The sequence below is a fragment of the Paramacrobiotus metropolitanus genome, unplaced genomic scaffold, assembly GCF_019649055.1.
Source record: "Paramacrobiotus metropolitanus isolate TYO unplaced genomic scaffold, Prichtersi_v1.0 Parri_scaffold0000074, whole genome shotgun sequence".
NCBI lineage: Eukaryota > Metazoa > Tardigrada > Eutardigrada > Parachela > Macrobiotidae > Paramacrobiotus > Paramacrobiotus metropolitanus.
In genome coordinates, this window is record NW_026570294.1 from 150000 (window position 1) to 261566 (window position 111567).

The window sequence follows — 111567 nt, forward strand, 5'->3', positions numbered from 1 at the left end:
CTCGGGTTGCCACATATGCCGTTGCACTCGTATGACTGGGAGACAGGCCATCGTTTCCTGTCTGTGGATCGTTTTTGTGCGCTGAAACCGCAGACCGCGGGTACGCTGGCTGATGGTTGGTGCACATGATTCGATCAATAATTTTCTGCTGTTCGTAGTCACCGCTAGACGTTTAGTATGCAGTCGAACCGTCGTTTATGGTAGTTTTCCATCTCTCGATGTACCGCTTCAGTTCGGAGGTATTTATGGTGCACGCTGTACCGAGTCTACAAACACTGCTCCCTTATGCGTACTTGTAAATGCATGAAGGCTTCATTTCAGAACTGAATGCTATATTCTAGAAAGTTGCTCCAAAGGCTAATCCCCCTTCGTTGTTGCTAATCCCCCTTTGCAGGTTTTATTAAAACCTGCAAAAGGGGATAGTTTCCTTTGGAGCAACTTCGCTAATCTTGGGATTTCGAAAAAATGATCGTGAAATTTGCCGAAATGTTTATAAACACTGTTTATTTCACTGGAAATGTCTGGAATAATCCCTGGAATAATGGAACGAAAACGACAAAATGAGCACCAAAAACACCCAGGAACACTTCCAGGCGCCCATAATTGGCTTATACCATGCATTGCTGGTTTGTTGCATTTTGTCTGTTGATTGTTGAGTATACTCACCTATCAAAAGACCCAGTCCAACAAATCCGGCTGCTAACCGCTTTACGTAAAGCGTCATTTGTGTGTATTTGGTGGTCGCGCTTTTACGGCAGAATAACAACATGAATTGGAAATGTCACGGTCGGCAACCAATTATTCTGTACACCGGGAGTGATTTTTTCACGGCGTCCTGATCGCCGCTGACCATACTGAATAATTAACTGATAAGTATACAGAATGATAATAATTTTGCGCAAAACTGTCCTTTTGTTTTCGGGATATGGAACACTTCTTCGGAAGCCAGCGACGATGCCAGCGATGTCGTCCGCTTGTCGAAGTTTTGCTGGTAGCGTCGCCCGACGCCAGCAAACCTATCAGCAAAACTTGGACAAGCGGACGACGGTGAAGTATTTCCAAGTCGCCGATTATATTATAACGGTCGGCGATTTATGTAATACCGGCCAACCGAATAGTCGACTGGAAAAGGGGACAACTGGTTAAGCACGAAGGTTCACGCGTTTGGGTGATATCACTTAACGACGCCACGCGACGGAGCCACGAACATCCGGTGCGACCGCGACATTAGCTGCATCTGAATGAGCGCGCAATATCGGAGGCAATACCTAACGCGGTGCGTTAGGTGCCTACGATATAGTACGCTCATCCGGAAAAGCGAGCGACGGCATTGACTAAATCGACTGTACCTTATGCACCGAGCGCAGCGCACCGCTTGCCACTACAGCTCATGCGCCTAATAATTTCGGACGACGGCACTGAACAGCAGAAACAAGAGCCGATAAAGTAGCCTGACTGGAGGCAGTGCCGGAAACTGCTGCCGCAAAATCTGAAAAGCCACAGACGTCTGTGGCTTTTCATATTTTGCGGCAGCAGTTTCCAGATTTTGCGGCACAGACGTCTGTCGCTTTTCCGATTTTGCGGCAGTAGTGCTGAACTCTTTGACGAATTCAGCACTGCTACAACCGGAGCAAAAAAGCGGACGAGAAATTAAGAACCCGGATCGACCACTCATATGAGTCTCATATGAGTAGTCGATCCGGGTTCTTAATTTCTCGTCCATGCATGGATCCGAAATTCGGGGAGTAGTTTTCGTCACTTATTTCTGGTTGTTCCAGTGGAATGGATTTCCCAACGAGAGGAGGTGTCAGTTGTGGATGTGACCTTTCACACAGCCACCGTCTTGAGCCGTTTATTTTAGTTCGCTTCGTAGATTAGTCAGCAACCAAGGAGCTACAGATATAGTAAGTTCCAATTTACTATTCACGTCGTGACAAAAGTTATTTTTATTGTACGAATTTTTCCAGAGAAATCGAATTGTGAGAAAAAAACGGAGCTGGTAACAGCTGGGTTCGCAAGAACCACGAAACTGGCCGGACAAATGCATTCGGCGATGGAGTCGACCAGTTCGGTTCCAAAGAAACCGGTAGAAGGGGCGACACAGACACCCAGGAATACTCATTAAGACGCTGATAATTATCCAAGAACTCCAAGGATGCCTAACCCAGTTATAACTGGGTTATGCATCTTTCGGTTTTTGGGTTGCGTCTTCTGATCGGTGAGTAAATTATATAAAGCAGTCCTTTGTATTTATTCTGCAGTCACGCTTTTAGAATAACAGTATGTTTTTGAAATTTCACGGACGGCAACCAGTTATTTCTGTACGTTTTAGCGGAAGTCGTTCCGGCAATAATGTTCCCCATGCCGGACACGACAAATTTTATTGCCGCAATCAGTCCCTACATTATACAACTTTCGCAGTTTTTTTTTTACTGGTAACGCTGTGGAAACGCTGGTGGCAGTTTTTCAAAGGTCACCGGTTGACCTGAAAATCAGCTTTCCGTTCTAGGTCCCCCGTGTCACCATTCTGGCCAAATGTTTACCGTTTTGATGGTGGCAGGGGGACACGGCAAAAATGTCCGGGGGGACATTTTTGCCGTGTCCTTTTTTTTTACTGGTAACGCTGTGGAAACGCTGGTGGCAGTTTTTCAAAGGTCACCGGTTGACCTGAAAATCAGCTTTCCGTTCTAGGTCCCCCGTGTCACCATTCTGGCCAAAGGGTTACCGTTTTGATGGTGGCAGGGGGGACACGGCAAAAATGTCCGGGGGGACATTTTTGCCGGTCACACCCGTACGCTGAAAGTTTGGAGCCACTGCAGAAAGCCGGCGAAAACCGAAGCCTCTCCCTTAGTTTTACGGCTGAAAGTCCGATTTGTGCCCTAAAGTCTGACTCTGATTCGCACTGATATCATGGTTTTTTAATGGTTTTCATTACCTTACCGGAGACGTTTGCTAACATGATACTTCATGCACCACATAAAAATTTAAGATACCGTATGGTTCCCATATGTCACGTGAATGTACGGTTAATTAAACTCATCGAATGGTTTGAGATTTTAACGTTAGTGGTGGGTCTTGTTGTGAGGATACCTGTAATAACAACGATGCCCGTGCCCATTGTACGAGGAATGATAACTTGGGGTCATACTTTTGTAGTGGAAACACAAAGCCGAGGACATGAAAGATTTTCTAACCTTGACTCTTCGGTTTACTATAGTTACATACGTAAGTTACTTAGACCGGTCGTTTCCCGCCCTTTTTACTGTTATCGCTCAAATGGTAACTAGCGCCGCAATCTGTTTAAAATTTCACAACTTTACATCGCTTTACAAGCGAGACACAATAAACAGTATCGCATAATTAGCAAACAACAATGCAAAACATTGCAACTGCCATAATTAACGTCATAATTATTGCTAAACAATCAGATACATGCATCCTGTACATAAAACTTATTATATTTTTATTTCAACTTGTACAAGCCAGTGCCATTTACATTCAAACTTTAAATACCCAATAATCTGTACATAAAACACTATGGTTGCAGTTTTTATTTAATTGCATGCTATGCAAAGTAACTCCCTGAGGCGCCACAATTCTGGCTGACCTCGAAGAAGGAGTATGAGGAGGGCTCCAGTAATGCTTATCCCAGAGGGCATCGGACAAGATTTTTCGGTGATATATAGCAAATGGTTTCAACAAAATAGTCAATACGTAATATGTAATATGACATAACAAAATCTGCCTAAGTATGACATAACAATATCTGTCTAGAAAGTATGAACATATAACATATGCATTTATGCCATTACGATACAACAGATGTATCGCCAAACGAGAGCGTATTTTCGGTTTATTCACATGGTCCGTGATGGTCAGGCTTAAACCAAGGCTGGTGGCAGATCTGCGCCGGATTTACTGGGAGACGAATGTGTAGGAGGAACATTAAAACAGTATCATGAGCGAACGCTTCGATCCCGGCGGAGGGCCAATACGACAAGGTACAAGCACAAGCACAGTTACGGAACATGATATATGTCCAAAGCCCACTACTATGCACCATTACAAAAACAGCACCACGGTCAATCTGCATGTGGTGGTCAAAGTACTGCGGAAATTCCGGCGCCATTGCAGAAATCTCGCGTGTTACAGCTGCACATGGTCGTTCTGATGCCTTGGATATCTGAGAACCAGGCAGCAGTGTTAAGCATGACCTGTGTCAAGAACTTACTAGAGGTAGAGGACTGGGAAGCGACTCTGCAACGGTCGACTACGTCATCACTGTCGCATACATAATGCACTGGTGTGCTATTGCTTACCATAGACCCACAGATTTTATTGTCCCTTTTTAAAGATATTCTCAGTTCCTTTCTCCTCTGAAGCTTTCTGATATTTTTAACAGATCATATTGAATTTAGAAACCCAAACATGAGGGTTTAGAAATAGAAGAGAAAAGAAATATGCTGAGAAAACTGACAAAAACCGTAAAAAACGCGCATCTGTCACCATGGCAGCCGCCCTCCCGTGTATGCGAGAGTGATGACGTCAAACGGTAGGTTACCAGTCCTCCTCAGTCCTCACACTATAGTAAGTACTTGCCTGTGTATATGCACGAGTAGTTCACAAAATTATATTTTACATTGAAATGAAAATTCGCGAACGTCGAATGCGGCTGTACCATCGCCGTGTAAGATGTCTATTTACTCAGTAGATTAAAACGAATACAGTTTGAAGGCACCAACTTCAAACAAACGAAGAAAAAAATTCAATTGCACATAAATTTATCTGAACTGAATTAACAGCCGTCCATGGATGGCGATGACTGCAAATATTTGAGCGTAGTGCAGTGGCACTCGTGGCGTGGCTAACAATGTAAAGCGCTTTCGTCACTGATTCCTTTACGTCTCATTTGCAAGAAAACGGTTCAAGCTTTTTTAAAAATGTCAAGTACTCTGTAAAGGGTACATCCTGTTTAATCGAAAGAGGAAAAAATCTGAAAGAAAACCGGTTTGTGGAAAATGTGATTTCGGGTGTTTCACTTAAACGACCATCGCCCATTCACTTACCATAGTGTTTCACCTAAGGGGACCACTATGAGATGACTTTTCGTTTAATATGTTTCAAATTTTAACATCAGCTTGTAGGGAATTTTTCGGGCTTTCAGAGAGTGTGTTCCAATACGATATAGTAAACTATGATCATAAGTTATTAGTAAAAAAACAAGACCGGGTCAACAGCGGCATAGTAAGTAAATGCAGTGATGTTATCGGCTAGCCATGGCCAGCCACATGGCAGATATGCCGCAGAAGATCTCAGACAGAACACCTGATGTTGTCCTGTGGCCGGAGCAAACACATTCTTCCCTCTCCAGCTATGTCCTGTCTGGTGATCTCTTTCTGCAAGCGCGGTCATGGGTATCCGGCTCTGGCACACATTGCTGCCGGTCAGTCAACAAGCACACCATTCAGCTGACGTTTTCCAAAAACTAGTTAAAGGGCTTTAAAAATCGATAACTTCATTGTAAAACTTGCTACACTTTCCAAATGGGCATCAGATAATGTGTTATTTTCTAGAAAGCTTATATACCGACACTCCGCTGTAGTCCAACAAAGCATGTTTGAATAAACTCCAAAAAACACTTTTCAAAGAGTGTTTGTCTCAGTTTTTTTTGGATACTAACAACATTTTTTATTAACATGTTGGAGAATATAAGCTTTCCAGGGTAAAACACATCCAATGATGTGTATTGCATTTCATTCGAAAAAACTTTCTCATTCAACATTTGGTTCCAAAGTTTTTTCTTTGTTTCTTGAATAGCTCTGTCTAGAGAGAGCGCAGACAAGATCGCAGCACACCATTGTGTAGCCAAACCTTTTGCGCATGCAGTCAGAACAATGGCAACAGTGTTCTTTCAGTTGTTTCAAACTTATTCGTGTTTTCCCAGACCCACTTTCATCTCATAGCCCTCCCCTTAAACGACCATACGGGTAGTACTTTTACAGTTTTTTACGATCGATAAAGTGCGCACTTTCACGATTCCGCCGGAGTGTGCACTTTGACGATCGATACAATTGCACCACAGATGGTACGTATAATTAATTATTCGATGAATCGAGTAATTTAAATTACAGATACAGTTTATTACGTACATACGACCGCACACGTGGTCTTGGGGAAACGGCCAGTAATTGGCCCAGGTTAAACCTTAATTTTAGAGAAGAGCAAAGCAAAAAAAATAAGCATCGACTATCGAGTACCGGATATACTAACAACTGAGAATTAATGGAAACGAAAGTAACTTGCCTAAAGACTAGCTGAATACTGTATGAAAATTAATTATAACCGTAAATATCAACCACCAGACGTGTCTGAGGGGCGCTGTCCATTTTGATGAACCGATTACTACTGGATTGATTGGTAGTTTAATTAGGATCCACCGACTAGCCGAACATCGTTTCAAACCGTCGGTCGAACTGGCCCGCAACCGTTTCCACAACAAGTCCAGTGCGGTAGGCAAGGATAAATGCTACTACTTTTTCAAAACTTCTATCTAATTTTTTTACGAATAAAATTAATTTAAACCCATCCAACTTGCGCACGCGGCGCAGAACAAAACTGACGGATGTCGATGATCGCCTGCCGTGGTCAATGAAGTTCAAAGAGATTGTCATGTACTAGAGTAATTGTCAACGGCACAAGAATGCGCGACTGTGGACCACCCAAACTGGATGCCGAGCCGAGGCATGCCGATGAGTGGAGGCCTGGAGGGTACAAACGCGTGTGGAATGTTGCGCATATGGACGGACCTTTACAGCGGCTTTTTGGGAGTAATCTATGGGTGAAACCTAGTAAAGTCGGATTTGAAAATGTTGGGAAAAAAGTTTTGAAGCGGTAGCAGCAACGGATTGGTTGAGCAACGCCAAAAACACCGCGAATACCGAGTATAAGTTGGCTCCGTAGAGATTTCGAAGAAAACATTCTGAGGATAGGCACTGACGAAACATTACAAATGTACGCACCTTCGTACAGAACACTTGCCATTAAACTAGTGGCAGGGAATGATCGCCCCAACGGTGGCTATCTTGTTCGCGATGGTCGGCAGACCTACCGCCTCTATCGGGGCTCAAACTTCGAGAAGTAAAATCCAAAAACTCTCGTGCGAAGTCCTAATCGGACTACTTAAAAACAAAGAAATGGTAACCCAAGAGATTAATAAGGCCCAGTAATCTGATTGTGGCTTGAACCACATACCAGGCTCAGAGCTTTGAGTGGTTTGGGGACGCCAATTGTCTGCTTCTGTGTCGCAATTACGCATTTTGCGGATAATCCATCGTAAAGCGACAATGCCGCATCACGCTACGGTTCTTGTAATTCTTCGATAATACTCGTACTAATACTGGTCTAGAGTTGTTCACCGCTCCTGAGACGGGCTTGTAGGTCGCTCTTACAGCCGTTTTTTGTGCGCAATCCATGGGCGAGAGTTTTTTGTAAGAAAAAAAAGGCGAAGCTAAACATGACATCTACGAGCAGTGACGACGGCTAATAGCGGCTCAGCTAACAGTTTAATTACTGACAGACGACAGTTAACATTTAACAAAATTTAACAAACTTCACAAGTCAGTCCGCATACAGTGCGATCGAGATGTGAAAGTGTGCATACTTGTAAAATTTCATCAGTTCGGTGAGATGTGACGGTCTTGCAGTTAAGTACTCGTACAAATTTACACAAAATTTACAACCCTTGCCTTAACATACTGTAGCGATAGTATTTGTACGAACTACGAACGATAAGATCGCCCCGTTATGATTCATCTTCCATCGCGTTATGAATTTGTCCACTTTACCGGCTAGTTTCCCTTCTCATGAATTTCTAGAATTCAGTCTTGACACTCGCTTGCTACAGCTTGCATCTACTTGATTGTTCCTCTTGCTGAAACTCTTGCCGTAAACCTTGCTCCGTTTCTTGAACGCATTGTCATTAAACATGCCTTGAGTTACGTTGTTGTGTTTGACCGCTTGGGATGAACCTGTGTCATCCCAATCGGAGCCACCTGTGTAATTGAGTTACATCAGTAAGAGCGTCCTCGGCCAGCATCGTTGCCGGTCGTACCACCTTTCATCCTAACAGCCGACAGATCGTGGTACGGTGGATTAACCAACCCACTAGAACAGCAGCCAGATAGGCTGTTGTTACAATACAGTCGAAAATCGGCTGCACTGGTTTGAAAAGTCAAGGTAAACTAATTACAATACGAACAGACATGCAAGTTTAGTTTGAACCATAACACTCACAGATTCCTCACTCCACAATATTTATTAATGCTTCAGTTTAATACATTTGGCTCTTTGGTTACTTGATCAGACAAATCATGTACCGTGACGGAGTACAAGATCGGTACCGACGTTACCAGCCCACTATCACATTTCCAACAAGAAAAAACTAGTAATCCTAGACTCCTAGTACCTAACAATTACGTTCAAGTACGTACCTAAGTTAAATGCAATTCGCTTTTGTCATTAAAGTTCAACAAGGTAAGGGCCAACCACCTCGCGCCTGAACTAGCGGGAAACCAAAATGTCGTTGGAGAGACACAACAAGTTAGTCGAGGTAGTAATGGGCAAGAATGGCCAACTGGAGATTTCCAAACGGAATGTTGTCAAAGTTGCGCAAGTCTAGAATGACTGAATGATCATTCCATCCTTGCATCTCGTCGGCATCTCCACATTCCATGGTTCCATAGCTGCAACATGCAAATTTAGACAACATGGCAACTTTAGAAAATTTTTACAAGAGGGCAATAGGAATTTATGCTCCTGCATTATTCAGCAGAACATTGAATTTAAAATTTACCGTTAGAATATTCGTCGTAAACCTGTCCACTTGTTTCCAGGATACGGGACACCCCGTAACCAGACAGTGTACACCTTTTTTAAGCGCTTCTTGAGCCTAATGCTTACAGGTGGACAGCGTGTCTCCAGTGCTTGCTTAAACACTTTATGCTTTCGTTCTCGTTGTCCTCGATAAGGTCCATAACGGGAATTGCGATGATCAGGTTGCAACCTTCGTCGCCTTTGGCACCGCGCATAGAATATGGGTACGGCGGGAAACTCCCCATGGAAAAATCAACCACCAACATCTGAACGCGTAGATGCCGGCACAACTTCTTCAGCTCCAGTAGCTGGAAGTTCACTTTGCCGTGAATGGGGTCATCCGGATCGAACTGCTCGGCGGATAAGCTTCCATCGGCATCCGGCAGTGTCTGATGGCGATTAAAAAGAGCTTGCACTGTTTGAGACTGATTAATTGGGTGATGCACGAAACCAGCGTCATACAGTCGGTGCGGTGATCCATGTGCAGCAGCGCCAAGGCTTGGGTTCCTTGGCTGACTGCGTGGTGCAACAGCAGCGCAATGCGGTAGCCTTCTGCTTCGGGCAGCCCGGGTAAGCTGCCACTGATATGGGTGAAATCAATCGTGACAGACGCAGTGGATGCTGGATAAGATATTAAGTTATTCCACAGAGCACATATTCTGCAACAGTTACCGTGAGAACAGTCGATATTCGACTGCGCGCGGTGTTGTAACATACATTGTAATTATTACGGTATATTGTGGTTACGATTTATGCCCAAGCAGTCATTACCTACCGCTTTGCTGACGGCCGTGAATGCATGAATACTGCAAAATGAAGGGTAGCACTTCAAAATGAAGGGATATTGCCAAGCGGATTTAACGTTATCTGCAACATTGCGTACTTTATTACGCTTTACTGGTAAATTTAATACTGGTTCGCGCAAGGAGCCATGGTATGGTCATGGCTTACCTGCAGTGGTGCCGTGTAAAGACTGACTGCCAACTTCCGGTCCGTGAAAGTACCGTTGCAAATAGCTCTTCGTCGCCAACGAGATCTTTGCAGCTGTTGTCGTTTTCCAGCATCTACCACTGCATCTGGTCTTCTTTACCAGCATGTGAACCTGCTTGCCTTCCACCAGGGTGGATGATAACACCCTGCGTGCATCATTACGAATGTTAACATCCCTTCGGTAATCCGAACAAAAAGCTTTGCGCTTTCTTAGTTGGCCATGCCCTGTACGTAATAGAGTGATTCGTACCGCGCTTGTTACCGACAGCAAAAAAATTCGTCAAACCAGAAACACGTATCCTATAAACGGTCAAAATCCGATACTGGATGATGCACTGTAACTTGTCTATAATAGCAAGTAAAATAGATCTAATTTAATTAACATACTCGCCACCATACGGGCGGTGCCCTTCACGGAATGCCGCTTCCAGGAAACGCGCAACTTGGTATTCATCAACTTTTCAAAATGAGACGCGCAACCACTTTTTGTAAGGTTTCGATACATTCAGATTCAGCTAATCAACAATTCAGCCAATGCCAAAAAGAAAAGTTTTAATCAGCAGTACATGAGTGAAATTAATACCCCATAAGCGTAGCTACGCAAAGCATAATGCGGCCTATGCGCAGCGGCAGCGCTGGCGTGGCTTATTTGGGGGGATCGTTGCGGGTGTCTGGTGGCGGAAGGTAGGAAGCCGGAGCATGCTGTCTTCCGGCTTCGCCGGGACGAATACCGTAACCAACTTGAGGCTGCGGTGCGCCGGGAGGAGCCGGAGTTCCCAGATCCGGATCAAAACGATGTCCAGGGGGCAACACATCAGCCTGGCCGGGAACGATAGCAGCAGCCAAGCAGATAACTAACAGAGCTCCTAGAGACGACAAGACGTTCAATCGTCAAAAAAGTTGAGGAAAACAGTTGCTGTCGCATGTATGATGGTAAAACAACAGGGAAATTTTACTGCACTATAACGCGGGGCCGTATGGGCGCCACGGGTATCCTCGACAGCGAAACAGCGGTGAACCCGGATGAGGCTTTATTGCCGAATCTAATGCGCACCGTGGCGCAGCAAACACCAGACTAACAAGGAAGGATTCTGCAGCCAGTGCAACTGTGCTGCAGATCCGTCAAAACAGCGCAGCAATGTGCGGGGTGGAAATCCCCAGAAACAGCGAATAGCTACTCAGGAGGGCGGAGCGTCCCTCCGTTACAGCACATTTCATAGTTTGATCATTTACGATAGGATATTTTTCTTAGCGCCCAGACATTGTATAACACTGTTCAAATGTAAGCTTAGAGATTCAAATCCTACGAGTAGGGTATGCGACGATTGCTAGTTCTTTGCAGTTTATATCTGACTTAACTTCCTCACATTCTGTAGCTAAATGATAGAGTATTTACACTGTACCTGTACACGTACATATTTTTGAAGACAGCTGGTAAAGTCGACTATTAATATAATTAATTTAATTACATATTAATATAATTAATATAATTAATATAATTTATTTAATTAATTACTATTGATATAATTAAGGTCACTTCTATGCGCCCCAAAATTTTAGGGCGCATAGTTAATTTGCTATGCGCCCAAAAAATTTAAGGCGCCTAGTTAATTTGCTATGCGCCCCAAAATTTCCGGTCAAAATAGGAAAGCCAGTAATCTAAAACGTAATAGAACGTTAAAACATGGTATCAGCGAATCCGTAATGTTGCTGTAAAGTGGTACAGACCAGGCAAAAATTGCAGAAAAACAAAGGTCTTGCTTGTACTCGTACAATGCATTACGGCACTATGATACAAAACATTATAATACAAATAATTATGATGGCTCACTAACCAGGCATAATCAGGTTTTAATTCAAAAGAATTTGCTGCAGTATTTCCTATTTAACCTGTCATAAACTAAGAAAACTGTAATTATTGATTGAATTTACGAATGTTTTTACTGGGGTACTTAAGTGTACTCCTTAATTTTGGTGAACATAACCGACAAATAGCTTTCTTTTTTCAATCAGGCAATCTCTACGTACTCATTTCTTTATTGGGCAAAAGGCCATCAACATAACAAAATATGCATACGCGTAATACTACATAAAATGATTCGAATTTACGTTAAAATCTCTACGTTAAAATTTTGAAACATGCATTCGCAATGCCTATAGAAGCCAAAATGCATTGCTAACTAAATAACAAGTGGTGAAGAAAACCTAAATAAGCAAACAAATTTTGTTTTTAACAACTTGCCAGATGCAGAGTACGTTTGATCAAAAAGTCAGATGATAACTATGCCGAAATGCAGATATACAGAGTACAGCGAAGTTAGATTTGCCTTTCTATGTCACTATGTACCTGTAATTGTTATTTTGATAATCATTTATCTTTATAAAATCAGATTCTCCAATTTGCTATTCTCATATCTCACAATAAATTTCCGAAAAACTATACACACGGCTGAAACACCGGTGTCTGTAATCGAGATAGTGCCATGGAATTACGGAAGCCGTCTTGGAAGCGCGGCCCCGATAACCGCAGAAAAACTGTTTGCTTTAAGCTATTAATATCGATAATCGCAAAAGAAAGAAGTTGACGAAGTTCGCGGAAAACGAAACTTACCGGTTAAATAGATAAGGTCAACAGTGTGCCATTTATACTTTTATAGCTGGAATACGAAATGTAACAATTCAAGTTTGGTAAATCTAACTGGTAAGTCAGCGGGGTACTTATGCACTGGACACATCTAAGTACGAAAAAATGCATCAGATTTCGCGGATAAGTCAAAAGCAGTGAACAAACTTCTAAAAGAAGACAGCGAACGTAAAATTAATTTTCCCGTTAATAGAGAGTAATAAGAACGGTAAAAATTGAAATACAAAATTTTTAACTGCAATTTTTTGGGCGCATAGCAAATTAACTATGCGCCCTAAAATTTTGGGGCGCATAGCACTTTCGTATAATTAATTGTATGTACTTGCTCATATTACTTACCAGTTAGATACATCTTCGTAACCTTTACGGTTGCAGTTCTGAAATACAAATACTTGTTTGAAATAAAACTTTACGGCTGTGACTGTAATACTGTAGTTTAAAAGAAAAGCAATGATACAGCTTATAGCCTTATACCTAGGCACAGACACGGACAATTAAAGTTAGGATCCAAACTAATTTCAGCGAGTGCACCATAATACCGGGCCGGTAGTATAGTGCACTCGAATTACCGGCTGACTTTGAAAAAGAAGTAGAATGACTTTGCACCAGTAACGGTAATCGCAAAAGCCATCGAACACGATTTCTTGGCGATAAAGCCGATGTTTTCAACAATCCAGCCAAAATATTATATGTTAAGCAAATGTTTCTCAGTACTCGTAGTGGTCAGTGCAAGTTCCAACATATGTATCGCCAAAGGAGAGTGTATTTACTGTTATTCACGCTGACGAAGTTAAGCGCAGATCCAAAGCAGATCAAAAGGATTAAATTGGAGACTGATATGGAGGAAGATCGATCGAAAGCAGTATTAGCAGCGAACGCTTTGATCCTGGCAAAAGGTCAAGGGGACAATAGACAGAATCGCACTCATGCAAGACGATAAATATGAAATCACGCTACCAGTTTACCATGCAACATTACAAAAGCAGCATCAAGGAAAATCGTCATGTAATGGTCAAAGTACAGATAGCAGAGAGAATAGCAGCTGAAATCAACAAACATTTCGATCGTCGTCATCAAACCTCTTTGAACAACGGCAAAACCTCACCGTCCAACCTATGGCTCCGCATGCTCGCAGCTTAAGAAAAATGACCCGATACATGGCTCCAAAATCATATTTTTTTACGAAAATGTTGCTTTTGCGCACTCTCACACTCTTTTTTACATTGTTTTATGATATTCTGTAGGCAAAGGAATTGTATACGGAGAACAGAGGCGCGAAAATTGTTTGTTTGCGCAACACCTGGTTTAGTACTTATTTACGGGTGCAAGAGAATTCCAAAAAGCATGAAGAAATTCAGGAGTACTCATTATGAGCCGAAGTTGAGATCTGTACTGGTATCTGTTAAAAACTTCAATCTTTACCAGTACTTGTATACGTTTTAATGTTAATATCGCTCATACACTTAAGCAGCTGCTTGTCGGCCAGCCTGGCAGTTGGAAATTTTGAAACTTACCAGAGATTTTTGTACACTGTGCAACACATAATATTCGTTGTACGCCTACAAGTTGCACGTACTCGTAACAGGTAACAACTACGGGTAGGAATCCAGTACGTGAGAAAAAATAATGCAACACTACTCCAGCACACGAATCGAAGAATGCGAAAAAAACAACTATACGCACACCACCTAAGAGAATCTACGCTTAACGTTTTTTTCGAAGCCCATCATATACAACACCGGATACTTCATAGCCCGCTACCGCTCCGCCGCAACCTCCTGCTGCTCCACCCACGATCGTCCCGAGACCGGGGCAAATGCAGTGACCAACCACTCCTCCCGCTGCTACTCCGGTAACCGCGCCCACGGTTCCGCCCACCAACTGGCCAAACTCCCGGTCGTTCGTCGCCAGGCCCACACCGCCCCCGATCGCTCCGCCCACTGCGCCGCCGGCAAAAGTTCCCACTGCGGCTGCACCGGCGATCAGCTCCACAGCCATTCTTGCTCCAAGGCAAATTTCGGGCTTAACTTTTAAACAAAATACAGGGAGCTTTAATCCAAGTGGTCCTGTAAATTGCAATAGGCATACATTACGGTGCATCACTAACGGTAAATTTGTTAACGCGTGTTGAGTTATAAAATTAATAGAATTACGTAATGCGTGTATCGAATGATGGGAAAATTAAGTCCTATTTGACCCGTGTATCAAATTATAATTCCCACAATTTTAATTACAGTATTTACGCAGTTACCTATAGCAGATCGTACGTATGACAACACGTTATAAATTGTACGTTGTAAGTACAAATTTTGAAATGGGTGCACACAATAGAAGTTGAAAAAAATTTGTATACAGTAGTTTCTCAAGTAAATAAAAAGTTCGGAACAACAACAGACCGACTTGTACCTTGACTTCTGTAGGCGTATCAAGTGGGTAATATATATTATCGTGACAACGATTAAAGACTGCGGTATAACACAGGGGGATCGGATACGAAAGGTCACTCTTGAACTTCTTACAACTAATTGCTGAGCACAAAACAGAAACGCTCTTCGTAACAGACAGCTTTTCCGCGAAACCAAGTTTCGCAGTTTTTATAACAACAAAAGTAGAACTGCACACACGCTTTCCGGTCTGATGCATAGGGAAAAGGGAGCGAATGCTTGCGCGAATGATTGCTGCATGACTGATCTGCGGACCAGTTATAATCATCGTGCCAAAACGCCTTCCCATTTGTCTCGAATCTTCTTAGTCGCTGAATAATTGTTACACATATGGCATATGCACGCTTATTGCACGTGCGGCCAGTGTTGCTAAAAATGATACCGTTATGATGTCAGAAGTCGAGCACACGTTTTTCCGGCTTATATCGGTTCATTCACGCATTACTCAACACACACTCACCATAAGACAGCTTCTCTGCCGGCACACGGTACTTGTAACTTGTAAGTAGCACGTAGACGATAACATGTGCTGTAGCTCTCTACGTTGCCGGTAAAAAGTTAGTGTAGGCAACCAGATTCTGCCTTTTTGTTTTAAAGACGTTTTACAGATTTTTCATTTATTAATCTCTGTACTATCAAAATCTCCAATACACGTCCGACGTTGTTCATCGTATTTCCCTTTAACGCCGCTAGTAAGCGAAGCATTTAATATTCAACCTAATGTCGTTATTGTCGCTTAATAAACTTAGAAGTACTGTAGCCGCTCGATGCACCACAGAGTTGTTGTACGGGGAACCAGCAACTGCAAAGTGTGCACTGCTCGTGCATGCGAGCGCATGAACATGCACCCGCTGCATGTGTGCTATTTTCCCGTACACCAACTCTGTGGTGTCATACTGCCATTTGATCAAGCCGCTACAGTAATTAAAACTACAAAATTAAAACTATTATTCTGTATTGCTTGCAGTCTTTTCATGATGAGCATTACCCACGTGCTGGGCTGCGGAGGCCTAGTCGGAGCCGCTGTGGGCGGAGTTATCGGCGGTATTGCTGGAGGCGTCTTAGGCGTACATCGCCAGGATAAGGAGTATGGCCAGTTCATTGGAATGACGGTTGGTGGTGTGGCTGGAACGGTGTCCGGCGCCGTTACCGGGAACATGGTGCGCAGTGGATCTTCCGCCACGGTCTTTGGTGGAAGTGCGGCGGGCGTGACAGGATCAACAGCCGGGTATACTACGGCCGGCATTTTATACGATACATTGATCGGATTCGGGATCGGAGAACCGACGAAGTAGACACAGGTCGTTTGGCTTTCTGCTTAAAATATTCAGTTGTTGGGTTAATGACCTTAGGGGATCGCTTTTGTGTATGTCACCTATTTTGCGGTGAAAAACGCTGTAATAAATATGCGTTTATAGCCAGTGGATGCGCTAATGGTCTTGATGCACGTAAGTAAATGATGTTGTCTTCTAATCGTATAAATACGTGAAGGTGCGTCCCGTCAGAAGCTGCTAACGAGTCCAATGCAAAAGGTATAACATGTGCACGCTATGTGCACGCTATAAATTCTCACAGATAACCTGCAACATACCGCGTTTGATATCGATACAAATGCTACTCTTAAGTAATAAAAATTGACCAGGTTTATCCAGTTTTCTTTGCAATGAAAAAACGGTTCTATAGACAAGTAAAACGGTGCACTTACAAAGTACGAAATACGTGTAACACATAAGCATATTTATTATGCTTTCAAATTCTTTACGGAGCATATCATATCAACTTTGACATCTGTACGGAAAATCAAACAAATCAAATTGCTAAGTGTGCTTGATCATAAAATTAATGCAGTTTTCTCGGTTAAATCCCATACGAAAACGGATTTTATGTTTTGTAAACCAGTATGTTTTGTGCCTTGGATTAAATTACGGTATACGGAGGTGCTTTCGTTCCTGTGCTAGAATTCGTCCCCTGCAGTTAACGGCTGGGCACAAACACAAGAGCTTGTGACCTTTAGGAAATTAAACTCAGCAGACTTTATAACAGCAATGTGCGAATGCGGCTGCTCGGATGCCCTTCTCGCATCCTTGCCCCACCGTCATCGTGATGCCAATGTTGTTGAAAATGATATCGTTAGGTTGAAGCATTTCGCTAAGCAAGAACTTGGTGTACAATCAGCGGACTAACCCGGATGCGTTTCGACCAGAGCCAGCGTGATAAAGAAACGGTACTGCGCATCCGCATAAGTACCTGTGAGCCATGGCTGTACTCACGTCCACCCTCACGCCTGTGGCGTTAAGCGGATGACGTGTCAGTGTTGTGTCTCCTCTGATTGGTTGTATGTGCCTTGTGTGGGCGCGCCTATGTGCGCTGCGAAGAGCGTTGATTTAGCTCTTCGCTTGGCAGATTTGCCAGTGTTCAGTCAGTGTTGATGTGAGTTGATTTGCACACTCAATAAAGTGTACCTATGCTAGTGGATGCCGTGCGTTGGGCATTTATCCAGATTTCATAGCATATTACGCTACGCAGGATCCTGTCAGTGGGGATCTCTGTCCTGGACTCATTCTGAGTTCCACGTTATATGGTAGCAGAGCCCGTGAAATCCGCGGTGCTCGATTGATCTGTTTGGCGAACGGCCATATTAATCTGTTTGGCGAACGGCCACAATTATCTGTTTGGCGAACGGCCACGTGGAATCTGGATCGATCCACTTTTGATCGACCGCACCAGTAAGGCACTGGTTTTTCCTCATCCGTCAGCAAGGCGCATTCAACCGGATTGCCAGCAGGAGCGGCAGCACTGAGTCAAGTATCTCCTGTGGAGAACTTGTCTCGTGTTTCTCAAGTCAGACGGCAGCTGGCCGCGGTGCAGGTATCTCCTGTGGAGAACTTGTGCTGTTTCCACTGCTAAGCAGCGAGATCCTCTGTAGAGGACGAGGCTGCTGGGCACAGGCGCCGAGAAGCCACGAAAGTTGGCAGCACCGAAGGAGGTGCCAAAGAGATCAGTTTACGCGCTCCACCAAATTGGCTGTAGAGCGACCTGCTGGTAGGCCTGACAAGCCCAGCAGAAGGCAGACGAGGTCGGACTAGGAAGGCGCCAAAACCGTGCGGAATACGGCTGCGCGGGATCGGATTGTGGAGAAGAAACGCAATCATCTGGATCATTTTTGGCGGAAATCGGAACGGTAAACAGGTAAAAACCGTTGTTAATTATCGGATTGGTTAGCGCGTAAAAAGCGCAAATTTCATTGGTCTGTACTGAGCTGAGCTAGACGGAGGCGGAATTTTTGCACTCGGCGCGCAAGTCTGGTCGTCGATCTGTGACGTCACGTAGGTCAGAAAATTTAGCGGGCTCAGGCGATTGGTCAATTATATGAGCTGTGATTGGTTGAAATTTTTACCGGTAAAATAGAAATAAACGATCTCATAAGGAGCTCCCAAGTATCTAAAACGAACTTTTATCGACATAATTGATCTAATATGAGCTGGTATGAGCTGTTTCTAACCGAAATAAGTTGAGTGAAAAGTTGACCAGCTGGACCTGAGATCGATCTCTGACCTAGAGCTGAGCTGATAATGACCTACTCAGATGAGCTGAGATGATCTAATTTGATCTGATATATGAACTTTTTCATCGAAATCGATCTTTTCTCAACTAAAACGAGCTGATTTTAATTGAAACGAGCTGAGTAAAAGGTGATCTGAGTTGAGCTGAGATCGATCGGCTGATATAAAACGAACTTGAAACGAACTTTTAGCAACTCAGTTGATATCGGTAGCTGCTCATCAGCATCTCCGAAGTGAACTTATCGAACTCCCAATTGAAAAGTGATCTTTTTAAATGAACCTGAGCTCATCTCCCGAGCTGATAAGTGATCTATAGGGATCATAACGATCGTATTATAACGTGTGTGTGAGCATAACCGACAGGTGCGTCCAGTTATCCGATCATCACAATGGACAAAGAGATCATCGAACCAACATCTAATAGCAGTCAGGGGAGTCGAGGCTCCCGCGGATCTCAGCAAGGCGCACCTAATCCGTACAAGAAGGACCTGAACTCATACACACGTCCCGTCGCACATGATCGGAGCACCCGGGCACCTAAAGCCTTTGAGAGGAAGGACTCTCGAGGCTCGGATGCGACCTACCAAAAGGCACTCGAAGCAGTGTCAGGTCAGGAGAGCTCCAGCGACGACCGGAAACGATCCCCCACGTCGGCGCCGGGAAACAGCGAGGTGAACCAGCAGGTCACCAAAGAAGGAACGAGCTCACAACGAGCTAAGGAGGTGGATGTGACATCACAAAATGATGTCAAGATCAGCCCTGCCACATCGGAGCAGGTCAAAGATGCTGATCTGACTAAACCGGACCTCACTGAACAGTCAAATGACGAAAAACTTGATGAGCTGAAGTTGGGCGATGTCTCACTTGACGATGACGTCACAGTGGAAGATCTGTTTGAGAGCCCAATACAGTTCGACGAGATGATGCGAAATCAGAAGCTCAACGATGAAGAGTCGTACCTCACCGAAGACGATGTGACGATGAACATGTCGTTCAGGACGGCAATGAAGGATGCCGACCGAGCTGAGGGGATGATATCGTTCAAAGACATACCCGAGCATCTAATCGAACGAACTCAAACTGGGAAGATCATCAGTGTCCGATCTCCATCTCCGAACAGTCCCACCTCGAATCTGAAGAAGCAAATCAGAGAGCTCCAAACGTCACTGGAAGATAAAGAATGCCAGATGCTCCAGAAGAAACAAGAATACCAGAACAGGATAAACTCATTGGAATCTCATGTTTATGAGATGGAGCAACAACAGGGTGTACTGGAAAATATGGTAGCTGAATGGAAGATCAGATACGAACGTCAAAAGGAGCTCGCTGAAGAAGCCCAGAAGGTGGCTGACGACAAGGAAGTCGAAAAATTCATCGCGGTTGACGAGCTCAACGAGAGCATGTCAGAAGAATCGGCTGAGAGATCACGTCACTTAGCGGAATTGAAAGATCAGTGTGACGAGCTTCGCAAAAAGGCGAACGAAGCTGAACTGAAACGAAACGAATATGCATCCAAGCTCGCCGAAGCGACACAGAAGCTGGCCACAATGTCAACAGATATGCTGAAGCTCAGAAACGATCTGAAGCTGCGGGACGAGAACATCGCCACCCTCCAAAGGGAGTCGCAAGCTCATCAGAAACGAGCTGATGAGGCACTCCAGGTGGCAAAGGAGCTCACGGAGCTCGGAGCAACTGAGGGAGAGCGACTCAAAGCGGGAATTAAAGAGGTTAACGAGGAAAATGAGAAACTCATGAACGAAAGTCAAAAGTGGCAGGCTCAAGCATACCGGCTGGACACAATGGTCACAGCTCTCGAGATAGCTGACAAGGAGAATCAACGAAAGGTCCACGAGCAGCTCGAAGAGAACATCAGGCTCAACACGGAGCTGACCGAAATGGCGACAACGGCAATGCTCAGAGAAGATGAAGCTACAGAAATGAGAAACCAGCTGAGATCAGCAGCTGAGGAGTACACCCGGTTAGAAGGTGAGGTGACCCAGCTAGTCGAACAGATCAAGAAGATGGAAAATGAGACCGAGAAGATTGTACAGGAAAAGACATTCCAACTTCATAATCATATGCAAAAAGTGAAACAGGAGAATTCTAACCTGAAAATACAACAGGAAGAATTCCAGCTGAAAATCAAACGACTGGAAGATGAGAACAAAGCTCTCCAGGTGACAAATAAGCACAAGGATGAACAACTATGTCAGTTCGGTGTGAAGAAAGCAACCGACGAATCACCCCCGCCCAGTTACAGTAAGGCACAAGGGACTGGCGGGAGTGCTCACTTTGAAATGCCGCTACGAACGGGTGGCGGCAGAGGTGATCCGAAAATGGAAAAAGACGATGAAGCCTCTGATAAACGGAACCCGTCGAGTAGTCACCAGCCATTTATGAGCTCCGGTGACCCATCGCAGTCTCAACAACCCATTGAAACGGCAGTTAAAGACGATGCAAATCGAGATGCACGGTCCCCTCGACATGAACACGACGGGAGATATTTCAGAGAAATCCCAAATGAACGAAACCAGCGGAATGAGCGAAACGACCGAAACGAAGATCGTGCCCAAAGGGAATTCAATAGGTCCATCAAAAACATGGGCCGAAAAACCGACCTAGCAACCTTTGACGGTAACCGAGATGCTGTGAATGGATGGATTCGCATTATAAAAGAGACACAGCGCACATATGATCTGACTGATGAGCAGATCATGATCGACATAGCCAGTGCTGTAAGGGGACCAGCAAAGATCTGGTTCGACAGCGAAAGAGACATCGAAGAAGCGGAAGAAGAAGTCTATACGGTTACGGAATGGCTCAATAAATTCAGAGATGAGTATGGTGATCGAAACGAGGAAGTTCTCGGCCTACGCGAAGCTATGGCCAGAAAGTTCAAACCCGGTAAAGAAACACTTGAACAGTTTTACCAGGCGATTATGAAGTTTAAGGCGAAGAAGGCAATCACCGAACTACAAGCGGTGGCATTCCTCATAGATGGATGCAGAGTTGATAATAACCTATACAATGCCTTGAAAACGAAGGGGTTCAAGACGCCAACAGAAATAAAGGACTTCTTCAGATCGTGGGCAGCTGGTGAAGATAAATATAAGGTGGTGGAAGGTCAACGCAATCAACCGGAGATCGTGACCATCCGATCGGGCCAAGTTGAGATGGCACCGAGACAGTACGCAGCTGCACCAGCTCAACAAGCGGAATATCGGCCGAGATCACCAGCTCCGGTCCAGAATCAAGTGACTTTCATCGATAGTCAGACGGGACAACCGATCACATATGCCATGGTCGCTGCGATACAAGCGCAGGCACAGGCCAGACCAGTGGCACCGGCAAATGTAATGCCGAAACCCCTGAACGTAGGGGTGCCACCTCAACAAGGAAGGCCCAATAATCAATACGGAAATGGTAACAATAACTGGAATAATGGACAAGGTAACGGAAATGCCAACTGGAATAACGGCCAGGGAAACGGCAACTTTAACCAAAACCGGAACCAAGGGAACCAGCAGAACCGTGGCAACTATCAGCCCCAGCAGGGTTCCCGAACGGAATGGAAATTTGGCCAAATCGACGATTGGGTCACCCAGGGCGTGCAGCTGTGCCAGAACTGTGGATTTGGCAACCACGACGCACAGAACTGCATGTTCGCCAACATGCCACTAAACCGGAACCCGAACTTGTTCGCCACCCAAGAGTGGGAACGTCTCCGCACCCAGGGCGGCTGGCGACAGGCGGTAGCGAACGGCTACGACCTGGTCGCAGCTTGGCGCCAGTTCAAGCAACAGAACGGCGGCAACCAAGGAGGTGGCCAGGGTGGCGGATATAACGGTGGAGGCAGAGGTGGCTTCCGCGGACGAGGTCGCGGCAATGGACGCGGTAACGGACGCGGCGGATACGGAAACCGGAATGGAGGTGGCTGGCGCGCCAACAATAATGGTGGTGGCGGCGACCAGAATAACGGTGGCGGCGCGAACGGCGCTAACCAGGGGCGGCAAAACGAGCAAGCCCCGCAGCAGCAAATGAACCAGGGAAACGACCAAGATCAGTAGGCGCCGGTGAACCTACTGATCCTCCCGAACCGAAACCACCGGATAAAGGAGGAACGCAGAATCGGACTGCGAACGAGATGGCTCAAAAGATGCCATCACAAGTGGGCAAAGTACCACAGCCGCAGAATTGGACTGCAGGCGAAACGGCTTATAAGATGCCGTCACATCAGCTGAATGAGATGGCTAAAAAGATGCCATCACCCGTGGGCAAAGTACCACAGCCGCAGAATCGGACTGCAGGCGAAACGGCTTATAAGATGCCGTCACAGCAACTGAAGGAGATGGCTCAAAGGATGCCATCACAGGTGGGCAAAGGACCACCACTGCAGAATCAGACTGCAGATGACATGGCTTATAAGATGCCATCGCAAGTGGGCAAAGGACCACTGCCGCAGAATAGCACTGCGAAGTCACCGCAGGACCGGACTGCAGGTGAGATGGCTCAAAAGATGCCATCGCAAGTGGGCAAAGGACCACTGCCGCAGAATGATACTGCGAGCAACGAGGTGAACAATAAGGCAAGATCACCTTACTGCAGCGAAGAGAAGCTGAAAGAACGACGTGCTCAGCGTAATGAGATCATCCGAAAAGCGAACTTGAAGAAGAAGATGGAAGAAGAGAAGGAAACCGATGAGCAGCATGCCAGATTCCGGGAGTTCCTCCGTAACCGGGAAAAAGACATCCCACCACCTGCCGCACCAGAGCGAGATAAAGGAGCAAGTGCAGTCGCTGAAAAAGACGACAAAAAGGTCGTCCAAACAGGTCAGGCAAAGGAACTGCCGCTGCGAAATGTGCAGCTAAACGAGAGCGAACGAGCACAACAGGTCTCCGATGACTCGCTGGATGATGCGAACACGTTGAATCAAAAGCAGACGTGGCAAAAAGTGGCATATCGACCCAATGGGAATCATGGGATGTGGATACCGGTTACGCCAAAAGCGAAACTGAAAGGACAAATGTCGCAAGAAGACTTCTGGGACATGAAACAGCTTCAAACGGATGCTGCGAGAAAACGTCTCGAGGAGTTGGTTACCGGGAAACCAGATAAAGGGTTAAAAAACCCAGTCCCAATCCGGAAGTGTTCATCGTGTTCAACGCAGAACCCAGATGTGCCCAATACAGCCCCAGCGTATAAGAAGACACCAGCTGACTTATGTTACTTGAAAAATGCCCCGCCAGAAGGCAAGCCCCCCAATTACGGAGAAAAAGTTCCGTTACAAAAGTTGCCAAACGGCGGATTCACCATAAAGAAGAAAGAGAAGCCACGGGATTTCTTGCAAGTTCTGCAGGATGACGCTAACAGGTCACCACCCAGAACAGAGGGGATGTCTTCACAGATCGACCCCAAGCAAACGGACAATGAATGGGCTAAAAGGATAACTGATTGGATGAAAGAAAACGAGCATAAAATGATCATTTATGAGAGATCACCAGATGAGTTGAAAGATAGCGAAGAAGATGAGCTCACACTAGCCGAGCAGATAACAATGGAAGTCATTGACAAGCTGCGTGATAAACCGGTAGATGACCGAGAGGCGACCAAGTTGTATCAGACCATCACTGAGGTGACAAAAAGTCACCAGGAAGTTGCGAAGGGGCAACTAAATGAGGTCAAAAAGGCCGACAGTGATGTAAAAGCTGCAACGAAAAAAGAATGTGAGGAGTTAAAAAGCTCAAAGGAGAGGAAGAAAAGAGAATTCTACGATGTTCGAACTGATGTGCCACATCGTATTGATCATCTGAGCTCGATATTGAGGAAGAAAAGCACATATGCGAACGGGCATGTGCTCTCCTCAACAGCAGACATGGATCCGGGACCTGTCTCGCTGATACCGGTTAAATGCACAGTTCGAACTCTTAAAGTTCAAAACGGGAACTTGCCAAAAAGGATCGAAGCTTACACACACGAGGTGAAAGTTGGAGACAATAAAGTCATCGCGATGTTGGACACTGGAGCTGAGACATCGCTGATCAGCAAGCCGTTTTGTGAGAAAAATGGTCTCCACATGTTACCGCTACCACCAGATAAATTGGTGAAGATAAACGGAATCAGCGGCACATCAGGCTTCGTCGTCACACATTATTGTGTGGCACCAGTAACGTTGAGAAAACGAACTTCTCAACACTCCTTCTACGTGCGTCCAAAGACAGACGACGTCCAGGTCCTATTGGGACATGACTTCCTGGCGACAAAGTTCGTCCTGATCGATAATCATGGGAAGGAGGAAGTTGAAGATGAACCGAAGCCAATTGCCAAAGTTCAAGTTGGAAAAGTTGCTGAACTTGTAAAAGGGGCAGTTAAAGCTAAAACGGAACAAAGGGCTATCCCAGTACCAGAGGCACTGGGATCAAAAGAGATGAACATAAAAAGGGGAGGTTCATCTGCCCAGCCGTCGATAGTTGAACGAATGACAGCTATCCAGCGGGACATCTCTACCAGGTTGGGGAGATCATCAGAAAAATCGATAAATCGGGTTAACGTCGTTATCCCAGTACCAGAGGCACGGGAAACGACGACAGATGATCAAAAAGGAACTGATAAAGGAGCCATCCCAGTACCAGAGGCACTGGGAACAAAAGATGAAACTCCTTTGACGCTGGAGCAGATCACAGCTACACAAAAAGAAGCCGCAATCGAAGCGAAACGAGCTCTTGTACCGGACTTGGAGTGGTCAAAGCCTATCCCAGTACCAGAGGCACTGGGAGTGAAAAGCGTTAAAATCCGGACAAGCAAAAAGATGGAAGTCCCAATGGAGATATTGAAACGAATAACTGAAGAGGAACAGATGTTCGCGAGCGAAATCCGCGACAAAGCAATTGAACAATTGAAAGGCCACCAGAAAAAAGCGGGAACGGATGTTATTGAAATATTCTCAGATGGAGCGAATGTGACACTTAATGAATGTGAGCAAAGCCCCACAAAACGAAACGATGTCACACCACCAGCGGATAGAATTTTAACCCCAGAAGAAAGAGCCGGGAGTTGCCATCACGGATATCACGAAGATCCGCGCAGAATTCAACCGCAATGGGAATGCGATAAGTGTAACCGGATCGCATCCCAAGACGATCTTTCAGAATGGCCTAAATGTAACGCAGCGATAGCAGACCTCAAAAGTCACGTTCTGAAAGAAGTGCGAAGTATCCTACGGACCATGAGCATGTGTAACCCACACATCGAACGATACCATTGGAACAGATACCGAACGTGGTTATCATGCGTCAAAAACTTCATATACGGAAGAGGAAAATGGTTGCAATACTGGCAACGATGTGTGGATAATGGAATCCAAGACCCTCATGAGGTGATATTGTCAAAACGGAAACTTGAAATTGAAACTGAAGATATGAACGAAGAGATCCAGTTATGGGAAAATGCGAGAATTGAATTATTCTGGGACTTCCGCATTAACCATATGTACAGAGGCCAAGGGAAAACGATTAACTTCCCATCAGGACTTGGCACACCCGTTTATGAGTCAGTCGAGCAATTCTGCAAGGCACTTCACCACGACGACTCGGAAATATTTGAAACGTATTGGAAAAAGTTCGAAGACGAAACCCCCAAATTCGACGTTAAGGAAATGCGGGAGTTACAGGTAACTCGCAAAAGAAGGGAAGCGGGTTTTATGACAAAGAAGAAAGTGACTTTTGCACCAGATCCTGACGGAGTTGAATACCCGGAGCGGGGTGGTGACACGTGGTGCATGTACGAAACGATTCCAAGTGAAGACTGGGTCACTGAAGAGCTGATGGCGAATTGCGTCTTTGTTGGACCGAAACGACCTAAAGGGTACGAAACGGCTCAGAAAGATAAGACAAACGAAGAGCCTACAAAAGAGGCGCAAAAGGAGGAATCGCCAACTGAAACAGCTGAACAGGAACCGAATACAATCGAAGAACGATCCCCAAATGCTTTCGAAATAGCACAAATGTTAACGGAAAGAGGAAAAATGTGGGAAAAGTTCAACGAGGAGCTCCAAAAGATCTCCGAGGGTCAACAGGACCCAGTAACAAAGGCAAAAGAGGACGAAGAGACACTCGATAACGGTGAGGAAGGTCCACCGGTCGAGAGAAGTCGATTAATGAGCCTCGAGGAGATCGACGAGCTGGAAGGAGCAGCTCCAGAAGATGAGAAATTAGCCTCAGATGAACGAAGGTCATCGGCAAAAGTACGTGTAGCACGTAGCCACCCGAGAATCACAGCGAAATATGGACGAAAAACGATGGAAACGGGCAAACCTCTGCCCAAAAATGTAAAAGCGAAAAAACTTAGCGATTTACGAGGTGACGAAGATGATCTCTCATCTGAAAAAGGAGCTGATGAGCGACCACTTGAACAAAGAGCTGCAAAAGATGATGATGGCAGCAACTCGGATTCAGATTGGACGAGTTCAAGTGATAATTCAACAACCTCAGAAGATTCTGGAGTAAACGATCTCTCAGAACAAGAGGACCTGCTCGATCTCGATGAAGATGACGAGGTCGATGAAGAAAAGGAGCAGGAGATCAAAGTAAGAAGAACGAAGGTGCAACGGATGAGATTAAACCGAGAGACCATCAGAGTCTACAGTGATCAACGGATCTTCCTGAAACCATCTGTTTGCACGCGTGTCAAAGTGAAGATGGCACGATTTGTACCAGCTAACGAGAAGCTGATGTTCACACCCGTCTTCCAAGTGGAAACAGATGTCCAACCGTTAGCCGGAGTGACAGATCATAAAGGAAAGCACTTTGATCTGGTTATTGCTAATCATAGCATTAAACGGCAAGTTGTCAAAAAAGGACAGTTCCTCGGCTATGTGGAGCCCTATGATCACATGGAGAACGTCCAGGTCAATAGTGGCACAGTAAGGAACGTACTCTCCGACCCAACAGTTGACGATGTAACGAAAGCCGAGCTGACAAAGATCATTGGTAACCTGAAACTGGGACCTGACCTGACACAGGAACAGAAGAACGATGTGTATAACGCATTCTGGGAATTCTGGAAGGTGCTTCCGACATCGAAAAAACCATACGGAGATGTCAAAGGGATCACCCATGTGATTGATACGGGAGATGCGAAACCGGTGAAATGCAATCCCGCCAGAACCAGCTGGACAGGTCGAGAGTTCATAACGAAACACATCGAAGAGATGCTGGCGCAGGATGTCATCGAGCCATCAGATGCCGACTGGAGTTTCCCAGTTGTGCTGGCAGCAAAAAGAACGGTGACGGGACAATGGGCACCAGATTCTGCGTCAACTATATCATGCTGAACAAGTTAACGAAAAAGAATAATTACCCGTTACCGAACCCGGATGAGTTGCTGGATGCGTGTGCAGGCAACAAATACTATGGGAAAATGGATCTGCAAAGTGGATTCTGGCAGATTCCCATGGATCCGGACTCGATTAACAAAACCACATTCGTGACTCAAGATGGCATGTATCGGTTCAAAAGGATGCCATTCGGAGTCTGTAACGGACCTGCAACGTTTCAACTCTGTATGGACAGAGTTTTGTCCAAGGCGAAGCGAAAGGGCTGCGTCTTTGGATACATCGATGATGTCATTTTTGCTGGAAAAACTTGGGAGATTTTCATGCAAAATATGAGGAACGTACTTCAAAGTTTGGTTGAAGCAGGTTTCACCATTAAACCGACGAAATGTGAATTCGGAATGCGGGAGATGGGATTCCTGGGTCATATACTCAGTGAAAATGGAGTTCGTATGGATCCCGAAAAGATCACCGCAGTATCGGAGTTCAAAAAACCTCAGACCGAACGACAGCTGAGATCATTCCTCGGATTGGCCAACTACTATCGGAAGTTCATAGCTGGCTACGCACAGCACACTTGCCATCTATATGAGTTATTGCGCAACGATAAACACGTCAGAAAAGACTGGACAGAAGTTCACACGAGGGAATTTGAGAACTTGAAAAAGTTGCTATGTGAAGGTCCAGTGCTGGCAAAGTTCGACCCAGCTAAACCGACAGTCATCGAATGCGACGCGAGCAAAGAAGGAATTGGAGCAGTCCTATCACAAGAAGGTCATCCAATTGCCTATGCGAGCCGCGTCCTACACGGAGCTGAACGGAACTACGGCGTCACTGAATGGGAGTGTCTGGCGGTCGTATTTGCCGTCAGGAAGTTCAAACCGTATATCGACTACTCCGAGTTCACCGTACGAACTGATCATCAGGCACTGACGAACTTGCTGAGATCCGAAACGAACAAAGTTGGCATGAATCCGCGATTAACGAGATGGGCGATGGCATTACAAGGCCACCAGTTCAAGATCGAGTACAAACCGGGAAAGTACTGCGACAACGCGGACGCTCTATCGAGAGCACCTATTGAAGGTCCGACATGCCACGATGAGGAGTTCGACGAAATTCCGAACTTCGAAGACATCAAAAAAGAATATGACATAAAGGAACCAGCGATCGAAGTTTGGCAGCTGTTCGTTCAGATGGCCGAAGAAAGAGATAAGCGAACAAAGATCAACTCAGTTACGGCGAAAGAGTCGGCTGAGACATCGATCAACGTCAACCAGCTTAAAAGTGGAATTGGACCTGATTCGGCAGCTCAGAGAACTGAGCCTAGCGAGCGAAGCGAACATCGAGATGATCATTGGGAACCAGATAAAGTTGCGCAGGCATTGAACGAGTGTCCAATAAAGCTGCTGAAGTTCCCTAAGAAGATGAATAACCGGCACAAACCGCTGCCAAGATGCAAAGTCATCTACGATTGGAACGAGCTCAGCACTGCAACTGTACGCATCGTTAACCTGCAAGGAGATGAGGAAGAAGTAGATGAAACGAATCTGCAACTGCGGAATAAGCAACTAAAAGACCCTCAGCTTGCGATGATAATCGATGAACTGGAGCATCTACCTAATGCCGAAACGAGATCGAAATTCGAAGTTCATTATCAGTTATGGAATGGCATCTTATATCGGGTAAAAGACAACAAAGGCAGGCTTGAAAGAACGTACGTCGTACCATTGTCGATGAGGAGAGCGATCATCCATGCACTGCATGACGAGAAAGCAGCAGGTCATCTTGGATTTGAGAAAACGTTGGCAGCTATTAGACTGCGATACTATTGGGACAGAATGAGTACGGACGTCAAAAATTACATACTCGCGTGTCAAGGGTGTCAGTTCCATAAGACACCAAGGAAATGTCCACCTGGGAAGTTGCAGGAGATTAAAGTGGGACATCCTTTCTTCCGGGTATATGCCGACTTGAAAGGACCTTTATTACCGACAAAGAAGCGTGGATATAAGTACATCGCGGTGTTTATTGACCAGCTGACAAAATATGTGATAGCGGTACCAATGAAGACGGCGACAGCGAAGGAGTTCGCCAAAGTCTTCGTGAAACATGTGATATTGGTACATGGAGCACCGCACATCCTGCACACGGATCGTGGAAGGCACTTCACAGCGGAAGTCCTATCGAAAGTCACCAACGTGTTCAAGATAAAACACACGTTTGGAACGGCGTATCACCCTGAAGGCCAGGGCCAAGTTGAACGGCAGATGCAGATCATCGGAGATGGTCTAGCACAGTACATGAAGGCAGGAAATGAACGGAAATTTAATAAATACCTGCCATACGTGGTCTCGGGGATGAACAGAGCCGTACACGCCACAACCGGATATTCAGCATACTATATGCTGCACGGAAGAGAAATGACCATGCCAGAAGACGTTGTGACCAGAACGAACTTACCGGATGATTATGGTACTCCAGACGAATGGGTGGAGACCATGAAAAAGAATTTGACTTTCGCTGAAGAGGTTGCAAAATGCAACATAAAAGATGCGTACGACAAAAATGCTGAGATCTACAATAAGAAAAAGTCCGAACCGAACTTTAAAGTTGGTGATTTGGTGCTTATACAGAGGGTTATTCAGCCAAGTGTGGTCAGCGCATTAAAAAAATTCCTATAATTCAGCCGTTGCGCAGAGTCAGATTCTAATAATTGTTTTATTATGGCAAATTAGTTTTGATGCTTTTTGCAAGTTTTTGTGACAATCGGGTTTAAACAGCCCGCAATATTGGCTACTGACCTAAAGACTCCGACTCTAAACCTTTGACCAGGCAAAATTTGGCTTTCGATGATCTGGCCTTAAAAGGATCGTCTGCTTTTCAAATCTGGATGGTTTTAATTGTGAAAAACGACGATCCGAATATTTTTTATAGCAAAAACGATTCCATATTCTTGCGCGTTCTTGCGGTAGGACGGCTGGAAAAAACGCGAAAACAGGAAGACACTCGCAAGAGCCATGCTCAATGTGCGAATTGTTACTCACGGAGCTATGGCTATCCTTTTCGTTCCTCCACAAACTAAAGTTGTAACGCAGGTCTTCCTTCACAATTTACAATGTTCATTGGTCGAAAAAGACGCTCCACGGATTAAGCCTGGCAGAGAGGAAGAAGTCATCCAGAACCAGAGATGTGCTCCCGGGAGCACTGCTGAGAAAAACAAGGATGTTGCTTCCTGATCGAAAAAACTGGTAATTCCTTCTGAAAAGGTTTGTTCGAAACCCATGACAGGTTTCCAGTCGATTATGGCGAAAACCCAAATTTTAAATTAATTTTGAGTAAAGGGAATCCATTTCCTATAGCTGAACTGGTCAACTGTTGCCAACATGGTGGGGATAAACTGAATTTTTTCCTGGGCTACAGGATAACGAAATCTTGGCTCGGTTGAATTCAAAATGTGATTGAATGTTGTGGCTATTTGATAAAATTTTTAAAAAAGTAAAATGAGCCTGCAGCGGCTAAGCAGAAATTTTCCAAAAAGTGACCACACTTGGCTGAATAACCCTCTGTACGTCTCCCAAGGGACACTAAACAAGGGAAGAAAGAAAATCAATCGGACTTTAAAGCGAAATACGATAAAGTATGGAAAATCCTCAGCTTTCCGAGGACAAATGAAGCCGAAGTCATCGAACAAAATCCGACGAAGGAAGCCGACCTGAAAGTGGTGTCCATTGATCGATTAAAGCCCTGGCATCCGCCACTGATAAAGAAATCATCGGAACGGGATCTTCAAAAAGATCCGGAACCAGAGCGCGATCCACAAAACAATTTGGAGTTACACCACAAATCGTTTTCTGAACCACCTCTGCTACCTGAAACGGAAGATGATGCAGCAGAGCGCGCTCCTTCCAAACCACGCCCTGTTACCGAAATGTCAGGAGAGGAGGTAATCGAAGTTCAGCCGAAAAAGCGAAGAGGCAGACCTCGGAAGGAAGACAAAGACTTCGAAACGGCTGTGACCATTAAGTTAAGTGAACAAGCTGGGAACTTAACGCAGAACGAAAATGGATTAGCAGATCGTGATCTTCCAGAAGACTTAACTCAGTCTCCTTCCAAACCACGCTCTACTACCATCATAACAGAAGAAGAAGAAAATCAGCCAAAGGGGGTTGATAAGGCAGATCGTGTTTCTCCCAAACCGCGCTCTGAAGTAGCAGAGCATACTTTGAAAAAGGCTTTCAAACCACGCACTGCTACCAAGGAAAATCAGCCGAAGGTGGCTGTAGAAAAAGATTGTGCTCCGCGCGACGCTATCGATCAGCGGGCGCAACAGCTTGAGGCAGCTAAGGCAACAGCCGCCCAATTGGGGCGTGACATTGCCGCTGCCATCGAGCAAAGAAAGGTGAAAAAGAAGAAGTTACGACCTACTCCCACGGAAATCCTCACGAGTAAAGGAGAAGAGGAAGACGCCGCCGACAAAGAACTCTTTGATCGGATAACTAAAGGACGCAGGGATATTAACCCAAAAATAAGGCTTATGGGCGTTTACGATATTATGAACGGGAGTTGGGAAGGTGTAAAAGTGATTCGTCGAAAACCGGCTAACAGATACCGTTTTCATTGTTATAACAGGTATTAAAAGTTGATTGGAACGATTGGATCGACAGAATTCAGATAACTCTGATTCTGAAAGTATCGGAAATCCGTTAAAAGCACCGATAAGAATGGAAGGTGATCAGGGTTATAACCCATACTTTGGAGATGAATCGAATTCGTCTGCAGGAACGGTGCAGAACGAACCAGGGATACCAAATCAGCCAGTCTATGTGGGAGGCACAGCCTTTTACCCACACCAGCAGGACCCAACGAGTTACCAGAATACGCAGAACTGGGTGTCGGATCACTACGGCTCAAATGTCGGACCACCCCAGTTCCCAGGACAAAATGTCCCTTTTTCTGGACAGCAGTTCCCAGCATACGGCTCAGCACAAGTTGCGATGGGACCGCCGGCATTATTGATGCCACCACCACAACAGGTGGTATCGAATTTCCCTGTTGGAATGCAAACGGCACCCGTACGATTACCTGGATTTGGTGGGATACCGATAGTACCTGGCGGACACGGAGCATTTAGCGGCATGTCCCCAGTCCGAACACCAGGTATCGGTGGAACGTCACCCAGATCAGTATATGGAGGACATGGCGGAACGTCGCCTGCCCCATCTATGTCCCAAGGAAGTTTAAATTTACCGCCATTATTTCCGGACTGGACCGCAACGGCGCCAGGACCATTCGGCACATCTGTGCTACCACGCCCACATCGACGATTTGATCGCGGAGGCATATCCCCACATAAAAGAGGAGGGAGATCATACGGACGAGGAAACCGCTTCGAATCACCTCGATTGAGAGGGGTGTTACCTTCGCTGGGACCTCAGTTGGAAGGATTACCGAAAACTCCCCCAGGCGAATCTTCAGTGTCAGAATACTCCCCACGACTGACGGTTAATATAAGAGAAGATGATGATCGCCTGAACGTGATCGTGGATGAACATGAGACCATTACGGAGGAACACAGGAGAGTCATACACGACTTTAACCGAATCTGCCATGATTTTTATCGGATCCACGAACGCGTGGACGATGAACACGCGTTCTACGGCAAATTGATGTCAGTGGCAGGGATGTCACATCCCACACACGAGGCACTTAAAGAGAAAACAGCGGTTCTCATTCAGAAACGAAAGGAAATCGGGATCCAAATCGTAACGATGAAAAAGTGCCATCCAGCTTTAGTACATCGAGATTGGCCGGATATGGTGGAAAAGATCCTCCGCTTTATTAGGAAATATCCAGAAGAAAGGTCCCGATCGGTAGATGTCGCACCGACTTCATCAAAGGAAAAAGCGGGGACACCATTGGTGAAAACTGTTGAAGAAATGACAGATGAAGAAATAATGGCAGAAAAGAAGAAGCTGGATGAAGCTTTGAAACAGCGCACGAGATCGCGGACAAGCTCGACAGCCGAGTCGTCCAGCTATAGTACAACGAAGCGTGCGAGATCAGTGACAAAGAGTCCTAAATCAGGAGACGCAACTGGTCAAAAGGCGAAAAAGCCCACGGTGAGTAAGGAACCACCGCAGGTGCACGAAATGCCCGTACCAGTTGTACCGGTGGCCAAGAAGGCTCAACAACCATCGGTACCACCTCCAACTCAGCCGATCCCACCACTACCAGTGGCACCCAGTCAACCGATACCTGTAGCAGAGATCCCACCAGTCAGAGCATACCTGGCAATCTTCCCTGGAACAGATGGGCAGGAGAAGAAGATCGCTGCTCGACTCGTAGATAAAAAGACGAATCAAGAGATCCCGTCACGCACGGACAAGGGAGATAAAGAGTTGAAGAATCGGATCAATACGGCATCACGGGAACAAACTGAAGCGGCCCTATTAGCTATCCCGAATGAGGCGGATCGTAGAAATCCCAGGATCCTCATCCGAACGATGAAAGAGTTGATCGCGAAACAGGCGAAAGAGGACGACGCATGGATTCATATACGTGTGGGTACGAATGAGGACCACATGTTATACACGTACACAACCGAAGGACGGATATTGGCGGTTGAAAGAAAAACGTTAAAACCAGAAGAAGAAGATACAGGCGGGAAGAAAAGACGAAAACCCGATTACGACACAGTGTACCTGTATACGGAGCCAGTCTGCAGATTGTTTACAATCGGATATGAATATGGACCTGACATACCAGGAATAGCGATAGTTGAAATTGTCGATCCCTTATCGGGAGATCCGATTCCCTTCGCACCGATGTGTATATCGAAGGAAGACCGAGAACACGCCGACAAGGAATCAAGAAAAGCCCTCAAGGCACTATACAAAATGTTGCCACCAGAGGTGAAAAATAACGCGGTAGCATTGACATCAGCGGTGCTCAGCCTTATGCAACAGCGGGCGGAGGCAGATCAGGCATTCATTCGACTGACATACAACCACGATGATGGTACGCTCCGAACAGCTTGTTATGATCATCGAAAAATACCATTGTACTGGGACATTACACCCCGGAACATATCAAAGCTGCACAGGAACAGCTCGCCAAACAACAGAAAGCTCATGCTCAAGCTCAGCTCGCGGCACAGGAAGGTCCTGCCGGAGAAGCTGATGAGGAGATGGAAGCAGAAGAGGCCTCAGAAGGAGGACATGACGATCCGAATAACGATGATGAAGAACCGGAATCAGAAGATGAACCGATTGATGAAGATAACCCTAAACGATCATTGGCTAGAGTTTTCGAGATCGTCAAAGGAGCTAAACACAAGCCGTGCAATGATGTGAATTGTCCTCATTGTTTTCCACCTCAAGATTCAGACGACACCGAAGACGATGACGAATCATCTGAAGAAGATTCGGAAGATGAGAAGCCGAAGACAAGATCGTCCAAAACGGCTGCAAAGCTCACGGGAGCTGGTAGAACTGGGCAAAAATCGGGCCAAACTTCCAAAGGAGACACCAAAACCAAATCAGAAAAAGGGGGAACTGAACAGACGAAGAAGAGGGGACACAAAAAGGAGGAGTCCTCACCAGATGTGGATGTCGAAATCAATTATGAAGACGTAGTCGTTACAGATGACAGCCCATCAACGGCCACAGCACCGAAGAAAATCGTCATCGAATCAGCGACATCGACCGCGTTTAAGACGAAACCTATCGCCGTGAAGAAAGCAGTTCCGCTCGCACAAATCATGTCCGCATCAACTCAGAAAGAGCGGAAGGAGAAAGCTCAAGCCGATAAGAAGAAACGCGAATCATCTCGTGAGTCGACAGCATTATCGGAAGCGAGTAGTCGACCTAGCACATCGACAGTCACACCGAAGATACAACCAGTGGTCAGAACCACACGAGGTAAAACGGCGGAACCGAAGGCGGCGCCGAGCTTGGAATTAACATTGGAAAAACAGAAACAGTTGGCTCTCGAAAAACAGAAGAAAGGAGGGAAGAAAAGTGGTGAAAAGAAATCAAAACCTCCAGCAGTCCGGAGAATTGACGCCCCAGGGATGGCAGGTTATGCCAGAATTCCGGGCGACAGTGAACTGGAATACTCGGAACCCGAGAACTCCGAGTCATTTCCCGAGTTTGATGAACCGGACGGCGAAGATTTGACGCCAGAAGAGCTGATCGACCTCACTAAGAAGATAGTGAACAAAATGCGGACCAGGGACACGTCTGTTACGCTAAAATTCAGGAGGGAAGCTAAAGAGAAAATGGAGGAGATGAATCATACATTCACAGCTCGAAAATTCCATACGTTAGTGGAATTTGCCATGAACATCGGGAAGCTGACTAAAAAACACATGGACTGGAAGGAATCAGCAAAGTTGGTCAGAACTAAGGGAATCGATAAGCAGCTGTTCGATAAACATGCGGATAAACGCAGACAGATCGAGCTGGCCATTGCGGGAATGCGGAGCCCTACAGGGTCAACTCGACATCGCATCACCCAGTACATTAATGGATTATGGCATGGTGGAAACGGTGACTTGGCCGAACTAGAAGCAGGAAATGCCACGACGCTGACAGAGATGGTTAAAGAAGGGAAAGTCATCACCACCAACGCTCATATGGGATCTCCGATCAGATACACCATGCTGGGTCTCATACCGGTGGATATCGACAATAGAAGAAACCATTATTCCTCATCCGAAGACATGACACTAATCGGCATTAAGCAACGCGACAACCCGGATACACCGATCCTCAATATCCTCCACCAGAAAGGGGATCAGAAGCGAGCTGCCGAAGCGAAAATAGCGGCGGATAAGTTGAAGATGAAACCGCTAGAGGATCGAGGTATCATGGATGCCGACTCTGAAACGGATGATGATGATGAAGATGACGATTTAGCAGCAGCTCCTGCGAAGCCGGTTGAGAAAGCTGCGACGAGCCATAAAGGGGATGAACGGAAGGTCGTTTCCCCTACTGATAAATTGGCACAACAAGCTGAAGCTGAACTCGCTGCCATGCGTGAAAGACGAAAGACGTCTGGACTTGCGCTACCTAAGACCAGTGGAGCTGGCAGTAGCAAGCCAAAAGATGACAAAGCGGACTCGGCACCCTCCCAGAGCATCGAACCCAAATCGACAAAATCATCGTCAAGTTCGATGGCGAAACTCACAATCGATGAGAAAGGACCTGCGACGAACCCAACAGAAGGTTCGGATACCGGAGCGAAATCAGAAGACCGAGAATATATGCTCGGAATACCGTTGGATAACGCCAACCAAATCTGGTGCGAACTTAAACGGTTCCTTGGAAATCAACCGGACCAGACCATGGGTCACAGGGAGCTCAAATCGGCTATGTGCCAGAATAGAGCTCTGAAATTATCGGGAAGTAGCTTCGACCGGATGACTAAACGAGCCTACAAAGAAGGGAAATTAGGCTTCAGTTATACGGAAACGAATAAATGGGTATATTATCTACCACCTCCAACACGCACTCCTCGATTAAAGATGGATCTGAAGTTTTGGAAGATTGCTATGACCGATGCGGCGATACCAAAACTTGGCGGAAATAACGGAGTGACATGGGATGACCTATCGAACTTCTTCGCCGCCAACTACGAGTTAGGTGAATTCAGCGTTGAAAAAGATCGAGAGTGGATTAGAAAGGCAGTTGAGAGCCTTGTCAATGAAAACATGCTGGAGATAAAGGATGACAGAATTCACTCTAAACCGGAAGATCTGTCAGATGATACACCACAAATCGGAGAAGCTGTTCAAGAAATAACTTCGGATAAAATCGGTTCTACTCCGCAGGAGCTGCCACCAACTGAGACGAAAGCAGCTGAACCTGATCCGAAGCCAACGGCAATTAACCCGAACGATTCGAAAACTGATGAAATGGAACGGAAGTCAACTGAGACTGTGTCAGCTGATCCAGCTGACACATCGCAGAAAGAGTAGTGAATAAGAGATGTATGATATGCGGTTAGGAAGGTCCACCGTATATCACAGAAAAACATCATCAGTTCAGATTAAAAGAAGGCGATAAAATGGGAATAGCAGCGTTATAATTAGAAAAACTTAGCGAAAGTGCTAAACAGATGTGAAATGAGATGCGGAAAGTCAGTCAGATTAGGCGAATGAGCTTAAGACTTGGCAGGCACAAGAAGGGCGTTATGAGCTAGGAAGGTCTCAGCTCAGTACAGGAATAGCCTAAAATAGGCGTAAAATGATAAGAAGGATTTCATGTAATATGGATGAGATGAGGTGATGTCAATTGAGATGTTCTGATTACAGATTAAAGTGGAAAAATGGCTCAAAAAAGTCAAGCCAACCCGAAAATCCAGATGACCAAGCAGATCCAAGGCAGGTCAGCTCAATCGGCACCTCTGGCCGTACGAAGTCAGGCAGCACCTTCGCCGGCGAGACATCAGGCAGTACCGGCACCCTCAACGAGTCAGGTGACAACTGCGATGACACCAGCGCAACGTCTTATCGATTCGGAAATTGATCGGTTTACGGGCTTTGATCCTAAGTGTCCGGACTGTATCCGAAATAACAAGGCTGTCAATGGGAAATTTCCATGTTGGAACTGCTTAATGCTGCTACCACCAGCTGAACGAAGTCTTGTGGCATATACGGAAGCCGCAAGGGGCAACAAAGACGTGTTTCGGAACGTCATCTATGCCGATAATTGGCAGCATGTCCCACCAAAAGAGAAAATGTTAATTGAAGACCGTTACCGCCAAGCGATTCAGAAAAGCGAACTTGGATGGGACGCAACTTTGGAACCTCCTCAAGACGACACATGCGATGCTTATCGAAGAAAGTTCGATGCGGACATGGAAATGATGATGCAAGATAAGCGGCGTCGAGAGTTGGAGGCCGAAGCGGTGGCCAGCCGTAAACGAGCAGAGGAACAAATCGCGCGCGAACATCGAGCAAAGTTGGCACAAAAAGGAAAGGAGCCAATAACTGTATCCAAATTAAATGAAGACGAGGCCAGCGCCAGAGTCCAATCATTGACGATACAAATTGACGCGCTGATAAAAAACCCTCTGGATATCCGCAAAGACTTGTTCGAAGCCCTCCTGCGAGAGAAACTCAGGTTGGAACGAGGTGAAAAACCTAAACCAGAGACGCAGATGCTCATCGAAAAGATGACTGAAGAAGCCCGGAAGTCACGTCAACGTGAAGCGGAGGTGATGAAAGCATTCCAAAGCTTTAAACGAGATGAAGGAGGGTTTACACGACCTCGATCACCTACCAGAAGAAGTGAGAGATCACGTGAATATTCAAGGGAAAGAAACTACGACTTCCGGAATGAGAGATCGCGGGAATACTCTCGCGAACGAACTCGGGACTATCATAACGAACGAGATGATAGATCCCGTGAACGATCTCGTGATCGAGATCATCGTGGCCCAAGAGGTTGGGAGCGCCACGGAGATGAAGTGGTTGAAGTCGGTGCTCGACGCAGACCAGCCACTGATAGTGCAACCATAACCGAACGACGATCGGAACCTGAAAAGGAAAGACGTCAGGAACCGATGGGATGTGCACTCGTGCATCAAAAAGTCAGGGGTTTGACACCAGAACGATCTCGCGATCAGCGACGAGAGCGCCGAAACAGAAGCCCAGACCCATATGATAAAAGATGGCAAGATGATGTGGCATTCTTCAACACATTTGAGTTGCCGACTAAGCGATCTTCCAGCGGGGAGAGGGAAGACAGCCCACCAAAATATAATCGTGTGCAGTCCGAAGTTTACGTAGTGGATCCATTGATCGTGACGTTACCGAGAGATGAACCGATGGACACATCGATGCCACAAGATAACGTTGTCCATAAAAGACAGGTGGTTCTTGACAGCGATCTTCAGCCGTCGACATCGGCGAGTAAGGCACCGCCGCGACGTGAGCAGGACGTTCGTAATATTATTGAAGAACGACGTCAACAAGAAGAAAGACGTGAACCGGAACATCGACGAGAAGATGATCGTCGTGAAGTTCATAAACCGTCTCGGTTCAATAACCAGCAAAGGCGTCCTCAGTTCATCCGAAAAACGTATAATATGGATGATCTTGAAGATCAGCGAGCTGAAATAGTCCGATATCTGGGACTTGACATTGAATCGGAACAGTCAGGAATCATCTTGACTCAGTTGCAGCACCTGCGACAGTTCCTAATTGACTCACGATATGAGGAGGAAATCAGAGAGAGCAGACTTGGGCGACTGGAGATCACGACTGAAGAGGCGAATACGTACTACACACCGATCCGACAGTGTGGTCTGCCAAGTCTATTGGACCTGAATTTATTGGGAGTCCCGTTGGATACAGTTGATACCACAGGATGGACCCAGTTTGAATACCAAGAGATCAAAGAACGACGAGAATATGTTGCGCAGTTCGTATTACGACATGTGAACCCGGCATTTAAAGTGCTGGCAGCGAGAGCAGCGATTGGCCTGGTAGTTGATCCTACCAGCCATGACGCAAGAACGTGGGGTCAGAAGATCTATGCTGCACGACTGGCACATTATTCGTCGATTAATCAATTGAGTTCTGACATGATGAAGAATAAGGTCCCGCTAGTGTTTCGGGATAAAGCCGCTAAAATGGGATCAGCCGCGAAACATCAGGCGATAGCTAAGAAAGCGGACGATGACCTGAAGAACGCTAAAAAACGATTGGAATATGACAACCTCAAACAAATATTCGATTCTCACTATCAGGAGATGCTCGATCGAATCCGCGAGACGATGGACACCCAATATGTTGAACCGAAAGATCATGTCCATGCGTATATCAAAGAGCATCTACACGGACATAAACAACCGGCACCACCTCAAGTCCCTAACGCACCCGGGAGACGAGCTGCCAGGAATCAGCAGATCCGGGATCATTACGAGGATGTCCGACAACGATTGGCTGATGATCCTCGAAACCGGGACTTACAGCTGGAGGAAGATGATGCACGACATCGGCTTGAGGCGATAAAACGAAGTCGCCAAGGAAAAGGACGCGGTCCACGTCATGTAGCTGTTCGAGTTGTTCAACTAGAACAAGCCGCAGAAGTTGCATCGACAGAACCTGTGGATCGAACTTCCGACCAAAATCAGCCGAAGTCGACGAAAAAACGTCAGCCGCGTGATGGTGACGAGGGAGATGAGATGATGGAATAATGATATGGTTAAAAAGGAGTTGCTACGGCTTAGAGTCGGCTCTCTCAGTCCATCAACTCAGCTCATCTTAGAAGTGTGAGAATCGACGGTAATTAGCCGGATCTCTAAACGGAGTTGCTACGGTATAACTTGCCGGCTCTCTGTAATAAGGATGAGATGTGCGACAGGTGAACTTTACCAGGGAGGCAAGCTGAAACGAGCTTGAAAGTCGAGCTTGAAACGACTACAGTTCCTTCATGCCATAAATGGAAGATGAATTATTACGATGTCGCACATCTGGATCATCTCAAAGATGATCTTACCAGGGAGGAAGCGAACTTCGCTTGTCTACATGACGTCCCTCCATGACCAATACGGATCTCATCTGGCCGAAGTCGTACATTAGATACGCAATATTCCAAAGACGAAGCAGTATTCATAAGTCGTACGATGATACGCACACGATTCTCAAAGCGGATCTGACGTGATGAAAAGTCGCATTGTGATGCGCAAGATGCTCAAGCGGAGCGAAGTTGCTCAATGGAGCGGAATTGGACCGAAAAGTTCCTAACGGTGGACAGGATACCTGTGACCCGATGAGTGGAGGATCCTAGTCTACGGATTTTGATTAATACTTCTGTTGATCTGTTTTTACTGTTGATGTTATAGTATTTTTATACAGATCTCTTTATTTTCACATCGTGTACTTGGAATAAAATTAGATGTGATAAAATGGACTAAAAGAGATGATGTTTTATTAGCATTTTTATGAGCACACACAGGCCGTCCGCCAAAACGATTGGATTCGACACGGAGATGGATGCAGCCTCGAACGGAGCTCGGCATCCCTCCCAGAGGCATGTGAGCCATGGCTGTACTCACGTCCACCCTCACGCCTGTGGCGTTAAGCGGATGACGTGTCAGTGTTGTGTCTCCTCTGATTGGTTGTATGTGCCTTGTGTGGGCGCGCCTATGTGCGCTGCGAAGAGCGTTGATTTAGCTCTTCGCTTGGCAGATTTGCCAGTGTTCAGTCAGTGTTGATGTGAGTTGATTTGCACACTCAATAAAGTGTACCTATGCTAGTGGATGCCGTGCGTTGGGCATTTATCCAGATTTCATAGCATATTACGCTACGCAGGATCCTGTCAGTGGGGATCTCTGTCCTGGACTCATTCTGAGTTCCACGTTATATACCTTTGCACATAGAAACGAATCCTCTACAGAGTTGATGGTGTATGATTATTCTGCAAGATTACTTGAGCACAGTGTTAACATTTGCCGCAAAGCTATATTATCGTCAAGAACTATCTGTGCTGTATTGCAGCTACCTAACTATGCTCTGCCTTTAACTACGAAAGCGTTTTCATCATTGCGTTTTGTCGGTGACTTATTAGTTTTATTATATCACGCGCAGTGTGTGGCGCTGTTTACTATTTAGCGTAATTTTCTCTGCTACGCCACCTAGTAAGCACCGCGAAGCATATTTTTAAAAGAACGGGGTTTCTGGAACAACTTGGTGAGCACTAAAATCTGCGAATTTATCTTATTGACGATTCTCGCCCGGATGGCGCCCCGTGGCGGTTGGGAGTCGTACGCCCACGCTACGCCCAGAAGTCATCGTAGGCCCATAGCAACACGTGCTTTTCCTGGCACTTTTTAAACAGCGCGAGTTCTCTCATTATTCTGCTTACTATGGCGGCAATCACATGAAAATTAATAGAACACTAAGCTCTACCAATTGCGCGACACATGCCTGATAAAAAAGTGAAGTGTGCCCTGTTAAATTGTGCGGCGATGCCGATGGCCGTGGTATTACAGAACGCCTAACGTGCGACCGTTTTCGCGTGTTACATGGCGCATGCGCATTTCCCTTTTGGCGCACTGCGAAAATCCCTGTACTTTAGTGACGTCAAAATGACACACTGCCAGTCTGCAGTCCCGGCGAGAATCACGAATTGCAGTCTTTTCATGATGGTTAGCCAACTGATGAGAAGCGGTTACGTAATCGGAGTCGCTGTGGGAGGTGTAATCGGCGGTGTGGTCGGAGGTCTCGTCGGGCTACATCGTGGGGACAAGGTATATAGTCAATGCATTGGAATGGTGGTGGGCGGGGTGGCCGCCGCGGTGTCTGGCGCTGCTACCTGGCATATAGTTCGTCGAGAACCAATACTTACGATGGCTGGAGCGCTTGCAGCGGGTCCGACAGGGGCAGTGGCTGGAGGCTTTATGAGAGGAGTTCTGTATGAAACGTTTGCTGAGTTCAGAGTGGGAGACCCGACGAACTGAGCGGAGATCGTGTGAACTTAGCTTGTGGGTGGATCTGTTCCTGTTTTGCTGTGGAAGAAGCTTCTTGGGATAAGTATCACGGCTCATTAATTGTGCGGGAAAATGCCGCAGTGTGCTTTTACTAGACTGATTCGAATAAACGGTTTAGATATCATTTTTGCTAAGTATCTGAACGTCGCTTAAGGGAAGTGTGTCGGTACATATGTATCTTTTGACTTCATTTCACGAAAGCATCTCATTGGATAGAGCAAGCTTTGCTCTAACAGAAAATGTTAGTGTTATACTTTTCAATTCAGAATGAAAGTTAAAATTGCATAAAATGCGATCAAGTCATCAAATGTGTACACGCACTCTAAAACATAGCGCTTGTGGCAAGATGCTCAGTTCAGTCAAAACGGGCAGACAAGATCGAATGCAACAATGCGGATCAAGACGCGGATCTGACCGCGCGATGTGCGAACAGAAAAACAATTGCTGTGAATAAAAGTCCTATTTTTGTTCTCGAGTGTACCAAAAGTCTCGTTTCTATTCGTTTTTTTTCAAACTTTCTCAGTAAATGCCAATGTAGGCCAAGATCGTTTTTACACCGAACGGCTTATCTAGCTTAATTTTGGAATTAGTTATTGAATTTCAAAAACTTTGAAATTCAATTTAAAATTTTAAAACAACATTTGTACGGTGGCTCGGTGTAAAAACGATCCTTATGGGAATGCCCATTTTCTGACAAAGTTTGAATTCAATAGGGTGATAATGAGACTTTTGGTACACCGAGGCGCGTTTAGGATTTCTCCTCTTTTAAGTTTCAATTAACTTTACAACCGAATGTTTTGCGCGTATATCGTTTTCACAGTCATGCCACCAAATCACTCAGCTAGTGGATGCAACAAAGAAATTTAAAAAAACGTAACTGTTTGCGCGCAAGTAACGCTGGTTGTACAGGTAGACATGAATTTGAGGCCATGTACCGGCATATTTCCCTTAAATGTTAGAACTTAGAAGTTGCTAAGCGGGATTGCAATTAAAAACACTATGATCGACAGATTTAGTTTTGCCAGATTGTTCACCGTAACTTGGAATGCAGATACTTGTAAACCAACGGCTGAATCGTTTACAATAAACTTTTATGCTATTGTTCTATACCTACTTACTTGTAGTGCAAAGTGCACAAGAATATAATTTTATGCGAATACCGTAATTATCGAATTATAAGCCCTGGGCTTCAAAAGTTGGAACGCCCCGGAGGGGCTTTAGTTACGGGCATGGACCTGTATTTCAGGGGGGCTATTATATTTTAAATGTGTTTTTTTATCGGCATGGGCTAACAAATTTCAAACAAGTAAATCCACTATTTGGAAAATAGTATTAGTGGAGGTACGTAGAAACGGTAGAATCAAACATCGTATAAAAGCACTGTACTGTAATAACAAAATTCACTACATGTCAACAACTGAACTGCTTGAAATTACAGAACTGTCGAAGGAACGTAACCTTTCGCCTTTTCAAAAACACATTCAGTCGGAATCCGACTCGCTGCGAGTATCCATGATAGCTTTCCCGGTGTATAATACCATTATGCATTTATGCGTAGTATCCAGTACTGCCGGCCCAGGAAGATTGTCGGCATCTATGTACATCGACTTCCTCGCCGTCTTCGTCATTAGGCTGTGCTAAAGTACCGGTACATGCCGATGCTCAGAAATTTTATTTTTTCGTGCATTTTGTTATAGCCTTTGGGCATCTTTCAATAATTCGATAATTACGATATCGTACAATGGCTTTTCGCACCTTAGCTCCGCGCTCCGGATTACAATATAATTTGCCATACCAAAATTTTAATACTTTTTAATCGACTTCTGTCTACAGCTTGTAATATTCGTGCGATGTTTAAAACGTTTAGTAAGGAACCATTTGGTATCTCAACCGTTTACTGTCACTTATTCGGTATGGTACAACACAAATACATGAATTCTCCTGACTGCAGCATATATTCCTGCTCCTGGAAAACTGGTAATGCTTTTCCGAAAAATCTCCTCAACAGACACAACCCAGAACAGAAATTTAATTCACAAGCTAAGTTCGCACGATCTCCGTTTACATCGTCGGATCTCCCACTCTGAATCCGCTGAATGTTTGATACAGAACTCCTCCCATGAAGTATCCAGCCATTAGCCCTGCGTGACTCGCTGTATCTCGTCCAGCCAGTGTTAATAGTGGTTCTCTGCGAACTATGTGCCAGGTAGCAGCGCCGCACACCGCCCACCATCATTCCGACGAACCGGCCCGATTCCTTATCCAAACGATGGAGGCCGAAGAGACCTCCAGCCATGCCGCCGACCACCCCGCCCACCGCGACGCCGATTACGTATCCGCTGCTCACCACCTGGTCAGCCAGCCTATCCATCACGAAAGTCGAAAAGGCTGCAATAAATATGCAAGTTCAACAGCCACTAAGTTTTTCCAATAAGGCCATTCTTTTAACAATAAGAACTGTGGTACTTACCAGGCGTTATACAAAGAAAATTACGTTAGATAACGCCACAGACAGCGCGCGATGTAACTACTCACTAATAAGTCGCCGGTCTGAGAAAAAACGACAAAATTCAATAATCAAAGCGTTTTCGTAATTAAAGGCAGAACATAGTTGGCTGCAATACAGTGCAGATGGTTCTTGCCGATAATGCGGGAGATGTTTTCATTCATGCGCTCCAAATGATCTTGCATATTAGCACACGGTAGAGAGTTCGTTTCTACAGTTAAAGGTTATTTATGCGGATGCGCAGCACCATTTCTTGACCCGGTTGGCCGAAGAACAACCTTATTGTTCTGAACAACGCCGTTTCCAATACAATTTTCTGAATGATAAAATATGCTTTGCAGTTTCTAATTCAAACACCATTGTCCGGTAAAGGTACACTCGGTACTATAAAATCGTATCGCATGCTCACAGTTTGCTATTTACAGCCACTGCATGTCTGTCGTGCCGCTATTTTGCAGTTACGTTTCACTCTTGGTCAGCTTCCATTTTCCTCTTCATTACGTAATTCTCTTGCCGTTTTGAGCCAGTCTGCCGCTAACGTGAAATTCCCGCTGCCGGCTATTTTCTGTCCAATCAGGAAAGCGTCTTCGGATGTAAAAAGCTTGGCAGGGCGCATTCCGGGAACGTGACCTTTAACAATATCTCGGGCTGGAATATCCTCATCTGACTGGAATTTTGCGAGGGTGTCTATGCGACCATCCATTTCCGATTTCGTGGGGAAGGAGAGTAAACAACGCTGTTTTCGCAATAACTGTTTGTGCTCTGCAACGGAAGGGAATAGTTATGGAATAGGGAATAGACGATTTTGTACAAACTGTAGGAGTGTACAAGAAATCTGGGCTGTGTATCGATAATCTAAATTTGTAAACATTTTGGAATATTGAGTAATGAAATTAATTTTTAGCTGCCACTCTGTATATCTGTAATTATGAAATCCTGATCGTGAGCGTCGGATTCGTAGCTGATATCACTTATGTACTTTATATAATAATTAATGGCTGGTAGCAACAACCTACAGTGGTGATCGAAACAAGGTTTAAAATGACAAAGAATAATAAATTGCCTGCAAAAACGTCAGTCTTCGTTAAGTTCAGCACATCATCGAAGTCCACCCCGTGTAGTTTGACGCGTTGAAATGTCCGCACCCAATCCATGTCATTTCCGCTTTCATTGTTTGCCGCTTGTGCAATTGTATTGATCTTTAATTGTTTCGTGTAACTGCAGATAATTAACACTAGTTGCGCGAGCTTAATGATAAAATGAATTTATTGTTAGTGTAATAGGGTGATGGCCCGCCCTTTATAGCATTGGACAACGAAGCAAACTGGAAGGCCGGATAGAGATTAAACATCAACAATTGACGAAATGATAACACCGCCGTTTAAATTGACAAAGACATACCGGTTATATACGTGCACATTACAAATTATCAGTAGATATACGACAAAGGCAGAATTAAACAGTAGACGCGCTGCATTTTGGAATAACGTTTTGTGTACTGAGCGGTGTCAAACAAACCGTTTAATTTCCGCAACCTTTATGCTTTCCTTTCGAAGTAGAGATCCCAATAACTCCACAATTATTTTCTCCGTGGTCTTGAATGCCTGCAGGTCCATCAGGGCGGGATGGGCATTCGCTGCCATCGCGCATCGACCAGAATCGCAACTTAAAATTAATCCTGCCAATAGGATGTAGCGGTGCACGATAGGCATCTGGATGGCAGGTTGGTACTTTTAAAGTCTATGTGCCCATGCCCTAAAATTAAATGATGTGTGCTATGAAGCTAGACAAACATATGATTAGCGCTGAATAAAGGAGTGATGTTCTGGAATACAAATCGCATCAGTGTCGTCAATTCATAACTACCAACGTTATGTACTAGTGACACCACAGTCCCAAACAGAACAATTACTAACGATGACTCTTAGTGACAGTTAAAAAGATTTTAAGCAAATGTGGGGGAACAACACCGGTTGGTAGTTGGTAACTTGGTAGAAAATACTTACGAGTAAAACATACGATTTCTGTAGCTATCATTCAGGTGCAAAACACCGGCTGGAGTCTGCAGTCAGTTTACTGAGCTTGCATTTGCTCAACACTTCAGCTCAGCTACCAACTACTTCAAAGTGTGATCAGTTATTACCGCCTGCATCTTTACATTAGCGTTGATTCAGCATAATAATTCCTTGTTTCAGCATACAGCATAAATGTGTCACATCTCGCTCGACGGTTAGCATGATATCGGAGCTAAAGACAGATTGTACGACAAGACCTCCCTGTACATACCGCGTATGTGGTGCTGTGCAATAACTACCGATTTTAGAAATTTTTAATTACAGTACATACATAACGTTATTCTAAATACCGTACATGGATACTTCAACAATTTATCAGCTTTAGGATAATATATGCGGTATTATTCGTCATAAGTACAGGCACGCGGTAATTTAGAATGAGTCACACGTGGAACAATTAATTAATCAGCTATTATTTTTCTGTGGTTATTCTGTTTTACTATGGGACCGGAACTTAGCAGCTGCTGTGGAAAAACTGAATTTCCGGAATAATGCGGTCCCAAGTTTTCTTGAATACTCTGTTTGGACTGTTCATTATTATTAACAATCACCACGCTGCAGCCGATGTATCTTCAGCTGTGGCCGATATGGATGCCTGGATTGCCACGGAGAAGGTGGTCTTGGATATTCTGCAACGTACCCTTCATGAGGAGCGCCGCAAACTCAGAGAAGCCAAGCGGTTCGTCGCATGTTTCTAAATTTGACGGCTATAATTGTACGGTTATATAAAATGCATACCAGAAATTAGTACTGTGCAGCTGCCAAGACTAATAATAATATTATTTAGTCTTGGCAGTAGTTTACGTTTATAATATTATTATAAACTGTTGGTAATATAATATTACTATAAACTGTTGGTCAACTACTTTATTGCGCCAATATAGGTTAAAGGGGAGATTGTCACAGTTGTTAGAAGAGGGGAATGAACGACGCCCACGAAATGCGTTCCAGCATATGAAATTGTGGTTGACTCTGGACGACGTCGTCAGTGTAATTTCGACTGATGTGTTTACTGGTAATTCTCAAAATTAAAGGAAACGATAGCTTTAATTTATAACAACGCTGTGAACAATTGCTGGGTAGCACAGTTAGCTGTTTGCAATAAAACATGTTCGCGATTATGTGTGTTAACGTCTTCGCTTTGCCTTGCAGAGCATTACAAATTACTTGAGGAAGAGCGCTGCGTGCAAACATTTCCCGACAAACAGGAGATCGACAATTACGGAGAGATTTTCGCGAGACTGCAGTTAGTCTACAAAATTCATCCGCAGGACATCGCCGAAGGTCGCATTCCCGGTACCCGGAAGACCATACCCTTCACATCCGAGGAAGCCTTCCTGATTGGCCACCAACAAGCGCAGAGCTTACTTTTTAATGCAGCGGCGGCTTGGCTGGAAACGGCACTGGAGACTTACATCGAAGAACCGGAAGGAGAAAAAACCGGCAACGTCTTGGACATCTTGAACTGGCTACAATTGACAATTTATCAGGATACCGGCAATGCTGTTAGAGCGTTGGAGTACAGTCTACAAATGCAGGAGATTGATCCAGAGTATTGGAATTTAAAGGATAACATCAAGGTTTACGAGAATATGATTAACAATCTGACTGCTGTGCAGATGGAAGCGTTTCGCAATGCGCCAAATGCTACGGTATCCTTTAACACCGGCGCCGTAGATCCGCTGAGCGTTAGTTCGGCGGATGAAGCGTATCGCGCTCTCTGTCGCGGAGAAGAACGAATGGTAACAATTGCTTTATTTTGTACAAAAGCTATCTTTCTATTGCGAATGTTGTTGTGAATATCGTCACTGTGAGAACCTGATGACTAGGGTAGGATCCAGGAATTCGCAATCGACTGAAGTGCCATTATCAAACGTACAACAATCCGTATCTGCTAATCCAGCCGGTAAAAGTGGAACAGCTGTACGATGACCCGCAAATTATCATGTTTCATAGCGTCCTGCTGGAAACCCAAGCGTCACGCATCCGCCAAGTCGGTCATCACCATTTATCCCGGGGTCGTGTTGCCGGAGGAGATGTCCGTGGAATGGTTTCCAATTACCGTATTTCAAAAATGTAGCGCGTGTGTTCTTTTTGGTGGATTAAAATCATTATAAATTTTGTCTTTCTGTAGCGCCTTTTTAGAAGAAAGTATCGATCCGGTTATCGCCGAAGTAAACCGCTACATCGGCCACATTACCAATCTGGACAGCAGCATAGCCGAAGATCTGCAAGTCAACAACTACGGTATCGGTGGTCATTACTCGTCGCATTATGACTTTTACACCAACGTCCACGATGTGTTCAATCTCATCGCGCCCATGACCAATTACGAAATATGGGGCGATCGGCTGGCCACCTTTCTTCTATATATGACGGATGTGGAGGCCGGCGGCGCCACGGTGTTCCCGCGTCTCAACCTGACACTCTTTCCCGCAGCCGGGTCCGCCGTTTTCTGGTACAATAAATTTAAAGATCTCTCACCGGATCCGCGAACATTCCACGCAGGTTGCCCGGTTTTGGCCGGGAATAAATGGATATCGAACAAATGGATCAGAGAGAAAGGGCAGGACAAATATAGACCCTGTGCACTGCAGCCAGATGGAGTTGCTAATTTGACCAACTGGCTGGAGCGTTTCGCTTAAACGTGAATCAGTAAAGCAGTGAAAAACGAATTTCAAGACTGACGAAAACATGGGTTATTCTTGGCTTACATAAGTTATAACCGTTGTGCACGTTGGTTGTACAAATATGCTTGCCAATCTATGTAGTACATAACTGCAACTAAGATATAATATGGAAATTATGAAAGATACGTATTCTGCGCTTCGCCGAATTCCATGGTACATGTATATGCGGGTTTGTTAATAAACTGATAAGGCTAATGAAAAAAATTGGCAAGGCAACGACATTTGACAAATCGGAAACAGTCAAACAGGAGATGAGTTATTAAAATCAAAATTCCATAATTTTTGAGAAATTCGAGAACAGCATCGAGTGCACAACAAACCTCAAGCTTTTAGCAAACCAGGTCGTACAGCCTAGTTTCGAAGATGCAAAAACCAAAAAGCTCAGATCTGTGCACAGCGTCAGACGCTGTTCAGAATATTTTCCCCTTTATCATCACTAGTAAGTAGCACACTTATTTCAGTATAATGTTATTTTACAGACCTGGCGGTCATTAAAATTATAGAATTACCTATTTCGGATTGGTTGCAGACTTACAGTCTTTTCATGATGAGCACTACTTAAGTACTGGGCAGCGGAGGTGTAATGGGAGCCGCTGTGGGCGGTATTATCGGCGGCATTGCTGGAGGCGTTTTGGGTGTACATCACCACGATAAGGAATATGGCCAGTTCATTGGAATGACGGTGGACGGTGCGACCGGCACGGTATCCGGCGTCGTTTTCGGGAACACGGTCCGCACCTTCTGATTTTGTCCATGCTGTTTTAGGGCTTGCATGTCCACAATGAACTTGTCAGCTTCTTTGCAACTTGTTAATTTTTAGAAGACAAGTTAAAAATCCGTATAGGGAAATAATAACTTTATTGAGAAGATGAGTTAGTGAAAATCACCGAAGAGCAGATGCGCCTTGGCGCTAGGTGCTTGTTCTGGATGCAGGAAGGCGATGGAGGAGCTGCTGCTGGAACCGAGCAAGGCAAACCGAACGTCAGTGTCGCAGTTTTGGCAGCAACCAAAAATTCAACGCAAACGAATTCGAAGAAATCTACACAATGTACTATGTACAAAGTGCTAGATGAGATGTAAAAATTAATAGACAGTTATGTATGCTTTATTATCCCTAAAATTGAGAATATTGACTACAATCCATAATCAAGATCACACGAAAATTTTTCCCATCGAAATATCTTCATTCAATAGGCACTGACGTAATAAAAATGTGAAAATTCCATGTAGCAAAACTATATTATTATCGCCTACTGTAGCCGAACGAATGTCTGATATCGCAAACTTACAAGTAAGAATAAAAATGATGCAGCGAATTGATTAAATATATGCCTGTGTGTATTATCAAAAACAGTATTCCCACAAAAACGCGCTCAACTGCTAAACGACAGCTAAGAGCCTGGCTGCTTGGAAGTCACTCTTTGTAATTCAAGGAGAAAGTGGCGGGTGATGCGCGACAGTTTCTCCAACTGTAGACCTTGAATACCGTCCACGCACCATTGCTTCCCGTGGTAGTGCGTCGAGGGACGCGGATCCGCCGCCTGCAGCGCGCACAGCATCTACAAAACGAAATCATTGTCAGTAGTACCTTTGCAAGCTATATAGCATTAGCGAGCGACAGATGGCCGTATAATCCGCAATCGAGAATTGTACCTTGCAGACGGCTCGCTTGAGTTCTTGCTCTGCATCAGTATTCCGATTCCGTTGCTCCAAGAGTTCGTTTAGCTTCTGGTTACTCGGTACCTCGAAGAAATTGTAATGGTTCACTTTAGGTCTACCGTCTACTTTGTCTCCGACTTCGCCGCCCGTTATAGGCCGCGCTGAACGAGTGAACGGATAAATTAACTGAAATGAGTGAATGCCGGATAATTATCCAAGTAAAATACTATAGTCTCATTTATCCTGAATCCCCGCTTCCTGCTCAGCTGCCTGCCGTGCTTACTCTTTCTTTTCTGAAAGCTCCGTCTGCACTGTCCAACGGATCCGTTCCGTGGGAACGAAATCCGTGCACGCTTCTCCGCTATACACACACCGCCACTTGGCTACGGCTCCTCGGCACTCCCCGCGCGCCATCCCGCGACCGAAATTGACTGCTTGACCAGGGACCCAAATCCACGGACCGCACCGCGTTTCCGGCACCAGCACTTCCACGGGAACACTGGAAACTTCTGGGGAATAGGTGAGAGCCAGATGCGCTTCGCCCGCCTTGCTCTGCACAAAAAGACGGTCGAATGGGACGAATTCACGGCGTTGATCGAGACAGAAGAGATCGACGAAGTGCCCGTTGTTGGCCACGTCCACCACGCGTCCGTACCGCATCATTCCGTCGTTGAACAGAACGTCGACGACGTTCTCGCGGTGCATTCCGCTAGGCATGCTTAAAGGTGTGTCGGGACTCTGCAAGGAAAATGCACTGATGCACAGTACACCGCCGCGCGCACAGTGGAATACGCTCCAGTAAAATGCCTTCCTCCAGTAGCTACATGCAGAAAGAAATTGATGGTAGATTAAGTATAAATATGCTTCACAAAAAACCTGTAAAAATTTAATATCAAGATAAATAAGAAAACATTAGGCTGGAAATATACCTATGTTATTATTATCAATCTTATATTACTGTACCGTGAAAGAAAAGCACCCAAATGTGAAAAATCCCTTTAGCAAAATCTAGAAAACTGTTTGTTTTGCGCTCTCAGCCGCTCTGCCACACAGTATTTGCAGACAGATCGAACGCAGGAAATTTCCGGTTTTAACCCGTTCCACACTATGCGTGTTAGACCGACATGGTGGAGGACTTCTTCTCTCTTATTCGTAATTATGGTCAAATGTTGATGTTAATGGTTTTATTTCAAAGAACAGAGGTCAGGCTACAGTTTACAACGTATAGCCGTTAACTCCCTTATGTCCGAAAGGTCCAGGGAGTGGCCAAACATGATCAAAATTGACCAAACGGGGTACTCGGAGGTCTAGCTTGCTGTTACAGCCACCTCCGCATCAGATAATTACCAGAAAAATCACAGAAGAAGCAGTTGTTTAGCTTTATACTGGAATGAGGGAAAGTTTAGAGAAAAAACGTTCGTTGGTCAGTGCTGGTCAATTGAAAATACCATGTCGGTTTTGACACGGTTGGACACGGTACTAAAAAACAAATAATCTTTAAAAATTCATATCAATTGACAGAAGCATCGTAAGCGGTACAATAAACAATCAAAAGAAAGCCCATAAATTGTTTTAATAACTGACTGGGTCATAATGGTCAGCAAAGTGACCACTGGTCAGCGCAGGCAAGAAACCCGAAAACTGTAATTTTTGACTAAACGCTGTTAAAATCAATGCAAACAAATGTAAAACAGCTGTGTAATGACTGCTCTCGGTACTTTTGAAATCGCTATGACCCGTTCTGTCTACAATATAACCGCATAAACGACTGAACGTCGGACCGGAATGGTTGCGTGAACGGCTGTTTTGGCTATTTCGTGGTACAGTGCACTTGCTTGTGTGCGGAGTGCTATTACTGGCTTCATGCCTTGTTCTTAGAGCTGGCTACTCCACTGGTCATCGAACAATTCGTATACAGTATTCTTTGCAAATTTTATCTGAATTACACTGCAGCAATGAGTGAGAAGTCTTGTAAAAGTTATTTATCTCGCGTTAATACTCTGCTAGTGACGCTTGTACCCAGGGCCGTAGCGAGGGGGGGTGCGCACGGGCGCACGCACCCCCCTCCTCGGCTAATTTCTGAAATTATTTTGCGCCCGAATCTGGCGCACGGGCGCGCGGGCACGAAATTCAAGGGAATTTTAAGGGCGCAGCGGGCGCCGAAACGAGTGCGCCCGTGGCGCAAGGGCGGTGCCGCGTTAAATTTGTATAAAATGTTTTGTAAATTTCGGAATCTTACACACAGTAGACTTTGACCTGTACTGCCGGCTGTGCAACGGGAGCAGAGCCGTAGCGAAGTCCAAGGGAAATGCGGGGCGCAAGGGGTGCAGACTCTTGAATATACGGGCGCAGTGGGCGCAGACCGAACTTAAAAAGGGCGCAACTGGCGCAGCCGATTTGCGCACCACCCCCCATCTTTCGGACCTCGCTACGGGCCTGCTTGTACCCTTGCATCAAGCACACACATTTTGACCTTCCGGTCTATGAGCGCTCATACGGCATGCCTTGTACCTTGTAGAAATCAATCTGTGCGAAGCTGAGAATATAACGCAAATTTGAAGTGACTTAGAAGTTCTGTCTTCTTTTCTAAATACCAAAATTTGTTGTTTTGTACGCGTGTTGACGCAAGTATATACGGGTATAACAGGCTTGGCAGAACTTGACTGACCTTGATGTGCTAAATTCCCGTATTTCTCAACAACTGGTCACTTGTAAAACACTTTGAAGAATTGACCACCGGTATATTAACGATAGTGATCATTCTCCGGAACCAGCCCGGCTCTTTATCTCTACTATCCCGTTCAGTTGTATAGCTGGATATAGCATTACTTCTACTGCACATGTTACTCAAACTGTGATCCACATTAAGGTAGATGACCAGTTGTCCAAAACATGAGCAGAAGTGACCAACTGTTGCGAAATATCCGATTAGCACTTATACAATGGTGCATTTTACTAATTTTTCGTTTTTAAAGTTTTCTTGACCACTGGTCATGCCGATGACCATCACAATGCACTTGTAGTGAAGTACTCGTTAAGATCTATCGTTTGAGCTACTGACATATTCTATGCGATTTTTTTATCAGGTTTTATAAACGGCAACGGATAACATGTCGGCGCAACATGGTTACCATGCGTGTTAGGCCGACATGGTCATCTCCTGCTTGACCTATGGTCGCTAAAATTTCGAAAAAAATATTTTTCTCTTAATTGAATTTTTCTCTCCCAGACTGCCAATTTTCAAAACTGTAGTCCCATCCCTTCTAGTACCCGGTTTTCCTGGGTTAAAGCAGAATTAAACAGCTGGAAAGAACGGTTTTTTAGCCGGCTCTACTGGCTGACAAAGGGTAAAGAGACACTTGACCATTCAGTAATTTATTATTGCGGGAATGAAACCCCACAACCTGGCGTATGTAAAAGTTTTTCTCGCACTAATCATATATCTACCGTGATGCTTGCCTTCACCATCACCGCAGCTGTTATATTAATCTGGTCAGCCATCTTTTAATCGCCAATCGGCCAGCTTAATTGGCCAGAAAATCGGTAGTCTCGTCACCAGTACCAGTACTCGTACGTGCGAAAGTTGTAAAGGCTGAACTGTACAAGCGACTGAAGCGAGTGAAAATATACAAGCACTTACAAATGTAACACCCCATAGAATTAATATAAGATACAGCAGTTGTGTGTGAAATACATGTAGTAAAATAAAGGTGACCGCTGCACGTTACACAACTTCGTTACCTTTATATCGCTTCATGACCTTTAGTACTACTGTAGCGGCTCCACTAAGTTATACCGCAGAGTTGGTGTACGGGAAAACAGGACCCAGAGTGTGTTTATTAATTGTGCAGGCGAACGCATGAGCATACACACGCTGCACCGGGTGCAATTACTCCTTACACAAACTCTGTGCCATGACTCTGGTCGAGTACGTTTTTCTCGGTACTTAGCCATGTATCTGTACAGATATATTATAATATATATATATATATATATATATATATATATATATATATATATATATATATATATATATATATATATATTATTATGCATATAACTGAGAACGCTTTACAGTTTTGCGAGCAGCGCTCGACGAAGAAGCTTCAAAAAGGGTTCTTTTTTAGTTTTTACGTATTTGAAACCGTTTTCAGACAATAGATCAGGTGCACCAGAGGTGCCGCCGGCAGAAAGGTACTTCGCTTTGACCGATATTTCGTACGGTTGCACTGCACGACTCAATATTTCTAACACTCACCAAACACTTTTGCCCGTGTTGGTCTGCGAGTCTAACACTCGGCATTTCAGTCGGCGCCTTCAGTCGGCTTACATGCTACACTGCGTGCTACATGCTGCAGCCTACGTGACTCATAGACATTTCAGTTATGCTGTTCAAGTAGTCGCCGGCTAAAGCGGCTGTTTGCTCGGCCGAGTGTTAGAAATATTGATCCATACAGTGCAACTGTACGAAATAATGGTCAAAGCGAAGTATACGTAGAAAAAGAAATATAGTGGGAATTTAACTGCGGAGGCCAGCACTCTCTGTACTTGATGCCGTCACCCGCCTGGAGTGTGACGTTACGGCAGTACATACGGTTAAATCAGGCGTGGCACATTAGCACCATGTTTAGCCACAACGTAAAACTCCAGCCGGGTGACGGCAGCAAGTACAGGGAGTGCTGGCCTCAGCAGTTGAATTCCCCTTATCTGTACGTTCATGTGTAAAAACTTTCGCTGGCAGGTTTTTCGTTTTTTCGCTGACAAATGGCAGTTTCTAAGCCACCCCTAGTGAAGTGGGCTACGCACCAGTACCACGATATAGGATTTGAATCGAACGATGCGAAGAAGTGTTTAGGATTACGCGAAAGCGAAAGTTTTTGCACATGAACTTATAAACGCGAACCATAATTATAACACGAACCATATACGGCAAACACCATGTACCGGCACACTTCCCTTAACGAACAACGGCTGCCGGTGGCGAATAACGGTTAATCAATGCCGGCGCGATCTTCAGCGTTTACACCGAACATCATCAGGGAAATTATCTGGGAAGAGGAGCAAGGACAAGGAAAATGCAAGAACGGTTTTAGAACAGTCAAATGTTTCCAAAAGTGTAGAAAATTACCGTTAAAAACTGAAAACAAAGATCAGCTGCCATCGCACGTAATCACATCTTTCCGGTGGAACTTGCACCACTTTTGTGCTCTTCATTGGTAGAGTTCTCATATGTATTGTACGGCTCCAGTCACATTCTGCAAGTACCTTTGCGGCATAGCCTGAAATCTGGTTAAGCTTGACTGGGTGCACAGGCACAAACACGGGATATCACAATCTTCTCGAAGAAGTCGTGGATGAGATGCGCTGTGTCCATTGATGCTGCTGGCTATTATGTGCTTATAAGTACGAGGGTAGAGTGTTTTTAATTTAAATTTTTTTATTATTCCAAGCATCCTTAAACTCAACTTTAGTGGGTTATAGAGAAACCGGTGTCAAATTCAACTGAAGCTAAACACCAGGTATTTCGTTATAGCGGGCTTGTGACATGCTCGTGCAGGGGCTGACCGGTGGCCGTTGTATGAGCGGCTGAGTGAAACACTTTAACTAAAGTACGACCAAATACAACGTACATACAGTTCAAGCAAATTTTATTCCTGTTTTAAGCGGCCTGAACCCGATACAATATGAATCCAGCTTTCCAAATTTCTGGACTAAATGCCAAATGAGAGTTAATGAGCATCTAAGTTGGAGGTTTCGTTACGAATTTCCGAAAACGTCATAATGATACATGTATGTGGGAGCTGCCAAAAAAAGCGCTCTAACAAAACAACCATTAACGTTGTACACGTGTATGCAGCAATGTTGGTAGTGCTTGCGCAAGAGCGGTGCGTCCAAATATTTCCCGACAAACAGGAGATGACAATTATATAGAAATCTTCGCCAGACTGCAGTTAGTCTACAAGATCCATCCACGGGACATCGCGAAAGGCAGCATTCCGGTTCCCCGGCGCGCCTTACCCTTTACATCTGAGGAAGCCTTTCTGATGGGCCACCAACAAGCACAGAGCTTACTTTTCAGTGCAGCGGCTGCTTAGCTGGAAACGGCACTGCAGACTTACATCGAAGAACCGGAAGGAGAATCATGGTTTACGAGAGTATGGTTAACAACCTGACTGATACGCAGATAGAAGCGTTTCGCAGTGCGCCAAATGCTACGATATCCTTTAACACCGGCGCCGTAGATCCGCTGAGAGCCAGTTCGGCGGATGAAGCGTATCGACGGTCTTAAGCTCTTTCTTTACTGGAGTCAAACTTCATAATTTCAACACCTTGGAAAATGGTGTCCAGCAAAACACATGACTGCAGGTTTTCAGCAAGCCAAATCGCAACAGGAGGACGTATCGGATCGTATTATAATATGAGAACTGACTTTTCTTTCGACGCAAATTCATATAAACATTCACAGCATTCAGCTCCTCGGCGCAGTTCACAGTCAGCGCATAGGAAAAGGCACGGTTCCGGGGAAATGCCTCACTTGAATAAGTTCCAATTACAACAACTTCCCCCGCTCTTTTTTTCTGGATCAAGTGCGCATTCCGCTTGAGGAAATTACGGTACCACGCAAACGTGCAGCCGCAGTGAAGCCGTTTCACATTCACCAGGTCAGACTTATATAGTTAGCTGCCCCATCTCTGCAGGTTGACAGCATTGTGGGATAACGACGATAAAATAATAAATACGAGGTAACAATTTCTGAATTCATGCACAGTACTTCTCCGTTTCTTAGTTATTTCGTGAAAGCGGTCGGCGTACGATTACTTCACAAGTCTGCGTGTAAGTCCCAAAAAGACTTCGTATATACTATCACGAATAATAAATAATTGTTCTAAATCAAACAATCTTTGCCTGATCCATTGAAAACAAGATACTAGTACGCTTCGGCTTTTATCATATACATACGTATAAAACATATTTCGTTTTACCCGCATCTTCAACGGCTTAAGGTCATGAACGTGCACTTCGCAGCTTGCAAGATGTTTTAAATATGTGCAGTTTAAATTTTAAAATGCCGGAACGGACGTATGACGTGCGCAAAAACGATAATTTAATCTCTAACAGCAAATTAATTTTTTTTCAAAAGAACGGTCAATAAAATCGTACGGGATCAAGTAAACGCCAGTGAAAAATAATTACCGGACATCTTACCCATGCCATATGCTAAGCGGCCTTCCGTGGATACATAAGGTTTGCAACTTGGCTGAGTTAGTGAACGTGTAGAGCTCCAGTTCTTTCACGGTAGTGTAGAAAAAAGTGATCGAGCGAACATTCGGAAGCCGGGAAAAATATTGCCGTCTTATCACCAAATCCGTGGCATGCCACAGTTGGAGCGTAACCAGATTGGACAGAGCCCCGACATTGAAGATTTTTGCGGTGACTGCTGCACACACGGCCACGTTAAGCCCGATAATCTGCGTGCGAATAGGTCGAATGACGTCAAAATGTATCCTCGGTGTTGTTGCGTTAGCACAACGGCCCGGCTGGCGCTGGAGATGCTGACATTCCGGGCGTACTGGGCGAGGGCGGTGCCCGTGCCGCCAAATTCACAGTTTATGGTGATGTAGGCCTGTGACAGACTATACGACGAATACCAGGTCTCACTACCTTCACCGCAGAACATCGCATCGTAGGCCGTGTTCTCCGCAGCGGTTAACGTGTCCGTGCGAAAACTACTGAGGACTGCAGCTGGGCTGTTGTCTGTTATGGTGGGTGTGGTCGGTGCATTGCATTCAGTTTCGAAGCGAATCGGTTCCCCCGGGGAGTCAGAAATATTTACGGTAATAATGGAGATGCATACAATATGTCCGAATCTGAAAATCGACTACTGCTCTTCCTAGGTGCAAGTAAATTTGCCAGAAAGCCTGCTTCAAGCTCTTACCGGGACCCCGTCCAGCTACGATCAGTACGCCATTACTGCGATTTTACGTAAAATCAAATCTTGCATGGTGCAATGAAATTTGCGTGTTGCTGATCAGAATTTGCTATTCCCAGTCGGTCGATTCCCGCTGGCTAACTGTCGATAACTGACGACGAGCATTGCCTTATGTTGTGCTGTGAAAGAGAGGAACCAGACTAAAATACTTTCAAGTATTTGTTATCAAAATATCGATCAAGACCGCACCAGGTGATAGGCTGGGACACTTGCAGAGTGCACGTTGGTCAAGCATTTTTCAGAGTCATCGTATATGATTATATTTACTGTAGCAGCGCTGGTGCGTATTGTATCGTTGATTTTGTGGGATGTAATGTACATAGTGGAATTACAAGTAGACAATTTAGCATCAGAGCGTTCCTGAAAACAGCTTCTAACATTTGACAAAAAACGGCACGGAATACCGTTCCATGAATTGCAGTTTAGATAATGAGATAACACCTTATTTTTGGGTCAGGGTTGAACACTAATTACTCGCCGAGCCAATTCGCAATTTTATTTAGTCCAATAGACAAAAAATCCATCATCACTCTCTCGTCAGTGTCGTCACTACCAATACTCTTTTTTACATACATCTTTTGTACGATCTTGCATTGTACACATATACGTACGGGCCGGTACGGCTATAACCAAGCCAAGTCACTTGTCTTGGTTGCAACGTGTATCTGTACTCGTACATCTAGATGCAGTATGAGCAGAAAGCAAAAAGGTCATTAAATATCCTTTTGGGGATTCGCCCACTCAACACTATCCGATGCCGACCTGGGGTGGTAGTGCCGGAATAGATAGATGCCCGTGGAATACGTATGTAGCTTCCAATCCCCGTATTTCACAGCAATAAGGAATATTTTTTACTTATTGTAATCATGAAATTACTGCTGCGGTACTTGTATGCCGAGGAAATTAATTTGTGTAATGGATCCATTGAGGTATTATCTGGATAAACGGACCATGAGTTGCTGCTGCTGCCGATGTTCCCACAAAAGGCTAAAGCGTTGCGCAACTGATGCGAAACGCAGTCAGTCAGGATGTTTTTAATCCATTGGCACGCACCGTGCACCGTACGCGTGCAGTGAATGCTACGTTACCCATTTGGACACTTACCAGTAATTATACTGTTCTTTGGTACCTGTAGTTGCTAACTATACACGTAAATAAACGGCGTGCAGTATTCCGTAATCACAGTCAGTTCATTCGACGGCGTTCTTACGTATTCGACCGTTTTGTTTAGATTTTATCCTAAAATAATTGTGCCATCGTAGTCTTTCGGGAACTGTTGGAATTTGTGAGAGCATAATTTTAATCGCAGCTACTTGCAGCGATTTCCGCCCGAACATGCACAGTACTTGTACAAAAACGCGTTGTAGCCGCGCGTTACGAATCGCACTTTTTACCTAATAACGGATAAGGGAGGGCCTTCCCGATCTGCATCATGGACAGATATGATCGACCGTGTTTATTGTTAGAACTGGAAATGTGTTACGTGTACCGGTGTACGTAATCATTAACTGATCTATGACTGTACTATCTTCATGGCTGACCAGGAAGTGTAACGCCCACCCAGCACACCTATCCCTAATGATAATTAGACTTCTGCGTGAAGTGGCGACTAATGTATGAGTGTTATGTTACCGACTGCGCTGTGTAAGCGAGTGTTGTACAGAATATCTATGAACATCTTGTGGACGTCACTGAATGAACAACTGCGGACGTATCTGAGTTGGTTCATTAGTACAGTTAGTACGGTAGTCAGTTACCACTTTCCTAAAGACCACTATTTAATTTTCAAGATTTAGCGCTTACAAAACAACTGGCATTTGCCAACGTCATGCTTGAAGGCGTCGAAACGACTACGAGATGGGCATTCATGATTCGGATGCGAGGCAGGGCAGCCACATTCTCCTTCATGCTCACCTGTTGGTTTGGCGTTCTGGGCATATTGGACAACGCTGCTGTCGGCGGGAGTGCCTATGTTCTGCAAGAAGTCTTTCGCGATGACTTCGCTGAGGATGAATTAAACCTGACCCGCTGGAACGCCGCCGACGTCAAGTCTGAGGTGAACAACGAGCTGCAGTACTACCGACCGGACAACGTCTACCTCTTCAACGGCACGCTGCATCTCGTCGGTCGGCAGGAGGATTATGGCGGCTGCGCGTACACCTCGGGGCGGGTGGATACCCGTGGCAAGTTCAACTTTTCCTACGGCGAGAGTGAGTGGCGGGCGCGGGTCCCCAGCGGGCGAGGTCTCTGGCCGGCACTGTGGCTGGTCCATCCGGAGTGTGCCGCCGGGATTCCCTGCTTTGGCTACTGGCCACCGTCCGTCAGTTTGGAAGCGCGTGGCCAGGAGCCCGAGGTCATTAGTGTCACGGCATTCTACGTACCCACGAACGGCCCTGAGATTCGCAAATCCGCGCAGCTGGTGGACATGAAGCAGGACATGTCGCGAGATTTCCACGTTTATAAGATGATTTGGACGACGGAGGCGCTGCTGTGGTTTGTCGACGGCGCGATGGTGTTCTCCATGGTGGGCTCCGAAAAGGTACCCACGGTGGCGCTGCAAGTGGTGATGAATCTGGCCGTGGGCGGTAATTTCGCCGGGGAGCCCGACAATAGTACGCGGTTCCCCGCGGAGCTCCTCATCGACTACGTGGTGGTGCGCCAGGGCGACATCGACATATCGTCGTGGGTGAACATTACAACGGGCAACCAGGATGTTATACCGGGACCGCCGGTGGTGGTTATCCTCTTGGGAAGTCTCGTGGGAGTGCTAGTCGCCACATTAACGGGCGTTTTTGGTGGTTGGATGTACCGGCGGCGGCGTCGACGCTTACGGGAAAACAGCTTGAGCCTGACCGCTTCCACCAGCGTGGATTCCTCCCGTTCAGCCTACCTGGTCTACCTTGACGAGTCAGGTTTGGAGGTGGCGAACACGGCCATCCAGCACTATGTACATTTGCTGGAGATCCCCTTAGTCAACGTCGAAGTCGGTGAGCCAAAGCCTTGACTGAGTGAAAAATGTTCCTGATTGAATGTTTCCTTAGGTGGTATCCTGGGAAGAGGCGAGCATGGCATTGTCCGCAAAGGCGTGGCAACGGGACTGCGAGGTCAGCCACTGCCCACCCAGGTGGCTATTAAGACAATGCGAAATAAGACTGACCCGGAGCAGATCCGACAGATTATCCAGGAAATGAAGATAATGACACAGGCCGGCCGCCACCTCAACATAATTAACCTCCTTGGCGCTGTTTTCAAAGGTATCTGAAAAGCTTTAAGGATATCCATTAAAGCTTCGTCTTACTTGAGTAACTGTTCTCCGAACAGACCGTTTTACTGTCAAACAAATTGTCAAAATGTTTTTATTGTCTACTAGGTACTTCGTATAGAAAATTAGTTTAAAAACAGATGGCCATAAAGTGGCGCACAGCGAATCTTTAAGACTGCTCGAGAGTGAGATCGACTTGGTATGTATGAGTTCCATTTTGCATTATCAGGTGAAACGTATCTGCTGTTGGAGTATTCGGAAAACGGATCTCTTTTGAAGTATTTGCGGTCTCATCAAGGACCCCTTTTCAATAATTACACTGATGCTGACGGCCTGATAAAGGCCCACGACGAGACGGAAGCCAGCCACTTGCAGCAGGCGTCTAGTTCAGAGACGGAGGCGGTTAGCCAAGGCGAAGGTCCCGACGGAAAGGTTCTGTCGACACACGACCTGATGAGCTTCGCCTTCCAGGTCAGTCGCGGCATGGTGTATCTCAACAGTCGCTCCATTATCCACCGCGATCTGGCGGCCCGAAACATTCTCGTCTGCCAGAGCGGTATCGTCAAGATCGCCGACTTTGGTATGGCGCGACAAGTGTCGGAGTACCTCCTCCTGAACCAGCACGTAAGAACAGCTCTTAGATAGCCATTGACAAAATAAGCCATTGACAAAATAGTGATCAGAAGTTTTTTAAGGGTTCTGAGGCTCTTAGCTTGCTTGCAGGTGGCGTTGCCGGTGCGCTGGATGGCACCCGAATCGATTCGACAACGCACCTTTTCGCAGAAGTCGGACGTGTGGTCTTTCGGCGTGCTGATGTGGGAGCTCTTCAGTCTGGGCGAGACGCCCTTCTCGAGCTCCACCTTAAATGTCGGCAATATTACCGAGTTTCTTGCGTCGTTGCTGGAAGGCAGCCGTATGCAGCGCCCGCCAGCTTGCCCCTCCGCAATGTAGGTGACCTGTCACAATTCATTTAGACGGAAAATAACGTTGGTTTGCGCTGTCGCCAGATACGACATCATGCTGCAATGCTGGCGCTTGCAACCGGTGGAGCGGCCAACGTTTAGCCAACTGGAGCAGGAACTGACCGGTCTGGTGGGTCGAGACTCCGCCGAAAATTATCTCGTCCTCGACAAGCCCTACCAGCAATTCAACGTCGAGCATCAGAATCTCCTTAACGAGATCGTGGGTGACGCGCGCTATACGTCCATTGATACGGCTGAGTGCCGACTATGACAATGTTATGGTCAAGAGGCGGGGAAACCCCAATTATTAGTAATTTGTGGCTGATAGTAAGAAACAAAGTCCTACCGTCTAAAATAAGAGGACCAAGTAAACAGCAAAACAAGGGCAAGTCACCGGTTGGATTTTTTTTATCCGCTCCCGTAGAGTCTTTATATCAGGTCTGTTACAGTTTTTTACCGTTGATCATCGAATCAATATCTGTTATCACAGAGACTAAATCTGTTGATTTTATTCTCAGACCGCATTTTTGGAGGAAAATATCGATTCATTTATTGCCGAAGTTGCTATCGCTGTTGCTAAAGATATTAATAAGCAGCTTTTCTAAAAACTCATCACAGTGTACACTTACCTTTACAGTCTTTACAGTTTACCTTCTCTAAAGCTTTACAGTTTTTATAAAAGCTCTTTGTACCCATCTGTTAGCTTTAGCTGTCCCGGACAGCTAAAACTAACAGAATGATAATGATATTCAACGAGCAACAGGCAGTATGTTAACCAACGCTTATCCAGTTTCGACACCGGGCGTCGTTGTAGTACTTCAACATCGTTGTGTATTGTACTTTACAGATCCAGTTATTTTGTTAAGCACATCAGGATGTTATGGCGTACGTAGCTTAACAGTCATAGTAAGTAAAATACTGCACTCAACAAAATTCATGTATTAATATTTTGTTAGAATGTGCTGCGGTATGCCAGTTTGTTTTCATCAGTCTCAAGTGTGCTTGATGAGTTTGTGCTAACGCGGATTTCTGCACACTTTACATGCTCACGTATGTATCTGGTACTTGCGGAACTGGTAGCTGCGGAACTGGTAGCGCATGTCTGCTGCTTTGATAGATACCGGTCTATGCGTTATTTCTCCATTATGAGTCTGAGTACCGCAGCTTTCTATCGTACAAGCTGGCCATGTAAAATAGTCTTTTTTACCGTGGACATCATCGTCCATGTTAAGAGTCAGCGTTGACGTTAAGAGGAGATTCAGGTTTTCGCTACGAGTTTACCTTCCTTTCCTAGGTTAAGTTAGGCACTTTATTTCATTCGTAGACACACAATTACTTCGCTACATATAATCTTTTATAAGTGACAATTATAAAACGATTGATTAGCTTGTCCGAAACTTCCGACCACGAAACTGCTGTCAGTTATACGACAAGATGTTCTCGAAGAAAGTTTGTCACTGGAACGCTGTGAATGTTATGCGAAACGGGCTTCTGCAACGCGGTCTTATAGTCGATAAACTGGATTTAGGATGGGTTGTTGATTTTGATATCTTTGGGCAAAAACCGGAGGTTATTCCATACAGCAGTTACAATATATTTCTGGACAAAATGAGGACTCCAGCGTCTCAAGACAATACAGACTGTACGGTATTGTGCGGCAGCCACGACATATATCAGCATCCACAAGTATTGCTCAAGTTAGCAACCAACCAGCCTTGGACGTGGTATGAATGCAACGTGTCGTCGGGCTCATCTAATCGAAATTATTTTGCCCTCGTCGAAGTGATCTACGGAAACGAGCGCATTGTTACTGTCGTTCGAGCGAATCGTCTCCGCGGTCATCCACACATCGGGCGTTTATTACGGAAGAACGATATTCTTAAAGAGGAACTTCCTGTGCCCCCGGACTCTGTCGCCCTTAGTTCAACCGCAGTGAAGTTTTGGAAAGTGAATTTCCCTCGCACCCATCCTGTCCAAATATTAGACAACCAAATCACATTTCTTCAGCCACGCTTTGATAAAGGACTTGACCAAAACAAAGTGGTAGGTTATACTCAGCTGCTGGATTTGTGATCTGATTTGTAGAAATAATGTTAGTATAAATAATGATTTGTAGAAATAATGTTAGAAGGGTTTACTCATGTACTTTTGCCAATGGCTGATTTTATTTACACATAATGTACCGCTAAGAAAGTACAGCTGATATTTTGTTGCAGGCAGAGATACTGAAAAGAGGTGAAATAGAAAGCCGAATAACCAGACAGGAAGACGAAATAGATAGATCGGATTTTGCGCTTTTTGACATGGATGAATTTAATTCAATATACGATCCTCACAGTCCAACAGAGAGTTTACTGCAGCAAATGCAGTCATATATACGGAAAAAATCTGAACTTCCATGTACCGAAAGTTATCCTTCCCTTAACGACCTTTCCCTCGATGTTCTTGTGGACATAATTTCGGTTCTGGATGGAGGTCATCAAGCAGTTGTACGATCCGTTTGTACTGCCTGGAATTCGGTTGTGCTGTCCACTAAGTGTACTAAGACGGTAATAATTCAATATTCACGCTGGGTTGATAATAACAAGCAGAATCCGTATGAGTTGATGTCGTTACTCTGCCATTGTATTACCAGCGCAACGCAATATGTGATATTTGCCACTGAGGATATCTTTTTCCCGCTACCGCTTTTGGCTGATCTCCGGACCTTCAAGGAGATGCCCCTAACGTTTGTTTTCGCCAACACCACAGTGAGAAGCGGTATGTTTTGTGAAGAAACTATTGCTGACGGACACGTGGATCTACTGAATAAAATTCGTACTTCATTTTCACAAATGATGGAGCCACCGTTTGCCCGGCTTCTTTTGTACAAGGTCACACTGCAGCAATTTTTCGTCCCGGCCTGCGCAGACTACGTGAGTTACAAAGAGAAAAATAGTGGCTTGTTGGATTTGGTCATCGTGCGCTTGGCAGTGAACGTTCACGAAGAGATCGCCTTTCTCGACGTGCTTAAACGAGCCGCACCAGCATTTCCAGATTTCAACATTTTGCCACATCGAGAAATTTTCCAGGGTCTAACAGAATGGATTGCCGAGGCCAATGGCAATACCGTTCGAGAAAACGAGATCCTGACCGTAAGTATTTGCTTGAAAACCGCTATGATAAATGCGTCTACAGACATTTCGTTTTGCTGAGCATTAGACAGCCTTTATATCGTAGATCCTGAAAAAGTGGCAATCGGACGACGTTCGCTTCGGTCAACATATGCAATGGAAAGATATGGAGGCAAAAATAAACGCTGGCCTTACTAATTTGCATCCTATTACGTTTTGGGCCCTGCTGGCATTGTCAAGAACGCTGACGAAAAGGCAAGAACAAATGCTTCGTCTTACTTATCGCTACGAGGAAAACGTTGTTGAGAGCAATAACTTGCATGTTTACGGTAATGCTGCCAACAACGGCATGGACTTGGATCCGAATTCCGATTATTTGATTTTTAATCAAAATCGCAAAAAGGAAGATGACCTGGATGAGAACAGCAATGATTTAAATCTGGATTACGATAACAATAACCTGAATCAGAACCGCGATGGCATAGAGCTGGATGATGATGACCTCGGTGAGGACCGCGATGACCTAGAACTAGATGATGATGACCTGGGTGAAGACCGCGATGACCTAGAACTAGATGATGATGACCTGGGTGAAGACCGCGATGACTTATTTCTGGAATGTGACGACGATGACCTGGGTGAAGATCGCGATGACTTAGGTCTGGAGTACCATAACAATGACCAGGACGATGACAGCGATGATTTCGGTCTGGATGATGATGCGCGACTCGACAACATATACTAGGACGTACAAGGACGATGCTGGCTTGGGTTTGGACGATGACCTGCGAATAAACCCTGGTGACTACTTCGGTGTAAAAATGAACTACGAATGGGACGAGGGTCACGAGATCATTAACTGTGCCGACTTGGACTTTGTTTCTGAATGCGGAAGCGGCTGCTTCTGAACCTACAACTGCCGACTGCAGCTCAATTATATTAGCTCCACTTTGTACAAGAGGTTTACCGGGCGATCAAAACGTTATTCAACAATTCATAAAGAAAACTGCCGGTCTTCGATCAACATATTTAAAAAAACGTTTCAGACTTTAGATGAGACGGGTGAAGGGCGTGAAAACTCACGGACTGCATTACCGGGCATGGTCTCCAAAGTTGAACTATTGTCGGGCATGAAAGCAGTTTGAATAAAAATACGAATGCTTATGATAAGCTTTAGCGGTTACTGTAAAAAGTACAAACACGTCTGATATACCAACCACGCCACAAATCGGTAGAGCGAATTTTTCTCACCACTGTAACAAAAAAACAGTTAAGAGAGGTAGTTCTCCCACTACCGTTTTGGCATCGGCGTGTTCAGTAGCACCTTTATTCTCAACCATCTAGCAGCGGTAGCGCTCCTGAATTCTGTGGTACAACAGTGGGCCAAATGGATACAGTGCAAAATTCTAGCGGAGAGAACAGGTTGCAGTAGAAGTGGAATGGACGAATGATAGACTTTGAAGTCAGCTGCTATCAACGAAACTAACAAATCAGTGCTGCTGGCTGTCTATAATCGCGACTAGGGCGCATGGCTGAATGCACTCCCAGTCCCGTCCCCAAACCTGAACACGTTTCAGCGAGAGAAAGAGTTGAGTACTGGCGTCGCTCTTAGATTTGGACTTTCAGCGGCGGAGGAACACAACTGCACGAATTTCGGCAGCCATGTGGAAATAAATGGCCAACACGGTTTATTCCGCCCTAGCAGCAAAGGTCACGGCAAGGTGAGCTGAACGATTAGACGAAGCGCTTCTTGGAAATGGGGCTATCCTTGCCAAAGCGATCGAGCCGTCTGGGCTGTCAGATCGCGGCAGTAAACGGCCGGAGCACGAATAGCCATTTTGGCTGTTTTTTAATGTTCAAATTTGAATCATTTTAATCAGTGTTCATTAGCGTAGCAAGGGTAAAAACAAGCTTATAGACTAAACCAAGCCACGTATCAATATTCGCAATTCAAAACTAAATCTGTTGTCTTTATCACCGAATTTCGTAGGACAATATCGATTTGGTTATGCCGAAGCTGTCTGTTATCGCTCAAAGAAATAAGTTCAAGCAGTTAAACTAAACTCAAAAATGACAAAATCTTTGTCATCGGTTAGTTTTAGCTGTCCATAATGATTTTTTAACTGTTCAACGAAAAACAGGCAGTATGTTAACCAATACTCCACAACTGGAAAGCCTTGTTGAAAAGCAAAAAGCCAGCAACAGGGTATAGATTTTTAGCATGCTAATTCGTTACACGAGGTATTATATGAGTACTGGTTTAATTTGCGATTACGATAGACATTATCCTTATCCAAGGCTGCAGCACAGTTGACAGTCAACGGGTCAGGCCACAAACCCATGTCCATGGGGAATTCCTCACTTGCATACGTCCCGATCGCGACCGCTTCTCCCACACGTTTCTTTTGGATTAAGTGTGGATTCCGCTTGAGGAAGTTGCGGTACCACGCAAACGAGCAGTCACAGTGGAGCCGTTTCACACTCTCCAATTCATCCTTAGGTAATTGCCTCATATCTGCAGTTTAACAACGTTACGACAAAACGACGGTATAATATTATCGGTTAACAATAATTACAGTTAGTAATGTCCTTTGCTATGTATACCATATATTCGCTAAAAATTGCGCATACCATTCAATAATAGGCAAGATTGCGCAAAGTGTTGTGAACCGTTTTCAAAAATACGAGTAGTAAACTAATAAAACGCTCACCGATGTTATACGCTACGCGCCCTTCCAAGGACAAAGTTTTCAAGTGAGCCAGGTCCGTGAAGGTGTACGGTTCTAATTCTTTTACGCTGGAATACGTAAAGGTGATCCAGCGAACACTGGGAAGTCCGGAAAAATCATGCCGTTTTATTACGAGATTCTTGGCATACCCCACTTGTAACATAACCAGATTTGGTATAGCACCGGCATTGTAGATTTTCGTGGTGAGCGCTGGAGTGGCGCCTCGATGCACGTCCAGCTCAATAATCTGTGTACGAATGGGTCCAATGACGTCAGAATGCAGCGGATCTTCGGTGTCGTTTCGTTCGTTCATTTTCAGCACAACGGCCCGGTTAGCGCTGGTGATGCTAACATTGCGGGCGAACTGTGCGAGGGCGGTGCGCGTGCTGCCGAACTGGCAGGTAATGGTGACATAGGTGTGCGAAAGAGGGTCCATCGAATGGTTCCGTGCATAGACCATTGGGCAGTAATTCTCGTCATCGTCACCACAGGGCATTTTATGATAGGTCACGCATTCCTCTGCGCTTAACATGTCCGTACGAAGTGTACCGCCGGCTGTTACGGGGCTGTTGTCCGCGATGCCGGTGGGTGTGGTCGGCGCATTGCACTCGGATTCGAAACGAATCGGTGCATCTGAAATGGTAATAACAACAACGTTAATACCACCAAACTCCGCAAGAAAATGTGTTTCACAAAATTATTCCCGTCTGTTTTACGTACTGGCACAGCATCCGACTGCGATTATCACGACCCAGGCTGTGATTTTATATAGAATCTGACCGTGCATGGTAAACTATATGCAAACTGTCAATTGTTTAGAACAATCTGCAATTCCTGCTCATTGCCAGCTTTTGGAATAACTGACAACGGTCTTTGTTATATGTTGTGAGTGGTTCAAGCGTTGTTAGCGGCAGCAAACGAGGCTGAACTACTTTATTTTAAAGCGCTTCTTATCGAATTGCCAATCACCGCTTGGCGAGGCGTAAACAACAGTCAGAGTACACTTTCGTAAAGAATTCTTCAAAACCCTCGTACATCGATCAGTGCGGCGGTCGGGAAATGAAAATGTGGCCACGGTACCTGTTACATAATTCACGCATGATAAAGTATTGCATGACACTCCTGAAAACGGACTTTTTGAACATAATTGGCTAGCAACGACACTAGTACTCTGTACTGACAACCATTTCCCATAATTACATCGCTCCAACCCGTGCCAAAAAAGTGGCTTGAGAATGGATGAGAGATTAAGACGGAATAGATATCATCAACTGTGCATTTGAACTTGAGAAAATCGCTGTGTGGACTTCTGTACGAGGCTTGACAGCCGGTAGTTGGTGGAGTGCAGTACTCGGTACCAGTCTGTGCAAGACTACAAATACTTTACTCACCGTTGGACGTTGTGAATGTTACTTTAGTCAAAAACTGCGGTGGATTTGATCGGCAAATTTGCTGGTCATCCTGTGTTACATACCAGCCTTTCTGACCTGGGTTGCACCCTGGTTACTCTTCGGGAGAATTTGCAGATTTTATGTGTTGCAGCCTAATAAAAGATCGGATGTCAGTAGGCGCACACTATTTTTGCGGATAAGCGTTTTTCGTTTGATCTTGTAACACTTCTAAACAAATACGAGCGCAGTTATGTGAAGTAAATATTCAAAGTACCGCTTTCGGATATCCCAAAAAATGGTTCCGTGTACACAAGCAAATACCTATATTAGGATCAGAAGGCAAAAAGGTCAATATAATTCGTTTCTGGAGACGAACGTGGCGCTATGTCGAAAACGCTTTTACTATGCATTTTCTATCAACATACACGGGCACCGGCTGAGCAGGTGCAAAAATTCGAAATTTCGAAATTAACAAAGCGCGTTTACTGGCCCCGTCTCGACCGGAAGGAAGCCGGCATTTGGCTGAACGCGCAGCCCTCCGACACATAGGGAATCTATTGACGGTGACACGCTGAAAATTTCGGTAGACCTCCGTCTTGGCGCAGTTATTTGTGAGCCACATGTTTGTCTGAAGTATCACAAGCCAGTAGACCGATTTGCACACCACGGCTTATCCTGCTCATGTTCAGCCGGTAGGCACCCACGGCACGGCGGGCTCAATCACATTAATGTATGCCGCGCTCTCGTTTCAGCCGGCTTTCTTGCTAAACTGGAACCGCGCGGCACCTCACACACGAGCGAACGACGATCAGACGACTGTAAACGTTTGCCTGGCAGAGGGGAATGTACTTGGCATGAGATGTCACCTGTGTCGATACGGTTGCTGCTTCCCATATTAGGTCCACGTCGACTAGCCCCGCTTCGTCCGCGGTGCAAGCCGAAGACAGGATAGCCAGTTTGTACTCGTATCTGAGTAGGAAATACATTTTCGCGCCCTTTGCATTCGAAACAATGGGCCCTTGGGGACCGTCAGCTACCGCTATCATTAAGGAAATCGGGAAACGACTGCGTAGCTAAACTGGAGAGGCTAGCTCCTATGAATTTCTCCGACAGCGACTGTCGTTGGAGATTCAACGGGGAACCGCGGCTTCGGTTTTAGGAACAATGGATATAAAAAATAACATTAATCTGGGTCATTAATGCCGGATATGTAATGTTCAATTTTTTTTCACGGACGTCACAGCCAGTAGACACAACAGTCTGCTACGTCTCGACCTATACAGTACTCGGTTTCTGGCTTCGCTTCGGTCTTCTAGCTCTAGCCAACATCGGTGCACTTCCCTAGTTGTAAAAGTCTGTATAAGCAGTCGCTTAATCGTGGAAATATACTGCAAACTTGCTGTGCTGCAAGGTCATTTCCTGCTCCAGCTGTTGGTCCAGCGCCTTGCGGTCACTCGGCCTTGAGTGGGAAAGGCCAGTAACGTTTTATTTTGTACGTTTTATTTTGTCGTATGTAAGTTAAAGTGGGGTACATACTTTTGAAGTCGCGCATGCAACGACCAACGGTCAAGTCGGTCAACTCCTGCACGAACAGTCACCACCCCGCTATACCGAAATACCTGTGTTTGGATTCGGTTATATTTATATAACATATTTAACACCGGTTTCTCTGTGACCCGCTAAACTTGAGTTTCAAAGATGCTCTGAATAATAAGAAAATTAAATCAATAACACTCCAATACTTATAAGCACATAGAAGGCAACCTGGCTAATAACAGTTAACAAATCAGATCGTAGCATGAGGTCTGGTAGGAGAACTCAGTATCATACACTGCGACATTCTTGCTACCAATTTCTTTGCTACAATCGACTCTCAGATTGTCCGGCCACGCGCTCCAGTTCTCCGCCGGCAGGAAATAGTTTCCAACGGTCGCCACCTCTCCCTTTTTCTTAGCATCCGTCAGATACGGCTTCCTCTTGAGATGATTTCGCAGCCACGACGATGAGCAATCACAGTGCAGCTTCTTAATGTGCTCCAGGTCCGTTTTTGTCAACTTCGGCACTTGGATCGTCGACAGCTGCTGACCTTCCAACGCCGCCAGCCCGATGACGACATGTCGCTCCAGCGCTAGGTTAAGGAGATCCGGCAAATCCGTGAATGTATAGGGATCCAAATCGGCGATGGTCGATCCGGAAAAAGAGATCATTCTAACCGTCGGCATATTGGAGAAATCGTCCTTCTTCACTACCAAACCCAATCCCTGCGCGATATCCAGGTTAACCAGATTCGGGAGGTTACCGATATTGCGGATCTTGAAGGTAATCTGCGGGGTGACGCTTTTTCGAATGCGGAGATCGATGACCTGGTTGCGGATGGCCTCGAAGGTGTCGCTGTCGATCGGATCCATCGCGTCGTTGCGCTCTTGCAGCTCCACCACCACGGCACGATTCGGGCTGATCTGGCTCACATTTTTGGTGTAGGTCGTGATGGAGGGACGGTCGCCGCCGGCTCCGCAGCCGATGGTGTAGTACGATTTGAAAATCTTGGAGGTCTCCCAATCAAGATCCGTGCGGCAGTAATCGTATTTTCCATCACCGCAGGCGATCTTCGCGTAACTGTTGCATTCTTCTTTGGAGAGGACGTCGGTGCGGAATGGGTAAAGGTCAGAGGTCAAGGGAGGCCCGGAGATTTGGAGAATGGCGGCGGATGGATTGCCGCATTCGGTTTCCAGTTTGTTCCGCTCTGTGCTTTCCTCATCCGGCTGGACGACGGCGCAAATCGCACCTTGCAATGCAACAAATGAGGTACATTAAATTATATTCCTAATCGTAAAAATTAATAGTATTGGTAATAAAAGTCAGTAGTAAAATGACTACAAATTTATAGTGCAGTGCACTGCATTGTAATTGCGTGCATAGCGGCTAGCGCATGCGGAAGCTGACCACAACGCGTTGAGGTGGTAAAACTTATTCATTCTTTGTCAATGCATACAGTTTGGCATTTTCGTAACCGTTAGGAATACCTGAATTTTTTTGTTAAAAACAAAGTGTTTCGTATCAAAGTCTAAGTTTAAGTTTAGTGTTCTGCAATAGAGTTAGGTTGCATTTCCTGTGTGTACAGTACATAATTACTGTACAAATAGACAAAATAAAAGTGACTGTCTCAATGACCATTCCACTAGTAATGAATGTTATGACTTTTATAATTGTGAAATAAATTATTTACTAAAAGTAATGGCTAGATTTTTATTAAACGGTAAGATTAGAAAAAGCCTTTCCTTGCATTGAGCAATCAATCATAATTTTACGGTATGAACAGATATCTCCTGCTGCGCATAATATGCAAGTCGCAGACAGTAGTGACGCTAAGGTAACATACCGGTAATCAATCCAAGTCCAATCAAAAAATTTTTAAACGCCATAATCCCTCAACACGTGTGTAAAGCTGTCAACAGCTTTCTCAAAAGCATATGCAACGTGGTGTTAAGTTGCACAAGACAAACAGAATCCTAGATTGTGCAAAATTATACTTCAGATGCGACTAACAAATTATCACAATGATGTTGTTATTGGAGCAACAGCGGTGAGATCCGGAGAATCGGTGCGGTGCAGCACTCAACAAAGAATTACTACGGTTCACAGCGTCGCTTTGGGAAAAACACGCCGAGAAGCTGGTAATAAGTATTTATACGTTTATTGACAACAGAATAATTATGCCGTCGACAACCAGCAAACAGCACTTGTCCCCATTTAACACCACCGCTTTCACTTGCAACAGTGAGTCGGCATTATAAACAACGGCTGCCGCTTGTCGGCACAGTAGATGATTGGACGCCGGCGCCAAAAACGGGGCCGAGTCAGGTCTTAATTTGCAGCTTAATCATTTGCCCTCGTTGATTTACCAATGAAGTGAAAGTGGTGGCTACTGGCTAGTAACTCGCAGAATCTTGTACAGTATATGTGTAGGTTGACAAACCGGTGACGGATCAACAGGCGCATTAAGCAGTAGGCTTCTATGCAAGCGCACGCTTGTTGACTCATAACCAGCTTCACTTTCGGTTTCTCAGTGGTGGAATGCGCTAATTGTTTGTCTCTGACAATCAGCGAAGTCGGTAATAAATTAGCGAGGGGCCGGCAGGGAAATAACCCCTCGCCGAGCACGTTTGTTTACTATTATGCAATCAATCGTATAAACATTCTCTGCCGAGAATGGATTACTGATTCCGATAAACGACCGGATTCCGATAAACGACCGGATTTTTGCATTGGATCTGGTTTCTACAGTAAACTGATTTCTTAGTACTGTGTCGATAAGAGTTTAAAATTTTTTATAAGAATGGCTAAAAGCATTTCTCTGGAGGCCATCGACACCGCACTGACTCGTTAGTACCATTAAATTTAAAAATAACAACGAGACCACAAGCAAGGTACACTGCGTAAAGCATAGCGTAGTTTTTGAAGCGGTAATGTCTAGTTGTAGCCGAACGAATTATGAAACAAAATTTAACAATCATTTGTGAATTACTGTATAAATACGTAATTTTTAGGCATGTGCGCTGACTTGTTGCAGTCATACTGTCAATTGTTTCCTCATTGAGGCAGGCAAAGATGTTACGGCGTCTCGTAATATATGTAAGCCCCGGAAATAATAGCCTACACACTGATTATTAGGGCGGCAATGGTATTGTCGTAAATTGCGACAAACACTCATTGATCCATGGTAGCGGAAGAAAAGTTATGCAAATGTAAGCGCGTGCATTCACTGAAAACCAGTAATAATCTTTGGTAATTTTTACAACAAATGTGCTGACATTAATCTTTTGGCACTGGAACAGCTGGTGAATGTCTGATTATGTCTCTGATGCGTCTATTTGAGAAGCGCAAAACAATCTCTTTCGCAGTGCTGGTTGACAGTGTGAACAAAATATGTGACGCTACTATGAGCGCCAAAGGGGAGAAGTTGGCCACGACTTGCGCAACTACAATGAAATTGTAATAATCGGTACTTCCTGCAGATGCGGTCAGTACCGTTTAGGAGAAAATAAACTTTGTACAATAAATTCCATGCCACTAACAAGTACGGCTTTCAAACAACTATTACAGTACGTGGCTTTTTATGTTCTTCAATCTTAGTATATAAATCTGGTTTTGGATGGAAAACCGGCTGTCTTGAATTAACGGGATAATTCGCAGCTCGCACCAGAATGTCTGTAATTCTGGACAATCTTCTGACGACACAGCCATGTGCTGTAATCCCCGATATACGTAAATCAAAAGCCATGCTGGCCAGAAACACAGTATTTTAATGATTTCTATACGTAGGCCAAGATAACCTGGCGAGGTATCCAGGGCCGGTCTGATTCCAGGTAATCATCCGTAGTGCCGTGGTCATCCATGCCACTACGGCGTGGGTTACGGAGCCTCTGATTCGGTATGTAAGTGCACGATGTTTTGCCGCGAAGGGCGATAGGTCATTACTTCGAGGAACATATGCTCCAAGAGGCGACGGGTATCTCCTACTCGGTACATTCTGGATATGGTGCAATAATTAAGAGAAATGGAGCGCCCAGTCGAGCTTGTTAATGAAAGTATTCTTTTAAGTGGTGCTCTTCTGTGTTTAATGGATCAAAGCATGTTCTACGGGAAGACTGGCTCTATCGGCAAATCGCTTTGCATTTTCACGCAAGAAAAGCCGAAGCAGATGAGGCCGGATGCGAGTTCTCGTTTTCCAATATGGAAGACCGCTTTCTCGCAAGATTACTCTTTGTCCTTTAGGTAATGTAATGGACTACGCTAACTTCAAAGGAAAAAGCGTTAGCGCAGTTTTCCGACGTCTCCTCCGTCCGTCATAGGTAAAAAACAGGATTTAATTGTGAGTTCATTCATTCCATTCTCAAAGCAGCTACGATTGTGATAACCTATCCGTAGAGCGGGAGAAAAAGGATCACAATTCACATGCCCGGTTTTCTAAAGGTTAGGGTCGTACGTCGTACGTAAGACACAACGAACCAAAACTAAAGTCAAAATAATACATATTAGAAACAGTATGGCCAGCTTCCGATAAATCTGCACAGCGATGCTGTGTTCTTGCACACTGGTCAGAGCAGCTAGTCAGATCCTCGTAAAACGATAAGACAACATCAAGCCTTTTTTACATACTGAAACGATGCTCTTATAAAAGCATTTCAACTCGAACTGATTATTCAGCGCTTCGAGGGAGCTTACGAATGGGGTTGGAAAAGGATGCAATGTCATGAATCAGCTATGATTACGAATCCACGATTATCAGAAGCGAGAGAAACACCACATCCCTGTGCGGCCAGACCACACGCCTAATTTATTATAATGTCGTCCCGTACGAACGGAAGAAAAAACTGAACTAAAATCAAGTTTAAAAATAAAATGGAAAGCTTCCGATAATGGGTCTAATCATTATAGCTCATGACAAGCTGGTCAGAACCAGTAGTCCACATTTTGAACCGCTAAGACAACATTCATCCGCTTTAGTACTATGGAAATAACTAGGACAGGAATATTGGGGAAACGAAGGGACATTGAAGCCATAACCACCAGCCATCACCAGCTAGCCACAGATGGCAGCATCCGGTCGCGGCGTCCGCTTCCGGATGCTGTGCCGCTGCACCACCGCTAAGGTGCGATAGCGCGGCATAAACTGCTGCGGTGCTGCACAGTGCAAGCCGCACCACGGGACTGAATGCTGCGCCGCTTCACACACCGACCAGCTGTCCTCTGCCGGGTCGTAGCACTCCATCGCCGAGCTCACTGCTTCCTCCGTCGCATGACAACCACCCACAGCGTACAGTCTGTCTTTCACCAGCACTAGCCCCAAATCCGTCCTGGCGAAATTCATGCCCCCTGCATCCAAATATGTATTTAATTAACCGTGTGTAGAATAACATGCACCCTATATCCAAGAAGTAATTAGCCGTCTGCAGCGTAACAGCAAGAGCGGTTAAATTGGAACACCAAAAAGCCCAATCGCACTCACGCTTCGACTGCCACTGGTTCGTCTGCACATTGAACGCCTCCACACATGCCAGAGCGGAACCCATGGAACGACTGGTACAGCCGCCTATCAAGCGGAAGATATCAAACTGCGTTTGGAGTTTAAATCCAGACGGAACTGTTATTTTCTTTAGCCGAGTACAACAAAAGGTACTGTAAATAAAATAAACATATTAAACGAACGTACGTAAAAATTAATACTGCTGTTGCTGAGAGTGAGCGCTAAACAGCGAGTACGTACTGTTTTTACTAGCGGTGGTTGTTAACTAGATCAGTGCACCGAGCGAGCGCCAGTACCACTGAAAAATGGTACTGGATTTGTGGAATTTGGAAAGCGTGACGTACGCTCTTCGTGGCGTCAGACAAATTTTATGCTCTTGACGAAGGCTTAACAGTAGCATCTCGTTGCGCTCGATGGCCGATGCGAATAAAACACCTGTTGCAGCTATGTACACTACACTGACCAGAAATTAGATGAGACCATCCGGGCCCACGCACGCGCTACAACGGGCGCGCGCTGTCGGCATCGGTGCCAGCTCCTCCCAGACGTCGCGGGCCGGATCGTAGCAGTAAGCGGTGTCCGCTGTCATGGAGTTGCCGAGCAGCTGCCGATTCCTGCAATACCCACCAAAAACGTAGATGCGGCTCTCGCAAGAGACAATCGCACTGGACGGTAAGAAGACGGACAGCGGCATTGGCGCGCGGACAATCATTTGTTGCAGCCCCTCATCGTACGCGCACATTCGGCCGTCCACCATCACGAACACCTGCTCGTGGAGGACGGCCAGCGGCATGGCAGGGTGTTGAACGGGAAACACCGTCAGATACGTCCACTGATCCGCGCCGGCATCGTACACGTGTAGTTGCTGGGTCGTATCATCCTTTTTCGTCACAACGTAGACGAGCAGGCGACCGTTCTTGACGGCATAGATCGCATCAGGCCGCCACCGGCTCGGTGGAGGCGCGCACGGCACGCTCCAGCTTCTAAACGTCCGCGGATCCAGATAGGCAATGCCAGCCGTACGATGCTTATCCGTTCCGTGATCCCACAGTGAGACCATTATTGGCTCTGTAAATACCCAAAGGACGTACAGAACTACCGGCTCCAAGATGAAAAGCCTCTTACCGCAAACAGCAAATTCAAGAAATTATAAAGATATTTGTAAAAACGGATAACCCCAAAAAGCACACAAGCCACCACCAAAAACAACTAACCATAGGAGTTCCGCAGTGTGGAGGCGCTGTCGCGAGCAAGGACCGATTGGATAGCCTGGTGCAAGTGTTGTCCAGTGGACGTGTCGGGAAGGGAAGCCATGTAGTCGGCCGTCAGCAAACCTGCACGAATATGTCGCGACGCGTCCGCCGCGTGCGGCAGTCGGGTTACGGGTGAACGATCCAGCCAACGTACAACCGCCGCAGCCACCTGCTCCTCCTTCTCCACGTTCAGCTCGTCGGACCCAATCAACTGCTGTATCTGAAAAAACAAAAACCAATCTGGTTAAGGTAGAACGAACGCACCCAAGCCCAAAATAACACACTTCAGCCGCATCCATATCCAGAAACTCCTCCGACGGGGTTATACAGTGGAAGTGCTCCAGTGCAAATGCCAGACATTCCTCCGCCAAATCCCGACAGGACAGCTGCCGGGCCCCGCGCCAGATAGTCAGCCAGTTGGTCAGATCGATGTTGGCCCGCAGGAAGCTCTTACACGCCTCCACAATCTGTCCCATCTCCAGCATGTCCGCTGCCTTCAGCAGGAAAAGAGCGTTGTCAGCGTCCACGGCAATCTCGAAGCCATAAATACAGTCCACCAATCTGCAAAGCCAACAATACAGTAATCGAGCCAACGCTAACAATACCGCACACTCGGTCAGTAATCGAGCTACAAATCCATAAGCGCATTTACTGCTCAAGAATATGGTGGGGAACGCTGTGCAGCTGGATCGTATCCTGCCTCGACTCCTTCATCGGGGAGAGCAGCATGCGTCGGAACCAGCCACTGCTCGCCATCAGCACAATGCGATGGCAGGGAACTGCCTGCACTGGTTTGGACGGATCATCCGCGCCCCGCAACGACACATCGCACAGATCGTGACGGGCTCCCTGCAGTCCGTGGAGAAATACGGATCCATCGCGTTTTAGCGGAGATGGATTCTCGGATGGATCGTGCCGTTGGCGAGAAGACCGAGTAACGCATGTCGCACATTCTGCCATATTTTATACTGTAGCCTTGTAGCGTGAGCTAATGGACAAAAGAACGGAAATAAACGCTGACTACGATGATGATTGATGAACACCGATGAAAATAATCGAAATACAAAGGCTCTCTTTATAAAAAAATCCAACCAAATCCAACTCGTAAAAAATCCATCTCGTCAAAAATCCAGCCAAATCAAATCAAAGCATTTAACGTGTACTGTACCGACTGTACGTACTGGGTTGTGCCGTAGTGGGTACTGGGTAGTACTGTATGTTTATGTAGACAAAACAGTGCCTTCTGCAACCGTTGTCGGACAAACCGTTGCACAAGTGAACAACAAAATAATATAATGCCCGGCCGTGAAAAGCTTGATCGTGAACGCTAATGTACTGTACGAGTTCGTACTTTAGCTGCTAACAGGAAGAACACCTGATGTGGTGACAATTCTAACAACTAATAACTTTACGTGGTAATAACTTTACCATGTTTGTGCCGGTCCAAATATCACAGTAGCCCTTTTACAACTAACCGGCATACGCATATAAATTGAACGTCATCGCCAGCAAGGGCTGGGATCAATATGCTTTGCATCCGAATACGACTATTACGAAATGCCGAGTATTTCGTAAAATATAATACTGTAATAACATCACTTGAAACATGATGAAAGTACTTACACACGAGTATGTACTTTACATACGAAGGGAAAACGTATTAATTTTTATGTTCGTACATGGAACATGGAACGCACATCGTACATCGTACACGAGTATGGAACGTGAGAATAAAATTTATTGCATTTTGTAATACTCGTATTTCGGATATTTACGACGACGAGAAAAGTACATTGTTAATATTTTTGTCGACATTTTGTCGAAGGGTCGGTTATGTCTGATACTGTGACGCAAACTAAGCCGTTAACAATGTATGAGAGGAAAAACGAGGGAAAAGGCTGAGAAACGAAAACGAAATAATTCTAATAACGCTCAAAGTATTGGTATTTTTTGCTTTTATTCGACAAGAATACACAGTTATTGTAGTTTCAACTGCCAGCACAAAAAAAACCTTGTCTGCTATGAAAAAAAATCTGAAGGTATGGCCGGCTTCATTACTGGAATACCCTGTCTGCCGGCATCCGGTGATGGCTGCAGGCTGAGCGGTCGGCGGTGAGAAATTGCCGATCAAGTTAAGGGAAGTGGGGCAGTACATGGCACCAAATTCGTGTGCATGCACGAAAACTTTCGCTTTCCCGCACTCCCAAACACGTTTTTGTTTCGGTTTATGACGTTTTGTAGCCAAAAGATTTGCATACACTGGAGTGAAAACCGTTTGTGCGCGCAACATCCGGTTCGGGAGTTATGGCTGTTAGAAAATTCCAAAAAGTTTAAATGCGTTCAGGTTACCAAAAGTCTCATTATCGACCGATCTCCCTCAAATTTTGCACGTAAATGCACATGTCCATCAAGATCGTTTTTACACCGATTCAGACTTCCATGATTTTTTTCAAATTTTAAAATAAACCTTAAAATTTTTGAAATTCATTTTAAAATTTCAAAACATGCTAAAGCAGTGGATCGGTGTAAAAACGTTTCTCATGGGTATGCGCATTTACGTGCAAAATTTGAAAAAGATCGGTCCATAATGAGACTTTTGGTACACATAAACGGATTTAAACTTTTTGGAATTTTCTAACAGCCATAACTGCCGAACCGGTTGTTGCGCGCACAAACGGTTTTCACGCCAATGTATACAAATCTTCTGGCTACATAATGTCATAAACCGAAACAAAAAAGTGTTTGGGAGTCTGCGAAAGTAAAAGTTTTCGTGCATGTACATTTAGTAATAGTGCATGTAGTAATAGTTTTAATATGACGTACTATTATTATTAATTTTGTTCCTTCGAGTGGAAAATGAATTCTGTTATACCAAATATCCACACAACACGGAAGAACAATGCGCGCTGATTAATCTTCTGTCCGTTTCCAGATAGCGATTCTTCCTGAGAATTTACTGCGCAAATCGTTTTATATATCTGGTATTGTATAAAAGCTTAGCGTGCCTCTTCTTCCGTGGTGCCTGGATGCATCATGGCTTCAACGGAATTATTTTCCAAAATGCCATAGAATCGCCGCATTTATCCTCTGCTTTTATTGTGTGCTCAGATACATGCCTTTTCCGCGGAACTGCTTTGCGCTGCCAGGTGTACAATAGGCGCCTAACATTTTGAAGACGTAGATTATGTGGGCGCGTTGCCTATCTTTCTCACCGTCAATGCTTCATCCAAACGATTATTTGTCCCAGCCGTATCATATCTAGATCTGGCACTTCCATGTGAACGATTTTGGGTGCCTTCTTTCTTTTGCGGATTGTGTAATGGTTTCAGTGTAATCCATTTTCTAAATGCCCTGACGTCCGAATAGCATTTACAATGTTCTGATTAATGCGCGACTAACTCCCGCCGATCCCACTTGTGGTGAACTGGGGCCACCCCCCAGGGGGGCGCAAATTTTTTAAACTTCGAAAAGCATGTACAAATATTTTTTATGTGTTGTGAATGCCGAACGCTGCACATAAGGTTACCGCAACGAGACGCGTTGTAACGTATTGCTGTTAATTTTCGTAACTTGAAATCCTAGCCTATTCCGATGTATAAAAAATAGCCAACTGGATAGCCTGAGAAAACACAATTCTGTAGTCCGAATTAGTAAATCAGATTCAAGTTCAACACGAAAATTAACGATGCACCCCATTAAAATAAGCAGCGTCTTTAGCCGATGGGTTGGTCTTTGGGCGCCGGTTTTTCGCTTCTACTAATTAGCGGCTCATATGAGCTCTTATTAAGAGCTGATATGAGTTGCACGATTCGGTAAAGTACTGTTCGGGCAACACTGAGATCCGTAAAGCGTTAAAACGGCTGTTGCGGTTTAGGAGATATGAACTATGAAGTGCGCCAGAACGGACCTCAAGCTAGTGTTGCTGAAAAGCACACTGTACGCCGTGGGTGGCTGCCATCCAGTGGAGAAGGAAGGGTGGAGGATACCGGCCATGGAGAGCTACGACACGGCAACGGATAGTTGGACAGCGTGTGCGGTGGCGATGCACTCGGCCCAGTGGTGCGGCGACAGCTGCACAGCGTCGGGCAGGAGCCTGAGGTGTGGTCGATTTCTCGGCGTGATTCCGCGGCAGATCGAGAAGAGGATGCGGCGATGTGATGCTGCTAACGCGGCGTGTGGCTAGCTGGCATGGTGGTTGGTGACAGTCGGTTCTTTCTTCCGTATCTAACGGGCTCATTATGTTCTGACTACTCTAGCTGTTTTCGCCACTTTGCCCCATGTGTTTCACGTAGGCTCTTCACGGTTGCCACAAACACGCCTGATGTATAGAAGTATAAAATTTATTTCTTCCGTGCTTTTTTGTTCGATGACAGTATTACGTTGCACAATATTACCAGTTCATTCGCTGCAGTTGAACTTCTGAACATTGCCCAACATCTGCCCGCAACAGAAAGATTTTGTTTGTGAGAGCATCCTATAGAATAGATGAGCGGTTTGCAGCAGTCATAATAAAATTTTGCGAGGCTATCACCATGGTTTTAACGATGCGTATACAAAGGGTAAATATCGATATGCAATAATCATTATACCGTGTACCTGTATATACAGCAGGAAATTTAGCCGATGCTTACTCTAGAGGAATTCGTATATACAAGCAGAAAACGACAGAAAATCTCCGCCTTTAAGACTCCCCCCCCCCCCCGGGTAAGGGACCGGCCCCCTCCCGTCTTTGATAAGTACTAGTTACTCATACCAAAATAATTCAAGAGTTGTTTTTGCTGTTTCTGAAATGGCAGAGAGAACTAATTTAAAGCGCTATCGATACGAATGTGTGAAATGAACGCATTATACACATCTGCTAATACTTAACACTAGTACTTAACACACCCTACACATCTGCTACCGCAAGGCTGAACGATAACAATGCCGGTGTCATAAAAAAAGTAGAAGTGTTCGCCGATTGCGAGACATTCCGCAGAGAATCTTCCAAGCTAAAGTTTTTCATTTTCGCCCGTCTGGATTTCAGAAAACTGCTAATTAAATGCTTAAGGCTGCTTACGGTTTTTCCCATTCAAATTGTGATTTGCGCTGCTAACCACATCTCACCAGTCAGGGCAGGTTAATTTGCACCGCGTTTTTGCTTTTCACGCGGGGGCAACGGCCACCCAGGGGGCGTCAATCTTTAAAATTCCACTATTTTAGGCTCTGGCTCTTATTAACGGTCATTTTCAGTACCGTAAAAACGCCTACGCTCCGCTCCGACCTTATAGCTTCAGTTATTACCAGTTAGTTGCTAAACAATCGGCTAACCGTTAACGGAATCACCATGTAACTGACTCTTGACGCTCTTAACCATAGCTACCCACGTCGTACTCACGTTTCGGCTGCCACTGGTTCGTCCGCACATCGTATGCCTCCACACAGGCCAGCGCTGAATTCTTGGCAAATTGTTCGGTACGACCGCCTATCAATTCAACAGAAACACCATAAAAGGGCGCTAAGGTACATTATACCTATTACGGACTACAAATACTTCAGCAATCACACTTTCGCTATAATTATGAAACCATATACGTAAGAAACGCTCAGCTGCATTCACAGGCCCTCTCGCGCGCGGCCTGCAACCGTAGAACGTTACACAAATTCGCGTAAAATGAAAATAAATACTACGGCGGATCAGGATGTAAGAATCGCATTCCTATTACATAAACGCCACACAGAAAATTAAGAACAATTTCTGCCAAACAAATTGTCCATCTAGCATTGAATACCATATGTTCAGTACCATATACTGGTACTGAACACTTTGCCCAATACCTTATGTTCCGCTAATTAAGGGACACTGACCAGCGACATAGATGAGTCCATCGGGGCCCACGCAGGCACTGCACCCTGGCGCCAACTCCTCCCAGACGTCGCTGGCAGGGTTGTAGCAGTAAACGACTGCCGCCATCATGGAGTTGGTTAGCCGCTGCCGCTTCTTTTGACGTCCTCCAAACACGTACAAGCGGCCCTCGTACGCCACAATCGCACTGTCCCGCACAAACAACGGCATGTGTGCTCTGGCGGTCATACATTGTCGCTCGTCCTCGTACGCGTACACCCTCCCGTCAACCAGCGCATACACGGTACACCTGATCACAAATGACGACCGGCTTGCAGTACTCGTGGTCGGGAAGCGTCGCTAAAATCATCCACTCATCCAGATTGACTTCGTACACCTGCAGGTGGTGACAGACTGCGCTCTCGCCGCCGCCCGTTTTTCCCACAACGTAGACGAGCAGGCAATCGTTCTTCATGACAAAAGTCGCATCACTCATACTCTGAATCGGCGGAAGGGAGCAAGAAAAACTCCAGCTTGTGGAAGTCAGCGGATCCCGGCAGGCAATGCCCGCTGTGGGATTCTGGGGCCACCTGTCGACCCAGAAAGTACCGATGACCGGTCCTGCAAATATACCATAAACGTGCTGCAATCAAGTTTACCGTGCAAGGGCAACGATATCGAGTGCACGCACCCTGTTTTGATTGAAATCTAGTTACCCTTTGGTGGTAGCGTACCTGGTAAATTGATTCGTACCTGCACCGCTGCGTAATTTACTCATTTTTACAGCTCAGATTCTTGCCTTATAATTTTTACAATTGTGTGGTTAAGTAGTCTCAGATTTACGGTATGGGGTACATAACTGGATTTTACACACAATAGAGTGGGTGCAAATGCAATCGTTATCCTCGCTCTTGTACGGTACCCACTGAAGTTGCAAACAAGTTCATCAACTGACCATAGCTGTTGCGCGGTGCGCTATCGCGTACAGAGCTTGGCATGATAGTCTCGTGCAGCAGTTGACCAACGGGAGTGCCGGGGAGGGAAGCCAAATAATCGTTCGTCAAAAAATCAACTCGAAGATGTCGCGCCATCTCCGCTAAGTACTGGAGTCGTGGAGCAGGAGAATGATCCAACCAGCGCACAACTGCCGCAACCACCTGCTCCTCCTTCTCCACGTTCAGCTCGTCAGAGTTGATCAGTTGCGTGACCTGCAAAACCAGACAGCAGCGTAGTTAACGTTAACGGCAGTGCAGCCCTGTGCACACTGCTGAACAAACCTCAGTCGCATCCAGGCTCAGAAATCCCTCCGACGAGCTGACGCAGTTGAAGTGCTCCAGTGCAAAGGCAAAACACTACTCTGCCAGATTATTGAAGGATAGCTGCTGTGCCCCGTGGTAGATGGTGAGGCAGTTGGTGGAGTCAATGTTGGCCCGCAGGAAACCCTTACACACCTTTACAATCTCTTCCATCTCCAACATGTCCGCTGCCTGCAGCAGAAAAAGAGCGTTGCCAGCGTCCACGTTGATCTTGAAGGAGTACATGTAGCCCACCAATCTGCAACGCGCCAACAATACCGTACACTTGTTCGGCAATCAAACTACATACAAAAAAAAATTCGCAGTTACCACTCACTGCTGCAGAATGTCATGGGGAACGCTGTGCAGCTGGATGGTATCCTGTCTGGACTCCTTCATCGGGGAGAGCAGCATGCGTCGGAACCAGCCGCTGTGCGCCATCAGCAGAATGCGATGGCAGGGAATCGGCTGCACTGGTTTGAACGGATCATCCGCGCCCCGCAACGACACATCGCACAGATCGTTACGAGCTACATGTAGTCCGCGGAGAAATGCGGATCCATCGAGTTTCAGCGGGGATGGACTCTCGGATGGTTCGTGTCGTTGGCTAGAAGTAATGCATCTCAAACATTCTGCCATATCTGATAAGTACTGTAGAACTGTCTGTAGTGTGAATTCAATAACAGAAAACGGGGATAAAATCTGAACACTGGCGAAAATATGTAAAAACTTCCTCTGTAAAGCACTTGGTTGTCAAAAATCCAGCTGCCACGCGTGGCCAGTTTCCAAAATTAAAAGTTAAATCCAAAACGTGTTACGTATTTAACTAGCGAGCCTTGCGGCCTGAGCAAACTGCGCTAGGTGGCAGCTACTCGTCAAGCGAAGGCAGAAGACGAACTTTATGCAACAGTTTACCGTTTGGACAGTGGAAATTGTTAATAATTGTTAACTATATAAAATTGTTCATGTTAATAATATATTGTTGATAATCTAACGTTTGGATTTAGTATTTACATCAGTTACGTTTGTAAGGACTTCTAGACGTCTTAAGCACATATCTTATGGCTGACATCCAGTCCAATATTTTTATTTAAGTAAGTAATGTAACCCGGCCCCAGAAACAAAATTTGTGTACAGTATCACGATAATACGATTCACTCAGTCGCCATACCGTTTACATCAGTTCAACTAACAAGTTTCTCTCAGCTCTCAACCTAATGACTGTTCCGCATTAATACAGAGGCAAAACAAAGACACTACAACGAAAATCCACGAAGCAGGAAAATGTACAGCTCCCGAAGCTTTATCTTTATGTATCGGTTGCGGCTCGTTTTTTACCGATACATTCAGTGTTATCTTCGCATCCGTTTTGCCGGTGTTGGGGGCCTTTGTTGCATTGACACTCGTTATAACCACATCCGGAATGGACCGGATAACGTTGGATGATATAGGCTTATCCAGGAACATAGTAATATTTCTTCCCGACAACGGCTGCAACGGTCGGTAGTTATCCATTAAGTTATCGTCCAAATCATCCACTTCCATTCGCCGTGCCGCTGGTCGTATGCGCAGCTTGCGGAATTTCTGCAGGTATCGTTCGGTGATGGGCATCGGTGTGGAGAAGACACTCCAAACGGCGGCTTCGGCACACGGCGGGGTGGTCAGCGAGCCCATGTACCGGTAGAAAGTGCGATTTTCCGGCAGAACTTCGCCTAGTTCAAATCCGCGGAGGATGATTTTGCGCTTCTCTCCTGTGGAATACACGGTATCGAATTATTAACCGAAGAAGATTGTACAATATACTCTGTATGTTAAGTATAATATACTGTAATTTAAGCAAGTATTCTCTGGAAAACGTGCAAAAGCTAAGCGGTAATATCTGCAAAGTGAAATATACAGTATTTAGCGTTTGGACACTCCATTGTGCGCGACGGTACAAATACACAAAACGGGTAAGTACGTTAGTGACCTTTTTGCCTTACATCGCCCACCACCGTGACAGTTCACAACGTGCATGACCTTTCAGTAATAAGGTATCAAATTTTGTGATATATCAAAAATTAAATTCCCGAGTATCCTTTTTCAGCCGGTATGTAAGATGTCGGACGAGGAACAAAAATGTGCATAAGAAAACATTTTGTGTTCCTCGAAATTTCGAAGAACGCAAATCTCCAACCAATTCGAATAAAGTACCTGGGTCGTCAAGGTCATCAACGGCATCTAGCAGGACGCTCAGTTGCTCCAAATGCTTATTGCTGGTCACATTCTGCGGTTCATCCACCAGCTCAAACAGCACACCGAGCACCGCCAGGCCGACTTTGTCGGAAAGTGCTTCATCATCGAATTCGACGCTGCGCCGATGCACAATATGGAGCTAAGACACCGAAATGTCACATAATTCACCACACTGTACACCATAAAATGACCGTGCGTTAAAAGTACAATTACGGAAAATAATCGATCGAACAGGAAAACAAGAAACCACATAAAAAAGACCACGTAAAACGACGCCGCACTAAAGTACTCTATTAAGCTTGAACCTGTTGATCGTTTAACCATGAGCTCCACCACTAGATTTATGGCGACATGGATCGTAAATTTTACACCTTTCACGTGAACAGATGACAATGCAGAAATGCGTTCTTACTTCTAACGGGAAACGGCGCTCATCAATGGCGTGTTCGGATCCCCGAGCGTTGGTGCCGCCCCAGTGAAAGTGGAACTGGAGGAACACATAATCATCGGGCAGTCCGCCGCCGTGAATTTCCGGTGGGGTCACGTAGTTGCCGCTAAACTGGACTGTGAAGAAACAGGAAGAAATCGTAGTGTGTATAATACAAACATACAAGCAAGTGAAATACGAAATGTACATCGCTGTACTATATTATACTCGTCCATTTGCGATGGCATACTAAAACTGAAGTACAAGTATTTCTAAGCGTGCCGTTATGTAATACCGAATTAAATATTGTAGGAAATCTGTTACTAAATGTTCCATTTGGCGTTGTAATTTGCTTGCAACTTTTAAATATGTAATTACTAATTGCGTAAGTGTCCAAAGAACACACTTCAAGATGTTTGTTAACGTTGTAGCTCCAAGACTTACCGACATGCCCGTTATTAATAGCATCCCAGGTGCTTTTACGGGGCTCTAACGAGTAGCGGACAGTTTCGATGGGACCGAGCGATGCGTCACGCTGAACCGTTTTCGTGTTGATGTTAATGGGTGATTGACGGCTGTCAAAGCGGGATGAGTTGCACTGTGGAAACGCTTTCTGCCAGTTTTCCGGATCCAGATCATCATCGCTTTCTACAAGACACACAATGCTCATCGTTGTTGGGCTCAACGAAGACCTTTGCTAATTGATGTACTCGACATAACAATCAGATTTGTGAGCGGAGCAATGTCTTACAACGGCTTACATTTTACGCACCCAAAACGTACTCTTACAATAGTAAAATAGTAATTAATCCATAGCGCAGTAACTGTACACAATGCAGAGTAAAATAATATGTAATCTACGAGTAGCACAAACCGCGCATGCAAAGAGTTTTTTTCCACCCGCACAAACAAAGGCAGAGAAGTATACAATATCATGCACAAGCATGTGCACTACAATTTACAAATAACACAAATGATGGTAATGATAAAATAATTTTAAGGAAGTTGAAAAAACCGTGCATAAATAAATGCATGCACAAATGCTGCGCTAATACGCAAGTACGCGCAAAATTAATATTGTACAGATACGTGACGAAAGCAGATTATTAAGAGACTCGTAAACTGTGCAAAACATAGAATGTGCTGAATGTCGACATTTTAAACGATGTGAAAACAATGGCTTCTATTAATTACAAACCACTTAGCGAATGCGCCCTTAGTCAGATAGACACATAAATTCCCGCATCGCTTCAAGCGAAAAGAATGTTATCTGTTTTCATTGTTTCCAATTTGTCTAATCATTGTTGACTAATTATACATGGCAAAGGAATTTTTACGGGAGACAATGGACGTATATAAACGATCAAGCAACCAATGCTCTCTTCAACGAGTAAATAACCTATTAAATGTTGGCTTCATGATTTAATTATACAGAAAAGAGGCTAAAAACTGCAGTAGTGTATCAGGTTGTATGTATTAATGCACTTGCATGTATACTTATTAAAGTACCTTGTACTTATTTAACCCCTTGATCATTATTGTATGACCAGTTCAGTTGGCATATTGCAAATGCCGGAAGTATCTTAAATATCTTATAAAATAGTTTTACATATATTTGAGAAAAGCAGCATTTGTCCCGTATGCTCACCTTTGCTGGAACGCAGTGCACTCTTCAGTCGCACATATCCCCAGTGTGGTGGCCCGTGACCTTTAGGTTTATCCTCAACTACCGCCACATTCTGATGATCTAGAGTGATGTTGGAATTGGCATTACTGGTGTTGAGTGGAACGGCGGTGTGGGCCAGTGTAACCACAATGGTATCATTGCTGGCGCTGAGGGGAACAGTGACCGTTCCATTATTGGAGAGTGTTTCACCTTCACAACAAGCACAATCAGTGCTACAAAGTACTTAATTTTGCGCTTCCCGCATGGTTAATTTTCGCTAATACCGCGCGTGAAACATATACGTCAAATTATTAGAACCAAGCAACAATTATAAAAATAATAATAAATAAAGCATTTAAAAATGCTAAGTAAAAAGTCAAACAAACAACATAAAAATTAATTATTATGAAATATCAAAACTTTTTACAAAATCAAAAATTAGCATATTCACATTATAATTATGTTAACCGACATTAATTAGTTTAAAAAAATGCTATCTGATTTGTCTCTACCGAATGCCAGACGGGAAACCGCTAGGATAACCGCAAATACGGAAACAATATGCAGAGAATCCATTTGTACGACGGTACCGGAATATTTAATTAAATGTAGCAGTAATTTGGGTGACACACGCTGTCGACACCGGAAATGCTAACTGAATCGAATACTACTAACAACAACAGATGAGCGCCGATAAGAAAATACCCGTCCGCTCCAGGGAAAAAGTCACCAGAGTGGAAATTGTCATCAATTCATGGTTATGGACGTGTGTCGAGCAGTTATAGTAGTGAATGTTCTGCCAAATACCCCGGCACGACGCCAAATACCCTAATCAATTACGCGTAGATCAGATCATGTCATTGGTGGCTTATTAGTACTATAAACGTGATCGCTCATAAATCACACAATGCCGGTACGGTTTTTTATGGGTTTTATGTACTGGTTGCTGCCAGGGTGTAAAGTTGTTAATGGGAGATATCAGTCAAGGTTGGTAAAGCGCGTGGAGATGTATTCGTATATATTAACATCTTCATTGTGTTCATAGAGCCAAAATTAATAGTTTCTATAATGCAAGATTGATTTAACTTTTTCACGTACATTTCTTTTTTTTAATACACACTTCACGTGCGTTTTACTGAGCGCTATCTATAATACTCGTGTGGAATAAGTGTAACGAGTTATGTGAAATCAAGGAAAAAATATCTTATCATTAGATATTACGTTTACGCGGTTTAAGCCACAAATTAAACCCACAATCATACCGTTTAACTCACACTGGTATGTAGACTACGAGTCCAGAATATTTATATAAGTACAGTAATGAGTAATGCATAACTTCTCACTTCTACAAATAAACTTTAAAACATTTTTTCCTCGTTATCATTGAAAATTTTGCACTGTACTTTTCTTAAAAGTTTCCAGAATATCTAAGGAATACGGTTGACATATTTGCGGTAATTTTGATTAATTAGAAACGTGACCTTCAGAAAAAAAGAATTCGATACATGGTGACACATAATACAGCTTAATTGCCACAGGGTTCTTAATGCGTTATTTTAAAGCTAAAAAACGGTGGCCAGTACACGTGAAGAAAAACAGCTGTCTAAATATTTGGCCAATCAAGCATATTAATTTGGCATCTTAAAAAAATCTGATAGTGTTTGATCCAGGCATAGGAATGGAATGTTTATTAGCAATATATATATTAACATCCCCTGGATTTTGAATTCTGACGCGATAAGGCGTACTAAAACCGTGCTTCAAGGACTTTCCTTGTACATGTGTTGTTTTTGGTCCAACTACAGCATGCTTTATGCTTTGACCTGGTTTTTTTTCGGCTGCCAAAAAATATCAAGAAATTTTAACATGAAAAATATCAAGAAAAGCAATACTCGTACACAAGTACCTGTATTCAATACATGTTGATGCCGTGATACGGGAAGGTACATATAAAATTTCTGTTAAAATGACCGTTGAAAGGTCACACTCATAGGAAGGGTAGATCGTTCTTTCATAGCCCAACGCTACTCGGAAAGCATGCAGCACGTCTTGTGCATTTGATATCGACAAAAAAACACTGTATACTTTTTGTAATTCGATATTTTGTATATACAATAATTATGCGTTTCATCACCGTTAGTTTGAACATACGTACTTGTTGATTCTAAGCCTCTACCTAGAAATAGGCGGAAATGTGCTTTATTCAGGCGCGCAATGGCCAAATAACATTACAACATATAGACAGCCGGCGCCTGCGCATGTAGACAGTAATAAGAAATTCTAATTAAAGAAACAATACACATTAAAGAAACAATCAAAAAGGCGGGAATGACCCAAACACTTTTGAGTCGCAGTTTCTGTCAGGGACCCATGAGGTCACGCAAATTGTTGATCCTTTTCGTGCTATCACTTTCGAGTTTCGAGCACTGCAATTATCTACATCGGCCCGTTCGTTACTCGCCAATCGTCGAAGAGTTTGATTGACTACAGTTATACGCACGAGATAATAAACTGAAAAATTTTAAATACGTGTCATGCATTGTGTCATTGTAGTTTGAAGGGCGTACGTACTACGTACATTTGGTACTGCGTGTTTCACGGAGTTTCTTTAGGTGACAAGCAACGCACGTACAGGTGGCTCGTTTAATATAAAACCCGTAATTGTAACTGCGCTTAACAGAAAATTATGGAAAATCTTTGTATAACTACAACAAAGAAGAGTATGCTAATATAAACTGTACTTCTACCGGAATTGGTTGAACATAATTATGGCCTCTTCGATCATCGGTTATATTATTTAATTATGTACTGTACATTCCTACCACCTAGCGCTAGCTATGCGTCTTTGAATTATTTGTTCAGAATGCATGGTCAGATACTCTGCATATTCGCATTTTGCGCATAAAATTGTAGTTTATGTCACTACAGTGCCGCTCTACAATAGCGCTGCGCTATTGTATAGGGCAGCACTGATCACTCACAAAATCAATTATCTGTACGTACTGTACAAAACACAAACGATATCTATATATATAATACCATCACAAAGTAAAGCTTTTAGTGCAACAGTATTTATGTATTAAATGCTCTAATCTGAATGCTGTATCACTGTATGGTGTAGTTTCATGTATTTCGGAGTACCATATTATAATTAATTAAGTAATTACTAATTCGAACATCATTAATCGTATATCATTTCGAATTATTATATTACTAGTGGACCCCGCGCAAATTGCGCGGATTATGGAGACCTACTCGTACAATACTACAATCGTACAGTACTTATTTTCGTTAATAATACCACTATCGGGCTAAATACGTACTAAATCAGCAGTCACTGTTAATGAACAGCCAGCGGAACAACCAAAAACACTGGGCGGTGGCACCGTCTAAACTTTTTAAAATAAATGATTAATTTGACGACTCGGTTCACCACTTCCGCATTGCCTTTCAATCGTACTCGTATTATTTCGGTTCACAAAAAAACTTTGAAACTGTCGGTACTCGTACTACTTTTCCCTCCGTTCATTACTTACTTACTTTTACTGCCTGGCCCAACGGTCCAATTCAAAATTACCTTTGCTTGATATTTGCATTTGTTTTCACCACACATGGTTGCTTTCAAAATATTTCTGTACTGTACATTCATTTTCGTTTTTCAAGATAGTATGTGTTTCGTGTATGCTGCTACTTTAACAGTCAGACAAAATACCAATATTTATTATGTTTTCGCGCAATGAATTTCTCTACATACAGTTCGGAATAATTTCTGATAAAATTCACAAGAATTTATTGTTGCAGTGTATAAGAATAATAATTTCTGGAATTTAGGTATGTTTAAAATAACGCGTACATCTTTTCAAAGATAGCAAAATTATTGTGCAGGAAACACACTGCAAAGTGTTTTCTCACGTCGGACCATAACGGACGGTGAAAGGCGAAAACCGAAAAGGTAGTTTACCGGGTAAATGGTACGCAATGAAGTGCACGGTGTGAGCGTAATGAGAACGGTCGTGAACCAAACAAAAGGTTTTAAAAGTTTGTAACGGAGTAGTCGCCTTTACTTTTAGCTTTCAGTTTTTACTTTCCACGTCTACTTGTGGATTGAAAGGATAATTCAGAAAACACAAAAAGCAAATCTAATTTTCCATTTTCGCCAATTTTAAGATTGCTGTGTATGTACTTTTAATTTGTGTAAATTCGGGATTTTGTCATTACTGTGCCACGGAATTACGAAGCACTACGCAGAATGTCTCGTATATTGTTCCGCAAGATCCGCTGGTTCGTGTCGCCCGGTGTCACAGCTGATATGAAACTATCAAATTGGGTATTCAAACCCGAACGGCAGCATAGCTCGCAAGAAGTTTCCAAGCTTACAAAAACTGAACATAACAAACACAAAATTTCCCGGTTTTTTTCAGTTTAAAATTGTAGCAATTTCCACAGATTTACATTGCGAAACTATTGCAGCAGCTGCACAAAGTGAGGGCTGCCCGAACTAATGAGGCATTTGAGGGCAAGCACACTCCGCGTGTGCCTGCCCTCAAATTTCAAAACGGGAAATCGGGAATAGCTGTCAGATACATAGCTACAGATTACTACGTGTAGTTTTTTACAGTACGTTTTGCAAAAATCTGCAGAAATGACAACCGACCACACTTTAAAGTTTCAACGTGTGCCTTTTACCTTCGAAAATTTAAACGCAAATTAAACGAACTGGACTACGAACGGGATAATGTGTTGCAACTTGCATGCTGAAGCCGTACTTCTTCGCCGTTACGGTAAAATCAGCAGACTGAGCAGAGCCACACAACCTGCGCCAGGTGGCGGCTACTCACTTAACTGCGCTCGTTAACTGGTTTTGACGTCCCGTAGACTTTCCATGTTAGAGTTATGAATTTTTTCTCCAAATTGTTCATGTTTTTCTGAAATCTGATAACTTTGTACAAATCTACACATTCTGGGCTATCGAACGGTATATAGACATTCAAGTTTGGTTGAACGTGTCTATGACTTAGACCCTGACACACACAAATTTTGTGCACCTTCTTATTCTTTTATATAGATAGATAGATAGATTTTCTTCGCTTCCTTATTGTTAACTTCCGCAACGTGCAATATTAGTATGTTTTAAAAACTTCTAGCTGAAGTTAAATCGTATGGTTATACGCTGTACGAAGACATGTCACAATAAGTACGTACATATGCATTGCACAATTTACAAAATTAAGTAAAAAAACTTTAAAGTACGCGCCCGATTCCACATATTTACCGCTCTACAGGCGCATTTTATTGTTAATTTTCGTGTACTGTAATGTACCACACTGCCGCGTCAGTTGGGTATTCACGTGGTATTCTTCGCTGGAAAATTAGTCGTCATGATTTTAGATAAAATTATACAGCATTTATTTGCAAATAAGCGTTCAAGGCTGCGTTTTTCTCATAATCATCAGCTGACAAAAAATTAGCCGTAATATTTACATCGAACTGCGATACGCCGATAGCAGCGATACGTCCGTATAAACAACCGATCAACACGTGTAAACCGCCGATTCAAGGTAACCGCCGGCGTTGCGCGACCGCTCCTATAAAAACAGCCAATCGGAAGTGCGCTGCTGCCGGTCGTATGATATCAGCGCCCGCCTGCTTCCAGCTCACCACCGACAACTAAACACCGCTATCTTGCCGTTTTCGTCTAACGTTTTGCAAGCTCAAGGTTGTTGTCGAAAATCGCTGAATGGGTTTGATCAAATCTTCAAAATCAGTCCGTAATTTGCGGCCAATTGCCTGCATTACGGGTTACGGCGCATTATCGCATTGACCCAATCTTTTGATAAGATTTTCCTCTGCATAACAAATTAACAGCCGGCGAAAGAGCATGCTAATCGTTACTATTATCGCGGCATCACGTGCGTAATTTGTACATTAATCTATGTGAATATTCAGCAGTATTCAACAAATCAAGTGCTCATTAATTTTTGCAGATTAATCAATTTTAAAATTCGCTAAATTGGTAATTTTTTTCGCTGACCGTGTGAGTCACCGTATTTCCGCTATCGTGCAACAGGGATTTTCAGCGGATCAGCCAGGTTAGACGCTGCATCATCGGAACGTGTTTGCCTCACGTCAGTCAGCTGTTTTGTTGCGCTGCTCGTTGGCCTCAAAATTCGTTTTTCCATTTGTTGCTACGCTGGAAGCAGAACAGCGAGGCGCTCCCTATTTTTAGCCTTTTAATTTTCCCCTCATTTTTGTAGTATTTTATAGTTTTTTCATCTATATATTCTTATTTAGTTTTATTCATATTCGTATTCATTAATTTATGCATCCAAGAGGATCTGAAAATGTGATCAACGGCGGAGATGTGGTTCTGTGGCAAGTTCCTATCCATCCGCATTTTCCATCCCGTTTTTCTGTGATTGCCTGGCAAAATGATTGAAATTGATTTAGAGAAACTGCTGCGTGTCGGGGTGGTTATTGCCATTGGGGTGTCTGTGATTAGTGCGGTGCATTTAGCGTTGGAAAGTGATGTTCCTCGTACGGAGACGACGGTGCTGGTTTCGCGTGATGAGCGACGAGAAAATGCTGCAGAAAATGACAACAGGAGTGTGCTGGCCAGTGCAGGATCTGCGGACCATCGACCCGTTGCTGATGTAATTTTGGACGGGAAGATGGATGAGGAGAAGACGCTGGTGGAAGATAAAACTGCCAAGGCTGTTGTTGTTAAACCCGATGCTAAAAAATCCAGGTAGAATCTGGTAGATTTTCAAGTCAGATTTGACACGCACGTTTCCTGTATGGCTTACCTGTTGCAATTAGCACCTGCACTGGAAAGTGTTGGGATTGCGCATTGTTATCTAATCGTGCTTCATTAGTTGATTCTTCCGGTTTATTCGAAGTGTTCTTCTGTACACTGTACGAGAGACAGCGCAGCAGCGTACAATGACTCGTTGGTTGCGCCTAATTTGCATGTGTGAAAACAGGTCGTTGATCTCATAATTTTCTCAAAGTTTAAGCTGAAGATGCGATGTTGTGCATTTTAAAAGTTGCTGCAGAATTTGTGGAAAATATGGAAGCTTCTAATTTTATCGTGATTGCAGTGATGTGGAAGGTGATTCGGTCCTGTTGATTGGTGGCATCGACGGCAGTCTGACGGCGTTCAGTTCCAACGTGGAGGCTGAGGTGGATGCTGCGCAGATTCGTCCGTTGTGGACGTTCCACTCTAACACGGGGCCGTTGGTGTCATCCAGTTTATCCAAAATCGAGGTATTGTGATTAAGAGAAATTAATTGGTTATTTTCTGGAGTGGTTTTCGGTGAATTTTGAATTCGCATGCAGAAGAAAGTAAAAGCGCACACATTTTTGGTTTTATTTTAACGATACTCGTAGACTTAAAAATTTTAAACGGTTTGTTTAAGTTTAAAAGGTTGGTTTGTTTAGTTTACTCTCTTTTAATGCTTCAATAAAAAAAATACTGAATTTCTTTAATGTTTGCTGTTATGATTCATAAGAATTAGTTGCCACATGGCGCTGAAAATTATAGATAGCGAAACTGATAATAATTGAAAATTTGTGTCGGTGATCAGTTTGTCTAGCACAACTGTACGATGTATGTACATTCTTCTGTGATTGTGATAAGTATGAATTTTTTCTAGAAAGTTCTCTTCTGTTCCGCTGAGCATTTATCGCATGCGCTGTTGACTAACAATTCAGCCACTCGGGGTAATGGCTTTATGTTGCATTTTTGCAGCTCGTAAAAAATGGTTTGCCAATCCAACTGATTCCTTCGTTGGACGGGAGTCTGTTCAGTTTCGATGGGCAGACCATTGAGCCGTTGCCCGTATCTGCCGACACTTTATTAAGCTCATCGTTTAAGATTTCGGAAGATTCTGTTGTTACTGGCGGGAAGGAGACCGTTGTTTATGGATTAAATCCAAGCACTGGGAAGGTAAGCAACTGTAATGCGTTCTAAGGAAAAAATTGTACGGTAATTTTATCCTAGCAAAATTTGATTTAATCAAGTGCATACATAACTCAGTTGTTTTTAATAAAATAGTAGATTTTGATTTTTGTAAATCTTTTTTCTCGATAATTAATTAAAGGCGTCCTTCCGGAACATTACAATGAATGCATGCCGGTTGCATTTCCCGTGAACTGTATTTTATGGTTTTAATTTAATGGATATTTTAGTCTTTTTTATTTATCTGGGTATTATTCGACCGGGCTTTCTTGGAATGTGCTGCATGTCCCGTAATCTCATTATATGTTTAGAAAATGTGTCTTTCCATCAGGTAAAGTACACGTGCGGCGTCGGTGGATGTGTCAGCCAGTCGGCGGAAGTGCCGCAGCCGTCATCCGATGCCGACTCCGGCACACTGCTGATCAGTCGGCTGAGCCAGAGCATCCGGGCGTTCGACGTACACAGTGGCGGGGAGAAATGGAATTTCTCCGTGGGCTCGCTGGAAGTGGCCATGGCGGCCGGCGGGACCAGTCGCTTCCAGGGCAATGTCCGTGTGTGCGAGGTGGGGGACGATGTCGTGCTGTCGGACCGGAAGTCGGCGCAGTTCCGCTTTGATGTCGCCAATGGACGCATTGTGGCGTATTCCCAGGGGGACGATAAGGAATTATGGCAGTATCAGGTATGATGGGGATGAAGTTAGATCTTGGCTGATATCTTTATCGGTTATCCGAAAATAAGGCTCATAGTATGAGGTTTTGATACTTTACATCAGTTTAATATGATTGTCAGTTGGTAAATTAAATAGCGTTAATTTTCCAGTTTGAAAAAATTGTTGTAACATTTTTATTAACTAGGCGGTTTTTTTCTGCGATTTTGTGGCACTGATCAGATTCAGACAATCTTTTAGAATACTGGTGTAAAGTATAAAAATAAAGATCTGACAACGTTGATACTTGTAGTTTTATTCCTTGGGTGAGTAATTTCTGAATTCTTACTGTGATTTTGCTTGTTATTTATGAACAGATGAAACATCCCATAACCAGCGCATTTTTAATGGAAAACGGCTGTGTACGACCGTTGAATTTGGTGACGGAAGTGCCGCCGTATCGGGATCCTCTGCTGTCTCAAGGAGAGAGCAATCAGCTGATTTATGTCGGTAATGCTCTGCCGAACAACAATAATAAGGCTCAACCTCTTTAATGGCTTTTTACTGCTATTTGCAGGATTTTATGAGAATCAGTTGTACATACAGCGAGCCGGAAGCGTCGCCGATATGCCGATGCGGCAGAAATTCCCGCAGGTCACATTCCGACCGCTGCTCATTAACGGTAAGCGGACCAACGGCGTTGATTAATTAGCATAATATTTATTTCATTATTAACACATTTTGCAAGCATTAACGTGGAAAATAATTGTAACGTAAAAAAGTACTGCGGAATTAAATTGAATTTATTTCTTGAACGTTATATTCCTAAATTAATGAAGCTACATTCGAGTGCGACCGGCGGCGTTAAGCTTTTGTACTACAATCTTCGGTGTACTTAATGTCTAGAATGTGTACTTATGCATTTTGTATCTGTTTGTTTAACGGCCGGCATTACGCAGCTCCATCCCGAACACCGGCCATTTCCGACGCATACAGTCCTTTCCTGGGCAGTGCGCTGGCCAAACCGTCGGCCAACGACAAAGCCTTGATGCCCATTGGTCCGAATGAGTACCCCTTCGATGGCGGATACTTTGTGGCCTTCCCGGATCGTACGACGAAGGATTCCCCCGTCAGTCTGCCGGGGAACGGCGGAGAGAAGCCGCCGAATCACAGCATGCTGGAGCAGATTATGCGTCGCTGGCAGACCATCACCGGGTTGTTTTTGTTGCCGTTGGTGGTGACGGTGATGCTGCGCCGGCATTATAAGCAGAAGATCTTCCAGCTGCAGTCGGAATCCGATTTACTGAAGCGACAGAATACCACGTCTAGTTCCGGGACGCTGACGAGTGTCATCAGCATGCAGGAAACACAGCCAAAGCACAGCCGGTACGTCGATGTCGTGTTTCTAATATTAATAATTTTCTTCAGTGATTTATTTAGTTTTTGTGGTTTTGACGTTATTTTAAGCGACTTTTATTCCTTTAAGTTTTGGACGCTAGAATTTGCGTACTTGCTCTATTTTTATTTGTTGTGTTGCGATTTACGCTTGCTGTATTGATCCCCTTTAATGAATTGCTTTTGATGTCGTGTTAGTTTTTGGACTAACATTAATCCGTAGTTGAGTTTATTTTATTATTTATTTTATTTTGTTTATATTTTTATTTTATTATTTTGTTTTTGTCTGTTGGGTTTATTTTAGTACAGTAATTCTTTTCTGATAATAACTGTCTGAACTTTTGCAACGTGTTCGATTGGGGCACTAACTGGAGCTGACTCATATCCACTATTATCCAGGCCTTGTTGTCGTCGTCAGTTTTGTATCTGTTATCAAAAGTGTTATGGTTGTCGGGCGGTATTTGATGATTTCGTTGGTATTCGGCAGATTCCGATCGGATTTCGAGGTGATTGAAAAGCTGGGCAAAGGCGGATTTGGAGTGGTTTATACAGCCAGAAACCGCTTAGACGACAACTTGTATGCTGTCAAGAAAATTGGACTACCCAAGAGGTGAGTCGGGTGTGCTTGCTCATGTAAAAAATGTGATTAACCGGTAGAATTTGATCAGCGCGTCAACGGACAAATTGCGTGCCACGAAATCGAGAACGTTTTTGTCTGTTAGTTTTGTGTTACTAGTACTTATTTACTTGCTGGTGTTTTGTTTCTTATCTTTAATTTGGTCTCGGCATTTTTAATACAGTACACGAAGTTATATAAAATTTGAATTTTGGGTGAAGAATTGAATTTACCTGAATTGAATTTGATACATTAGTAGTAATAATGATAAATATTTTTTAGTAATATTTATTAAAATTTCATTTGAGTGAATTATCGTGTAAATTTGTAGTGACGCTGCTCGGGAGAAAGTGCGACGGGAAGTCCGCGTCCTGGCCAAACTAGACCACGTGGGCATCATTCGCTTCTACAACGCCTGGGTGGAGACCAGCGATCCCGAATCGGACCTCCCGGACACCGACATGGACGAGGATCCGCACAACCGCGGCGACCATCCCACCTGCGAGCCGACCTCCATCTCCAGCGCTACCTCCGCCGATCTGAACTGTCTGTACATTGGGACGCAGCGGAAGAAACGCAGCTTCGTGGAGGTGGGGGTGCCTCTCTCTGGGAATGAGCTGACGGATTCCCTGCGCTTCGTCCCGGATTCGGGCGACGGGAACGAGGGGGAGGCTAGCGTGGTGTTTGAGGCGGATAGCGGGGTGCCGGAGAAATCAGAGGCGGAGCAGATGGGCGTGCTGGAGATGGCCGCGACGGAGGTGATGGATAGCCAGTCGGATGGGATTGTCTTTGAGGAGCCCCCGGGCGCCGGTGTGGTGGAGAAGTCGAAGCGGCGACGCTCGCGCTCGTCGACGAAGAAGAGCACGCCGTCGTTATCGGGCATGTCGGAGCTGGAAGAATCCGAGGTACGTGTTTTTATGAGTTATGAGTACAGTTATTGATTTCTTAAATTTTTGAAGTTGCTTAAATCTTTTAAATTTGATTTAATATTCTTAAGAATCTGATGTCTCTCTGACTGACGCCTTGATTCAAGAAGCTTATTTTTAAAATTTTTTTATTTAATAAGTAGGCAATGTAATTGTGTTTTTCTCCACGACAACGTATGAATTTGTGACTGGTGAGTGGTGTCGAGTGGCAAAAGTACTTAATCTTTTAAAATAATGGTTACACGCTTACAGTATTACCGAAACTTCTTCCATTATTTATTTGGTATGTAATTTTCAATTGTTAATGTTGTAAGTTATTTTTTACTTATTTATTTATGATGTGTTTTTTAATTGGCTTTTTGTAACGAAATTATCGGTTATTTATTTGCAATGTGTTTTCGATTATTGATTTGTAATCTGGTTCTTCATTATTTATTTTTAAACTATTTCTCAGTTGTTTGTTTGCGATCTACTTTTCGTCTGTTTATTTTGTTACCTGTGTGTCTAGTATTTATTTGTAATTTATTTTTCGATTATTTTTAGGCGGCCGGAGATGAAACGGACGGCGCGGGAAAACTCGGACGGAAGAAGATTCTGAGCAAACCGCAGTTGTTCATTCAGATGGAGTTGTGCCGGAAGGAGACGCTGAAGGATTGGTTGAAGAGCAACGTGGAGCGGCGCATCCGCAATCACGTGCTGGACATTTATTATCAGATTGTCAGCGCCGTGGAGTATGTGCACGCCAAGGGCCTGATGCATCGTGATCTGAAACCCAGTAATATTTTATTCTCCTTGGATGGCCGGGCGGTGAAAGTGGGCGATTTCGGGCTGGTGACCAGTCTGGATGATGAGGAGCGGCTGCGCAGTGTGGTGCCCATGGTGGAGGAGAAGAACTATCTCAGCATCCACAGTCATACCAATCAGGTAAAGGGAATGATACCGCCAATCTTAATCAATCCGAAATCTTAATTACTGTTTTGGTAAATTTTAATGATTTAATTCTGTAATATTGCCGCAGTCGATTTTTCCCAGGCGATTTATTATGTGGGAATTTAATATCGCGTTTTGTAAGGAGTGGTACAGTACCACTTATTTGGTTTTCGAGGTTTTAATTTGTTTCTTCGAAAGTTTGTTTTAGTGCGGTAACACTTTGTCTGATATTTTCAAGAGTGAAGGATGAACGCTTTGTTACATTGATAATTTCCAGTTATTTTGTACGAGAAGAGAGAGCTGCTTTTACTTAGGTTTTAAGTTTTTTTCCTTGACTGCGTCCGATGCTTACCTAAGTTTCAGCTGCTTTAGATTTGCAGAATTCCAGACTTTTTTAATTCTTTTAAGAAATTGTTGAATAGTAAATCCTTTTTTTGTCGTTTCGCTTGCTGGTATTGATTGTTGACTTTCCTTTCGACAGGTCGGCACCTCTCTGTACATGTCGCCGGAGTTAGTCCAGGGTAAAAACTACGACGAAAAAGTGGACATGTACTCGCTGGGCCTGATCCTCTTCGAGCTCCTCGTCCCCTTCCAAACCGAGATGGAACGCATGTACTGCATGCGGGCGGCCAAGAACCTCCAGCTGGACGATCTGAAATCCCCGGCGGCCTGCAGCTACCCGGGCGACGAGCCCTGGCTGCGCCGTCTCCTGGCCCCGCAGCCCTCGCAACGGCCCAGCGCGGTGGTCCTGCGCAGTTGTGATCTGTTCCGCGATTTGTTGGTGATGATGGAGAGCGGTGGTGGTCATCGGCACCGGGGCCATTCGGTGTCGTTGGCGGATTTCTTCCCCGAGAAGAAATAATCGTGATGCGCGTCGGCCGGTGCTTTCCTGTGGATAATCTCCTGTGTTTTGTGTGGATGATTGAGGATATTTGTTTTTATTAACGGATTTTGTTTAATTGGGTGTGCGTGTGGTGGAATCAGGGAGTTCTTGGACTGGTTGATTTTTTTATACTTGCCTTTATTTTAAAAAGGAAAAAATTCCAAAAAATTCTTTGTGATCTTTTTTAATCTTCTTTCCATAGTTTTTTTGGCGCACAGGTGATTTTTTGGGAGCTGCCTTGGGGGTTGTTTTTGTACCATACATGGTTTGATTTGCTGCTTAAAGCAGGGATTTGTTTTTCAGCTGATCGTTGATCGGATTGGGCTGCATTAAATTCGGCTTTCTCACAGTATCGTAGGCCTGAAAAATGAGAATGCGACCGATCATGTTGCCGGAAATTATGATGTTTCATACACCTACTGTGTAATTAAACATCACACTCGATCCAAACACTTGACTAACAAATTCCGCTGCAAACTGCTGTACTCGTACTCGTGTGCAAATAGAGCTCATTTGACCAATGACGAGTAAGCTGCTAGCCAGCGTAGTACAGTATGCTCAGGTAGTACAATATTAAACGGTTAACTGCAGTATGTACGAGTACAATGCTTACCTCTGCACGTTCTGGCTAGCTATTAAATTTTTTATAAATTTTAGAATTTGGTTAGATTTTTGACGACTGCACTCACTACAGTATTCTACAGGAAGATAATCTTTGCATATTATCGTTGGTGTTCAATTCATCGTCGTGTTTATCTTCACTTCCCGTTTTTTTTGTTGGCTTTGTTCAGAGTACTTCAGACAAAAGTATCGGTCAGAGATGGCACAATGTGTAGCTTGCACTGCTGGATCTTCTCGCCAGCGACACGATCAATCCGACAATCCATCTTCGCTGAAACTCGATGGATCCGCATTTCTCCGCGGACTACAGGGTGCCCGTCACGACTTGTGCGATGTGTCGTTGCGGGGAGCGGATGATCCGTCCAAACCAGTACAGGCGATTGCCTGCCATCGCATTGTGCTGATGGCGCACAGTGGCTGGTTCCAACGCATGCTGCTCTCCCGATGAAGGAGTCGAAGCAGGATATCATCCAGCTGCACAACGTTCCCCACGACATTCTGCAGCAGTGAGTATACTTCCTTTTTGTAGCATAATTCTCGACAGGTGTGTGGTGTTATTGGCGCGCGTTGCAGATTGGTGGACTCCATGTACTCCTTCGAGATCACCGTGGACGCTGGCAACGCGCTGCTCCTGCTGCAGGCAGCGGATATGTTGGAGATGGAACAGATTGTGGAGGCGTGTAAGGCTTTCCTGAAGGCCAGCATCGACTCCATCAACTGTCTCACGATCTACCACGGGGCACAGCAGCTTTCCTTCAATGATTTGGCGGAGGAATGTCTAGCCTTTGCACTGGAGCACTTCAAGTGCGTCAGCTCGTCTGAGGGATTTCTCTGTCTGGATGCGATCGAAGTGTGTTGAGTAGTTTGAGCATGGCTGTCCCTTCGTTAATTACGTTGCTGTCTGTTTTGGCAGGTGATGCAACTGATCGGCTCCGACAGGCTGAACGTGGAGAAGGAGGAGCATGTGGCTGCGGCAGTTGTGCGTTGGCTGGATTATGCACCCAAAACCCGACTGCCGCATGTAGCGGAGATGGCTCGACATCCTCGGACCGGAATGCTGATGGCCGACTACCTGGCTTCCCTTCCCGACACCTCCACTAGTCGACACTTGCGCCAGGCTATCCTGCCGGTCCTCGCTGGCGACAGCGCCCCTACACCAGGCAGCTCCTACGGTCAGTTGCTACACTTGTCTGCGAATATAACGTTACTGATAGTAGTGCTGTGCACGTACGTGGGCTGCGCTACTAAATAAACGATCAATCAATCGTGGTGTATTTGCAAGACCGGTCTTCGGTACTCTGTGGGTAGACGACACGTCCGGAAAGTGCAAAGCTGGCATTGCCTGTCTGGATCCGCTGACGTCCAGGAGCTGGAGTTTCCCCTGCCCCTCTCAGTTTATTTATCGCACGAGTGCTGCGACCTATACCGTAAAGAATGATCGTCTGCTCGTTTACCTTATCGGATGGACGGGTGACGTTGGCACATTCAACCATCAACTGCAGGTGTACGATGCCGACCTGGATCAATGGGCGAATGTGGCGGCACTTCCAAAGTATTCGTATGGCAAGCCGGTCGTCATCGGTGATCAGGTGTACGCTCTGATTGACGGGCTGGTATACGTGTACAAGGAGGAAAAGCAACGTATGACCGCCCGATCACGAATGCCGCAGTTCTTTCTGGGCAGTGCGGTTGCGGTATGCGAGGGCCGCTTGTACGTGTTTGGAGGACTTCGCAGCGAGCGGGACCGGTTTAGCAGCGCCATAACCACGGCTGCTTCTTACTGCTACGATCCTGCCCGTAACGTCTGGGAGGAGCTGGCGCCCATGCCGACAGCGCGGGCCGACTGCAGTGCCTGCGTGGGTCCGGATGGACTCATCTATGTTGCTGGTCAGTGTCCCTTAGCGAGCATACTTCATTGGTTTTATTCAATAGAAAATGATGGATAATGCTTACGTATGGCGTAAATTGTTCCTAAGTGGCCATTGTGCCGGTATGGCGTTCTATAGGAATATTACTCTTCCAGACATAGAATCATTATTATTTACTATCTTATTATCCAATAATACCGGCATTGCAGTATTTTGATTGTACTGTACGTGGGTTCGTGTACCTTTCTTGTTTTGTGTTATTTACGCTTTGGCCTATCGTCTGCCAGGATGGCGACAATCATTTAAGTAATTAGTATTTTGATTTATTAGAGTAGATTATATTACGACATATATATAGTACAGTACAGATAGATATGTAGGTGAATTAGCTCTGTGAGAACACATATGGTATATAAAAGTAGGTATAATATAATTATCTATGAGAGCGCTCTGGTGAATGGTGGAAATGTGTGTTTTTATGAATGGTGTTTTTGTCGAATTGATAGGCGGTTATACCGGAGTACCTCACTGGAATTCAGCGATCGCCCGTGTGGAGGCATACGATGTGCGGATGAACCAGTGGCTGACGAAGCGTGAGTACGGGTGGTTAACGTCAATCGTAATCGATGATTCCGTAAAAGACTAGCCGATTTTTTGGCAGCTAAATTTTTTATTAGCTAAATGTACGGTCAAAGCTGAAAACAGGCGTTTCAGTAGCATGGTATTAGCTGGAGATATCGGAAAAATTACGGTTTAGACCAGCACCGTTCCTTCGTACAGCGTTCAAACGGTTTTTTGGGGTTTAGATGACATGCAGTGTGCCAGAATGGAGCTCGGGCTCGTGCTGCTGAACAACACACTATACGCGGTGGGTGGCTGTCGCCCGGGGGGAAAGAAAGGGAGCCCGGCCATGGAGAGTTACGACACGGCCACGGATCGCTGGACAGGGTGTGGTGCACCGGCGTTTCATTCAGCCCAGTGGTGCGGCTACGGCTGCAAAGCTGGCTGCAAAGCTGAGCGCCAGTTGGTGCCATGCGGTCGATTCCTCGGCGTGATGCCGCGGCAGATTATCGAGAAGATGTTGCAGCGCTGTGATGCTGCTGGCGCGGCGAGTGGCTAGCTGGCATGGTGGTTGGTGACAGTCGATTCTTTCTTCCGTGACTCCAAAAATTAATGGTTGCATTTCACAGCGGATATTGTCTTACCTGTCGCTATGTTATACTTAATTAGCTGCTTTCCCCCGGTATAACATTTTTTATTTGTACTACCAAAGTTTATTGAAAGCTGTTTATACTGTTTGTGATTTTTATCTCGGTTTTGGAGCGTGCATACGAGACGGTCTTAGCGTTTAATGAACTGGGACTGTGATCCGGTGTTTTTGATTCCTGAATTCAGTTATTACTAGCAGATAAATGTTTTTACATAGTTCTAGTTGTGTGCCGGTGTGCGCGCGTTCTTCCTGGTTGAGCTCGCTGGTAGCACGACAACTCTATGACTTTCATCTCGCTGACCGACAATTTGCTGACCGACTTGTTGCTGACTACCACAACTTGCTGACCGACAAATCGTTGACCGACACTTCCCTTTTCTACAAACTTGCTGACCGACATCTTGCTGAAACCAATTTGCTGAACGACAACTTACTTGTCGGTCAGCGAAATGTCGGTAATCGACAACTCGTTGACCGACAACTTGTAAAAAACGAAAACTTGCTGACCGACAATTTGCTGACCTGTTCAACGCACATAAGCAAAATTTACGCAAAAATTAAAATCTACGTTTATTTCATAAAAAAGAAGCACTACAGTGACATTTATAACTGAAATCTGACTTTTGCAGTTTATTACGCCATACTCATTTAACCAATTTGTTGTTGTCTTAGTAAATAATAATTATTTATTAATAGTTTTTATTAATATATTTATAATTACACCGGTGGTATTCGGTCTGCGGCGTAAGTATCTGTATCACCATCAAAACTCAAGTCAAACTTGTATCATTAGTGGTAAAGTGTTTCTGCACAGCACGAGAACGGATTTCGTTACTGCATACGTATGCGCACAATAGCATCCTGCTGTTTGCACAACCTGGAAACAAATATCTGCCAGTAACAGTATTGTTCATTCACTAAGTGACCAGGGTCAGTACCTAGAACCTAGCAGTGCATATTGAGAATGCATTTAGCAAAGTCCGGCAAGGCAACTGAACTTTTTACGGGGATCGCCGGTACTATTTAAACTTTGAACTTTAGTCGCATTAAGTAATTGATTTTAAGTAAGGCAATCATTTTGCCAAGTGATATTCTCGAGGGAGTTTTAACATGGCGCACACTATTTCCTATTCGAAAACACAGCGCGGGAACGCTTTGTTGCTTTTGGATGAAGTTCATTCGTATACGCTTGAGCAGAAGAAAGGAGAAATGGAATACTGGACTTGTCAGAAGCGAGGACGCCCACATTGCTGCAAAAGCCGGCTGCGGTTAACAGCAGGAGAAGTTGTTGCGGTATCCGATCACAATCACCCGGGAAGCAAAGCTGATATTCTGGCCCACGTCGCCCAGCAAGATGTCAAGAAGCGGGCACTTGAAACGAAAGATACTCCGCGGCAGATCATGCAGGCTGTAACCAAAGATATGTCGTTGGTGGCAACTGGTAAAATGCCGGCATATTGCGCCCTGCAGCGGACCATTGAGCGTACTCGGAAAGCTGATGCCGGTAACCTTCCATCGCCAGACTCACTGAGTGATATCGACCCGGATCTCCTGAATGTGCTTACCACGCGTGGACAACTATTCCTCCTGAAAGACACTGGAGCCGCTGATGCCGAACGAACTGTAATCTTCGCCACCACTGAAAACCTCAAACTCTTGGTTAAATCTGCAGTTTGGTTTTGCGACGGAACGTTCAAGGTTGCGCCACCGCTGTTTGCGCAGTTATATACAATCCATGGTGTGGTTGAGACGAAAGTTTTCCCTTTGGTGTACGCACTGCTGCCGCATAAGAATGCGGAAAATTATCAAACCGCTTTCCAGGCCATCAGAGAAAAGATTGTAGATGTGCTTCCACACGGAACTGTATATAACGGACCCGCATACTGCATCATGGACTTCGAGCAGGCAGCAATCAAATCCTTTCATAAGGTGTTCGATAAATCCGCACTTCAAGGTAAAAATTGTTGAATCGTGGCTTTACGTTTTAAGGACCGCTAGTTTCTTAAATATTATAAATTAATGCGATGTAGATTTATTGTTTAATTTGTGATAGTCGAAAATAACCGAAAATCCAGTCTATTCAATTCACAGCGTGACAAAAGATATAGCTTTTATTGTCTGATTTATCTAATTTTTTGATATATCCTTTGTTCTTTAAAATTATTAATAATTTCTTTTCTAGGCTGCTTATTTCATTTGGGACAAAGCGTTTATCGACAAATTCAGGACACGGGCAACACTACAAAGTATGCAGCCGACCTAACTTTCAACCTTCACTGCAAGATGGTACTGGCGTTAGCATTCGTTCCTCCCTCTGACGTCAAAATGGCGTGGTTAGAGTTGCAAGGTACGAGCGGTTGGACTTTACCAAGCAATCATGCTTTATCCGAATACTTTGCGAAGCATTACGTTGGGCCTTTGACGCGTAGTGGAGGCCAGCGAGCGCCCACTTACGCCGTGGCGTTTTGGAGCTGTTATGACCGGGTAATCAAGGATATCCACCGAACGAATAATTGTGTCGAAGCGTGGAATAACGCATTCACTCAAACTGTCGGCAAAAAGCACCCCGTAATCTATGACTTTATTCGAGCTTTGCTTCATGAGCAGGCACTACAGGAAGTCGCCATTAACGATCTGCAAACCGTGCAAGGTTATGACCGGGCAAATGTGGTGGCCTATCTGCAGAACATCGCAGCTAATATACGGTTCGGAATTTAAGGTTAAATGTTAGAATTTACTTGTTTCGGTTTTTTAGTGAGTACAGACTGATATTCTGGTAACCTTACACTCACACTTGCACTCTGTTGTAATAAGCATGTCATAAGGATAGCACTATAAGATTAATATTAGATAAATAAATGCTTACTGGTATAATATAAGATAACATCTGTGCCATTAGTGTCATCCCTTCTGGGTTGCATTTGTACTTGTAGCATCTTTGTAGCCTTTTATTCGAAATGGTGTTTTTGTTTATTTGTTTATCACAATGATTCGATGAATAACAAAAATAATAAACTGGTGGTCAGCGAGTTGTCGGTATTTCCACGAATCGTCGGTCAGCAAAATG

General features: G+C 44.8%; 12 protein-coding genes and 1 long non-coding RNA gene across 15 annotated transcripts; 5 read left to right on the forward strand and 8 right to left on the reverse strand.

Annotated features, from left to right (window-relative positions):
- Positions 1-8404: 8404 nt before the first annotated feature.
- LOC129595154 (uncharacterized) lies at positions 8405-10019 on the reverse strand. The gene is made up of 5 exons (XM_055492072.1): positions 9823-10019; positions 9647-9738; positions 9334-9492; positions 8959-9260; positions 8405-8741 (listed from the first exon to the last, which is right to left on the reverse strand). Exons 1-5 carry the CDS (start codon positions 9965-9967, stop codon positions 8600-8602), a joined length of 840 nt encoding a protein of 279 aa, XP_055348047.1. The 5' UTR covers positions 9968-10019; the 3' UTR covers positions 8405-8599.
- A 3911-nt stretch (positions 10020-13930) lies between these two features.
- On the reverse strand, positions 13931-15186 carry LOC129595141 (uncharacterized). Its single transcript, XR_008691275.1, has 2 exons — positions 14912-15186; positions 13931-14571 (listed from the first exon to the last, which is right to left on the reverse strand). It is a non-coding gene; the product is annotated as an uncharacterized LOC129595141 (long non-coding RNA).
- Positions 15187-18901: 3715 nt separating this feature from the next.
- On the forward strand, positions 18902-22579 carry LOC129595101 (uncharacterized). Its single transcript, XM_055492015.1, has one exon. The coding sequence runs from the start codon at positions 18902-18904 to the stop codon at positions 22577-22579; it is 3678 nt and encodes a 1225-aa protein (XP_055347990.1).
- A 23638-nt stretch (positions 22580-46217) lies between these two features.
- Positions 46218-47877, reverse strand: LOC129595152 (prolyl 4-hydroxylase subunit alpha-1-like). 2 transcript variants are annotated; one of them, XM_055492069.1, is made up of 4 exons: positions 47857-47877; positions 47369-47605; positions 46914-47068; positions 46218-46612 (listed from the first exon to the last, which is right to left on the reverse strand). In XM_055492069.1, the coding sequence occupies exons 2-4, from the start codon at positions 47560-47562 to the stop codon at positions 46326-46328; spliced, it is 636 nt and encodes a 211-aa protein (XP_055348044.1). In that variant the 5' UTR covers positions 47563-47605; positions 47857-47877; the 3' UTR covers positions 46218-46325. The 2 variants fall into 2 exon arrangements, with proteins under 2 accessions (XP_055348044.1, XP_055348043.1); XM_055492068.1 differs by lacking the exon at positions 47857-47877 and having other exon boundaries at positions 47369-47821.
- Positions 47878-48152: 275 nt separating this feature from the next.
- On the forward strand, positions 48153-50809 carry LOC129595137 (prolyl 4-hydroxylase subunit alpha-2-like). Its single transcript, XM_055492053.1, has 5 exons — positions 48153-48604; positions 48810-48940; positions 49078-49667; positions 49760-50001; positions 50060-50809. The coding sequence occupies exons 1-5, from the start codon at positions 48417-48419 to the stop codon at positions 50568-50570; spliced, it is 1662 nt and encodes a 553-aa protein (XP_055348028.1). The 5' UTR covers positions 48153-48416; the 3' UTR covers positions 50571-50809.
- A 14834-nt stretch (positions 50810-65643) lies between these two features.
- Positions 65644-68725, forward strand: LOC129595095 (uncharacterized). Its single transcript, XM_055492009.1, has 3 exons — positions 65644-66531; positions 66705-67622; positions 67708-68725. Exons 1-3 carry the CDS (start codon positions 65923-65925, stop codon positions 68344-68346), a joined length of 2166 nt encoding a protein of 721 aa, XP_055347984.1. The 5' UTR covers positions 65644-65922; the 3' UTR covers positions 68347-68725.
- Positions 68726-69632: 907 nt separating this feature from the next.
- LOC129595086 (uncharacterized) lies at positions 69633-71377 on the reverse strand. The gene is made up of 3 exons (XM_055491998.1): positions 71051-71377; positions 70313-70963; positions 69633-70116 (listed from the first exon to the last, which is right to left on the reverse strand). The coding sequence occupies exons 1-3, from the start codon at positions 71115-71117 to the stop codon at positions 69818-69820; spliced, it is 1017 nt and encodes a 338-aa protein (XP_055347973.1). The 5' UTR covers positions 71118-71377; the 3' UTR covers positions 69633-69817.
- A 1974-nt stretch (positions 71378-73351) lies between these two features.
- LOC129595090 (uncharacterized) lies at positions 73352-75486 on the reverse strand. Its single transcript, XM_055492005.1, has 2 exons — positions 75101-75486; positions 73352-74506 (listed from the first exon to the last, which is right to left on the reverse strand). The coding sequence occupies exons 1-2, from the start codon at positions 75141-75143 to the stop codon at positions 73500-73502; spliced, it is 1050 nt and encodes a 349-aa protein (XP_055347980.1). The 5' UTR covers positions 75144-75486; the 3' UTR covers positions 73352-73499.
- Positions 75487-78566: 3080 nt separating this feature from the next.
- On the reverse strand, positions 78567-87557 carry LOC129595135 (kelch-like protein 3). Of its 2 annotated transcripts, XM_055492051.1 has the most exons (9): positions 87454-87557; positions 87103-87312; positions 86781-87033; positions 85849-86446; positions 85379-85465; positions 80286-80562; positions 79963-80221; positions 79212-79816; positions 78799-78900 (listed from the first exon to the last, which is right to left on the reverse strand). In XM_055492051.1, the coding sequence occupies exons 4-8, from the start codon at positions 86076-86078 to the stop codon at positions 79218-79220; spliced, it is 1452 nt and encodes a 483-aa protein (XP_055348026.1). In that variant the 5' UTR covers positions 86079-86446; positions 86781-87033; positions 87103-87312; positions 87454-87557; the 3' UTR covers positions 78799-78900; positions 79212-79217. The 2 variants fall into 2 exon arrangements, 1 of the variants encoding a protein (XP_055348026.1); XR_008691274.1 differs by lacking the exons at positions 86781-87033; positions 87103-87312; positions 87454-87557 and adding exons at positions 78567-78597; positions 80654-80989 and having other exon boundaries at positions 78731-78814; positions 85849-85890.
- On the reverse strand, positions 86112-87759 carry LOC129595103 (kelch-like protein diablo). Its single transcript, XM_055492016.1, has 4 exons — positions 87458-87759; positions 87214-87379; positions 86781-87033; positions 86112-86446 (listed from the first exon to the last, which is right to left on the reverse strand). Exons 1-4 carry the CDS (start codon positions 87757-87759, stop codon positions 86112-86114), a joined length of 1056 nt encoding a protein of 351 aa, XP_055347991.1.
- Positions 87760-88192: 433 nt separating this feature from the next.
- Positions 88193-92172, reverse strand: LOC129595096 (carbonic anhydrase 2-like). Its single transcript, XM_055492010.1, has 6 exons — positions 91961-92172; positions 91431-91658; positions 90227-90430; positions 89768-89919; positions 89314-89494; positions 88193-88871 (listed from the first exon to the last, which is right to left on the reverse strand). The coding sequence occupies exons 1-6, from the start codon at positions 92022-92024 to the stop codon at positions 88330-88332; spliced, it is 1371 nt and encodes a 456-aa protein (XP_055347985.1). The 5' UTR covers positions 92025-92172; the 3' UTR covers positions 88193-88329.
- Positions 92173-97364: 5192 nt separating this feature from the next.
- Positions 97365-105148, forward strand: LOC129595058 (eukaryotic translation initiation factor 2-alpha kinase 3-like). Its single transcript, XM_055491962.1, has 11 exons — positions 97365-98193; positions 98546-98711; positions 99196-99393; positions 99737-100084; positions 100429-100561; positions 100629-100733; positions 101011-101437; positions 101934-102056; positions 102394-102967; positions 103532-103912; positions 104400-105148. The coding sequence occupies exons 1-11, from the start codon at positions 97877-97879 to the stop codon at positions 104778-104780; spliced, it is 3153 nt and encodes a 1050-aa protein (XP_055347937.1). The 5' UTR covers positions 97365-97876; the 3' UTR covers positions 104781-105148.
- A 331-nt stretch (positions 105149-105479) lies between these two features.
- Positions 105480-108599, forward strand: LOC129595139 (kelch-like protein 3). The gene is made up of 6 exons (XM_055492056.1): positions 105480-105928; positions 105996-106272; positions 106336-106594; positions 106731-107309; positions 107797-107883; positions 108097-108599. Exons 1-6 carry the CDS (start codon positions 105867-105869, stop codon positions 108408-108410), a joined length of 1578 nt encoding a protein of 525 aa, XP_055348031.1. The 5' UTR covers positions 105480-105866; the 3' UTR covers positions 108411-108599.
- The last annotated feature ends 2968 nt before the right edge of the window (positions 108600-111567 follow it).

What these genes read in the sequence shown, in the direction of transcription:
- LOC129595154 (XM_055492072.1), bottom strand. Translation starts at nt 9,967, where the DNA reads ATGCTGGTAAAGAAGACCAGATGCAGTGGTAGATGCTGGAAAACGACA. An exon ending in TTTACACGGCACCACTGCAG is followed by an intron (nt 9,739 to 9,822) that starts GTAAGCCATGAC and finishes GCAATGTTGCAG; the next exon opens with ATAACGTTAAATCCGCTTGG. An exon ending in TCACGGCCGTCAGCAAAGCG is followed by an intron (nt 9,493 to 9,646) that starts GTAGGTAATGAC and finishes TATCTTATCCAG; the next exon opens with CATCCACTGCGTCTGTCACG.
- LOC129595101 (XM_055492015.1), top strand. Translation starts at nt 18,902, where the DNA reads ATGGACAAAGAGATCATCGAACCAACATCTAATAGCAGTCAGGGGAGT.
- LOC129595152 (XM_055492069.1), bottom strand. Translation starts at nt 47,562, where the DNA reads ATGCCTATCGTGCACCGCTACATCCTATTGGCAGGATTAATTTTAAGT. An exon ending in AAGGTTGCGGAAATTAAACG is followed by an intron (nt 47,069 to 47,368) that starts GTTTGTTTGACA and finishes AATTATCTGCAG; the next exon opens with TTACACGAAACAATTAAAGA. An exon ending in GAAGACTGACGTTTTTGCAG is followed by an intron (nt 46,613 to 46,913) that starts GCAATTTATTAT and finishes CTTCCGTTGCAG; the next exon opens with AGCACAAACAGTTATTGCGA.
- LOC129595137 (XM_055492053.1), top strand. Translation starts at nt 48,417, where the DNA reads ATGCGGTCCCAAGTTTTCTTGAATACTCTGTTTGGACTGTTCATTATT. An exon ending in TTCGACTGATGTGTTTACTG is followed by an intron (nt 48,941 to 49,077) that starts GTAATTCTCAAA and finishes TTTGCCTTGCAG; the next exon opens with AGCATTACAAATTACTTGAG. An exon ending in AATTACCGTATTTCAAAAAT is followed by an intron (nt 50,002 to 50,059) that starts GTAGCGCGTGTG and finishes GTCTTTCTGTAG; the next exon opens with CGCCTTTTTAGAAGAAAGTA.
- LOC129595095 (XM_055492009.1), top strand. Translation starts at nt 65,923, where the DNA reads ATGTTCTCGAAGAAAGTTTGTCACTGGAACGCTGTGAATGTTATGCGA. An exon ending in GACTTGACCAAAACAAAGTG is followed by an intron (nt 66,532 to 66,704) that starts GTAGGTTATACT and finishes ATTTTGTTGCAG; the next exon opens with GCAGAGATACTGAAAAGAGG. An exon ending in GAGAAAACGAGATCCTGACC is followed by an intron (nt 67,623 to 67,707) that starts GTAAGTATTTGC and finishes TTTATATCGTAG; the next exon opens with ATCCTGAAAAAGTGGCAATC.
- LOC129595086 (XM_055491998.1), bottom strand. Translation starts at nt 71,117, where the DNA reads ATGCACGGTCAGATTCTATATAAAATCACAGCCTGGGTCGTGATAATC. An exon ending in CGCAGTCGGATGCTGTGCCA is followed by an intron (nt 70,964 to 71,050) that starts GTACGTAAAACA and finishes TTACCATTTCAG; the next exon opens with ATGCACCGATTCGTTTCGAA. An exon ending in GCGCGTAGCGTATAACATCG is followed by an intron (nt 70,117 to 70,312) that starts GTGAGCGTTTTA and finishes GTTAAACTGCAG; the next exon opens with ATATGAGGCAATTACCTAAG.
- LOC129595090 (XM_055492005.1), bottom strand. Translation starts at nt 75,143, where the DNA reads ATGGCGTTTAAAAATTTTTTGATTGGACTTGGATTGATTACCG. An exon ending in TGGACTTGGATTGATTACCG is followed by an intron (nt 74,507 to 75,100) that starts GTATGTTACCTT and finishes TTGCATTGCAAG; the next exon opens with GTGCGATTTGCGCCGTCGTC.
- LOC129595135 (XM_055492051.1), bottom strand. Translation starts at nt 86,078, where the DNA reads ATGTATGACCGCCAGAGCACACATGCCGTTGTTTGTGCGGGACAGTGC. An exon ending in GAACCAGTGGCAGCCGAAAC is followed by an intron (nt 80,563 to 85,378) that starts GTGAGTACGACG and finishes TTGGCTTTGCAG; the next exon opens with ATTGGTGGACTGTATTTATG. An exon ending in CACACTGCGGAACTCCTATG is followed by an intron (nt 79,817 to 79,962) that starts GTTAGTTGTTTT and finishes GGGTATTTACAG; the next exon opens with AGCCAATAATGGTCTCACTG.
- LOC129595103 (XM_055492016.1), bottom strand. Translation starts at nt 87,759, where the DNA reads ATGGCAGAATGTTTGAGATGCATTACTTCTAGCCAACGACACGAACCA. An exon ending in CCCCATGACATTCTGCAGCA is followed by an intron (nt 87,380 to 87,457) that starts GTGAGTGGTAAC and finishes GGCGCGTTGCAG; the next exon opens with ATTGGTGGGCTACATGTACT. An exon ending in GCCTCACCATCTACCACGGG is followed by an intron (nt 87,034 to 87,213) that starts GCACAGCAGCTA and finishes CTGGTTTTGCAG; the next exon opens with GTCACGCAACTGATCAACTC.
- LOC129595096 (XM_055492010.1), bottom strand. Translation starts at nt 92,024, where the DNA reads ATGGATTCTCTGCATATTGTTTCCGTATTTGCGGTTATCCTAGCGGTT. An exon ending in GGTTTCCCGTCTGGCATTCG is followed by an intron (nt 91,659 to 91,960) that starts GTAGAGACAAAT and finishes CTTGTTGTGAAG; the next exon opens with GTGAAACACTCTCCAATAAT. An exon ending in AGCGCCGTTTCCCGTTAGAA is followed by an intron (nt 89,495 to 89,767) that starts GTAAGAACGCAT and finishes TCGGTGTCTTAG; the next exon opens with CTCCATATTGTGCATCGGCG.
- LOC129595058 (XM_055491962.1), top strand. Translation starts at nt 97,877, where the DNA reads ATGATTGAAATTGATTTAGAGAAACTGCTGCGTGTCGGGGTGGTTATT. An exon ending in CCAGTTTATCCAAAATCGAG is followed by an intron (nt 98,712 to 99,195) that starts GTATTGTGATTA and finishes GCATTTTTGCAG; the next exon opens with CTCGTAAAAAATGGTTTGCC. An exon ending in TCCACAGTCATACCAATCAG is followed by an intron (nt 103,913 to 104,399) that starts GTAAAGGGAATG and finishes TCCTTTCGACAG; the next exon opens with GTCGGCACCTCTCTGTACAT.
- LOC129595139 (XM_055492056.1), top strand. Translation starts at nt 105,867, where the DNA reads ATGAAGGAGTCGAAGCAGGATATCATCCAGCTGCACAACGTTCCCCAC. An exon ending in CCCCACGACATTCTGCAGCA is followed by an intron (nt 105,929 to 105,995) that starts GTGAGTATACTT and finishes CGCGCGTTGCAG; the next exon opens with ATTGGTGGACTCCATGTACT. An exon ending in TCTGTCTGGATGCGATCGAA is followed by an intron (nt 106,273 to 106,335) that starts GTGTGTTGAGTA and finishes CTGTTTTGGCAG; the next exon opens with GTGATGCAACTGATCGGCTC.